The 140,341-nt window shown below is 53.3% G+C and overlaps 4 protein-coding genes and 2 long non-coding RNA genes across 11 annotated transcripts in view; 2 read left to right on the top strand and 4 right to left on the bottom strand.

The window, feature by feature from the left end:
* Positions 1-33,929: 33,929 nt before the first annotated feature.
* Positions 33,930-39,257, bottom strand: LOC128577321 (uncharacterized). Its single transcript, XR_008377557.1, has 3 exons — positions 38,671-39,257; positions 35,020-38,535; positions 33,930-34,467 (listed from the first exon to the last, which is right to left on the bottom strand). It is a non-coding gene; the product is annotated as an uncharacterized LOC128577321 (long non-coding RNA).
* Positions 39,258-55,483: 16,226 nt separating this feature from the next.
* Positions 55,484-96,429, top strand: PPP2R3B (protein phosphatase 2 regulatory subunit B''beta). 3 transcript variants are annotated; one of them, XM_053579511.1, is made up of 14 exons: positions 68,015-68,189; positions 68,307-68,578; positions 80,342-80,527; positions 83,836-83,939; positions 84,198-84,300; positions 84,569-84,643; positions 85,805-85,891; positions 86,028-86,184; positions 88,912-88,960; positions 89,375-89,464; positions 89,617-89,792; positions 90,767-90,885; positions 90,963-91,069; positions 94,590-96,429. In XM_053579511.1, the coding sequence occupies exons 2-14, from the start codon at positions 68,339-68,341 to the stop codon at positions 94,738-94,740; spliced, it is 1,644 nt and encodes a 547-aa protein (XP_053435486.1). In that variant the 5' UTR covers positions 68,015-68,189; positions 68,307-68,338; the 3' UTR covers positions 94,741-96,429. The 3 variants fall into 3 exon arrangements, with proteins under 3 accessions (XP_053435484.1, XP_053435486.1, XP_053435485.1); XM_053579509.1 differs by lacking the exons at positions 68,015-68,189; positions 68,307-68,578 and adding an exon at positions 55,484-55,913; XM_053579510.1 differs by having other exon boundaries at positions 68,015-68,578.
* Positions 96,430-96,711: 282 nt separating this feature from the next.
* LOC128577320 (uncharacterized) lies at positions 96,712-103,485 on the bottom strand. The gene is made up of 6 exons (XR_008377556.1): positions 103,349-103,485; positions 102,629-102,791; positions 101,052-101,206; positions 100,834-100,968; positions 96,929-100,265; positions 96,712-96,837 (listed from the first exon to the last, which is right to left on the bottom strand). It is a non-coding gene; the product is annotated as an uncharacterized LOC128577320 (long non-coding RNA).
* GTPBP6 (GTP binding protein 6 (putative)) lies at positions 103,386-113,448 on the top strand. The gene is made up of 10 exons (XM_053579512.1): positions 103,386-103,959; positions 106,468-106,605; positions 106,771-106,841; positions 107,024-107,154; positions 107,418-107,488; positions 108,266-108,424; positions 109,745-109,953; positions 111,401-111,549; positions 112,039-112,191; positions 112,689-113,448. Exons 1-10 carry the CDS (start codon positions 103,533-103,535, stop codon positions 112,810-112,812), a joined length of 1,632 nt encoding a protein of 543 aa, XP_053435487.1. The 5' UTR covers positions 103,386-103,532; the 3' UTR covers positions 112,813-113,448.
* A 2,941-nt stretch (positions 113,449-116,389) lies between these two features.
* On the bottom strand, positions 116,390-130,690 carry PLCXD1 (phosphatidylinositol specific phospholipase C X domain containing 1). The gene is made up of 7 exons (XM_053580870.1): positions 130,626-130,690; positions 128,294-128,416; positions 124,105-124,241; positions 122,847-122,975; positions 121,916-122,071; positions 120,818-121,001; positions 116,390-116,726 (listed from the first exon to the last, which is right to left on the bottom strand). The coding sequence occupies exons 2-7, from the start codon at positions 128,400-128,402 to the stop codon at positions 116,488-116,490; spliced, it is 954 nt and encodes a 317-aa protein (XP_053436845.1). The 5' UTR covers positions 128,403-128,416; positions 130,626-130,690; the 3' UTR covers positions 116,390-116,487.
* A 6,603-nt stretch (positions 130,691-137,293) lies between these two features.
* Positions 137,294-140,341, bottom strand: part of LOC128577557 (regucalcin-like) — a 6,108-nt gene continuing 3,060 nt past the window's right edge. For 2 of the 4 annotated variants that reach the window (XM_053579796.1, XM_053579794.1), the window contains exons 4-7: positions 139,972-140,187; positions 139,066-139,197; positions 138,074-138,228; positions 137,295-137,755 (exon numbers count right to left, since the gene is read on the bottom strand). In XM_053579796.1, coding sequence (XP_053435771.1) covers positions 137,705-137,755; positions 138,074-138,228; positions 139,066-139,197; positions 139,972-140,187 — 554 coding nt within the window. In that variant the 3' untranslated portion in view covers positions 137,295-137,704. Of the gene's footprint in view, positions 137,756-138,073; positions 138,229-139,065; positions 139,198-139,971; positions 140,188-140,341 lie in introns of all 4 variants that reach the window. The other 2 variants (XM_053579793.1, XM_053579795.1) reach the window with 2 other exon arrangements.

Below are 140,341 nucleotides of genomic sequence, written 5' to 3'. Positions count from 1 at the left end.
GTTGAGTAGAAGAAACCTGGTCTGTTTTCCTCTGTCCTTCCCTCCTTCCTCTCTCCTCCCTTCCCGCCTTCCTCCTTTACTTCCTTCCTTTCCCCCTCCCTCCCTGCTTTCCTCCCCTTCCCTCCCGCCCTTGCTCCCTTCCTTTCCTCCCTTCTTCCTTTTTTCTTCCTCTCCTTCCTTCCCTCCTCCCTCCTTCACCACCAGGGCCCCCGGAACCTCCAGTGCTCACTTGCACAGGCCCCAGTGTGCCATTCTTCTCCTGCAACCTTATAGAACTGACCGGTTCTCCCTACAATCTGATCAATGAATACACCCATTTAAAGAAAAGGGTTCCCTTAACCCCCGTGGGCTGGCAAAGAATTTGGCTACTATGTTACTGAGATAAGCACAAAGGTACAGGTGAGTGTGCATGCTCTGCGCTGGGCACAGTGGCTGTGTGAACATTGTCTTCTTACCTCAGTGTTCCTGGTACTCTGATGTCCTGGGGCCTGATTGACTGACCACAGGTGGACGCCCCTCCCAGAGTAAGCTAATCCCTGGAGACACCTGTGATGTGCAGGCCTCAGCCCTGCCCTGCCCCATCTGGTCCATCTGTTGGGCTCTGGTCCTCTGCCTGCCACCTGCCTGATGCTTCGGGGCCAGGTACCCAACTACCTCTGCCTTAGAGCCCACTGGGCTCACTCACATGAGCCAGCTCTGCGTAGACCACCAGCCCTGCCCTGCCCATCCTTCCCTCAGAACCTCCCTCCTCTGCTCCCCATATCTATCTGCCCCCTCGCCAGCCCCTGGAACCTTGTGTTTCAATGACCCACAAGCCTGTGATAAAAACCTATTCCTCAGGATGGATGGTCTGTGTCTATGAGTCTCACCATGCCCAGTTAAAACCAACCCAGCCACCATTAATACAGCAGGATGGGCCACCGCAGCTCAAAGACATGGGAAGTGTGGGTTCAGGACATGCCGGCAGACCTCAACCAATCTCAGCACCTCACACACAGCAAATGCCAGCACTGTGTGGTGTGGACAGACACACAGGCCCCTGCATGGTATAAACAGACACATAGGCCCCTACATAGAGTGGGAAGGCACACAGGCCCCCTGCATGGTGTGGGCAGGCACATGGCCTCCTGCATGGTATAGACAGACACATAGGCCCCTACATAGAGTGGGAAGGCACACAGGCCCCCTGCGTGGTGTGGGCAGGCACATGGCCTCCTGCATGGTATAGACAGACACATGGGTCCCCTGCTGGAGTGGATAGACACACAGGTCCCCTGCACAGAGTGGATAGACACAGACCCCCTGCATGGCCTGGACAAACACAGACCCCCTGCATGGCTTAGCAAACACAGACCCCCTGCATGGCCTGGACAGACACACAGGCCCCCTGTATGGGGTGGACAGACACATGGGCCCCCTGCATGGCCTGGACAGGCACAGGGATCCTTTGCATGGCCTGGACAAGCTCCCTGCGTGGCCTGGATAGACACATGGGCCCCCTGCATGGTATGAATAGACACATGGGCCCCCTGCATGGCCTGGACAGACACACGGGCCCCCTGCATGGCCTGGACAGGCACAGGGGTCCTTTGCATGGCCTGGACAAGCTCCCTGCATGGGGTGGACAGGCACACAGGCTCCCTGCACAGTCTGGACAGGCTCCCTGCATGGGGTGGACAGGCACACGGGCCTCCTGCTATTCCATCTGGGTGCCCAGCACAGTGGGTGCCTCTGGACAGCCTGGGCACATCAGCCTGCACATCAGAGGAGCCAGGCGCCTGTGAAACCAGCCGGCCAGGCACCGGGAATGGTTCCTGACGTCCAGGCCTAATTAATGCTGCACGCTGACCTCGGCGTCTCGTCTTATCAAACAGGCTGATGCAGCAGGAGCGGAGACCAGGCAGGCCGGATGCTGACGAATACTAATGAGAGGTAATTACCAGCACTGCTGGAAGTCTCTGCTAATGGGCCCTGTGCCAGGGGCTGCCAGCCCCCCTGCCGCACAGATGTGTCCCAGTGACACCCAGGCAAGCCGGGCCCCCACCCTGACGACTGTCCACCAGTCCAGGTGGCCACCCCGGGGACATCAGGTCCCCAGCTTCTGAACACACAGGTGTCCACGTCCAAGGGTCCATGTGCAAGCCCACCACACCATCCCCAAGATGGCCTCACCACCCTCCGTCTGCACATCACCACGGATGGGCAAGTCAATAGCACCTGTCTCTGCCAGCACCCACGTTGGCCACAGACACGGCCCAGAGGAGCAGGGGAGCTGCTGCCTGGGTCAAGGCGGGGGCCGAATTGCCCTTGGCTGGGGCAGTCCTGTGTGGCTGTTGTTTGCATTTTCATCCTGGAGTCCTGAGACAAGCCTTGATAGCCACCTGTCCCTGTAATGGGTCTAACTGTGCTCTGCAAATTCATACATGGGAGGCCTGATCCCCAGGATCTCAGAACATGGCTGTGTTTGGAGATGGGTCTTCAAAGAGATGATTAAGGTAAAGTGAGGTCACCAGGATGGGCCCTGATCCCCAGGACTGGTGTCTTGATAAGAAGGGAGATGAGGACACACACGCCCAGAGGGATGACCCCTTGAGGACACAGGGAGAACACGGCATCTACACACCAAGGAGAGAGGCCTCAGGAGGGCCCAGTCTGAAACATCCTCATCTCAGGCTTCCAGCCTCCAGGATGTGAGAGAATGGATCTGTGGCTTTACACTGCCTGGCTTGTTACAGTAGTAGCCGCAGGACATAAACACAGTCCCTACACTGCCAGCAAATTACATTTACTATATAGGTGCTTAACTGAGCACAGACAGAAAAATAACCCTATATGTAAGGAGTGTCACTCCTTACATGTCTGTAATATCTGGACTAATTTACAAATTTAATCCCAGCCAAATGACAAAACACACAAAGTTCACACTTCCCCTGCCAGCCCAGAGAACAGTCTCCCCAACGAGGGAGATTCCGGCTACAGAGAAGGTGGTAGTGACATCTGGCAGTCGGCCTCCTATACTGGACACCCGTTGTTCTTACCAGACTGTCCAGTGTGCCAGAACATCCTTTCTAAAGCATTTGGAGCCTTCTAAGCTCTTGGGGCAAAATAAAAGTAATGGACCTCTGTAGTGTGAACCTCAGGTCCATAGCAACGCCCCACGTGCCCCTTGTTGGTGAAGAGCAGAATTTGGGTCCCCACCTAAGAAGGCACAGTTGAGCCCAGCTCAGCCCCAGGGGAGATGCTGGAAGCAACAATCATCACTAGATGCAGTCCCTCCAGACAGACTTCATGCTTCCCGCGGGTACTCTTGGCCAGGGTGATCTTGAACTCCTGGCCTGAAGTGACTCTTCTGCCATTGCCTCTCAAAGGGCTGGGATTACAAGAGTGAGCCACCACCGTGACTAGACTAATGTTTTTTATTACTTGATTTGAGAAACAGTTGATTATGTTGAAATGTTTGCCCCAGACAGGTGCAGGAGGCCTGACAGCACTAGAAACTGGCACCTTCGGCTCTGGGGCTGGCTGGTATTACATCCTCAGCTCAGAGAGCTGCACCCATTATTAGCTAAGTCTATGCCCTGAACATGCCCACCTCTCCCTCCTCCCAGGCTTGGGATCCCTGACTCCTCTGAGCTCCTCCATGACTCTCCATGACTTCCCATCATGCCCCATCACTTCTTGAGGCTCTCCATGACTCCACATGACTCCCCAGGATGCCTCATGAATTCCACAGGACCCCATGACTTCCCCATGACTCCCTATGACTCCCTTGACTCCTCAGAACTCCCCATGACTCCTTGGGACTCCCAGGACTCCCCACAACTTCCCATGATTCCCCAGGACTCCTCATGATGCCCCAGGACTCCCTATGACTCCCCGTGACTCCTCAGGACTCCCCATGACACCCCCATGACTCCCTTGTGATTCCTCAGGACTCTGCAGGACTCCCCATGACTCCCATCACTCCCCACAATTCCCTATGACTCCTCAAGACTCCCCCTTCATCCTCCATCACTCCCTGAGGCTCTGCAGGACTCCCAGAACTCCCCATGATTCCCCGTGACTCCATATGACTCCCCATGACTCCCCCTTCATGCTCCATCACTCCCCGAGACTTTTCATGACTCCCCATGACTCCCTGTGACTCCATATGACTCCCCAAGACTCTCCCTTCATGCTCCATCACTCCCTGAGGCTCTTCATGACTCCCCATGACTCCCTGTGACTTCCATGGGACCCCACGACTTCCCATGACTCCTTGTGACTCCCCATGACTCCTCATAACTCTCCATGACTGCCCATGACTCCCTGTGACTCTTATGGGATCACATGACTTCCCTGTGACTCCCCATAACTCCCCATGACTCCCTGTGACTCCTGATGACTTCTCATGACTCCCCATGACTTTCCTTGACTCCCTGTGACTTCCTGTGACTCCCAATGACTCCCCATGACTCCCTGTGACCTCCATAGGACCCCATGACTTCCCCATGACTCCCCTTGACTTCCTGTGACTTCCCATGACTCCTCATGACTACTCATGAGTCTCCATGATGCCCATGGGACCCCAGGACTCACCCATGACTCCTCTAACTCCTCACAGGCCTCCTGTCCCATATGGAGTCTCCCACCCTCTGTAGCCTGTGCTTTTCTGGGATCCCTTCCTCTGTTTTTGCCCCTCCCCTTCTCCTTCCAGGCCTGGACCCCGCTGTGGCCCCACCTCCCATTTCCCTGACCTCTAGGCACCACAGCCTGACCTCCAGCAGGGACTGGGTTCCAGTGATGGCAACTGGAATGTGGACTGTCCAGGACAGAGCCTCAGGGCTGACCCTTCATTCCCCCTCCCTTAGATGGGATCCCGATGCTCTCACAGACCCCCGGCCTGGCCAGCCTCATTCATGGGGGAAATGCGTATCATGGAAGGGCTGCCCAGGGGCCCCTTCCCAGAGAGAAGGACTGAGGGTAACTGCTCCCTCATCCCAATTTGATGTGGAAATGTCTCTCTTGTTCTCTCTTAGAGAGAGGTCTTTCTTTCCTAGTTCAACTCTAATTTATTTATCTTGAGGCCACTGTGCACTGAAATTTCATTAAAAAAGGGCTCTCACTATAAGAGGTAATTAACACAAAGGTTGTTGAATTAAATATGTGAGCCCTTGACACTTTGGGGGGGGCTGAGGGACATGGTCTCCGAGGCCCAAATTAGGCCTGAGACAGACCAATTAACACTATGTAGCTTCTTTTATGTTAACTGCAATTAGGATTTCTTAAAATTTTTTGAGTTATTTTCTTTTTTAGCATCTCTGAGTGTCAGACTGCATATCAAAGGGCCTTTTGGGAGGAACACTGCAGGTGATGCTCGCCTGTTTGCAGACACCTACCTGTGAGAGGACCCCTGCTCAGAGGCTCCCCAGCAAAAGTCACTGCAGGGTCCACATTGGGAGAGACTCAGAATCTCCAGTAAAGAGACATTCTGAGAAGGAGCCTGGTTAGGGTCACGCAGCCATTTCTAGATCCTAGCCAGGAGGGTTCACATGCAGGGAGGACAGGCTGGTTCCTGGGCTCAAACCTGCTCTCAGGTTGGCAGGGGAATAGGACAGTTTTCTCCCAGCACACCACGTTCACATTAGGGCATTTCAGCTTCCTGGGGCTGCCTAAAAAATAAGCCCAACCTGAGGGTTTAAAACAATGTATATTTATTTTCTCCCAGTCCAGGAGTCTGGGATGCAGGTGTCTCAGGGTCACACTCCCTCCACAGGCCCCAGGGGAGGCTCCTTCCTGCCTTTCCCAGCTCCCGCGGGCTCTAGCCATCCCTGCACTTGTGGTCACATCACTCCAGTCTCTGCCTCTGTCTCCACAAGGAGTGGTGTCTGTGTCTTTGTCTCCTCTGCTATCTCTCAGGAGGACACCTTTCACTGGATTTAGGTCCCTCCCTAATGCAGGGTGATCTCACTTTTAGAATCCTCATTTAATTAGAGCTTTAAAGACTCATTTTCCAAATAAGGTCCCATTTACAGGTCTGAGTGGACATGAATTTTGGGGGACCCTGCACCCCTCAGTGCATACTTTTGGGGAGGTCCCACGTCTTCTCTGCTCCTCTCAAGAGGAGGACACTGGGGCAGGGCCTGAGAGTGCAGAGGGCCAGCCAGCTCAGGCCTTGGGGACAGGACGTTGGGACACACGTGTTTTTAGGTGAACGTGTCCTGCAGGGGTCTTGGTGGAGAAATGGGACCAGGAGGAACAGCACAACCCATCCCAGTCTCTGTCAGGGTCTGCACAGAGAAACCAGGTTCCTCTTAAGGCAGATGGGCAGGGCAGATACCGTACCTCAGCCAGACACTGGGGACCAAGCCCTGAGTAAACCATTACTGAAGTGTCGCTGTGGTCTGGGGTCCTCGGGGAGGTCTTCCGAGGGGGAGCTCAGGTGGGTCCTGGCCAGGGTGTGCTCTCCTAGATCTGAGTCCACAGCACTGGAAGAAAGGCGCATTTTTTGCAGTGACCCTGCCCCAGCACGTCCAGCCCCCAGGACTGACACTCTAGCCAAAGACTGTGGTGGGGGCTGGTGCGCACCATTGGGTCTTGAGCAGTGAGCACAGAGGTCCGTAAGGCTACTTTGATGAGAAGCAGATGGACACATGCTGATGGGGAGAGGTGATGGGTATGTAGGAACATACAGATTGTCACATAGATAACACGTTGTTTACTAGACAGATGCTGAAGACTGTGGTGGGGCTGGTGGGCACTGTTGGCTCTTGAGCAGTGAGCACAGAGGTCCATAGTGTTACTTCAGTGAGAGGCAGGCAGAGATGTGGTGGGTGGAGGTGATCAGTATGTAAGAACATATGGATGGTCATATACATAACAGGTTGATTACTAGACAGATGCTGGATGGACAGACACAGAGAGATGATAGATGGCTAGATTGATGATCAGTAATTGATTTGTGATAGACCGATACAGATGCTTTATTGATGATGGCTGGGTTGAGCATGCACAGAGACAGGAGGGCCAGATGTGTCTCAGCATGTCATGTGGGGTTTCTCCTGGGGGCGTGGACACTTGTACTAATGTTCTTTTACTGCATGGAAACTTCGCACAAATGTCACAGCCAAAAGGACACGCTAATAGCCCTTTCCAGTTGCTGTGGGAAGGGAGTCCACCCATGGCTCAGGAGGGTCCCCTGCTTAGCATCTCAGCAGCTGAGCCCCAGTGTCAGCCAGGAGGGGCTCTCATCTGACACACAGGGTCCCCTCCCTAGATCATTCAGATCTCCAGGGAGACTCACCACCCGTGGCTGCAGAACTGACACCCCTGTTTTCCTGCTGCCTGTTGGCTACCTTGAGGCCACCCCAGTTCTCTACCAAGTGGTCCCCACAATGTGCAAGGCCAGCAGGAGAGCATCTCCCCGAAGTTTTCCGTCCTTTTAAAGGATGTCCTGCAGAGTCAGGCCCACCTGATAGAATGAAAAGTCAGCTGGTTTGTGACATGACTGTGCGATGACAGCCATCATGTGGGCTGTCCTCACCTACGTGTAAGGGGAGGGGTTCAGGGTTGGCCTCGCCTACATGTAAGGGGAGGGGTTCAGGCTCTGTGCACCTGGGGCAGAAATCACAGGGTCCATCTTGGAACCCCATCTCCACCTGAGGAGACTTTAAGGGTTTTAAGCAGAAAATGGACAGGATGATATATATTTTGTAAAAGCCTTAATTTCTGCTTGAGGGTAGAAAATAGAAAACCATTAGAATGCTCTGACAATGATCTGGGAAGGAGATAATGGTGGCCTGGCCAGGATGGAGAGGAGGGACCAGGGTGGAGAGGAGAGACCAGGATGGAGAGCAGGGATCAAGATGGAGAAGGGGGACCAGGATGAAGAGGAGCGACCAGGGTGGAGAGGAGGGACCAGGGTGGAGAGGAGGGTCAGGATGGAGAGGAGGGTCAGGATGGAGAGGAGGGACCAGGGTGGAGAGGAGGGACCAGGGTGGAGAGGAGGGTCAGGTGGAGAGGAGGGATCAGGGTGGAGAGGAGGGATCAGGGTGGACAGGAGGGTCAGGGTGGAGAGGAGGGACCAGGATGGAGAGGAGGGACCAGGATGGAGAGGAGGGACCAGGGTGGAGAGGAGGGTCAGGTGGAGAGGAGGGATCAGGGTGGAGAGGAGGTTCAGGGTGGACAGGAGGGTCAGGTAGAGAGGAGGGACCAGGATGGAGAGGAGGTTCAGGTGGAGAGGAGGGATCAGGGTGGAGAGGAGGGTCAGGTGGAGGGGAGGGATCAGGGTGGAGAGGAGGGTCAGGGTGGACAGGAGGGTCAGGTGGAGAGGAGGGACCAGGATGGAGAGGAGGGACCAGGGTGGAGAGGAGGGTCAGGTGGAGAGGAGGGATCAGGGTGGAGAGGAGGGATCAGGTTGGAGAGGAGGGTCAGGGTGGACAGGAGGGTCAGGGTGGAGAGGAGGGACCAGGATGGAGAGGAGGGACCAGGATGGAGAGGAGGGACCAGGGTGGAGAGGAGGGTCAGGTGGAGAGGAGGGATCAGGGTGGAGAGGAGGTTCAGGGTGGACAGGAGGGTCAGGTGGAGAGGAGGGACCAGGATGGAGAGGAGGTTCAGGTGGAGAGGAGGGTCAGGGTGGAGAGGAGGGACCAGGATGGAGAGGAGGGTCAGGATGCAGAGGAGGGTCAGGGTGGAGAGGAGGGACCAGGGTGGAGAGGAGGGTCAGGTGGAGAGGAGGGATCAGGGTGGAGAGGAGGGTCAGGGTGGACAGGAGGGTCAGGGTGGAGAGGAGGGACCAGGATGGAGAGGAGGGTCAGGTGGAGAGGAGGGTCCGGGTGGAGAGGAGGGTCAGGTGGAGAGGAGGGATCAGGGTGGAGAGGAGGGTCAGGGTGGACAGGAGGGTCAGGATGCAGAGGAGGGACCAGGATGGAGAGGAGGGTCAGGTGGAGAGGAGGGTCAGGGTGGAGAGGAGGCTCAGGGTGGACAGGAGGGTCAGAGTGGAGAGGAGGGACCAGGATGGAGAGGAGGGTCAGGATGCAGAGGAGGGTCAGGGTGGAGAGGAGGGACCAGGATGGAGAGGAGGGTCAGGTGGAGAGGAGGGATCAGGATGGAGAGGAGGGTCAGGATGCAGAGGAGGGTCAGGGTGGAGAGGAGGGACCAGGATGGAGAGGAGGGTCAGGTGGAGAGGAGGATCAGGGTGGAGAGGAGGGTCAGGGTGGACAGGAGGGTCAAGGTGGAGAGGAGGGACCAGGATGGAGAGGAGGGTCAGGTGGACAGGAGGGATCAGGATGGAGAGGAGGGTCAGGATGCAGAGGAGGGTCAGGGTGAAAAGGGAGGACCAAAATGGAGAGGAGGGATGGGGGGAAGCAGGTGCTGCAAGGAACAACAGTTCTGGCCTTGTCTTGATGGACAAAAATTGCCCCTCTCTGTCTCTCTCTCCCTCTTCTCTCCCTCTTTCTGTTGATAGAAACAAATTTATCACAGTGATGATTCAGCTGAATTAAAGACAAATTTACATTTCTCAGAGTCTCCAATCCTGCATAGAAGTGATGAGAATTCACTGGATCTGGGAACCAACACCAACCGAGAAAATGTGTGATTGTTTTATGCAGGCAGAATGGGGACCAACAGCTTTATATTTAATCTCAAACAGAGAGAAGGCATATGTCCACCTGTTTTTCCTTCATAAGCCACAATTATTTAATCACTCAGTCAAAGCCCCATCCACCGTACCTGTGCAAACCTGGATTCTTAATGTCTCTGAGTTTGCAGTCTCTGCAAAGGTGATTTCTCAACACTGCGTATTTAAAGCAGCAGAAATTCTGCTGCGTACAGTCAGTGAACTTGCAGGAAATTAGATTTATGTGTCCCCGCTTATGCATCTCCACGAGCCAGTCCAAACAGCGCTGCTTTCATGTCAGAGATGTAATAATCTAATTTATTAATTCCTTCCAGATGTAGGCAATATTTCACACTCACACAGTGAAAGATAAAGGCCAGGGCTTACATAGACACGTGCAGCCAGAGACCTTCGCTTTTACCACATTAGCCACGGGTCCCACACAAACCGGGAGACACAAACCCTCTCCGGGCAGACCTCAGAGATCCAGTCTCTCTCCTGGGGGGCCCAGAGTCCCTCACCAATGCTGTCCTTACAAATAAAACAGCAGAGCAGACAAACCAACACAGAGACTAACAAATTGGGTCTGTCCTCCATTTCTCTCCCAGCCAACTGAGACAAGCCCTCCATGAGCTGTCTGTCAGAAGTCGACAAATATTTAGACCCTAATCCAAATTGCCAGCTGCTGCTTCCAATGGGGGAATGATTTATTGCCTTTGTGCAAACCAAAAAGAAAAACAAAAGGAACAAAAATTTTAGAAGTAGAAAAAGGGGGCCGGGCACAGTGGCTTCCACCTGTAATCCCAGCCCTCTGGGAAGCTGAGGCAAGAGGATCCCCTGAGTTCAGGAGTTCAAGACCAGCCTGAGCAAGAGCAAGACCCTATCTCTACCAAAAATTGAATAACTAGCTGGGTGTTGTGGTGGGCACCTGTAGTCCCAGATACTCAGAAGGCTGAGGCAGGAGGGTCGCTTGAGCCCAGGAGTTGGAGGTTGCTGTGAGCTATGATGCTATAGCACTCTAAGGGCAACAGAGTGAGACTCTGTCTCAAAAAAAATAAATAAATAAATAAAAAAGAAAGAAAAAGGGAAACATAGGAACATTGAAGTTTTGCCGCCCTTTCGGATCCACTCTCAGGCGGAGCCCCTAGCCTGTGGGGTCACTGCCCGGCCGCCCTCTGCACCTGTGGGGCAGGTCACTGCACCTTAACAAGTGACAGGGCTAGGTGGGGCCCCCGGTCCCATGTGCACGCAGACCCTCACTGCATTCAGGCTTGGGTGCTCACTGCCACATGACCCTGAAGAGTGTGCTACCCACTTTTCTGTCCCATTTTCAACCTTCAGGACATGTTTCTGACCCTGAGGAGGGGCCAGGTGCTATCCAGCTGTGTTCCCGGATCCAGAGCCCCCGTCCAAGCCACGCAGGGCTGGCACTGGGGCCTGGCGGCTGGTGACACATCCTTTTTCTGCCCACCCACCCACCTCATCACAAGCCCCTTCCCATCCTTAGATCCTAGGTGACCTCTGAAAGCTCCTTCTGCAGAGCAGGGCCCAGAACCTTGGCGCAATCCTCCCACTTCTACCTCAGGTCTCCAGTCAGAAGACCGGCTTTGTGGAAAAGTTGGGGGCCTAGTGGGATGCTGGCAAGGCTCTGGGATGCCTCTCTGTGCCCCAGACATAGCGTCACATCCTGCCAGGCACCCAGGGCTGTCCACCCCAGAGAGGATCCCACAGGTACCAGCTGCGGGTTTGTCCCTCAACAGGGGCTTGACTGGGCTCACCAAACCGGGTCCTATGCTGCAGGACCTAACGGGTGGTAGCTCTGCTCTCTGGGAAGAGGGAGCCCTTTCCCCTCCACCTCACCCCCATGATGCTCAGTCTGGCACCCACACAGGCGCTTGCACAAGGCTGGTGTCCATGCAAACCGGCCCCTTGTGGTGGCACCAAGATGTTGCCACCACAGCTGCTCTGTGGACTCCACATAGAACTGTGCCCACCCCTCAGCCCCAACTGCACCCCAAACTCAGAGCAAACCTTCAGGGGCCTGAGGGAGGCTTGAGGGAGGCCAATGGGAAGTCAGCCCTGGCCCCCTGGGGTCCCCAGGTAAAGGCAATGGCGAGTTTGGTCCTTGTGCTCTCAGCACACAAGATAGTGACCTCAACAGCGACCATGTCCTATCTCTGAAAATGGGATTCCCCACGGGCCCTACTGGGACCAGCCACATGACCATACAAAGGTGTCTAAGCGCCGATGTCATCTTGCTCATTCCTGAGAGCACAGGGACTCTCAGCCAGGGGTGACCCTTCCCCCAAGGACACTCACCAAGGAACACTTTTGCTTGTCACACTGGGGAGTTGTCACCTGCCATGTGGGGCCCTGGGACACTGCCTCACCCCCAAAGTACGCAGGATGCCCCACAGAGAGTCCCCCAGCCCCAAATGTCAGCAGGGCTGAGGCTGAGAGTCCCAGTGTGAGCATGAGAGGTCACCATCCATCGATCTATCATGTATCTATCATCTATCTATAATCCATCTATTATCCACGTATCTATTCTTTCCATATATTATCTATCTATACATCTGTTTATGTATCTATGATTTATCTATCATCTGTCTATCATCTATCAATCATGTATCTATCATCTACCTATTATCTATCATCTATCTATAATCTATCTTCTATCTATCTCTATACATGCACATATCTCTCATCATTTTTTTTTTTTTTTTTGAGACAGAGTCTCACCATGTCCCCCTTGGTAGAGTGCCATGGCGTCACAGCTCACAGCAACCTCCAACTCCTGGGCTTAAGCGATTCTCTTGCCTCAGCCTCCTGAGTAGCTGGGACTACAGGCGCCCGCCACAACGCCCAGCTATTTTTTTTGTTGCAATTGTCATTGTTGTTTAGCAGGCCCAGGCCAGGTTTGAACCCACCAGCCTTGGTGTATGTGGCTGGCATCCTAATGACTGAGCTACGGGCACTGCCCATTTTCTCTCTCTTTATCTCTATCAGTCAAGCTATTAACCAATTGATCTATCTATGGCAGAGGTTTGCAACCAAGGACAATTCTGTGGCCCCAGGAGACACTGGCGATGTTTGGGGACACTTCTGCTCGTCACAGGAGAGGAGAAGTGCTGGTGCTGGGAGAGGCAGGTGCTGCTGACACCTGGTAGGCAGGGCCCAGGGACTCTTCCCCACCCCCCACAGTGCACAGGACGCCCCACAGAGTCCTCCAGCCCCAAATGTCCGCAGTGCCCAGGCTGAAACACCTGCCTTCACCAGAAGTCATATAACTGCCACCAAAACCCTTGTGGACACCAAGGAATGGTTTCTGCCTCCTGAGTTCATGACATGGGAACAGAGTTTCCTTCTCACAGCCCAGATCCACTGGGTGAGTTATTACCCTGGTGGGAAGAGGCCCTTGTTAGTGATGTGGGATCTTTCTTGGGGTCCCCAGACCTGGGCAGAGCTGGCCTGTGCACCTAGGGATGAGCATTTTTCTGCCCAAACTCCTCAGGATGCTGTACACTGACTGAGCCCGGCCCAGCCACACCAGAGGCCCCACAGGGTTCCCAGGGCCAGGCTGGGGGCTTCATTCTCTGGCCCAGAGCACCCCCCCCCCACCAAAGTTCCAGGAGGCAGATACTCTCTCAAGCCTCCAACCTTGTAGACACGCCTGTAGAACCATTTTTAAGCACACAATTCCATGGATGAAGTGCATTGACGTCACTATGCAGCCATCCCCATGGTGTGTTTGTAGACTTCATCTTCTGAAACCAGACCTCTGTCCCTTAATCATCAAGTCCCCTCCCCTCTCTCCCCGGCCCCAGCACCCACATTCCACTCTGTGTCTCTGTGACTTTGATGACTCTGAGGGCCTCCCACAAGTGGGATCCTGCAATTGTGTCCTGTTGCACCTGAATTGGTTGCCTGAGCACGAGGTCCTGGGGATCACCATGTCACAGTAGGTGTCAGGGCCCCTTCCTATTCCGCACAGATGAACCAGGTCTATTCATCTACCCTTCCACCCATGGACACTCACATTGCTCCATGTGTTATATTCCTAACCACATCTGCTCATCCACCCATCCACCTGTGGACATTCACTCTGGGTCCCAGTAGCAGGGGGCTGCACCATCACCCCTCAGAACAGACCACCTGGGCATCCATCAGATGATGTGCCCTTTCAGATGTAGCCTAAACTAGGACCAGGAGGACAGTAGTGAAACATTGTGCTGATGGTCTGTCACGGGCACTGAAAGACCAGGGACGGGTCCAGGCTGCCTCCACGCTGACCTGCAGCTGTTCCCAGCCCACGTTTACAGCACAAAGTATGTAGTTGTAATCCACCCACCCCCAGTCCCAAACCTAGTGTGGGAAGCAGCTTGGAGACCCCACAGCCTGTTCAAATGGGATCTAAAAACCACTCATAGGTCATGGACCTTCTGCACCTTAGCAACAAAATGGCAAAGCCACCTCCACTTTCCAGGACATTCCCCTAAGTAGAAATGAGAACAAGCAGATCTGCCCAAACAGCAGGAATCTGCATCACTGCTGTTCACACCAATGGCAGACACACAGGACGGACGCCTACAGGGAGACTTGCAGGGGGATTTTGTGGACATTTGCAGACTTTTAAACAATATCCACAAAAAGTAAAAGATTTTCCAAGAAACACCAACAAGGCAAGAAGCCCATATGAGAAGTGGCGTTTGCCGATGAAGCCAGAGAGTCTCAGACATGGATGCCCGTTGTATCCTGCAGGAATGAGGTGCAGACGCCTGACACCACCGGAAGCCCTGGAGTTTGCTTGGTGCGTCCCCAACAACCGTGCCATTTTCTTTGCAGGAAGGTTGGGAGCTAAGGAAATACTGAAAATGGAAACAGCCATTTCATTTTAATCTAATTTGCTGGAGTGTCGTTAAACTCAAACAGCTTTTGCCTAGGAGGGGACTGTCCGATGACAATGTAGCTGCAGTCAGGGTCTTATCAGGAAAACCAGCAGGCTCCCCACGCACTGAGTTAGCTGGCTACATCTCAGCTGCACTGTGTGGGGGCAGGGAAGGGAGAGATGCTTACTTGGGGCACACTCCAAGAGCAAAACTCAGGCCTCAGGGAAGTCAGGACCAGCATGGTGGGGAAAGGAGGACAGGTCGAAACTCTGCAAACCCAGAGCAGCCTTTCCGTGGGTTACACTGCCATCGTGTGGCCACATGGAAGCCAGCAACTACAGACACAGTGGGTGGCCAGGCTGTGCTGTCACTGGCAAGGATATCCCGTCTGTGGCAGGGCCGTCATGTCTTTGGCAGGGATGTTCTGTCTCTAGCGTGGCTGTCCTGTCTCTGGCAAGGCCGTGCTGTCTCTAGCATGGCCGTGCTGTCTCCAGTGGGCCCATCCTGTCCCTGGAGAGGCCATCCTGTCTCTGGTGTAGCCCCCAAGGCACTGAGTCTCACCCCATTCTTGCTGAATGTGTTTCTGGAGAGAAACAGTCACGCTTGTTACAATTATGTGTTCCGTATGCACTGGGGTGAGGGCTATGGAAATTGGGGTATGGCCTGGATAGTCTGCGTTTAGGGCAATCATCATTGTTTGTAGATGTCATGTGACCATTATTTTTAAGAGATATATTCTGAGCCTGAGGCATGATTTTCATCTAGTTCAGAAAACTAGAAAACTATATATATATATATATATATATATATATATAATTTATACTTACAAACACACACACATAGAGAGAGATTGAACATTATGGGTTAAATTATTTCCCCCAAAAGGAAACACTGAAGCCCTAACTCCCAGCACATGTGCACAGGACCTTACTAGGGAACAGGGTCTTTACAGATGTAATAGGGCCGCAGTGGATTCAGGTGAGCCCTAAACCCACTGACTGGAGTCCCCCCCATTGGGAGAGAGACTTGGACTCACTCACAGAGGAAGAGGCCCCATGAGGACGAGCAGGGCCGGGGTGACATGGCCACAGGTTGCAGCCACGAAGCTGGGAGAGGCCTAAGAGCTGCCGGAAGGGTTGGCCCCACCGACACCTTGGTTTCAGGTTTCTGGCCCCAGAACTGTGAGAGGATAAACTTCTGGGATTTGGGGTCACCTCTTTCCTTAATTGAAAGTGAGGAGGGGCGGCACCTGTGGCTCAAGAAGTAGGGCACCGACCCCATCTGCCGGAGGTGACGGTTCAAACCCAGCTCTGCCCAAAAACTGCAATAACAACAACAAAAAAAAGAAAGTCAGGAGGGAAGAGGACACCTGCGGCAAGTGAGAGGTGTCTTGCAGGTGGGAGCTGTGTTCACAGACAGGCCTTTGAGGTGCTGCAGACACAGGGAAAATGCTGACTCAGTCAAGGTCGTCCCGAGACTGAGCAATAGCGGGCAGGGCAGCTGCCCCCCACTTTCCCTGGTCCCCCTCTGTCCTGCCACCATTGTGCAGGTTTTTTGAGTGGGCAGGTGTCTCACCTTCTCCGTGTCCCAGTTTCCTACTGTGCAACTTGGGGCCACAACAAGACCCACAGATGAAACCAGCAGCATCAGTTACCTTTGCTGGTACTGCATTAGGCCTGGGGAAGGTACCACGGCCATCTACAGAAGTGAACCCTCATATGTCGCCTGTAGGGATAAAAACCCTGGTGCGGCCACTTTGGTGGGTCCCAGAAATATGAACCACACACTGACCCTGACCCAGCCCTTCCACCCCCAGGCTACACTCAGGACACTTGGAAATACCTGGCCACCCAGAGACACCTGTGAAGATGTTCACAGTGGTACTGTTGACCTCAGCATTTTTTCAATGTCATAATGGGTTCAAGGGCACCTTGCAATTCCTTTTTTTTTTTTTTTTGGCCAGGGCCAGGTTTAAATCCACCACTTCTGGTATATGGGGCTGGCGCCCTACTCTTAGTAAATGTAGAATATAAATGTCTTAACACAATAACTAAGAAAATGCCAGGAACGCTATGTTAACCAGTATATCAAACGGTCTATAGAACCAGTGTATGGTGCCCCATGATCGCATTAATGTACACAGCTATGATTTAATAATAAAATAAAATAAACAAAAACAAATTTTAAAAGGGCACCTTGCTCTTCTCCATTGCAACACCCCCTGTGCCCACTTCCCACAAGGGGAGCAGCAGGTGCATATTATCTTTTTGCCTACTCTCCTGATCTCATGCGTGCCCTACCCTCAGCCCCACACCCTGCCCCACCATACCCTCAGCTCTGCGCCCTCCGTGCCCTCAGCCCCCCCACACCCTCAGCTCTGCGCCCTCCATGCCCTCAGCCCTACCACACATACCCTCAGCCCCTCACCCCTCCATACATACCCTCAGCCCCACCACACATACCCTCAGCCCCGCACCCCTCCATACATACCCTCAGCCCCGCACCCTTTCATACCCTCAGCCCTGCGCCCTCCATACCCTCAGCCCTGCACCCCTCCATACATACCCTCAGCCCCACCACACATACCCTCAGCCCCGCACCCCTTCATACCCTCAGCCCTGCACCATCCATGCCCTTAGTCCCCCAGGGCTCCATCTCACTGTAGGCGCACAAAAGTGTTTACTGAGCCTGGAGGCCATGGTGGACAGACCAGCATACCTGGGGCAGCTTCCCAGGGCCTGTCTCTGTGCCAGAACCACTTCCAGCCTGTGTTTTCCTTCCCAGTCTCCCAGGCCATGCACGTGATAAATCAGGGGTCCTCAAACTATGGCCAGTGGGCCACATGAGGCGGTGTGATTGTATTTGTTCCCATTTTGTTTTCTTACTTCAAAATAAGATATGTGCAGTGTGCATAGGAATTTGTTCATAGTTTTTTTTTAAACTATAGTCTGGCCCTCCAACAGTCTGAGGGACAGTGAACTGGCCCCCTGTTTAAAAAGTTTGAGGACCCCTCTTATTGTACCCTCAATGAATCCCCAACAATAAAAAAAAAAGTTTGAGGACCCCTGTTAAATCTTTCTCCAGAGCTGGGGCCTACAGGGCCAGCCCCTTGCAAGTCAGAGCCAGCAGCCACCTATGTGGCATGTCTCTAGGGATCCCGGGAACACTACCCTCTATCACCAGCATCCAGAAACCCCGATTTCCCTCCCAGCCCAGCTACAGGTGCCCAAAAGGCCTCGCTTTCTTCTTCAGGGTAAAAACATTAAAGGCAGCTGTCAATACACTCATTTTACCTGGGTGGTGAAATACATTAGACGTGCGCCAGCCATTAACGCCTCTGCCCCAGCAGCCACAGCGAGTTTATCAGGATCCCTGGCAGGGCCCCAGCTCCCAAAGGCCAGGACACAAGGCAGTGGCAGTGGGTGGGTTCTGGGAGTTTGCAGGGTGAAGTTCCCTCGGGCCTCAGCCTGCGAGGACTTACTGCATGGGTGGGAGCCTCTGCTGCCCCAGACCTTCCCAACTGCCCCTCTCCACACCTTCAAGCCCTGGCCTGTCCTGCAGCATGAAAACTACAACTTAGAGAGCGGGGAGCCCTGATAAATGGCCTTCTACCTAAGAGCCTGAGTGACCGCCAAGCCATGGTGAGGATAAGTCAGCCAGTGTCCCAGCCACTTTGATACTTTGGGGAACATCCTCAGGCTGGAGCTCTGCCTCACAGGAGATAGACCAAGGAGGACCTGCTGAATTGAGGACTTACAGAGAGACGTTGCAGGGGAGGGCATTTCCAAGACTCCCACACAGCTTCCCCGGTACAAAACAAACTTACATTTTGGTGAATTTGATGACACAAGTTTCTAGATGTCAAGAAAATCACAGGAGAATGATAAAGTGTGAGATGTTCTTACCAAAGCTCTCAGTAATCAATGCATAAAACGGCCATACAAGCTCCAGTGGTTCTCAACCTTCCTAATGCCGCAATGTATTTTCATTGTTTTTTTTTTTTTGTAGAGACAGAGTTTCACTTTATGGCCCTTGGTAGAGTGCCATGGCATCATACAGCTCACAGCAACCTCCAACTCCTGGGCTTAAGCCATTCTCTTGCCTCAGCCTCCCAAGTAGCTGGGACTACAGGCGCCTGCCACAATGCCCGGCTATTTTTTGGTTGCAGTTCAGCCGGGGCCGGGTTTGAACCCACCACCCTCGGTATATGGGGCCAGCGCCTTACCGACTGAGCCACAGGCGCCACCCTGTATTTTCATTGTTAAAAAGGGGTCATGACCCACAAGTTGAGAACTGCTGAGCTAGGGGAAAAGAGAAGAGGGGAAGAAAGACCAGCATGGACATTTCACAGGCAAAAAGTGCAGCTCACTAAAAACATAGAGGAGAAGTTTAACCCCACTGGCAGTCCCCAAAATAATGCAAAGTGAAGCAACAAAAGAGTCTGATGAGGGCCAGGTTGTGTCTCCCAGAAAGATGTTGAAGCCAGGACTCTGGTACCTGCCAATGAGAACTTACTTGGCAACAGGGTCTTTGCAGATGTAATTGGTGCAACATCTTAAGATGAAACCATCCTGGATTAGGAGGCACCCTAAACTCAGTGACAGGTGTCCTCCTAAGAGAGACAGCAGAGAAGACACAGACACAGAGGAGAAGCCACATGGAGATGGAGACAGAGACTGGAGTGATGTGGCCACAAGTCCAGGGATTCCTGGAGCCTCCAGGGGCTGGGAGAGGCAGGACGGAGCCTCCCCTGGGGCCTGTGGAGGGAGCAGCCCTGAGACCCCTGCACCTCAGACTCCTGGGCTTCACGGCTGGGGGAGAGTGAATTCCTGTTGTTTTAAGCTTCAGTTTGTGGCAATTGGTTACAGCTGCCCCAGGCACACAGTGGAGAGCCCCTTCCAATTATGGAGCTGGCGTCATGAACACAGAATAAGGGACAGGCTGTTCCACAGCCCCCAGGCACCCGCAGACAGCACCTTCTAGGGAAGCAGTCTGGTGTCAGGTAGCAAAGTCTTCACAAAGCGTATCCAGCACCTTCCTTCCAGGCATTTGTCCCAAAGCCATAAATCAGAGCTGTGCACAGACAGTAGTACTGGGCACTATCCTCACAGAGTAATTTATGTGTTGAATTTGGAAATAGGCACAAAGCCAGCTTTGGGGAGAGGGTAAAGGGCCTGTTGAACCACCTCACCTCAACGCCATCCTTAGTTTGAGTGAGAAAAGCTGTCTCTAAAGAGTTTTAGTGGCAAGGAAGGCGCTCATTGCCCCATTTCAGTGGAAACATTCTGGGAATGAAGGCACACCTTATCAGTAAGGGGGATCCCAATTTATAAAAACACTGTATGTGTCCATTATCTGTGCCCAGAGACGGGGTGCTCAGTACCTGTGAGACACAGCTGCTCAGAAAGGATCAGGAGGAGGCAGAATCTCTTACCAACCACCCCAGAGGCTGAGGCTATTTACACCTTTGGGTTTTTCAAGTTTTTCTCAGATACTATATTTCTCCTGTTATCTTTTCCAGAATTCCCTGCAAGGAGCCTACCTGGATTTCTTTTGCAATCGGAAAGGAGCCTGGAGTGTCTCATTATTTTTAAAAGGCAAGTGTTGGTTTCTTTCTGGCTCTGTCTGGAGGAGTCAACCCTGTGACCCACCCATGCAGCCCAAAATCCCTGTCTTGGGAGGCACATGTGGGCACAGTGGGTGTGGCAGGAGGGGGCAGAGATGATGCCTCCCCAGGGGAGGAAGGGGGTGCCCTCTGCCGGGGAGGCACCAAGTCCCAGCCTGGGTAAAAAGACCCCTTGTCCTACTTTGCAGGTGCCAGAGTCAGATGATAACCCCAAGCCTCCCGCCTCTGAGGCCCAGACAGGTGAGTGACAGGTGAGCTGCCCACTTCTGGGCCCCGCATCTCTGCAAGGCAGGGGACCCCGGCCTGAGGTCATAGACTCCAGCCTTTTTACAGGAAGCCTGGAGCATCTATGTAGCTGGTGAGGTAGCCGGGAGACAGTGAGAAGATTAGAGCGTCCAGGCATTTGCAGATGTGGGCGGACATGGCCGAGGTGGCATAACCCAGGCTTCTGCTGTTTCCTACACACAGCTTATGTGATATGGGATCCATGTGCCAAGAGTTTTCAGGAGGTCCTGAATGATATTTGTCCAGAGCAAGGTCTCACTGTTGGCTAGAGGCTCTGAGGCCACTAAAGAAAGACCACGGATCTCAGCTGTGGGGCACGGGGCAATTAGCAGAATTTATGGGGCTTGTAGGGCCCTCTCTGGGGTGGCATCGTTTGGGGGTGGCATCATTTAGGGTTGGCATCTGGAGGAGCATGGGGTCCTGGCAGTGGTATCTCCAGCCCAGCTCTATCTAATGGGTGTGTGGAGCCTGTTATCAGTGGTGGCCACTGCCACTGGACGCCAGGACCATCGTGAGAACCCTGGGCCGCCCAGTGGTCAGGCACCGGGGCTTGGTATGGACCCTTCAGGAGGGGGGACACCCAAGAGACGTCCTCCTGTGTTATCTTCCTTGGAGGCTCAGCATGGACATACCGGGGATGGGGGTTTGGGGGTGAGGTAGCCGGGGGCCCACAACTGCTTCCTCATCTGCTGGCTGAGCGATGCCCACATGTGGGAGGAAGTGGGTTTGAATTCAGCCATGACAGCATCGCCATTTTCTTCTCAAAATCAGCCATTGGGCTAACCTAGAGCCTGCATTCTCGAAGGAGCCAGGAGGGAGGTTTATTCAGATTTCACTGAACACCCTCATATCTTAGGGGTCTCGGCAGTGGGGGCTGCTCCCTCTGAATGGCAGACACAGCCCTTCGTGTTTGGAGGACACATCCTCGCAAATCTGCAATGTAGGACTTTCCCCAGGAGCCGTCAGTTCCTCTGAGACGTCACTGAGGCCCGAGGGACAGAAACAGCTTAATGTGTGGGCCTCATAAAGGTTTCCACATGCCGTGAAGTGACGTTTACCAGCCTACCTTGCAGATCTCGAACCCTGACTCCCCACCCATCCCTCCCATGCCACCAGATGCCTGGATTGTGGAAAGCAGTACGTGTGTGTGTGTCCATCAGAGGTCTGAGAGCACTCAGGGCTGGAAACAGACAGCGGGAGCCACATTTGACAGCTGTGACCTTCACTGGGGCAGAGGGTGGGTCAAGATGTAAAGTCAGAAGTTAAACAGCAACAAGTAGAGAGCCCTTTTCCCTTAAACGCATGTGGTCTGCAAATGTAAGCTCCAATGTCTGAGACTTTTGGATAAACACTATTATTCACTCAAGCACTTCTTTTTGCATTTAAAGAAAAAAGGTAAACACAGTGAAATACCATCTCACAACCATTGGGATGGTTATTAGAACAAATGTTGGCAAGAATGTGAAGAAATTAGCACCCTCACATACTCATGAAGGGAAGGTAAATGGAGCAGCCACAGTGGAAAACAGGCACTTATTTTAAAAATTAAACATGGTATTAGCATGTGACCCAGAAATTCCCTTCTGAATTCCACCTGAAAGAAATGAATTGGGGACTCACACGAATATTCTCACAGCCACAGTCACAACAGCACTGTCCACAACGGCTGAGTGTGGACTCAGTGTGGACTTGAGCTGGATGTCCATGGACGGATGAGCAGGTGAACAGAGGGTAGTCTGTCCACACAGTGGGGTGCAATTCAACCTTAAAAGGCAAGAATGCCCTGACACCTGCCACAACGTGGCTGAGCCTTGGGCCATGATGCTCAGTCAGGCACCAAAGGAGAAACACCATACGATTCCACGCCTGTGAGGTCCCCAGAGTCGCCAAATCCATAGTGACAGAGATAAGCCAGTGGGTGTTGGGGATTGGGGACTCAGCGTTTGCGCACAGAGCTTCAGTTTGGGAAGATGAGAAAGAGTTCAGGATAAGGATGGCAGTGACAGGTGTACAGTCTTAGGGTATTTTTTATATCAGTGAACCATACACTTAAAAACAGTTAAAGCAGGGCGGTGCCTGTGGCTCAGTCGGTAAGGTGCCGGCCCCATATACCGAGGGTGGCAGGTTCAAACCCGGCCCTGGCTGAACTGCAACCAAAAAATAGCTGGGCGTTGTGGCGGGCACCTGTAGTCCCAGCTACTCGGGAGGCTGAGGCAAGAGAATCGCTTAAGCCCAGGAGTTGGAGGTTGCTGTGAGCTGCGTGAGGCCACGGCACTCTACCGAGGGCCATAAAGTGAGACTCTGTCTCTACAAAAAAAAAAAAAAAAAAAACAGTTAAAGCAGCAAATTTTATGTTGTGTGTATTTTACTCAATAAACCAACAGAAATGGGATAAACAGCAAATGTTACTTAGCCACTGAGGGAAGCCCGGGCACATCTCATTTGCCTCCATTCATTCTGATAATGAGCTTCAGCCAAAAGCTTCGAACATGTCAAAAACTAGATATTTGGTTTGAGATCTGCATGAGTCCATGCTTCCTGGGGTGTTCAGATTCTTAATTGCAAAATAATTAGAGAAAATTGGTGACTTCTTTCATCTGTATCTAATCTTTCATCTGTGTCTAATGAAAGCTCGGCAGCTCCTCAGGCTGAAGTTAAAGTCCACAGGCTGCAGGTTTTATTCTAATGATATTCTGAGGCTCGGTTAAAAAAAAAAAAAAAAAAGCAGAATGTTTTATAACATTTGGGTATTTTTATGAAATTTAGGGAGGAAGATTTGATTTCTTTTAATTAGATGTCTTTAAAGGCCCATCCCTTTCATTGTCAGGCAATTTATAGCAAAACGTTTTTATTTTCACCTGTAATAAACTCAGAAAAGTAAACACAATCACAAAACAGACAGAAGGCTCTCAAAATTATATCACCAGATACATGAAAGAGAATTGTAGTCTGCTGCATCTAGAAACACAAAAGGGGAAAAATGGAAAATGAGCCTTTGGGGGGAATCATTGTATTTTTGAATGACATGTGAATTGAAATCTCTAATTATTCCTTTACCTACTATTAATTAGACAGTGTCAGCTAATGTAACACAGGAAAAGGGCAGGAAACCCTAAAGAAAGTTTAACCACAGCCAGGAAAGTTAATGCTTCATGAAAAGCAATGTGTTTGAGTTGTAACTATCTTGTTGCATTTCAAACAAGGTGTGACCAAAACTCCAGTCTAAACAAACTTGTCAGCTCAGACAATCGTCTTTAATAGTAGAACAAAGCATACATGGGTAGGCTCCACCTGGGGGGGACCAGGTGCCGACACTGGCCCTAAGTCACATCGCACCCCCATCCAAGTGCCAGAAGGTCCCACCACAGCTCTTGGCTTCATTTACGTTTATTCTTCACAGAAAAAAAAAAATGTGCATTGTTGCCATGGGTTGAACTATGTCCCCCAAATCACGTATGTGGCTGTCTCAACTCCTGGGGCCTCAGATTGGGACCTTATTTGGAAATAAGGAGTTATGACATTAAGATGAGGTGTTCTTATACAAAAAGAGAAATTTGGACACAGAGAACCTCACACAGAGAGAAAACCTCGTACAGATACAGAGAGAAGATGGCCACGGCACTGAGCGACATAGCCACAAACCAGGAACCAGAGGAGGCGATGACGAGGTGAGGACCCAGCGAGACCAGGTGAGGCCGAGGCAAGGTCAGCTCTCTCCCAGAGCCTTCCTGGAAGCTCGCCTGCCAATCTGATGCCAAATTCTGGCCCCAGAATTGTGAGAGGAGCAGCTTCTGTTGTTTTAATGCCCCCTCAGTCGTACTTTGTCACGGCAGCCCCAGGACAAACACACAGCTGTGTTTCGCGGTTGGTAAATTATGGATTTTTCATCAGAGGCTGTGATAGCTGATGACACAGAGGCACAAGGAGCTAAGGAAAGGTCCCACAAGCCCTCAAGACCTCCCCGAACAGCATCCCCAAACCATGAGGGCTGAGTTTGGGTCACCTGTCCCACCACCTACTCCCTCCTCTGTGGAAACATGAAACAACAATGTCTCCTCTGTTCTGCAATGTTGCTGCTCAAACAGACAGGCACCATCCTGGGTGAAATGACGTGGCCTGTGGGCCAGGGGTGCATGTTTCATCAGATCCCACCTGGACAACTTACACAGTGTCTGAGTCTGCACTGGATAAAAACAGTCAGTGGAATAACTTGCTGACAAGTGGGACCCCCTACCTTGGTGATGTCCACAGCTACAGCCCCAGGGTATTTTTCATTGCTCATAAATAACACATAGGAGCTGGGAGCTCACGCTGGCTGTGGTGGAATTTATAGCCATGAGGTGGCCTGTGACAGGACCCACCTGTGTGTCCCAGACAAATCCCATTGCACAGGAGCATGAAGAATGTGCCAGGAACTCCTGTTTCAATATTACTATTATCATGTGTATTTAAGGTATATTGTTTTGAATTCTACCAAACGTGTAGTTTTTAATGAACAGAAAAGTACCTGTACTTACAGTGTACGACACGCCATTCTGAAATCCATCCATATGCTGGAATTAGTCCATGCCTCCTTCACCCACTCATGCTGATTGGTGATAAGTATCATCATCCACCCATGACCCCTGTAGGCATTTTCATTCTTCTTAGCAAAGTATCTCAAGAATGGAGGAAAAAGTATCCAATGTACTCAGCCCTACTATGAAACTAATTATAGCCTAAGAATATGGGGAAAGGGAGGGGAGGGGAGGGGAGGGGGGAGGGTGCTTGGAAGGAGGGTGATTGGTGGGACCACATCTACGGTGGATCTTACAAGGGGACATGTGAAACTTACTAAATGTACAATATAAATGTCTTAACACAATAACTAAGAAAATGCCATGAAGGCTATGTTAACCAGTTTGATGAAAATATTTCAAATTGTATATAAAACCAGCACATGGTACCCCATGATTGCATTAATGTACACCGCTATGATTTAATAAAAAATTTAAAAAAATAAAGAGTGCAATGCATTGTTACTAAGCACTGGCTGCAATAAGCCTGGGGCTCGGTAAGCACTGGCTGCAATAAGCCTGGGGCTTATAAATCTCTTCAATTTATTCCCCATCAGACACTCTGATGTAACATCTTAATGCACAGGCTCAAAGTGGGGTGATGCAACAGGGTCACAGTGGGTGAACACGAGCCAGCCAGCTGGCATACCCACTATCTCCTCTTTCTCATGGGAAGGGCACCTGAAATCTGCTCCTGTAACAGATTCTGTGCACGAGACGGGTTTTGTAACTATCACCCCCTGACACGTTCCATCCAGGTCTCCTCATCCCATCCGGATTGAGTCTGTGCCTCCGATGGCTGTCCCCCAGTGTCTGCCCCAGATAGTGTGCACCCGTGTTTGTCCAGCACAATTCACAGCAGCTAAGACATGGACCCCACAGAGCCCCCCTTGGCAAGTAGACAGAGAAAATGTATGAGCTAAGAGCGTGGAATACAGTTCAGCCACAAGGAAGGAATCAACATCTGAGAGCTCTCTTATACAAGAATTCTCTAATTTCTCTAAATGTTTTCACTTTCCTCTCCAACCCCCTATTGTTCATAAAAGTCACCTATGGCCTGGTAAATGGATTCCAACTTGGGAAAATTCAACATTAGCCCCTTTTCAAAAGATGCCACTGCATTCACTCATGCTACGCTTCATAAAAATATACATCTTGTCCCCAAAACCTATACTGGAGACTTGGGGACAGGTCTGCCAGCATGCAGGTCCCAAGGGTGGTGCCCAGTGTAGTTAAAGCCAGGACATCCACTATAAGGCCCCTGAGGGCTCACGTCTGTGTCACAGACAAACTGACTCAAAGTGTTTGTCCTAAAAACCAGCAAGTGTATACCCCCAGTCAGCTCTGTCCTGGGCCTTCCATTAGCCACTGCAGAGACTATTCCCATAATGTCCCACCATCATTGCCCCTGGGCTCTGTGTACGTGCATGAGACCCATTGCCAAGCTCTCCTAAGTGACACATCCCGGCCTGGGCTGTTCCCCCTGTACTGAGAGACACACCCTGCAAGTGACCATTTGGAACAGCCGGTCCCTGGCCCCCAGAGCCAGAGTCGCCTTACACACTGGCCCGGGCTGACCCACTCCTATTTATAACCAACACCCAGCGTCACCAGCAACAGGGCTCAAACACAGCTGAGCGGCCAAGGCAAGTGCCCCGAGATCTTCAATGTACAGATCCTCTTTCCACAGGAGAGCCCAAAGAAGACCCAGGCCCCAGGGGTCAGGGGCTCCCCTCCGTCCCAGCCTGCAGGCAGCTGGAGCCCGGTGCTCAGCCTCAGTCCAGCTATGGGAAGAACAGAAGCTGTGTCACGGTGCTCTGAGAGTGGCATCCAGTTCCCTTCTGATGCCGAGGGTGACACATTCTCTGAGGCTGAGGTCATAGCTGCTGCTCTGCCTGGTGACAGGTCTTGGCTGTCCTGCCCAGCAGCTGGCTGGGGTCAGAAGGGTGTGGTGCGGATGGACACTGTACCCCCCTTCCTCCCAGGCTGGCCCTTGCACCCCAGGGAGAAGACATTTCCTCCGAGGTGTCTCCAGGGTCTGCCACCCTGTGCCTTTAAAAGCTACATGATGCTGTGCCAAGCAGGATGTCTAAATCTGGTTCTGCTAATCTGGACCCGAGCTAATCCCTCCCCATCAGGAGGCCAGGCTGGGCCCTTTGGAATGTGTGAGGGAAAGGCTTTGACCAGGTGAGCCAGCAGAGCCCCTCCAGGCCTATTCATAGACTCCAGCTTTGCAGGGTCCCACCCCAGGGAAGCTGAGCCCACCCTTTAAGCCTCAGTGCAGCTTTGGAATTCCTGGAGGGGCCAGTGGGGCTGGGTTTGGCGGAGAGCAGAGCTTAGCAGCTGTACCTCCCCTGCTGTTTCCAATTTTATTTAAATCTCACTCCCAGGAAGCTTCTTCTCTTTACATCCTCCTCTTGATTGTATTTGACCCCAATCTACTCTCTGAAGTCTGAGCTCCTCTTCCTTCAATGATACAAAATACAGGTGGATAGACAGGACACAGGCAAATAGACAGCACACAGGTGGATAGACAGGATACAGGTGGATAGACAAGACACAGGTGGATAGACAGAACACAGGTAGATAGACAAGACATAGGTGGATAGACAGAGCACAGGTGGATAGACAGGATACAGATGGATAGACAAGACACAGGTGGATAGACAGAACACAGGTGGATAGACTGGACACAGGACACAGGTGGATAGACAGAACACAGGTGGATAGACTGGACACAGGCGGATAGACAGGACACAGGTGGATAGACTGGACACAGGACACAGGAGGATAGACAGGACGCAGGTGGATAGACAGGACACAGGTGAATAGACTGGACACAGGTGGATAGACTGGACACAGGACACAGGTGGATAGACTGGACACAGGAGGATAGACAGGACACAGGTGGATAGACTGGACACAGGACACAGGTGGATAGACTGGACACAGGACACAGGTGGATAGACAGGACACAGGTGGATAGACTGGACACAGGACACAGGTGGATAGACAGGACACAGGTGGATAGACTGGACACAGGACACAGGAGGATAGACAGGATGCAGGTGGATACACAGGACACAGGTGGATAGACAGGACACAGGTGGATACACAGGACACAGGTGGATAGACAGGATATCTACAGGTGGATAGACAGGACACAGGTGGATAGACTGGACACAGGTGGATAGACAGGATACAAGCAAATAGACAGGACGTAGGTGGATAGACAGACTTGATGGACAGGACACAGGTGTACAGAATACATATAGACAGGATACTGGTGGGTAGATAGGACACAGGTGGATAGACAGGACACAGGTGGATAGAGAAAATACAGACAGATAGAAAGGACACAGGTGGATAGACAGAATATAGCCAGATAGACAGGATACAGGTGGACACACCGGTGTCTGAAACAGCTCACAGTCGGGGAGCAGAGACTGGGGTCTTTCCCCCCACTGCTGTCTGGGTGGGATAGGGTCCTACTGTGTCACCCCAGGCAAAGCTTCCCCAGAACATCCTGAGCAGGGACACCCATCCCCCTGTGTCTCCTGGAATCCCACCCTCAACAGGGGCAGGCTTCCCAGGAGGAGGCATGAGTTCGTATCACCTCTTCAAGGAAGGAAGTTCCCCCACGCTGGATGGGGCAGGAAATATGAGGGACAGCGATAGCAACGTGCAAGGGGAAGGTCAACAGGCTGAGGCCTTGCGTGCCGGATGGCGGCTGCAGGAGTGGACAGGACATCCGGCACCAGCTGTCCTCGGCCAGCAGCTGCTCAACCCAGCTGGCACCTGCCCTGGACTACAACCCAAGCTGGGATGGCTGGTCCCTGGTAGAAGCTGGCCAGTCCCAGGTCACTGGCTGGGAGTAGACTAATGTGTGGGGCCAGGTTAGCGGAGGCATCAGGGCAGGTACATATGGAGCTCTCTGGGCAGGTCACGTGCAAACTTCTGCGTGGAGTGCCATAGTGACCAGGTCAGGGTTTGGGCTTCTTGTTCAGAATCCTAAAGAACTTGGGTGCCTACTCACTCCCATGGCAGGTGGAGCCACTCAGCCATGGTTGTCTTTTCCCTCTTCCCCACAAGCGGGCGCCAGCTGCACCACAGCCGATGAGCCCCCACCCATCAACACACTCAGCCTGACACCAGGGCAGGGTTCTGGGCCTGCACATCCCCATCTCTAAAGGTGCCCAAAAAAACAGATGAGACACCTCATGAGTAAAATGCTGAATGAAGTAAACTGAAGTGCAATTGACAAGAAATAAATTCAAGGCCGGGGCGGTGGCTAACGCTGTGACCCCAGCACTCTGGGAGGCAGAGGCAGGTGGAGCCCTTAAGCTCAGAAGTTCGAGGCCAGCCTAAGCAAGAGCGAGACCCCATCTCTACTAAAAATAGAAAAACTAGCAGGCCATTGTGATGGGAGCCTGTAGTCCCAGCTACTCCAGAGGCTGAGGCAGGAGGATCACTTGTGCCCAGAAGTCTGAGGTTGCTGTGAGCTGTGATGATGCCACCACGGCTCTCTACCTGGGGTGACAGAGCAGGACTCTATCTCAAAAATAAATTAATTAATTAAATTATAAAGTAAAACAAAATTAGAGAAAGTAAGCCAGGCATGGTGGTAAGTAGGTGCCTGTGGTCCCAGCTACTCAGGAGCCTGAGGTAGGAGGATCACTGGAGCCCAGGAGTTCCAGGCTGCAGTGAGCTGTGATGACACCACTCTGCTCCAGCCTGGGTAAGAGAGCAAGATCCCGTCTCTAAAAATGATAATAGTGATTTAAACATAGAGTCACTGCACGAACCAATTCCACTTCTGGGTATAGACCACAAGGGATTGAAAGCAGAGTCTGGAGGGCAGTAACACAACTGTGTTCACAGTAGCCAAAAGCTGTAAGCAAGCTACATGTTCATCGGTAGATGGAGAAAAAACAGGACAAAATATTATTATGCCTTAAAAAGGAAGAAAATCCTAACACCTGCTACAAAAGAGAAGAACCTTAAAGATGTGATGCCCAGTGAAATGATCTGGACACAGAAGGACGGACGCTGCACAGGCACCCTGGTGTGAGGGCCCCAGAGTGGTCCATGCTCAGAGACGGAGGGCAGAGAGGTGGGTGGCTGGGGCCCCGGAGGGGAGGGGGAGTCAGTTTAACCAGGACAGAGTTTCGGTTTGGGAGGATGAAAGGGTGGTGGTGCTCGTGCACAGCCATGAGAATGTACCTAACACTAACAAACCGTGCACTTAAAAAGGTTAAAATGATAGATTTTGTGGTATGTATATTTTTATCATGATGAAAAAGGTAAAGCTTATTGGTGTTCTCCTTTTTATAATAAACATTTGTTAAATTATGTGCTTTTCATAAAGACTTTAGAAAACACAGATAAGCAAAAGAAAAAGAAAGAAAGAAAAGAAATCACACGTGTCCACCCAGGGCATACCACTGTTGGCTCAGAGGAGGGCTGAGGTTGGTTTCAGGGTTGCCCTTTCTTCTGGGCCTCTGCAGGGGCGGAGTCTCAGGGCCTATACCCCAAAGACAGCCCCAGCCACACCTGCAGAATCCTCCACCCAACCCCGGGTTCAGGGTAGACAGGAGGTCTTGAAACATTGCCTGGCAATCTCTCAATCTCTCAGGAAAATCTAACCCTGGGGAGACTTGCGAAAAGGCCCCTGAGAATCCAAATATGATGTATCACTTGGCATTCCCACTCAGCCTCAGGGACAGTCCCTGCCAGGCTGGTGGAGGGGGTCTTAGGAGGCATGACAAGGACCTCTATTGTTGGTGTCTTCTAAGATCCCTGGTGCACCTCTTAGTTCCCCAACTTCTCCTGATAGGCAACGACAGGAGTGGCCCTGAACCCGTCTATTCAGTAACAAACATGTGCTATGGGGTTTGGAGCCAGGCTGGGCCACAGTTTATTTCCCCCTAACCCAGGCTCCTCAGCAGACAGGTCCGGCCTATTCACATAATCCTTGGTGACGGGTTCCAAAAATGTTCAAGTCTGGCCTGAGCAACCGGAAGATGAGCTGTCATTAAAACAGAGGAGAGGATGGGTGCAGAGGACGCATGAGAAAGGGAGAGAAAACTTGTGTGGCCTGTCCTGGGGCAGGGGATGAATTAAACCAAGAATCAAGAATCTACCCTTCCAGAGCCAGCGTTTTTCTTTCTTTTTAATTGCATGTATTTGAGGTATACAATTTGATGATTTGATATGGATACATACAGTGAAATAATCACCACAATCAATATATTTAAAGCCTCCATCCCCTTACATAGTTACTTCTGTGTATGGTGAGAACACTTAAGATGTAGCCTCTTAGCAAACTTTAAGTGTACAACGTGGTATTGTTACCTATAGTTACTGTGCCAGGAAACAGATTTCTAAAACGTACCCCCTTCTAACTGAAATGTTCAGCCCTTTAACCAATAGCTCCTTTGTCCCCTAGCCCCCAGCCGTCACTGTTCTACCTGTTCCCTGAGTTTGACTTTTCCAGATCCCACACGAGTGGAATTCGTCCTTCTGTTCCTGCTTATTCCACTTAACACAATGTCCTCCCAGGCCATCCACCTTGTCACAACTGATAGATAACATTCTGTCCCTTTTTGCAGCTGAGTAACAGCTTTCAAGACATTCCAGCACTGTGTGTTACCTTGGGAAACAGTGCTGATTCAGGAAGCCTAGCAGGGCAGTATAAGGGCAGGATTGGGCTGTGGTATTGGACTGTCCTGGTTACGTTCCCCACACTAAAGCCAGCTACTTTTAATACCGCGACTATAATCAGAGCAAGCATCAGAACCATCACTCCACACTTCCTCGCACTTCCACGTATGTGCCTCTGAACACAGCACGGCCAAGTGTGGTCAGCAGATTTCCAGATATAAAATGCAGACCTGTGGCTCTTTTCCAGAGCTCAGAATGGAATCAGCCCCAAAGCCTGGGAGCCACCTGCCATCAAATACTTGCATCCCACAGTCAGGAGAGCTGTCCCGGGTCCTGGGCCATGGAATTCTCTGGGCCTGCAAATCTCACCTGACCCAGAGTAGTCCTTCTGCAAACCCAGGCAGGGAAATCTGGTCAGGGCAGTCCTTCTGCAAACACAGGCAGGGAAACCTGGGAAGGGCACTCTTCCTGCAAACACAGGGAGGGCAGTCCTTCTATAAACCCTGGTAGGGAAACCTACGCAGGGCAATCCTTCTATAAACCTGGGCAGGGCAGTCCTGCAAACCCAGGCAGGGAAACCTGGGCAGGGAAGTCCTTCTATAATCCCTGGCAGGGAAACCCAGGCAGGGCAGTCCTCCTGCAAACCTGATCAGAGGCTCTGCTGAGCAACCCAGCAACTGGGGGTTGAGTGTGCCCTCAGAGGCTGGCTGCTGTGGGAGACAGGCTCAACTCTCACATAAAGACCACAAGTACCTTCTGCTCAAACTCTGGAGACCCCCACTCAGCATCCTGCTTAAAAGTTAGCTGCATCCAAAAGCACTGAAGACAGATATTCAAGCAAAAAGCTGCACACCCACTCTCAGAGCAGCATTACTACCAACAGGAAAGGTGGAAATAGCCCGAGTGTCCCTTAGGGATGAGTGACATTGGACTGTCACATGTGGCCAAACACACTGTGGAAAATAACTCAGCCATGAGAAGGAGGGAGGCCCTGAAGCCACTGCAACCTGGGCGAACTCAGGGACATGACGCTCAGGGAGAGAAGCCGGAGGCAGGTCACCCAGCACGTGGCTCTGCTGAAGTGAAATGCCCAGAACAGGCCAGTCCACCGATCAGGACGTGGATTCGTGGTTATCTGGGGCTGGGAGCCATGAAGAGTTTTGGGGTGAGGGAACAGAGCTGTGGCGTTTCTTTCCCGAGTGATAACAATGTTCTAACACTTCTGTGAATATATTTCAAGCATACTTGAAGCTGCTGACTTGAACACTTAAAATGGGTAAATTGTGAGATGTGTGACTTATATCTCAATAAAGCTTTTTTCTTAAAAAAAAAAAATCAATGTATATACTGTATTAATAGAATAAAGGACAAAAACCAAGAGATCATCTTAATAGATGCAGGAAAACTATTCCAAAAAATCCAACACCGTTTCATGATAAAAAGTGGCTAAACCAGAAGCGGGAAGGGGGCTGGGGACAGGAACTCTGTCAACCTGGTAAGGGGCTGGGGACAGGAACTCTGTCAACCTGGTAAGGAGCTGGGGACAGGAACTCTGTCAACCTGGTAAGGGGCTGGGGTCTGGTCATGCCAACCCCAAAGTGCTGACTCCACCCAGGCTGGTGTGGCCCAGCAGGAGGAGGAGGCCTTGGGGACCCCAGCACTGAGCCTCGGGAGTGTCCCTACACCCCGGGAATAGCAGAGACAACATACACCGAGGAGACGAGGGCCCGTGGACTTGCAGAAGGTCCCACCTCCTCCATCACTGAGATTGTCACAGTAGGTCTCAGGATGAGGAGCTTCTTCAGAAAGGGGCCTGACCTGGAACACCGATGGTCAGTCATCACCCCATAAATGCCAGGCGCCCAGTAAGAGCCAAGAAATCGGAACGGGCTGCAATTCCACCCTGAAAAATGAACCCCTACCCCCTTCTGAGCCAGTGGCACACCTTGATGGAATTTGATTCATGTAGGTGACGTGCGTCACAGAAAAATGAGACTTTGGGACGCCGAACAGAATAAAAATGTCATGAAGGAAATGAACTGCATTTCATTTAAAATATGTAACAAAGCAAATGCCACAACAGACTATCTACAACAAAGCACTTTTTTGTTACTTTAAAAACAGATTACACAAACACTGCCACAATGTTTTAGATCAAACAGGCCCATAAATGTCAGGTTAAGGGGATTTTTTCTTTCTTTTCTTTTCTTTTTTTTGTACAACTTTTTCCCATTAAAACAGTTTGGGTTTTGCCTAGAATTATTACCTCCCTGAACAGAAAGCACATTTTTGTTTCAGGAAAAAAAAAAAAAAGAACCCACCCGCAATTATGCTATTCAATTTGTGGCTACAAAGATGTACTGTAATATAAAGTAATAAAAAAGGAAAAACAATATAAAGTGAGAGTTAGACATTAAATTACCCAACAGAAACCTGAGAGAAGGAAGCGACTTTACTGTATTGAGAGAGTTTACGAACGTGTAATCAATAATAAAGTTTATACATCCTGTCTTACGACTTGATTAAAAAATTCTTCTATTTATTAAATAAGTCTATGTTATTTCCAGAAGTAATGAAACAGCTGCCATGCGCCCAGGGGGCATTTTGCTTTGGGGGGAAGAGTCGGCAGTGGGGCTGCGCTGGGGTACTCCTTCCTCAAGTGCTGACAGGAACACTGGAGCAAGCCACGTTTATCTCTGGGAGGACTTATTGTCACAACCACTTCCTCTCACTCAAAGAAAGAGCACAGAGAAATCCAGGTGTGCGACTCAGAATCCTGCATTATCCAAATGTTCTCATCACTGGAGAGAAGCTGCGTGGCTCTAATTTAGCACAACTTCTATTTCCAAGCTGCAGGAAAATAACAAAGAGCTTTAATAACAAAGGCCTTGGATGTGTAAGTTGGGAGTCTCTAAACCCCAATGTATGGCCTCCTGGCCTGAGAATGCTCGGGCTGCACTGTTTACTGTGCACATAGGCACCCACCCCTCCCTCATGGGTGGCTGTGCCACCACGAAGCTACCCATATTTGCACAGAGCACCCTCTGACCCTACATTTTATGGCAATTTTGCCTCCAGCCTTAGCCTTTCTGGTACCCCACCAGGGCAGTGGTCACTTTGGGCAGAGAGGCTAGTGGGAGCTTGAGAGGTGTAAGAGGGAGAGCAGCCACCTGCTGGGGGCCACAAGCCTGGCTTGAAACCTCAGCTCCACAGCACATGGGGGACATGGCTTCATCTCCATGGGGCTTCTCACCTGTGAGGGGGATGGCGGTGCCCACCCAGGAGCGTGCATCCAGAGACACTAAGAAGGGAAAGGGACCCAGGGAGCCCCCCTCTCTCCCTCCCTCCCATGCGAGGACTCAGGAGAAGGAGCCATCTATGAAGCAGGAGATGAGTCCTCACCATACACAGCCTCTGCCGTCTTGGACTTCAGCCTCCAAAACTGTGAGCAGTAACCATCCCTTGTTGAAGTTGCTCAATCTGTGGTATTTTGCTCTGGCATCCCAAACAGAGTAAGATAATGTCTTTGAAGTAAATCAGGCAAAACTAAATGATCAAACATGGCCTCTTCCTCTCCTCTCATATGGGTCTCCTGGGGCTGCTGTGACAAGTTGCTGCAGCCTGGGGACTTCACCCAACAGGAATCTACCCAGTCACAGTTCTGGAGAATTTATGTCCACAATCCATGTGTCCACAGAGTTGCTTTCTTCTGGGGGCAGTTGGGGGGAATCTCCTCTGTGTCCCTCTCTCAGCTTCTGGGGGTGCAGGTGGGGCTTGGTCTGTAGGGCTTTGCCCCCATCTCTGCCTTCATCTTCCCCTTGCCAATCTCTGTGACCCAATTTTCCCCTTCTTATCAAGACACCAGCCCTAATGAATTAGGATCCACCCTAAGGACCTCTTTATTATTTGATTACCCTGTAAAGGCTCAGTTTTAAAATAAAGTCACATTCTGAAGTCTTGGGAATACAGACTTCAATGTAGAAACTGGGGGGGGGGGGGAACGTGCTCTAGCCACAACGACACCCACCCCTTCCCCGTGTTCATGCCTCTGCACACTGTCTCTGCCATCCGGATGCCCTGTACCCTTCTCTCCCTGGACTCCGTGGTGCCTTGTCCACAGCAATGTCATAGAAGCAGGACCCAGTATTATTGCCCACCTCCACAGCACAGACCACAGGCCCCTGGAAGCCACATCTTACCAGCTTCCATATCCCCCTGACTCAGTCCCCTGAGGTCCTCCCTTGCCACAGACTCATTTTGTCCCTTAAGGCAGTGATTTTCAAATGTTGTGCCATAGCACACTGGTCTGCCGAGAGAGGATCTTAGGTGTCCCATGAAAAATTTTAAAGATCATTAATTAAATTATTTTCAAAAAAGTTCAAAGCATAGTAAATATATTCTTTTTTTTAACTTTTTTCTTGATCAACATAATTTAAGTGTGCCATGGAAGTCTTAATGGGTTCAAATGTGCCGTGAGATTAAAAAAGATTGAAAAACACTGCTTAAAATTCAGAGGCAATGTTCTTTTTCTTTTTTTGCAGTTTTTGGCTGGGGCTGGGTCTGAATCCACCACCTCCGGCATATGGGGCTGGTGCCCTACTCCTTTAAGCCACAAGCGCCGCCCTCTTTTGTTTTGAGACAGTCTCACTTTGTTGTCCTCGGTAGAGTGCCGTAGCATCACAGCTCACAGCAACCTCCAACACTTAGGCTTAAGTGATTCTCTTGCCTCAGCCTCCCAAGTAGCTGGGTCTACAGGTGCCCGCCACAACTCCCAGCTATTTTTTGGTTGCAGTTGTCATTGTTGTTTGGCAGGCCTGGGCTGGATTCGAACCCTCCAGCTCTGGTGTATGTGGCTGGCACTCTCAGCTGCTGAGCTACTAGTGCCGAGCCCAGGAGCAATGCTCTAATGCATGAGCTTCCACCAAACAAGTCGATCCCTGTGAGAACCAAGGAGGCTGGCTTTGGAGGAAACACCAATTTAATATAGAGGAAACAAAAATATGGGTATATGGAGCTGAACACAGTGGCTCACGCCCATAATCCCAGCCCTCTGGGAGACGGAGGCAGGAGGATCTCTTGAGCTCAAGAGTTTGAGACCCACCTGAGCAAGAGCAACAACCCATCTCTACTAAAAGTAAAAAATTACCCTGGTGTTGTGGTGGGTATCTGTAGTCACAGCTACTCAGGAGGCAGGAGAATGGCTTGAGCCTAGGAGTCTGAGGTTGCTGTGAGCTGTGACACTATGGCACTCTACCCAGGGTAACAGAGTAAGACTCTGTCTCATTAAATAAATAAACAAACAAATAAAGAAAAAAGAAAGAACATAGTTCTCTTCCATTATTTTTGTGCTGGGCAGGCAGGGAAGCCATCTATCTGGTTCTGCTGGAGCGAACTCCCTGGGGGTCCGACTGGGAAGTTGCGTCTTGTGCACATCTGAAACTCTGGTGGGGCTCCTGAGGAGGATGGGCTCAAAGCCCAAAGACAGGACTTTTCAGGACTCACTGGCTATCAGGAGCAGCCCTGTGCTTCCCACTCAGGAGACAAACCGGGGCCTGAAGTTGCTGCAGAGCTGGTAGTTTGCTGGCTGGAAAGGGAGAGCTTAGCTGTGGGTATTGGGTCACCCCATGAAATTTCCTGAATGCCAGACTGCTCCCCCAGCTCAGTGGGCCCGAGAGGTGGGGAGAGCTTGGGAGGGACCAGAAGGTACAGGGAGTCCTTTGCAATCAGTAGGGCAATGGCCCATCCTCTGTCACAGGAAAACAAAACGTCCCTCAGACAATTATTCCAAGCTGGACTTCAAACCCCGAAATCAGGGGTTTTACACACTCTTCCACAAGCCAGTGGAACAGGACTAAAAAAAAGAAAGACACTAGCAAGGCTAGGAATGCCTTAATCTTCCTCCCAAAATAGCAAGACCACACCAATTCATACTGTCCCCAGCTGCTCTCCAAAAATAGAGCCACTCCACCATGCCACTGTTGGGTGATGGGCACGGAGGTGAGGGGACATGTGCCGTCTGCACGGATGTTTTTGGAGGCCTGAAATCCAGTCTACTTGTCCTGCAGCCAGAAATAGCCTCTCCTGCCCAGAGGCATGAGGCGTCCATGGGGAGGTGGGCCAGGCAGCTTCTGGTCAACCACCTTCCTCTGTGGACACGCTACAGAGTGCAGAGATGGACCTGTAACGCCCAGCCTCCTATAGTGTAAAGTGGCATCATTAGTCTCCTGCTGGCTGTTTCACAGGGACCTTTCTGCACTGACTGTTTCCAGAGGTTTTTCAGTCTTCTCCGTGGGGCCCTGGCACAGTGGTTACTCACCTGTGTCTTCTGGGAGGCTCCTCCAGTGTCCCCTGGCCCATTAGCACCCATCAAGGGCTCTGTCCTCCGAGCCCAAATGAGTCATCCCAGTATGTTCAGAACATACAAGACAGAGCTAGGCAACATGCAGTGGGAGCAACCTACTGGAAACAGGGCCAGTGCACACCTCTGCTTCTGAGTGCAGGATTTCAACTTGAGATGAAGAGGGCTAATGCTGACATCAAGGTGACACACATAGCTTGGCCGACAAGCAGGTGCTTCCTGGGTGCCTTGCTCAGCCTGAGCGAACGCTGGCAGGTCCAGGTGGACATGCACTGGACATACCAGCCTTTGCAGTGAGTGGCCCACTGGCTCTTGCTCTCGGGGTGGGGGACAACCCAGGGCCACACCTCGGGAATATCTCTCCCAGGTGAGCTCACCTCACCACACACCTCAGAGGCAGCAGAGCTGGCTTTGTATATCTCCAGGTTCCAGTGCCAGGAGACAAAGAGGCAGGAAATTCCTGAAAGCCACATGCAGACAGCACTAATCCTAACCCTGACGGGCCTGACCCTAACCCTGAGCACCTTAACCCTAACCCTGATAACCCTGACAGCCCTGACCTTAACCCTGACAGCTTTAACCCTAATCCTGACAGCCTTAACTCTAACCCTGAGAGCCCTGACAGCCCAGACCCTAACCCTGACAGCCTTACCCCTAACCCTGACAGCCCTGACCCTAACCCTGACAGCCTTAACCCTAACCCTGACAGCCCTGACCCTAACCCTACGGCCCTGACCCTAACCCAAACAGCCCTGACCCTAACCCTGAAGAGCCTTAACCTAACCCTGACAACTGTACCCTAACACTGACAGCCCTACCCTACCCCTGACAGACATACCCTAACCCCGTGGAAGCAGGCAGTGGGCACATCCACCTCCAGTCCCACAACCTCCAGTGGCTCTGAGAGCATTGGCCACATATAGACCCCAGAGAATTCACTCCCTGGGGTGGGTATGGGGTTGAAATCCACATTTGAACCTTTAAAACCATCTTGATAATTCCTTGGATTATGAAAATGAGGTAAAGAAAAATAAAATTACACATGATATCGTGTATGAACATATATATCACATCCAACTTGGGATTATTTGACTTAAAATTTTAGTGTTTAAAGGGTGCAAAAGCATATTGTCAAGTAGAATCTGCAGTTTGGGAAGTCATATAACCATCCTGTTTTCACTTTCAAAACAGTAATAAATTACACGAGATGTTTGACACTTTACTATAAAGTAGGTTGTGGCAAGTTATTTTACCCAGCTATTGGAGAACGTGAGAGTTCTGAGCATGTCAAAGGTGGGCTCAGCTGTGATGCTCAGTGGGTTAGGGGCGCCTATGATGTTTTCAACTTACAGTAGGTTTCTCAGTAGGTAACACCACCCTAAGGCAAGAAGCATCTGTCATATGATACACTGTTGTATGTATGTATGTAATAATAGTTACATATGTAGAGTGTATGTTATGCTATCTAATTGTATATGTATATAAGAAAATAGTAATATACATATGTATATTTCATATCTTGTATGTTACATAATCAATAATCTGTATTGTATAATTATATAAGGCATATTTTGCATATTACATGGGTATTCCAGATAGTGAGTTCACGTATTGTAATTACACATTTTATTCTACTATATGTGTGTGTGTATATATATATATAGAGAGAGAGAGAGAGAGGGAGACAGAGAGAGAGAGAGAGAGGGGGAGAGAGAGAGAGAGAGAGAGAGAGAGTCTCACTCTGTCCTCTGGGTAGATTTCCATGGCATCATCATAGCTCACAGCAACCTCAAAGTCCTGGAACAAGCATTCCTCCTGCCTCAGCCTCCTGAGGAGCTAGGACTACAAGAGCCCACTGCCCATGCCCAGTTAATTTTTTTCTACTTTTAGTAGAGATGGGTTCTTATTCTTGCTTCAGCTGGTGTCCAACTCCTGAGCTCAAAGGGATTCTATCACCTAGGCCTCCCAGAGTGCTGGATTACGGGTGTGGGCCACTGCGCTCAGCCTGTGTCCCACAGTATTTCTAGCATGTAGCTTTAACACACAGCTTTCCGTGTGCATGTGCACAGCTACCTCAGAAAGCTGAGCAATGTCTGTGCACAGCCTGCAGATGACCCGCCCACCCTCTGTTAGAGCTCAGGCCGGCTCTGTGAAAATGTGGCACATTGTTTTCAGATTCCTTTCTCTTGCCTAAAAGCACATCATGGATGTTCTTCCCCTCGGAGCTGACAAGTGCTCATGCCTTTTCCTGGGTGCTTATCACCCTCCTCAGGCCCAGAAGCACAGCCACCACCCTGCTCTTCCTCCAGGCCAGTTTTTCCCTGTGTCCCATCTTGGCGCTGGGCAGGGGCCTTGTTCCAGCTGGGCTCCTGAGCCTCTACCTTCATGCTCACGGGAATGATGGTGGGGGCTAAATCTTGAGAACTCACTATCAATGTTGACTCTCACTGCCATCCATTAATGCACGATCCATCCATCTCACTTACCTATCATCTGTATGTATATCTATATCCATTCATCTGTCAATCAGTTATCTATCATCTATCTCTATATATCTATCCATTCATCCATCATCTATCAATCATCTATCAATTGGTCATCTATCTATCCATTCATCTATGTCGCAATCTACCAGCTATTAGCTATTGACCAATTTCCTATTAACCCTTTATCATCTGTCTCTCGGTCCTCCACCTACCCACGCATCTCATCCACCTATCCACCTATCCATCTGCCGTTTCACTATGAACTGTCAGTCCCCTACCAATCATCTGTCATGGCTCTCTCTGTCATGCGTCTCCCAACTTGTCATATCTACACATCTATCACCTACCTGGCTGTCTGCACCTACTGAGTCACCTCTCATCTGCCTATTCTCTATCTCACCGTCTGCTTTCCATTCCTCTGCCCTAATCGATGCCCCTTTCCTCCCCACGTCTGGAAGGAAACCCAACTCAATACGGAGTAAGAACTCCGCTGTCCAAGTGTGGACCATCTCAGTTCTTTTGTAGAGGAAAAACTTACATTGGTGAGGTTTGGGTTGAAAATGGGTCAGAAAAGAATCCATGTGGACCTGAGTGTGGACCATCTCAGTTCTTTTGTAGAGGAAAAACTTACATAGGTGGGGTTTGGGTTGAAAATGGGTCAGAAAGGAATCCAGAGTTAATGACCCACTTTGTGTAACCCAATTTTAACTCTGCCACGCTCCCCGTCATTAGGAAACAGCAATTCAACAGAAAAATTCACAAACTGTACAGCCAGAACTGTCTAGAGCCATTTGCATCACAACAATTGTGGGGACATGGGGTCTTATGAAGGCATTTGCCGTAGTTGGACAGTTAGAAATGCACCAACTCTTGGACATCTTGACATCCCATCCCCAGCAAAGCATCAACACCAGAATGCACTGGTCCCACCGCCGACCTGAGCTTGGCAGGGAACACACCATTCCACAAACACCACTGGTGTCCCAAATTCGGAGCTGTTCCCACGTCTGCCTCTTCCCAGCAAAGGGCACATAAAACACTGCATTTCTGTCATGGAAGGGACCGGTGGGGCTTCAGAGCTGCGCAGGAAGGGTTGATGACATACTTAGGATTCTATAGCCCGGGGGTAAAGCATCTCTAGCACCAAGCATGGCTGTGACTTCCTACAATGTGCTGGTATGGGGCCTCTGGGGCATGAAGGGGGCCCTAAAATAGCTGAGTTATGTGCTGCCAGAGGGGCCCTGAACTCAGCTGTTCTCCCCAAGGGTGTCTCCTGCACACAGGCTTCCCGGGACCAGCTGTGCCAGCTCAGCCGCCATCTTCTTGAACCCTCAGGGTGGCGCAAGGATGGACCCCCGTGTCTGGGGAACTCTCAGTGGCCCATTTATGACAAGATGCCCCACAGCACTGTTTAAGGGTGATGTCTGGGCCTTCTGTCCACACGCAGTAGACAGGTGGACATGCAGCCTTCACTACTGGGGATTTGTCTACTGGGGAGTGTCCTGTAAACACAGTGTACAAATGGGAGGAGGGGCTTAGGACAACCCAAATCTATCTTCTCACGGTCCTGGAGCCCAGGAGTCTGAGATGCAGGTGTCTCAGTGCTGCACTTCCTCCACAGGCACTGCCCCTCCCAGCTCCTGGGGGCTCCAGGCGTCCCTGGGCTTGTGGCCTCATCACTCCAGTCTCTGCCTCCGTCTCTACGTGGCTTCTCCTCTGTGTCTCCTCTGATGTTTCTGCTTGTTGGCTGTTGTGGACAACACAGCTAGAAATTCCCACATGCAAGGTTTTGCAAGGACATGTGCTTTCATTTCTCTTGAGCATATGCTGGGTCATCTTGTGCTTCCATGTTTAAGCATTTGAGGAGCTGCCAGACCGCTCCTCATCTCTTAAAAGTACAAATCCGGCCAGCCATGGGGCTCTCACCAGCACTCTGTAACCCCAGCACTCTGCAAGGCAAGGCAGAAAGATCCCTTGAGCTCAGGAGACTGAGACCAGCCTGAGCAAGAGTGAGAACCCATCTCTACTAAAAGTAGAAAAACCAGCTGAGTGTAGTAGTGTGCACCTGTAGTCCCAGCTACTCGCATACAGCAGACTGAGGCAGGAGGATCATTTGAGGTCAGGAGTTGGAGGCTGCAGTAAGCTCTGACGACACCACTGCACCCCAACCTGATGGACAGAATGAGACCTTGTCTCAAAAAATAAAATACAAATCAAATGGGGTCAGCCCTGTATGTAAGGTTTGCAGTGAGTCCTTGTCCCATCACTCCAAGGCCCTACTGATGCCCTGGCATCCCCAGCCTGGCCTCATCTCACCGCCTCCCCCCCCCCCCAGGAACTGTCTGCTCCAGCCCTAAACTCACCCCAGCCATAGGCCCCTCACCCGGCTGCTTCCCCTGCCTGGGACCCTTCCCCACCTGTGGGGTCCTGGTGTCTCCAAACCTCCTTCTGATCCACACTGCTGAGAGGAGTGACCCAGACTGGCAGCTCCCACCACAGATTCCATTTCTCTGGGGACCTCAGGGTCACCCTGGTCTGCAGGTCAGCCCTTTTCCCCCATCTGTACTCACTGGCCAAGGCCCTGGCTACTATAAGTAACAATTCCTGGAAGAGGAAGCTACTAAGCTCACTGTATTTACTTCTGGGAGATACCATTGCCAGTATCGCTTTCTTTATACTCTGCACTTCCCAAGCTTTCCCCAATCAGTATCTATTATTTTTACAAGCAGAGAAAAGCAGTGTGCATTAGCACAGTGGTGTACATCAGCAGCCCTGCCCATCAGAAACACAGCCCCGTGTCACTAAGAAAAACGTGCATTCTACCAACGGTGCTGCAAGCCAAATGCAGGTCTCACCCAGGGGAAAACCAGCTTTTATCAAACTGGCGTTGATAAAAAAAAAAAACAAAAACTGGTGTTTATCAGACCTCATTCCCAAGCTACTTAAAATTGTACTGACAGAAACAGAAGGAAGTATCACGTCTGACATCCTAAGGGTTTTTGTTTTAGTTTAGAGGGAAAATGTGTGCCATAGCAAAAGTCCTGCATCTAAGGTTTTAATTAAATAATTACCTACAAAAAAATTTTTTTTTTCCTGAAAGAAAAATTAGTAGCTATTTTCTAGAGCCACAAATTGCTAAGAACTGTAAAATTGCATTTTTGGCTTTTATTTTCTAAACATATGTGTAGCCCAATCTTCTCCAAAATAATTTTAACTTAGATTTTGTATTAAATCATTAGGGTGTCATTACTTAAAAGTTTAGAAGATTCTGATCTATAACATTTGGGTTTTTCCTCCAGCCAAACAATTCTCCAACTCTCCAGACACAGATTGGGTATCCCACGATTCAACCCCATTCTGATGTTGCCCACCTGGCATGAGCTTGGCCCCACAGGCCTGTGCCAACCTCAGACACCATTTGAGGTTTGGGGCCCTCCCTAACCCAGGATGGCCTCATCTGGAGATCCGTCACTTGATTACATCTGTAAGGACCCTATTTTCACAGAAGTTCCCATCCCAGAGTTCCAAGTGGACGTGGATTTTTTTTTTTTTTGCAGTTTTGGCCAGGGCTGGGATTGAACCCACCACCTCTGGCATATGGGACCAGCGCCCTACTCCTTTGAGCCACAGGTGCCGCCCTGGACATGGATTTTTGAGAGACACAATTGAACCCACCACTGAGGGCATTGGTGGAGGGGTAAGGTCATCTTCAAGGTCATGTTTAAGTCACTGCCTGCCCCGGCCAGGACCAAGCACTGGGGAAGAGGAAGGGAACCCCACAGCCAAATCTTGGAATTTCTTTCCATAGAGAAGAGTGGATGGCAGAGCCAGCCCCCGCCCACAATCTCAGAGACTCTGAGCCTAGGCACTGCAAAGGCTTCAGCTGGGTCAGAAACCACCAAAGCAGCCAGGTGTGGTGGCTCATGCCTATAATCCAGCACTCTGGGAGGCTGAGGCAGAAGTATCGCTTCAGAGCAGGAGTTGGGAGACCAGCCTGAGCAAGAGCAAGATGCTGTTTCCACTAAAAGTAGAAAAAACTAGCTGGACATGGTGGCAGGTGCCTGTAGCCCCAGCTACTCAGGAGGCTGAGGCAGGAGGATCACTTGAACACAGGAGTTTGAGGTTGCTGTGAGCTAGGGTGACACCACAGCACTCTAGCCTGGGCAACACAGTGAGACTGTCGAAAAGAGGAAGGGGAGAGGAGGGCAGGGGAGGGACCCACCAAAGCAGAACGACCCAGCATGGGATGCCCCAAACACCGCCCAATAGGACGTCTCCCCTGGACGTGCGTTCCTACAAACCACATCTCAGCACTGCAGGGAACCTTCACCTGGAGGAGTTCACTGATAGGGGATAATGCTCTTGCCACGTGGCAAGAGCTGAACTCATCGAAGATTCATCAGATGACTGTGATAGGGGCAACCGAGGTCACAGAGGACAGGTAAGGGCCCGGACACCCAGTGGAAGGTGGTGACATTTTGGGATAAAGCTCTCCCTTTAGAAAGTGAGGTGTTTCATAGCACCATGACTCCTAACAGCCCCAAAGCAGGAACCACCCCAGTGTCCCACAGAATGTGGTCTGTCCACGTGATAGAAAAATTCTGCAGTGGTGAAAAGGAATACAGCTATGACACCTGCCACAGCGGGATGGACCCTGAAGATGCCATGCCTGGTGAAAGAAGCCAGATGCAGAGGGACACCAGAGTGTGGCCCACTTCCGTGAATTGTCTACGACAGGCAGATCCCAAAGACAGAGCATGAATTGGAGAATGTGAGGGGCTGGGGAAGGGTCCGGGGAATGACTGTTAATGGGGATGCGCTTTCTTTTTTTTGAGACAGAGTCTCAAGCTGTCACCCTGGGCAGAGTGTCATGGCGTCACAGCTCACAGCAACCTCCAACTCTTGGGCTTAAGCAATTCTCTTGCCTCAGCTTCCCAAGTAGCTGGGATTACAGGCACCTGCCACAACGCCCAGCTATTTTTTTCTTTTTTTTTGCAGTTTTTTTTTTGGCCGGGGCTGGGTTTGAACCCGCCACCACCGGCATATGGGGCCGGTGCCCTACTCCTTTGAGCCACAGGCGCCGCCCCCAGCTATTTTTTGGTTGTAGTTGTCATTGTTGTTTGGCAGGTCCAGGCTGGATTCAAACCCGCCAGCTCCGGTGTATGTGGCTGGCGCCCTAGCCACTTGAGCTACAGGAACCGAGCCATGATGGGGCTTTCTTATGATGAGAATGTTCTGGAACTAGACAAAGGTAGGAGTTGTATGACATGGTAAATGTGATAGTGAATTGTGGTTTGCTTTTTTTTTTTTTTTTGTAGAGACAAGAGTCTCACGGTACTGCCCTCGGGTAGAGTGCCGTGGCGTCACACGGCTTACAGCAACCTCTAACTCTTGGGCCTACGCGATTCTCTTGCCTCAGCCTCCCAAGCAGCAGGGACTACAGGCGCCCACCACAACGCCCGGCTATTTTTTTGTTGCAGTTTGGCCGGGGCTGGGCCGGAACCCGCCACCCTCGGCACATGGGGCCGGCGCCCCACTCACTGAGCCACAGGCGCCGCCCGTGGTTTGCTTTTAAATGGTTCATTGTATGTCATGTGAAATTTGCTTCATTTATGTTATGTTATGTGAAGTTTACTTCAATAAAAAAAAAACAACTAAAAATAACAATTTCAAAAGCACCTAAAAGGGTGTTTGCACCAACATGGTGCTCTGGTCCTAGACAAGAGGGAGGGATTTACTAAAGGGCATTTGACAGCACAGGGTGCTGGGGAGGAGGGTGGAGACCCCAGTTCTTGGTGGGACGGGGGAGAACTGCCAGGGAGACCCCCATGTGGCCCTGAGGTGGAGATGCTGGCTGGGGTGGGCCCAGGGGGTTCAGCCTCCCGCACGGGGATGCCCACAGCCCTGCTCAGGAAGATGGGCTGAGGGCAGATGCTTGGCCACCTGGGCTCCAAGGCAGGGGTGCGGGGGCTGCCCATTCAGAGCAGCTCCTGGGGTCCCTGAGGCCCCCCAGGCCCTGTGTCTGCAGTGATGGGGTCAGTGCACACAGGCACCCCACGCCCAGGTCATGACCCTGGGATGGGCCGGCCCAGTCTGCAAAGAGAAGACCCCACTCAGCCACACAGCCCAGGCAAGGATGCTGCCAGCTCCAGCCCCAGCTAGCCATTCGGAGGATTCTGCAGATAGACATGCCACCCGCTCCCGGCAACATCAAAAGGAAAACAGACCCCTCCACTTGATACCCCCCAGACATCTGCCTCCCTTCCTAAAGCCCCTGTGCACCTCACTGTGTCCCCCGGAATGTCCGCCACCCACAGAGGGTGGACCAGAACAAGCTTGGCTGCACGTGTCCCTAGTCCATATGGACACCTGCTCGCGGTGGGCTCCAGCATGGGCCAAGATCCCTCAGAGACACGGATGATGCTAGTTATCACCACGCAGGACCCTAGCAAAGGCGGGGTCAAGGGGCACACTGGGTATACACATGCCCTTTGAACGCGCTTTCCAGATATTCCCTCCTGAACACCCTGAGGATAATAAGCACATGCTAGCGCTGGCCCCCTGGGACCTGGGGCTGCCTGCTCCAGGCTCAGATCTCTGCACTTCTAGCTGCTTCTAAACCTGGACACATTTCCACCCCCTACAACCCGAGTCCTGCACGACCCTCAAATTCTGTCTGCATCAGCCTGAAGTACAATCTTCTAGGCTGTGGAGGCCCTCCTCTACAGAATTTATGTGCCATGGTGGGCTCCCCAATTCTACATCACCTCCTGAGAATTCATCGTCTCTCCTTGCCCCCAAGTCCTTATTCCTCCCCATGTCCTTGGGAGAAGCACAGCCTGCCATGGGGTCCTGCAGCCTCTTGTATTTCCGACAGGGAGGCCCCCTGCTCTCTGCAAGGCACATTTATTCATGTAAATGGTGCTGTCTTTGCCTTTCCCAGGTAGCTATTCCATTTTTCACGCTCTCGTTTACATTAATTCTTAATGTTTCACCATACTTCCTTCTTTCTTCTTCTTTTTTTTTTTCTTAACAATGGAGATGTTACTGCTAAGGCAATAAGAGAAAGCCGGCCCACGATGTGATGTGCATTTCTGCACTTCATGGGAATATGGAATCGACTCCATTATTTCCCTCCTTACCAGAGTGCTTCCTGCCACTTGATTACCTGAACCACAGCACTTCTGTGTGACATCCGTCACCCTGGCCAGCGTGAAATGCTGAATATTCAGATTAAATTGGAGCTTTTCCCCCTATGAATAAGGAATTTGATTCTATTCTATAATATACACTGTCTCTGCGGACAGGAAATTGAGTTGAAGGTTGCTGAAGGCAAGTAAGAAAATTGTATTATCCAAATACAAAATTCTTTCTTCTATCATCAAAACCCGAGACACAGCCGTGGGGAACCAACGGCCAGAAGAGAATTCAATTAGAGATGAAAATGGAAAGGGGGCATTTTCAACTTACCTTTTATTTTTACAAACAAGTGGCAGCAAGGAGCACTGGGGACCAAGGGGGTATTTGTCAAGGGCCCTTACTCTCTACTGATGGTGCAGGGGGAGTCCCAGTGAGTTATAAGGGGATGGTAAAGCACGGGCCATGACCCTGCACTCCAGGGAGCCGATGAGGTCCCTCCACAAGGGAGCACACACCTGCAAGCTTGTCCTTTGGGGATTCTGGACAAGGCATGAGGGAGCTCATGGCACCTTAAACATTTGCATGTCCTGGTGAAGCCACAGAAATGTTTTGAACATGACATCAAGCACGGGCACAGGGCAGCCGTGCAGAGTACAAATCCACAGCTACTTCTAAGACAGATGCCAGGGGCTGGGCAAGGTGGCTCACACCTGTGATCTCAATGCTCTGGGAGGCCGACAAGGAAGGATCCCTTAACTCAAGAGTTGAGACCAGCCTGAGCAAAAGGGAGACCCCCATCTTCACTAAAAATAGAAAAATTAGCCAGGCATCGTGGCAGGTACCTGCAGTCCCAGCTACTTGGGAGGCTGAGGCAGGGGGATCACTTGAATGCAGGAGTTCAAGGTTGCTGTGAGCTTTGATGCACAGCACTCTACCCAAAGGGAGAGAGTGAGACTCTGTCTCAAAAAACAAAAATTAATTATTAATTAATTCAGGGCTCCCTCAGGAAGGAGGCATCAGATTGGACTTGCACTCAGGGTTTAAAATACGCCAAACTGAGAAAGTAAGTTCATTAGGCAAAGTTTCGCAGAGCACTCTTGGCCACCTCTCTCAGGATGAGCCAAAGCCACAGGTTTCTGGGACTTACTACACCAGAATCTCTGGGTTTTAAGAAGCTTCCAGTATCTGAGTGTCCTGGGATTGCCCTGACAAAATCCCAGGAACCATAAATTAAAACAGCAGGGATTCACCCTCCCCCATCCCTGGAGCCCAGGAGTCTGAGATGCAGGTGTCTCAGGGATGCTCCCTCCACAGGCCCCAGGGGAGGCCCCTTTCTGCCTCTCCCAGCTCTTGGGGGCTCCAGGCGTCCCTCGGCTTGTGGCTACATCACTCCAGTCTCTGCCTCCATCTCCACATGGCTTCTCCTCTGTGTCTGTCTCTCCTCTGCTGTCTCTTGTGAGGACACCTGTCAGTGGGTTTAAGGCCCTCCCTAATCCAGAATGGTCTCATCTCAAGATGTTCAACTAGTTACAGCTATAAGACTGAGTTATACATCTACCAATTTTCCAAACCACATCCCATTCACAGTTTCGGGGCTTAGGCCCTGGCCTTGTCTCATGAGGCGACAACAGTGAACCTCCTGCACTAGGGCTGGTGAGGGAACCAGGCAGGCATCTCCATCACAGCCGTGTTCCCCTTTTTAGAAATGACATCGGCTGGGTCTACACATAAACAAACCCTGCCATGACACTTGTCAACTGTCCTCAAATGCTTTGGTTTCTCTGTCAGTAAAACGGTGCTGAGTAATCCACCCTACGGCACCAGTTTAAAAGATTAAATCCCAGGCAAAGCACGTGCCATTGACAAGCATCAATCAGAAACAACAAGTATCCACAAAGGAGCAAATACAGTAGATGCAGACTATGCTCCAAGCCCCCAAACAGGCACCGAATGTCTGTGTGGGAAGGGGGCGTCTGCAGGGTTGGGCCCCCAGCCTCTCTTCTCTCCTCCCAAGGCCCTTCCCAACTCAGTGTCTGTCTGTCTGTTCTTCCTGCTCCTCACACAGGATCTCTTTCTGAGTTACATCTAGCTTTTCCTCTACCTATGTGCTTTCCTTTTATTCTTTTTCTTATTGAAGTGAAATTCATATAATATAAAATTCATCATTTTCTTTCTTTCTAAGAGTCTCACTCTGTCACCCAGGCTAGAGTGCCATGGGTGGGGCTACAGGTGCCCACTACCACACTCAGCTAATTTTTCAGTTTTTAGTACAGATGGGATCTCGCTCTTGCTTAGGCTAGTCTTGCACTCCTGGCCTCAAAGCAATCCACCTGCCTCGGCCTCTCAGAGTGCTAGGATTACAGGCGTGAGCCACCGTGCCTGGCCCAAAATTCACCATTTTCAGGTGAGCCATTCATGGCATCACCATGCTGTGTGACCAGCCCCTCTGTCTATTTCCCAACCATTTTGACCATCCCCAAAGAATACCCCTTCCCCGTTATCAGTCACTGTCCTGCCCCTCCCCAGTGGCTGGCAGCCCCTAACCCACCCACTGTGTATTGACCTCCCTGTCTGGAATTCCCATAAAGGGCAATCCTACAGTGTGCACTCAGACACTGGACTTTCAGTGGATAGCTTAAAATATGCTCAGAGCCCAAGGAAACCAGGAGAACAATGTTTTTCACCCAATACTAAATCACAATAAAGAAGGAAATTATAAAGAGGAAGCAAAGAGACACAGTTTTTTCTTTACCTCTGAGTTCCTTGGTGCTGTTTGGACAGTTGAGATTTCCAAGTAAATCTCATCACTATGTTCACTGTGCTCCTTGCTGCCATGACCTCTCCTGAGGCCTGTGTCTCACCAGATTCGTATGTTGGAGCCCCAACCCCCAGGACCTCAGACTGTGGCTGTCTTTGAAGATGGGTCTTTACAGAGGTGATTAGGGTACAATGAGGTCTCCAGGGTGGGCCCTGACCCACCAGGACTGGTATCTTTATAAGAAGAGGAGATGAGGACACCGCCACGCACAGAGGGACATAGGGAGCCACGTGAGGACATAGGGAGAGGACGGGGGACACCAAGGAGAGAGGCCTCAGGAGGGACCAGCCTGAGACACCTTGTTGATTTGGACTCCTGACCTCCAGGACGTGATGCACACGTGTGCCGTTTTAAGGCATTTATAGCACTTCATCAAGGCAGCCCCGGGACCCTAAGTCAGCCTGCAGGTTCTCATAGCCTCCTTCCCCCCAAGTCAAATACCTCAAACCCATTCAGTTCTTTCAGTCTGAGCTCGAAACCTCCGATGGTTCTGCAGTTTACGTGTGAGCCCAAATCCTGTCGCTGAAATCACAGTCAAACATTCTCATCTGTGTGTCTACACCTTGGGCAGCATGGCCAGCCTGGGCTGGACTTTCTCTGAATTCAGAGCCAGGTCCTGGGGACACACCAGACTTCTCCCTCTCCAGGGGAGCTATCTGTCCAACTTAGTTCTTCCGAGGGTCTCAACTGACGTAGCAAAGGCCACATCTGGTCTTTTCCCCAAGGTTGTGTTGTAACCGACGCACATCTGATTTGATGAAAAACCAACTCATTTCCCAATGCTGTGACTTCTGGGCCGGCCTACAGGCTGAAGTTCTGCTTGCAGGTGGCCTGTTCCCCTCTGAACAGGCCTCCTTTTTGTTTAGGGCACCAAACACAATTGGATACAAAAGCTGGCTATGCTTTGTGCTTCCAGATCCTTCAGCAGTGCCATGGATGTGCTAGCTCATGTTTCTTCCTTACAGGTTACTCAGACCACAGGTTGGCCACTGCTGCAGTGAGGCACCACCAGCAGCCAGCGGCTACAGCTGAAGACACACAAAACACGCAAAGACTAGACTCGGGGTGCACAGGTGCAGCCTTCAGGGCTGTCACGCAGCCCTCGGGCCCTGATCTCCCCAAAAGTCATCATGCAAAGATGGGAAAATGAGCCCATGAAGTGAGCAGGTGTCTGAAAACATTCTCCACACAGAAACGAGCAACACACGTGTACATGGCTTCTGCAAGGCCTTTCCCTTGTTCAGCAAAGGGTATGGGCACATTTGAACATCCTTCTTGTTTGTGGGTATTTGAGACTTTCCAGTTCTCTTTAGTTTCTTTAAAACTTTTATGAATTAGTTTCATTCTTCCTCTTTTCTTCAAACTCTTTTTCTTCTTTTAAAGCTTAAGTAAATCAGCACAAACAAAATAAAATCATGTTACAAATTACCAGGTCCATCTGGTATTTTACCTAAAATGCTGCTCAGATAGTAAGTTTTTTTTGCTCTTGAGACAGTCTCACTTTGTCCCCTTGAGTAGAGTGCCTTGGTGACATCCTAATTCGCAGCAACCTCAAACTCCAGGGCTCAAGTGATCCTCCTGCCTCAGCCTTCTGGGTAGCTGGGACTACAAGTGTCTGCCACAACATCCAGCTACTTTTTTTCTATTTTAGTAAGAGACGGGGGTCTCGCTCTTGCTCAGGCTGGTCTCAAACTCCTGAGCTCAAGCAATCCACCCTCCTCGGCCTCCCAGAGTGCCAGGATCACGGGCCTGAGCCACCGTGCTTAGCCAAATAGGAAGCTTGTAACGGATTTTTTTACTCCCATTTTTGTCTTTGTGGCTGCATGGACATACAAGGAAACACCATAAAACCATCTCAGTTGAAAAGAACTTCGAAGGCATTTGTTGTACTGTTTTGTCTCTATTTTAATCCAGTGAAAGCAGCCTCTCCTGTCCTGGATTGGCCTGAGTCCAGAAGAGAAGGGGATAACGAGGTGCTGATGGCAGCTGAGTGAGGTAACAGAGCAGGCAATATGGCTATGATGGCCCAAGTCTGCCCACAGCTCTGCTCGCCCCGCCCACCTTCAAGGAACACACAAGCAGGACACTGGAAAGAGAAATTCCTGCACTTAAAAAGTGTTCCAAAGGATGTTTTATTGAGCAACAAACAAAACCAAATGTTGAGAGAGGAAGTCAGTCAGTAATAAAAAAAAAAAAAAAGCAAATAAAAATGAAGAAAGGACCAGAGAGAACATGTAAGTAACAGCAGCATGAGCCCCTGGGACAAGAACAGAGCAGGACTCCAGGGAAGTCCTCACTTCCCGCTGGAGAGGGAATGACTCAAAATCCAACATGTGCACGTTTGTGGCCAGTCTGGAGTTCACTGAAATAAAGGTTAAAAAAAAAAAAAAGAAAGAAAGCAGGACATTCAGGCTGAATGTAAGTGGCAGATATAAACTCGGTCACTCATTGACCTCTGGCAGAGGCAGCAAGTGAACTTACAGGTTAGGGTCAGTCCAGGATCCCACTCTCAGGGGTCTTTTCTTCTCCGTGTGTCCAGCTTAAGTGTGCAGCCAACTTTGTTGTTGTTGTTTTTGGCCAGGGGCTCATGCTGCTGTTACTTACATGTTCTCCCTGGTCCTTTCTTCATTTTTATTTGCTTTTTTTTTTCGAAGGCATTGTTGCTGTGTTTAACCCTGCCACCTCCCATATATGGGGCCAGTGCCCTACTCCTTGAGCCACAGGCACTGCCCAAGTGTGCAGCCAACTGCCCTGGACCCACTGCGAGTCATGGTGTGAGGTGACTCGTTTTTGAGCCTCCAAGTAGGGATGGAACATCAGTCATAGGGACCACACTGTGAGGGGCCTACAGGATGCCTCCCAGGGACCTGGGCTAAGGTGGGTTAAGGAAGGTGACTCCCAATCTCCCAGACCACCTGGCTCCCTCCTCTCCCACCTCCCAGGGATAAGACCACACACTTGAGGTTACACCCATGCAGAGTCCCTGGAATCTTCATGCTGCTGCCCACCTTGACCCCCCTTCCCTTCCCCAGGACAGCTCTGGTGACCACCCACCACTCCTGCAAAATGGATGGGACCCAGTGGACCAGGCTTCCCCGTCCTCAGCCAGCCAGGATCAGAGTGGTCAGCAGAATTCAGCACCCATTGAGGCTGAGCTCAGCTCGTCCTAAGGCCCTCAAGGCTTGGGGTCCCACAGCAGCTCTTTGTTCTCTCTGGCAGGGCCCCAGGCCCAGCACAGGCAGAAGGCACATTCCTTGTCTACCTCGAGTTTATTTCTGTCCCACTGGCATTGGGCCTCACCGCTGTGCCCCAAGCAGATAAAGCCCTCTTGTGCAGCTCAAAGAAGCCCTTTCCCGCAAAACCACGCTGATGAGCCCAACAGTGACTTACAGCTTACTGAAAAACCCAGAGTGAAAAGCACCGTGGTTCTTCGAAGATGCAGACACGTCTGTACGTGGTAATCTCAGACATCTGAATGCATGTCTACTTCCTGCCAGAAATGATGGCATGGAACACGCAAACATTTGCTTCCCAATTAATAAGAATAACATCATAGATTTCCTGGTTGACAGTGCCCTTACGACCACGTGTATTAAGGATTTTTATCTCCAGTTATGAAACACAAACCGAGTTTGCAACCATCTCGCTTTATTTGGTGAGCCTGGCTCTATCTACACAATTCAGAAGTGGAGAACCCAGCTCAGAAAAGGCCTTGAAATCTCCCTCTAAAAGGGGGCAAACCCAGGGGAAAACCTTTATCATAAATATAAGAAAAAGAAAACATCTCACAAAAAAGGGCAAGATCTACGGGAAAAGGCGCATATGTGCAGGATGGATGACAACGCGCCGCCTTCGCAAACACTTAACAGTCGAAATAATAATAAATAAAGTACTCCTTGGGCAAAAAGGCATTTAAATAGTGTCACTTCTCTCGACAGAAGATTATGATTTTTGCAATTATCAGAGCCGTTCATTTCTATCCCAAAAAGCCGACGTTTAAAGAAGTCCAACTGCGGGGCGGCGCCTGTAACTCAGTGGGTAGGGCGCTGACCATATACACCAAGGCTGGCGGGTTCCAACCAAGCCAAGGCCTGCTAAACAACGATGACAACTACAACAAAAAAAAGCTGGGTGTTTCGGCCGGTGCCTGCAGTCCCAGCTACTCGGGAGGCTGAGGCAAGAGAATCGCTTAAGCCCAAGAGTTTGAGGTTGCTGTGAGCTGTGACGCCACAGGCCTCTACCAAGGGCAACAAAGTGAAACTATGTCTCAAAAAAAAAAAAAAAAAAAGAAGTCGAACTCCTCCAACCTATCGCTCCTGCTCAATGAACAAAACTGCTGTAAACGGGGCACTTTCGGTCAGAAGCAGCACGTCTTATCGAAAAACAGGATATTCATCTTTCGAGCGCGCTCCCGGCGCTCGCACCTCGCATGCTCGCACCCGCGCACGGCACCACCCATTACGCATGCGCTTCATCGTGTCCCGCCCCTCTCCGCGCTCACGCCTCTAGGCCTTAGGCGCGCTTCCGGGGGCGCTCACTGCGCATGCTCGATCCATTGGCCTCTGGAACTGCGCTTCCACAGCACGTACGACGCATGCTCCATCGAGATGGTCACCCAAACCTCTCCACTCCGGCTCCGGCGTGCACGCATCGCGCATGCTCGACCGAAAGGACTCCAGAACTCGGTTTCTGTGGCACTCACGGCGCCCGTTTCATCTAGCCAGTTGCCCCTCCACCTGCTCCAGCGGGCACGCGCATGCTCGCACTTCCCTGTCCTTAACGCCGCCTCGCTGTCGTGGGCCGCACTCCTAAAAAACCTAAGCATAGAAGGATCTCCTGTTCCCCTTGCTCACCCCTGCCCCTCGGGCCCACAAGTCTCCTTAAAAGACTTCACCGCAGCGAGGCGCGCGGGCACTGAGCCGCACCGTCGCCGCAGCGATGACATCACTGCCGCGCTGTGGTCGCGCGCGATGACGCTAACGCGGGCGCCTGTGTGTGGGAGCGCGGCCGGCGCGCCCATTTTGAAGCTGTCTTGAGTCGGTCGGGCCCAACCGCAGTCCCAGCCGCGCCCCTCCCGGGTCCGGTCTCTCGAGTCCGCGCAGCCCCCGAGGCGCGGCGCCCCCGCCGCCACCCCGCGCCCCGCAGCCCCCTCAGGGTCTGGGGTCCGCTCGGCGGGGGGCTGGGGAGCGCGCCCCGGGGGTCCGTGCTCACCATGCCGCCCGGAAAGGTCCTGCAACCGGTACTGAAGATGAAGGTGGACGAGCTGTTTCTGCGCTGGCTCAGCGAAGCCGGCACGCAGCTCATGCTGCAAGAGTGTCTACGCGGCATCCAGGCGCGTCCGCCAGAAGCGGGGCCGCCCGCCCCGCCGCCCGCTGTGGGGGCGGAACGCCCGGGGACTTCCGGCCCGGCCCCCGCTGTTCCCCTGGGGGCCGCCTCGAGCCCCAGGAGTGGGCTCCACCCGCGAAGCGCGCGCAGATCGTTGGGGACGCGAGCGGTAAGTTCCAACGGCGGGGAGGTGACGCGGTGCAGGGTGATGGGGGTCGGCGTGGACTAGGCTGCCTGTTTTTGACATTTAGTCCCCTCGCCCGGCTCTCAGGAAGGCCCCCCACACGGACCGTTTCGTCACGGACAGGTGCAGCCCCAAGTCGGTCGCACTTTCAAAATTTTCAGTTTCGTAGGTTGGCTTTTTTGTATCTATTTCTCAGCCATTTCTACTTTCTTACCCAAAGCGCCTAAGGTTTTGTCTGCAATTTAGTGGTAAATTTGGAGTTACTGGAGAGGGACAGCAGTGTGTTAAAAAAGAAGAGGATGTTTTCTGCCCTTAATGCTGTGTCAGGTTATTATTTTATTTTAGCCACAGCGTCTCATTCTCGCCCTGAGTAGAGTGCCGTGGCGTCATAGCTTACAACAACCTCAAACTCTTGGGCTTGAGCAGTCATCTTGGTCTCAGCCTCCCCAGAAGATGGGATTACGGCCCCCCTCCCCCCGCTATTATTTTCTATTTTTACTAGAGATGGGTGTCCCTCTTGTTGAGGCTGGTCTCGAACTCATGCGCTCAGGGGATCTACCTGCCTCTCCTTCCAGGAGTGTTGGGATTACAGGCGTGAGCCACTGCGCTTGGCCAGCTGTGTCAGTTTGAAACATATGGTTGGTGCCTATTGTATGCCTAGAACACTCCTGAAACCTGGCATGTTAATATTCCTTGTCTGTAACGTGTGAGGGTTTTTTGATGGGATGCTGACATCTTGACAGCAGCATCAGGCACATCCTGAAGTGATACTCTGTAGGCCAGTGGTTTCCCAGCCAGAGTGGCCACCTTCTGACAATGAGTGAGGGCTGGGCGTTGGTCCCAGGAGAGACTGTTTCTGAATCATTGGTGGTCCTGATGTGTCCTAATGGATATAGAACATTTCCAGAAATTAGAAAATGAGATAGAGCTTGAGGCAGCCTTGCAGAGGTCCATCATCCAGATATACTGATAGAGCACTTGTCTGTACCTGCAGGACCTCACAGCCCCAGGACCCATCCCCTGAGCTCTGGCCCAATTCACCTTCCCATAAGCTGCAGAACTGTACTGCTCTTTACTGGGGCAGCAGGATGTGAGAGGGCAAGGGCTCAGGAAGGGTGCTGTAGTAATGGCAGGTCCCTCCCTACATGACTTTCCTTGTCACTGGGGCAGCAGAACAGGAGTGAAGGCTTAGGAAGGGTGCCCTAGTAATGGCAGTTCCCCTCCTTATGCGTCTTCCCTTCTTCTTCTTTTTTTTTTTGAGACAGAGTCTCAAGCTTTTGCCCTGGGTAGAGTGCTGTGGCATCATTGCTTGCAGCAACCTCAAACTCTTGGACTTAAGTGATCTTCTTGCCTCAGCCTCCCAAGTAGCTGGGACTAACACGCCCACCACAATGCCTATTTTTTTAGTTATAGTTGTCGTTGTTTGGTGGGCCCTGGCTGGATTCGAACCCTTCAGCTCTGGTGTATGTGACTGGCACCTTAGCCGTTTGAGCTACAGGTGCTGAGCCATGTCTTCCTTTCTTACTGGTGTTGCCGGCCAGCTGCCACTTTGTCATTAAATGTATTTTCATGACAGAAAGCCAGGCCCTGCTCTGAGGTAAACTGTCATATTTCCTGACCCTGTGACTTTGTGTGAATTCCCTTAGCATTGGAAATATTCACAGAAGGATCAGCTCTGTGCAAGGCAGGCATTTTGGTGCGTTGGAAAGGCCATAAGCAGCTCAGGTAGAAATTAAGTTCCTAAGATGTTCAGGGCAGGGAGAGGTTGTTTCTCTCCTTGGAGTAAGATTTGAGGAAGTCAGTTGCAGGGCTGAGAAATGGCTGAATCTATTGCAGATGGGGCACAGGATGGAAGGAGGACCCTCCTGGACCATCTGGGGGCAGAAATAGAGGATGCCTGTGGCATGATGGCTGGGTGAAGCTCAAGGCTCTGCCCCAGTTCCGAGGCTGTTCCTGAGGTCTTCTGGAGGCCTAGGGCATGCTGGAGGGACGTGTTTTACTAGAACCAGTGTGACTGCTGATGCCTCAGGAGCCTCTGGGGTTGATGACGTTTGGACTGGACAGTGGCCGAGTGGGTGATGAGAGAACTGGCTCAGTTGTTACCGAGGCAGGTGACACAAAGGTCCCTTTCTGGTACCCAGTCACCTTAACCAGGTGTAGTAAGACAGAATGAGGGGTTAGGGTGTCCCCTGTCAGTCACACAGTCACCTTGACCAGGTGTAGTAAGACAGAATGAGGGGTCAGGATGGTTCCTCTCTGACACACAGTCACCTTGACCAGGTATAGTAAGGCAGAATGAGGGGCCGGCTGAGTGCAGAATAATTTTGTCTTAAACATCCCAAGAGCTTTCACAAGTGACAGTTCATCTTGTATTAATGGGCACTTGGGTTGATTCCACATTTTTGCAGTTATGAATTGTGCTGCAATAAACATCCAAGTCTTTTTGATAAAGTGACTTTTTTTTCCTCTGGGTGAATACCCAGTAGTGGGCTTGCTGGATCAAATGGAGGGTCTACTTTAAGTTCTTTGAGACATCTCTACACTTTTCACAGAGACTGCACTAGTTTGCGGTCCCTCCAATAGTATATAAGTGATCTTTTCTCTCCACATCCACACCAGCATTTATTCTTTGGGATTTTTTGATGAAAGCCACTCTCATTGGAGTTAGGTGATACCTCATGGTGGTTGTGATTGCATTTCCTTGACTTTTTATTATTTTTTTTTTTTAAGAGAGTTTTACTCTGTCCCCCTGGGTAGAGTGCTGTGGCATCATAGCTCACAGCAACCTGAAACTCCTGGGTTCAAGCCGTCTTCCTGCCTGACCCTCTCAAGTGCCTGGGACTACAGGCACCTGCCACAACACCCAGCTAGTTTTAGTAGAGATGGAGTCTTACTCTTGTTCAAGGCTGGCCTGGAACTCCTGAGCTCTGGCAGTCCACCCACCTTGGCCTCCCAGAGTACTGGGGTTACAGACGTGAGCCACCATGCTAGCCTTTTTCTTTTCAGTCTCACTCATCACCCAGGCTGGAGGGCAGTGTCGCCATAGCTCACCACAGTCTCTAACTCATTACCGCACCTGATTCTTGTGCCTCAGCTTCCTGAGTAGCTGGGATTATAGGTGCCATACCCAGCTCTCAATATGTCTTGGGTGTTTGGAATTTATGGATCATCTCAGTTAAGTGTCAAAAAGTAAATAACCCAAAAGAACAAAGCCTTTTCATGGAGAAGAAATGATAAGAGTTTATTTTTGTGCACCCCGTGATGCAGTGAGTGAGGCCATGTTTACCCTGGAGATGTGATTCCAAACCACAAACTGCAGGGATGGTGATGCTTAGGGCCCAGAGAAGAGATTCTCATAGATAAACTTTTTTCTCAGCTGCTCAGACATGTACAGGATTGAGTATGAGCTGCCTGGCCGGCTCTCTCCTTTCCAGGAAGAGCTGTAGCCCAGAGGTGGTAAGTGGCAGGCAGAGCCATTGGGAAAACATGACATGATGTGGGTCCAGAAGCAGAAGAGAACGTTGTTTTTGCTGCAGCTTTGTGCCACCTGCACCCTGACATTACAGAGAGGTCAGATTGTGTTATGTTCCTGGCAAACAGTGTGTGAAGGGTGCTTGGAATGTCTCCTTCCTGTGTTTGTGGACAGGGAACAGTGGGTGCCAATTAGAAATGCAAGCACCTGGTAGGCCTGACACCAATGATGGCGGCCAGGAAGTTCCATGAGGCAGAGGCCCTGAGTGTGCCTTCAGAGTCCAAAAGCTCCACATGCACATCTGTTACTCACACTCTCAGTGACCCATTGATGCTCCTGGAAGAAGAAATGAAGGTTCAGGGCATGAGCACCTTTGTGGCAGCTCTGCTTCCTGTCCCTTCGACCCCCACCTTGGGACACAGCCCCGTGTTGACATGGCAGTCCATCACAGTTGTGTCTGCCTGGCCCTGCTCCGTCTGTGCTCACAGGTGCCTGGCAGGAGTGCAGCCTGTCAAGTGAATTCACATTGAGGGCTGATGTTAAAATGGCCCCAGGAGTCGGGGGCCTCTCAGAAGGTGGAAGCAGAGATTGGAGAAAGAAACCAGTCCAGGGAAGGAGGGGGATTCAAACATCATCTTTTAACGTTTGATTTTTAAAAGGACTTTGGCCAGGCACAGTGGCTCACGCCTGTAATCCCAGCACTCTGCACCCAGAGTGAGGCGGTGGATTACCTGAGCTCACAGGTTCAAGACCAGCCGGAGCCAAACAGGAGGCTAAGGCAAGAGAATCACTTGAGCCCAAGAGTTTGAGGTTGCTGTGAGCTACAACTCTTTGCACTCTAAAAAGAGCCACAAAGTGAGACTGTCTCCAAAAAAAAAACAAACATGGACTTTGTTGGGGTTTAGTTGACATCTGACAAGCAGCACTGGTATGTGTTCAAAGCATACATTCTCATGGATGTGTGAACCCGCTGAGTAGCCCCCCAATCCCTTGTGGCCCCAGGCAGCCTGCTGTCTGCTCTGCTTTCTGTCCCTGTCTGGAACCAGCTCTATGTGTCTGAGACTCGCCTGGAGATGAGCATCTACTGTATGCTTATGGCCATTTGTGAGGCTTCCTTAGTGAAATGTCTGTTCAAATCTTGGGTCCACTTTCTAAGTTGGGCTGTCTTTTCGTTGAATTGTGAGAGATCTTCACAGAGGGCTAGATGCAGGTCCTCGGAAGGGTAATGTGTTTGCATGTATCTCTCGAGTCTGTGGCTGGCTTTTTCATTTTCTTACCAGTGTTTTTGGAAGAGCAAAAGTTTTTTAACTTACCAACTTTTTTCTCTTATGATTGTTATTTTTTGTATCTTATCTACAAAATGTTTAACTGTTACAAGGTCTCAAAGATTTTCTCCTATTTATCTTTGAAAAGCTTTCTGGTTTTAGCTTTTATGTTCAGGCAAATTACTGCTCACATTGTGAAGAGAGATACCTGCCAGTCCTGTGGCACATGTTGGAAACTCTTTTTCCCACTGAATTGTGTTGAGGAGTGTTGGTTGACTGTGTATGTCTGACTATGTTTCTGGACTCTCTTTCCATCCCACTGGTGTATGTTTATACTCTCACCAAATAGCACTTTCCAGATTAGTGTAATTTACAGCAAATTTTGAAAGCAGGTAGTGTAAGTCCAACTTTGTTCTTTAAAAAACACTTTGGCTACTCTGAGACATTTGCATTTCCATATAAAGTTGAGAATGAAATTGCCAGAAACTACCAAAAAAAGCCTGTTGGAGTTTTGATTTGTATATTTTTAAATCTATACATCAGTGTGGGATGATTGATACCTCAGTGGAATTTCCAGTCTAAACACAGGACACCTTTGCATTTATGAAGGCCTTTGTTAATTTCTTTAGCAACCTTTAGTTTTCAGTGTACAAATCTTGCTCCTCCTTGGTTAAATTTATTATCTGTTTATTTAATTTTTTAATCTCTTAGAGCTGTTGTATAGTTTTAGTATCCAGTGAGCCCTTGACTTGTATCAAAGTGTGGGTGTGCCAGCATTGTGGAGTGTCAGATTGGGCTATTTGGAGATAAATATACGCACACATGTATTTATTATAATGTCTTATCGTACATTCATACAAAATACATTGGAAGAAGAAAAAGTAGCTAAAAACCCTCAGAGCAGGAGCCCTGAGTTTGCCCTATGACTGCATCAGTTTGGGCCTGATCTTCAAACAATGGTCTGTTCTTGTTTTCTGTAGTTGGCTCTGCTGAGGGTCTGTGTGAGGAGGGAAAACGTTCAAGCCCTTCTTGTGACCATCAAGAATTTGCAGGCACTGAAATTGTTCAGAGACTAACTGTTCCTCATTCAGTTACCAGCAGAGAGAGTGATGTGGTTTCCTGAGGTGATGTAGACAGGCCGTGCCCCCTCCAGCTATCCTCTCAGGCCTTCACATCAGAAAGGCAGCTCCCTTGTGCAGACAGGGCCTGCAACTTGGGTTTGATAAGTGTGCTGGATGGACACCAATGTGTCCCTTCTGTGCACAGGGCTGAGCCTCAGGGCTGCTGCCCGGATGGGCCGCAAGCTGGAATGCAGACCCCACTCACTACAGGAGCTGCACTCCCTACCCACAGCTGGCCACACAGTGGGCTATAGAAGGGCCCAGAGCCTGGACACAGACCCCACCGACTACCGGAGCTGTGCCCCCTGCCCCAGGTGGCCACACAGAGGGCTATAGAGGGGCCCAGGGCCTGGACACAGCCACCATGGCTGCCTGGCTGACTGTGAGGACCAGGCCCCACTTGTGGGCAGTGGGTGTGGCAGCAACTCCTGGCTTCTTGGTCTGCTGCACTCTGCAGACTGGAGTTGAGCCTGCTGGGGTTTAGAGAGGTTGGTGTGGCACCTCTGTCCCTCCTCATCTGCTCTGCCCCATGGTCACCACCTGGCACTCGAGGTGGTGGGAGCCATGGTTGAGTAGAGAGCTGGCAGGAACCGGGGAGTCTGGGTTGAGCTCCCCGTTGAGGCCTAGCTGACCGCGCATTCTTGACCCCATGGTGCCCAGAGGCCCTTGGGAGGCATGTGGGACAGGGCAGGCGTATCCCTGGGCCCGGAGAGGGTGGTGGGTTCCAGCCTGTCTGACAGAGGCAGTCCTGAAGGCAGGGCATCCTCTAGCTGGAGATGAGGTCCCACTCAGCTGCTGCCCAGACCCTTCCCTTCCAGGAGGCTTTCTTCTCTGAAGGGATTTTAGTGACTGTATTCTAGAAAAGAGTGGTAGCCCCCCACCCACCCACCCCTTAGTTTTCTTATATTACTGCCCAAGCTTTATTTTCATTGCTGTGTACACCTGCAGTATCCTTCCCAGTTTGCTCAGGGCTGAGTTGCAGGAAGAGCCTGGAGTCTGGGACCTTCAGGACCTCTCAGAAGAGTGTCTCCATGGGACGCCATAGCAGAGAGCTGTGAGAACCTAACTTGTGTGATGCCCCTGAGACACGTGGGTACATAGGACTGTCCTCCTGAGTGCAGAGGCTGGGGGTCTGAGGCAGGTCACTGCAGGATACCTGTGAAGACGGGACCACAGGCCCATGTCCCAGGATGTTTTGGTTGTGTCACTGGTGGCTGGGGCCCAGGGAGGCTGCTCAGTACCCCACAGTGTACAGGGTGCCCACAGAATCGCTCAACCCCAGGGTCGGGGACCAAGGGACTCTGGTCACTGCTTAGGGCTGAGGCTGAGAGACCCCAACCTATAGAGGACCTGTTCTGTGCACCTTTAGTAATTTTGGTTTTCAGATTTTAGATCTGTGTTGCCTTGAAAAGTCCCAGTGTCCCAGCCTGAGCCAGAGTGAGATCCCTTCTCTACTAAAAATAGAAAAATTAGCTGGGTGTTGTGGGCATGTGGAATCCCAGCTACTTAGGAGGCTGAGGCAGGAGGATGACTTTAGCCTAGGAGTTTGAGGTTGCTGTGAGCTATGGTACCACCGCACTCTACCAGGGTGACACAGTGATACTGTATCTCAAATTAAAAAAAAAAAGGTCCAGCGTCCATATTGGTGTTGCTCACACCCAGGTCTGCGGTCCTTTTCCTGCCTTCTGGGTGTATCTGTAACAGATAACAGATCATGCCAGGAGATTCAGAAAACACTTGATCACAAATTTACATCCCCCTGGTAAGCTTTTCAAACAGAGAATGTTCCAAAATGTTTATTCTTTCAACACAAACTTTCACCTTAAACTGCGTATTTATTTAGAAGAGGATGAAAGGTGAAGAGAATTTTATGAAAAATTTTCATAAAGATCTTCTGGGCAGATTAGGAGTTTGGGGGTCAGACGTGCGATAGTCTGTGTCCCCACAAGGAGAGGGCAGATGGAGTCACTGGCCCCATCCTTGTCTCTGTCAAGATTGGAATTTTGTCCCAGCAGTGGAAGAATTTGGGGGAGATACAGGCCCCCAAATAGAGCAGATCCTGGGTTCTGTGCTGCTCTGTAGACAGCTCCATCGCTGTCCAGCCCTGTGTAGACGGCTCCCTCCTTGCCCTGCCCTGTGTAGATGACTCTGTCCCTGTCCTGCCCTGTGTAGATGCCTCTGTCCTGCCCTGCCCTGCCCTGTGTAGACGGCTCCCTCCTTGTCCAGCCCTGTGTAGATGACTCTGTCCCTGTCCTGCCCTGTGTAGATGACTCTGTCCCTGTCCTGCCCTGTGTAGACGGCTCCCTCCTTGTCCAGCCCTGTGTAGATGACTCTGTTCCTGTCCTGCCCTGTGTAGATGCCTCTGTCCTGCCCTGCCCTGCCCTGTGTAGACGGCTCCCTCCTTGCCCTGCCCTGTGTAGATGTCTCTCTGCAGGTGGGGCTGGGCCTGCTGTGCTCCCCTCGCTGTGGCTGGCATCCAAGTGGTCGCTGAGGGAGGACGTGACTCCCTTTGAGGCAGAATTTGATGATAGAACAGTGCAGCTGCCTGGTGTGTGTGTGTCTTGGGGGCACAACGGGGCTGGGCCTTGAGCTAGAGAGTCTCCTGGAGGGCATCTTGGGGTGGGGGATGGAAGGAGCAGGTGGACCAGCCTGGGTCCCATGCAGGTGGCTATAGGAGTAGAGCCAGGTGAACCTGGGTGGGGGCAGACAGCAGGTGGGGGGTCCACCAGGAGGTGAGAAACAGGGGCCCCATCAGTAGGCAGGGTGCAGGGATTCTCAAGAGGTGTGGCTTGAGGTCCACAGGTCATATGTTGGGAACTCAGCTTGTGCGTGCGTGTGTGTGTGTGTGTGTGTGTGTGTGTGTGTGTGTGTGCGCGCGCGCGCGCGCGCGCACCAGGCACCTTTGCAGGCCATCTCGCAGTAGTCTTCCAGGAAGAGTATTAAATGCAGGCCTCAGACTGGCCAGGGAGTTTAGCTTTGGTGGCTGGTGGCAGAAGGTCACAGCAGGACAGGGTGTGTTTCCTGTAGCAAGGCCTGTGCCTTCGTGGCCCACTTTCTGGCTTTGTTGACCTGAGTACTGGCTTTCAGGGTGAGATAGGAAGAGATCTGCTCCTGGGTTTGGCTCCTCCCAGGTATGTGGGGCCAGGCTGGGTTTGGGGTCCACTCTGACCCAGGGAGGGCAGTGCTTCTGCACTGGAAGTGTGTGTCCCCGTCACACTTTCCTCCTGCACTTGTGATTGTCCCTCATGTTTGAATATTCGCCCTTGGTCCTGTTCTTGAGCTTCTTTCTAGAGAACTTAGAGGGGTAGGAGGCAGACTTCTGAATCCTTGGCAACGGTTAAGAAGTGGGAAAGATGGAGGAATAGGCAAGGAAAGTGGAGAGGCACAAGGGAGACAGGGACAGGGCAGGGACGGGACAGGGACAGACGGGGAGGAAGGAATGGGACAGGGGAAGGAATGGGCATGGGCGGGGCACGGACAGCTCCTTAGAGTTGAGTGGGGAGACAAGGTCAGTGTGACATGGCCACGCTGTGTGTTTGCAGCTTTGAGACATTCCAGAGAAGGAAAGACTACAGAGACTGGAGAGCCAGTGTTGCCAGGGCTTGGGGGACAGGGAGAGGTGAGCAGGGGGAGCACAGAGGACCTTCAGGGCAGTGAGACTGCTCTGCACAACATTTTCCAGTGGACACTTTATCACGTCGCCTCCATCCAGACCCACAGAAAGTGCTGAGCATGAACCCAAAGTGAACTGTGGACCCTGGCTGATGGTGACATGTCTGTGTTGGTCCATCGGTGGTCACAAAGGTACCCAGTAGAAGTGCGAGATGTTAAGTGCCAGCAGGCTCCCTGGCTGGGAAGGGCTGTCTCCTGACCCAGTGCCCACTCAGAGCTGTGGGCTAAGCTGGGGTGGGGTGTCTTGGGAGCTTCCAGCACTTGCAGAAAAGCTGGTCTCAGCTGTCTGGGAAGAAGGACCATCTGTCTGAGTGGGCCTCATTCAGCCAGGGCCTTCCAGACGGGAGCCTGGCGTCAGTGTGGGCTGCTTAGGGATGTCCCCTGACTTGCAAGACTTCTGTGTTTTCCTGTTTGCTTTTTATTTATTTTTTTTTTAAGTGCTATAGCATCATTTATTTATGCTTCTACTTCTCTAGACGAGGATTTTGTGTGTGTGTGTGTGGTTTTTGGCCGTGGCTGGGTTTGAACCCGCCACCTCCCACATATGGGACCAGCGCCCTACTCCTTGAGCCACAGGCGCCGCCCTGCTTTTTATTTGTTATTGAGACAGAGTCTCACTATGTTGCCCTTGGTAGAGTGCCATGGCGACAGCAACCTCAAACTCTTGGGCTTAAGCAATTCTCCTGCTTTAGCCTCCCAAGTAGCTGGGACTACAGGCGCCCACCACAATGCCTGGTGTAGTGTTGTAGTTGTTTAGCAGTCTCGGGTTAGGTTCGAACCCACCAAGCCCTGGTGTATGTGGCCGGGCGACGTACTGAGACTCTGTCTCAATAAAAAATAGAAAGCAAACGGGAAAACACAGAAATCCTGGAAGTCAGGAGACATCCCTGAACTGCCCACACTAACCACTGAGCTATGGGCACTGAGCCCCTGTTTGCTTTTTAAAGTAACTCTGAATCTGTTCTGTGCACTGGGCCAAGTTTTCCACAAGGGCAGAACATGGGGTGTGTTTACTTGGCATGTGTAGACAATTGACACCCCCTGGTTAACCAAATGAATGGGTGACTGGATGAATGAAAGAAGGAAGGAGGGATGGAGATATGCCGGTGAGGACAGGAGAAGCAGAGATGGCACAAGCCTGTCTTCTCTGCAGGGCTTTAGTGAAAGTAAAGGAAACTTCAGAGGCACTGATGAGTAATGACAGCTGTGTGGCTCTGGCCATATAACCAAACTCCAGGGGCTTTTGAAACAGTGGAAGGTGAAAGGGCAAGTCATCCTGCTGTTTCAGATGGGGACTCAGGCATTGTGGCCCCAGAATGCCAGTGGGAGAGCCCTGAGATGAGGCCTGGGGGCCAGGGAATAGGGCGTGAGCAGAGCCCAGAGCCTGGCGGGAACCTTGGGCTGGTGGGGCCAGAGTGCTGCCCCCAAAGTCATTAATCCCATTCAAGGGGCTCTTTCTCTGCTGGAGCAGCTTGCCTGGGGCTGGTTCCATTGGGTGGGGGTGGGGGGTTGGTTTCCAAGATGAGCCTGTTCTATCTGGGAGCTGGTTCTAGCTGGGGAATTCATTTAAGCTGGGGACCAGTTCTACCTGGGGGGCCCTAGGGGGGCTGGTTCTAGCTGGGGGAGGGGTTTCTGGGAGGCAGTTCTAACTGGGGAGCTGTTTTAGCTGGGGGAGTTCAGGGGGTCTGATTCTAGCTGAAGGGCTTGTTCCAGCTTGGAGGGTTCTAGGGGGGTTGGTTGTAGTTGGTTCCTCGCCCTTCTGGCAGTGTGCACTCCGTGGGTGTTCTTGGCATGGCACAGGCAATCCTGGTGGTGGGGACCTGATGTCACTGCTGCCCAGAGCACAACCACACACACAAATTATATCACCCCACCTGAGAGGTTCCCTTTAATTAATGTTTGTGGTAAAATCTCTTAAGCTTACTCTATTCTTAGCCCTGTTTCATCTCCTGCAAGACTTTTTGTGCGCGTCAGTGAGTGTGGGCTGGTCTCTGAAGTTTCTGCTCTTCCTGGCTTTGTGTGTGTATTAACGGCTGTCTCAGTTCTGAGCAGCACCTGTGACTCTCCCGGAATCCATTCTCAGTTCAGGATCTTCAGGCTTCATGCCACCAGTGTGCACCATGGGCTCGGGGTGCTCAGCTTTCCTTCTAGGTGGGGACCACGGTGGAGCCACCTGGAATGTTGGCTCAACCTCGTTCACAGTCCCAAGCCCACTTTTTCCCACTGCCCCTTCCTTCTCCTTCTAAGTATGATACAAAGAAGTGCAGTTAGCAAGGTGAGAAATGGTACAGATACAAAATCCCGAATGCTTCACCCCCAACCTTTGAAAAGAACATTTTAGAGCATCCACTGTACTTAGCTAAGTATTTCCAACCCCACAGTTTGGCGAAGGCATTCCAACCCCACTCGGTCTTGCTGCTCAGATACAGAGGCTGAGGTACCCTGGGGAGCGGTGGGCAGAGTGGGGAGAGTTGGCCCCGGGCCTTTCAGCCAGGTCTGGTTTTGCCGAGTGCAGACTTCACTCCCTGGAGGGAGAGGGTGGGCGGCCTTGCAGCCCAAGGGAGCTCTTACTGCTGACTGGTTTGTGTGTGTCCTAGGGCGAGCCACGTGATGGGGTCGCTGTGTAGAGAGCTCCCTCCTGCCCCAGGACCGTTAGCTGAGCGATAGAGAGGAGGGGAAAGGAGAGGAGAAGAGGAGAGGACAGAGGCAGGCAGAGCACTGCCTGCATGGGGTAGGCCTGGCCGGTGGCTCCCTCTGCACAGTTGTGGGTCGGGGAGGGGCGGCTGCGCCTGCCTCCCCGCCCCTCCACCATGCGCCCTCCTCAGCCTGTGGAATGCATGTGTCCCAGGGTCGGTCCCCACAGCTCCTGGCTGGGGACGCATGGAGCGTGCTGAGCCCGGCCACTGCCTGGAGTGTCCCGCTGGCCCTGGCCCGGTCCTGGCCCGAGAGTGTAGCGCCTGGCCTGGCCCCCGCAGGCCCGTGCGAGCCGAGGGCATGAGGCTTCGGGAGCTATCCCTGCGCCAGGACCCCGACCTCCGGCAGGAGCTGGCCTCGCTGGCCCGGGGCTGCGACTTTGTGCTGCCATCCCGCTTCAAGAAGAGACTGAAGGCCTTCCAGCAGGTCGGTAGGGCGGCCTGGCAGTGTCAGGGTGGGCTGTGGGGGGCGGCCTGACTGTGTCCGTGGGGCTGTCTCTGTCTCCTGCCTGTGAGATGGGATTCAGGGCTGGTGGTCTCCCTGCCCTGTGTGTTTCTCTAGCAGCAGCTCCTGTCTGTGCGTGTGACGACCCTGTGTCCCGTGTGGCCTGGTGCAGTTGGGCGTTTTTTGCAGGATTAACTGAGGGTGCAGTGAGAGGCCCACAGGGCCGCTGCAGAAAAGCAGGTGTTTCTGTTTGGAATGTGGAACTTGTAGGAAAATCGTTCTTTACAAAGACTGCCGGCAGCTCCTTTTCCTGTAGCTTTTGCTCTACCCTGCTAACCCTCCTTGTGAAAACTTTTAAGGCTTGATTTCAATGGAGATTATCTATAGAGATGTTAAATTTAAATAGCAGCTTGAATTGTTAGTGACACTAGGGGAGCTGCTCCCTGTTTGTGAATACTCAGTGTAACTTCCAGTCCTTGCTGGAGCTTTCCTTTTCCTTCTTCCTGGCCAGTTCGGTGTCCAAAAGGCTTTGTGGTATCATCACTTACCGCACAATACACCCAGCATGGTTTTTAATTCCTAATTGGCTTTGAAAGTTAGTCTCAATTCTGGTAAGTGCTGGGGAGAAATAAAATTCATGACTGTAGATTTTAGGAATCTGGTTGGAAAATTCCCTGTCTGCGGCTCTCCACTTGACAGGCACGGTGTCCTTTGATAACTTGTCTTTTTGCCTCCGCCTCATCTCATCCTCCCTTGGCCCCTGCCCTCCCCTGCCCCACCCGTGGGGCCACAGAGACTCAGGGTACGTCTCCCTGGTGGCCCTCATGGTCCTCACATGCTCAGTCTTGCCAGATGCTCTGCGTCTTGGTCAACGACATTTGGCACATTAACCGATGGTGTTTTTCTCTTGGTTTGCACTGTAAAGTGGCCCAAACATCCAGTGAACCAAAGCGTCCTGGTAGGGTGGGTAGAGAGACCTGCTTTTTGTTGATATTTTAACTGGGACTTTTCTAAGGTCACATCTGAGCTTTTACAGTCCCTTTGAGTGTTTTCTGTCCAACCTCTGTCTTCCACATTTTGAATTTTATAAGTGTGTACATAGTAGCCTGAAGTTTATCCTGCATTTTAAAGGAAAGTCTCTCTAAAGTCATGTAAATGTGGAGACTTGACAGTGAGGTCAGCTTCATGACAAACTTGAACTTCGTTTAGGAGCTAGGGAGACAGGTGTTGGTAGTTAGGGTTTCTCTTCCATAGTTAAGGTGCTTGGTACATCTGGAATCCCTCCCTCCCCACTCCCTCTTGCCTGGCTGTTGCTGTGTGCTCAGCTGTTGTGACTTGGTGGAGCCAGACCCCAGGGGCAGAGCCCATGCATGAAGGTCTGGACTGTTTCACAGAAGTTACTTTTTGACAAACCGGGGATTCCCTTAGTAGCAGGTTGGTTCATTTCACAGAAAATGTTTCAGTTGTTGTTAGGAATGGGAACATTTATTGTCTGAGTGTTCTCTGAAGTGTAGTGGAGGGACTGTAGGTTTGTTGGGGAGTATCTGTGCAGGAGGAGTGTTGGGAGGAGAAGGTGACTCCTGGCCCCACCCATGCTGTCTGACTGGGGATGAAGAGGCAGCCCTGGGTGACTGGTTGATGAGGTCTGTAGTGGGGCTGCTGGAGGTGGTGGGGTGCAGGTTCCACCCTCTATACTCCCTGCAGGGGACTGTGGCACCCTTTCAGGAGTTCTGTGGCTGTGCCACTTGGCGTGACCCTCTGAGTCACACCCCAGCCCCTAACAGATGTTGCTCCCTTGGTCTTCTGACTGTGCTCTGGTTTCTATTTCCAGTTTCTCTTGCTGCTGCTTCCCAGCGTGGGGAAACCGAGCTCAGCTGCCTCCCTGCCTTTCCCATTCCAACCCACTGGGAATTTCTGCCACTTCTGGCTTTGGGAAGGAAATGGGTGGTGCATGTGTGCCTTTGGGTCCCCTGTGTGATGCTGTAATGCCATATGGCAATGTGTAGGTAGCCCAGAAACTTCGTCATTTCTGACCTCATCTTTTGAACTCTGCCCTTATGCCTGGTCCATCTGACCCTGGCCTGACAGTCACCTGTGTCCTCACTTCAGTTGTGACACACATGCGGCCTCATTGGTTGTGACACACATGGCCTCCTTCAGTGTGACATACACACTCTCCTTCAAGGGATGCACTCACGTCTGGAGTGTGCCTGAGCGGGGCCCTCCACTGAGTTTTTGCTATAGCCGTTCTGGGTCCACACATCACCTGTCTGTGGATCCCTGAGCCTTCTGTCCACTGAACAGCATCAAGACCCCTCTGAGCTTGTCTCCCAGCCCTGGGGGTAGCCCAGGACAGCCATGCTGCCCAACTGTGGCCACACTGGGTCCTGCCCTTTTTCCCCCTGGAGGAGGAGTTTTTCCCATCCCCATGGCCTGGCTTAGTGCACTCTTGCTCTCTCTGGGTGTGTGGACACTGTTCAGTGTCCCTTTGGGTTACTCAGACCCCACAATGCACTGAGACCAAAAGTGCTGCCCCATCGCACAGTCACTTGTGTCCTCTGAGGTGGCTGTCCCCTGAGTCCCCTGAAGTGACCATCCCCTGAGTCTCTGATGTGGCCGTCTCCTGTACATGGAGCTGTCTTCTGGGTGGTCAGCCTGGGCTCTGGCCTGACCCCAGGTACATGCAGGGTCCCGGTGCTGTGCAGGAGAGGTGCCAGGGGCCCCTCACTCTGTGTGACTAGGCTCCACAGTCACCCCCTTCACCCAGAGCTGGTGGATACAGGTGCCCTTACCCCTTCTTTTCCTGTTTTCTCTGTGGTGGCCATACAACCTTCTTCACATCCTCTAGCCCTGTGCTGTGTGCAGAGCTTGTTGGAGCCAGGCCCTGCTCCAGCTTTGGGTGTGGTGGGGGTGCTGGTCTGCAAGTGTGGGAGCAGAGTGTCTATGAGGTAGAAGCGGGAGTCTGTGGGTGGTGTTGGGGAGGCCCAGCGATGTACAGCAGCACTTGGAGCCCTGTTCCACCTGCTGTGGCCCCTTCTGAGTCTGTCAGCCTCCGGGGCTCTGTGGGCCTTGACATCTCTGAAATTGTCCCTACCAACCCCCATCCTACCAGTCTTCTTGGTGTGCTGGAGAGATGCCTGTGAACCTCCCTGTGCTTTCTCACCTCCATTTCTGCTGCCTGTTTTAAGCATTTACCTTTTAACTCCTGTTTCCCCATCAATGAGTCATTGGCAAGTTTAGTTGACAGACGTCTTGCCAGCCCTTTAGGAGAGGCCCAAGGGAGCTGTGAGCTCTGGGCCCCAAGGTAGCTTGCGCTGTACAGCAGACGCTCCCTCTCGGGTGGTGGCCATCATCTGGGTGGGTAAAGGATTTACCTGTAATTCATGGGTGTCGTTCCCTGCTAAACTCTCCAGGCCCCGTACCATAGGGCCCATGCTTCATGCTGAGTCCCAAGTGGGGACGTCTGGACTGGGGGCATCACCCTATACTGAGAACACCTTTGCCTCCTGTGCTGTCACCTTCTCTGTGATGTTGGCCATGTGGGCAGGAGTGAGGGTCCATTCTGCTCATCACAACGAACTCCATCTCATGCCCACTCAAGGGATACTCAGGTGTCTAACTGAGGCAAATGGTCAAGAAGAGGTGTGACCACCTGCACATGACCTGGCTGCTTCCTTGTGGACCGTCTCTGCACCCTTAAGGGGCACTCATAGCTATGCAGAAAGAGACATTTGTTTTATGCCAAGGCTTTACTTTTTTTAGTCGTTTATGGACATGTTTTGCAAGACCGTATCTGCACCTGTCTGGGATTTTAGAGTTGCCAGGAGTCGATGCACCATCTTCTCAGTTCTCTGCGGCTGGTGTTGTCTTTACCCTGCACTGCACACGGGCGCCTTGTGAGGTGTGTGTCCCGTACACACAGTGGGATTAGAAGTAGAGTGATGTGGCAACTGTGTGCACCTGTGTTTGTCCTAATTTCCTTGCGAATGGACCCTGCTTGAGAATGGTTTTTGCAGGTAGACACAGGCACGCACACGTGCACAGTGCTGGTTGCATTTCCACCCCTGGTGTCTGCCCTGCACACAAGAAGCTCAGGGAAGCTGACACTTTCAGAGCCTCCTGAGACCTGCCCTAGGGCCTGACCAGTGGCCATTTCCCAGCCATGCCTGTGTGTCGCTGAAGAATGTGTGTCCTGCAGCTGAGTTGGTGCCAGGTCTATTTATGTACGTGAGACTGAACTTGTAAATCCTTGTGCCCTTACCGAGTGGTTTTGTTTTTGTTGTTGAGTCTGCTCTGTATGTTGGTGCCTGGGGTGGCCAAGCCCCACCCACCCTCTGTGCGGGATTCCTGCGCTTCTGTGTTTCTCTGTCAATGTCCATGCTGTGTGTGCCAAGGCTGCCCCATCCCATAAGCAGAGTTGTTCTCTCCCCTGTGGCTGACCTGAGCACCCCGCAGTATGTCACCCTCAACGTTCTGTCCACTTCATGGATATTCTGGTAACCACAGCAGCTGCCTGTTGTTTTCTTTCCACCTGCTGCATCTTTTTTATCTTAAAAAGGTTTTGATGTCTGTGTCCTTTATCTCACCCTTATAAATGATATCATTTTCTCCTTCCAGTCTGATCATTGTCTTTTAGCAGAGACACTTTCTCCATTTTTCATGACTGTTATTCCATTGGATTTATTTTCGGTGTTTGTGTCCTGTTTTATCCTCCGTGTTCCTGCCGCCTTTTTACTTTTCCCTGTTCTAGTTTGGGATATGCCTTTTCTACTAGCTTACTGTATATCTCAGAAAATTTCCTAAGTACTAAGACAATTATTCAATGTCTTTTCCCTCTAATCAGAGACCTCAGACCACACAGTGGCCCTGCCTGTCACATCCAGTCACCACTTCACCACACAATGTTGTTGTCCTCTTTGAGTTGTTTTTTGTTAGCGACTTAAACTCACATTCTTTGTACTAATTTATGTGTTCAGTCTGCTTAAATTTTCCCACCTGCACCATTGGCCTTGTCCTTCACTGCTTCTTCCAATTCACACCTTCCGGGTTGGAGCCTGCCTTCTCTCTACCAGCTTTTCCTTGAGTAAGTGTCTGCTGATGGCAAACACATTCTTCTTATCCGCACCCACCTCCCCGCCCCCTGTCTTTTTTTTGGGGGGGGCGGGGGTCTAAAAATGTCTCCATGTTAATCTTACAAGATACTTCACAGGACACCGAGTTCCAGGCTGTCAGCCGTCCTCTCAGCTTCTGCTGTCTGTTGTTTCTGTTGAAGAGTTGCCTGAAGGGTTGATTGTTTGCTCCTTTCTGTTGGTGTTTTTATTTGGTCTGTTTTTTAAGATCTGGCTATCCTAGGTGCTGTCAGGATTCATCATTGCGTGTCTAGGTGTGGGCTCCCTTTCTTATCCTGTGGGGGTTGTGGGTGCCTCCCAGCCTCGCACCTGTCCAGACCGTGGGGCTGCACCTTGCACACCTTCTTCACCTTTGGTTCCCTGAGATCCCCTCGACTGTGTTCCACCTGCCCTCTCACCCGCTCAACACATCTGCTTTTCCTTAACCCTTTTTTTTTTTTTTTTTTACAAATAAGCAAGACTATTTATTTACAAAAGATCTTTCCTACAAAAAAAGATAAATGAAGTTTTTCAGACAGATGGAAAGTGATAAGAGGTGGAAATTTGCATTTACAAAAAGGAGTGAAGAGTGCTTTTATTTCTTTAAAAACATACAAAAAAAGAGGCATACTTGTTTTATATTCTGCTGTTGTCAGAGCCAGGAGCCTGTGAGGATTGCTCCCTCTGGCTCTCATCCACTGTGCCTGATTTCTGTGCATTTTGGTGACTTTTGACTGTGACCTCCTTTTTCATGGAACTTTGTCTCAGTAGTTTTTTGGGTCCTATATTTTCCCATTAAGTCTTTACAGTTTCCATTAGGTCTTTCCAGATACTGCCAATTGAGGGCAAGTGTACATTTTTGGCTTGAGGGTTTGGAGCCATCCAGGAGGTGTTAAGTTCAGTTGCAAACCTCAGTGGGTCTTGTGTGGCTGTGAGTTCTCAGGGAGGCCCCAGCCTGCTCTCACTAGCCTGGCCTGCTCTCCCCAGCTCCTTCAGGCAGCATGTTGTAGGCTACAACTTTCCTTTTATTCCCCAGGGTTGGGGTGGGGTCAGTACTTCTGGTATTTTTCTCACTGAAGATGAAGGCTTCTGAGATCCTCCTCAGGGCAGCTCCCTTCAACGGCCCTGGAAACTGCCTCCTGCCCCATAGCTCTGCAGGCTGTGACAGGCATCCACATGCCCACTCGGCCCATGTGCCCAAAGGCACGGCCTTCTTAGGCCTTAGGGCTTCTCTGGGTTCCTCCTGCCAGGCATCTGTAGCCTTAGATCTTCCTACCTTCCTGCCAGCATGCAGATGTCTCCAGGAGATGCCTGTATAATAATATGCTGTCTGATAACTTTATGGTCTTTAGCTGCAAGTTTGGGCAGTCCGGATCCCTGGGTCACTATCCTGCTGAAAATGATGCCCTTAAAGCTCATGTCAGAATTGAGCTTTCCCTGAGTAAAGTTGGAAAACCTGATTTCAGGGCCGTCTCCACATGGCTTTTCCGGTGGGAGGGGTGACAGAGAGAAGAGTCAACTCTGGGGCCCTCCCAGCAGAGAGATGGGGCCGAGCCCTGAGGGGGATGCGGTGTAGACTTGGGGAAATGCAGATCCTGTTGCCATAGTCACCTAGTCCACCTGCTAACACTGCGGAGGGGGCACCTTTCAGTGACACTCTGCCTGCACCCGGGATGAGTGAGGGTACGGGCACCAGGGGTGGGGGCCCGCTGCTTCTATTAGGGGACCACAGGATGACCTGTGACCTGGCAGAAGGGCCTGTGCAGGGGTGTGGGGTGACTGTGAGGACGACCTGTGATCTGGAGGGTGAGTGGGTGTTGTCTGTCCCTGGGGGTCTGTGTCTGGTGGCCCCACAGCAGGTTTTGGTGAAGCAGGCGGGATCTGCAGGTATCTGGGGACTGTCGTTCCAAGGCCCTCAGTCTGGGCAGTGATGGGGTCTCACCTGAGCTCTAACACCAGCTTTCTCCCCCTCTGCCACGTGGTCCCCAGAGTGTCTACCCAGGACCCTCTCCTGCCATAGTGGGAAGAAAATGGGCACAGGTGGCCTCATGAGGACCCTTCTGCTAGGAGCAGGTGCTACCCAGGCTGAAGTGATTGGGCTCTGGGACGTGTCCTGCCCCGCGGGGTGCAAGGAGCAGCTGAGGGGATGGGCATTGCCACGGCCTTCACCTGGGAGCCTCTTTGCTGTGCAGCCCCAGGGGAATCTGCATTCAGGCCCTGGGTTCGTTGTGGTTCTTCCACATCCCGAAAGGCTGGACTGGTGGCCAAGTTCTGAACAGCCTGCCTCGGGAGAGGGGAAACAGTGCATGCTGTGATCTGAGCCCACGCTGGTCTGTTGGGACTACTTTGGGGCTCTTTTCTGCTGACAGCACAAACCACCTACACCAAGTCACTCTGGCCGGCTGGGTGTCAGTGCCCTTTTCCTTCCTGTCACCCTGCTCAGTCTTCTGGAGAGAAGTGATATCGCCCAGAGCAGTCAGCAGCTGTATGCACTTCTTTGACCATTAAGCCTGTGATCCTGAGTATGGCAGGAGTCTCTGACTTGTCTTGGGAACTGTCAAAGACATAGTGAGATCCTTTACAGCTAAAATCTCACCCGTAGTCGTATTCCAGTTCTCAGGAATGTGGGAAGCCTCCTACAGATGTGTATTCATTGACCTTCAGAAAGGATTTGATGAAGGGTGATGGTGGCACCTCAGGTGTGGCCATGAGCACCTTTCATACTGCTCAGGGGTGGCCATGGTACCATTCATGCTCCTCGGGTGTGGCTGTGGCACCGCTCCTGCTCTTTGGGTGTGGATGTGGCACTGGTCCAGCTTCTCAGATGTGGCCGTGGTGCCATTCATGCTCCTTTAGAGTGTCAGTGGCACCATTCATGCTCCTCAGACGTGGCCATGGCACCATTCTTCACTCTATGTCAGCACGTGCAGGTGTGCCATTTGCTGTGGCCCCTGTGCCTGGCACATGTCCATGGTGGCTCGGCTGTGCTGCATACTCTGTCTTATTCTCACTGAAGTATTTGTCTCAATGGGTGGCAGGCATCGCGTGCCTGTTTCCCTGGAAGGGTTATAATTCCCTCAGCACCCAACAAGTTTGATTCTGAGCCCTGGTGGCCTCGATGGCCTGGTGACTGGGGCTTAGGAAGGAAAATGGGTGGGATTTGGTGGGAAGTCTAGTGAGATGTGGGCTCCCTCTGACATCGGCCGTTTGTGTTTTCTCCTTTATTCCTGAATGTCTGGCTTGAGAGTAATCAATTCTATCCATGTTTTTCATGGATGGAACGGGGTACAAAAGCCGGCTCGAGGGTTACCAATTCTCTAGATCTCCTTATGTGGACAGAATGTGGTGCCCTCTATAATACATTCACTTCTATGTTAATTAATTTACTGGTCAAAATAATTCTGAGATCATAATTACTTTTTCCCATTTTATAGACAAAGAAGCTAATGTTCAATTAGATGTAATAATTTGCTCTAAGTCATGAAGCTGAGCACGAGCTCACCCTCCACAGGGTCCCCAGCCTCTTCTTGGGGATGCTCAGTGGCGCAGCCCAGTCACCCGTCACCAAGAGCCTGGGGACTCTACTTCCTGCTCTGTGCCCGGGATCCGCATCTTCTCCAATCTTCTCCAGAGCATCTCAGATCTGTCTCTCCTGCCCCTGGCCCAATCCCTTTTCCTGTGCCTGGCACCGCCAAGGCTCCCTGTCGGGTTTCTCATCCTCATTGTCCTCCCTTCTCATGCTCTCTCAGGGCAGTGCTCTCTGGCCCTGCCACCCTGGGTCCTCCCAGCCCACCCTGACCCTCCACAGTTTACTCTGAGGCGTCCCTGGGCTCCAGCTGCATCAGGGCTGCTCCCCTCAATTGTGCCCCTCCTGCCGTCCAGACACGGCAAATGGACCCTCCCTGACACAGCAGCCCCTGCCATGTGGCAACAGGTTTGGGAAGCACAGGGTTGTGACTGCAGCACTGGGCAGCAAGGAGACACAAGTGGGCTCCAGTCTGTCCCTGGTGTGAGGGCTGGGAAGGTGGGTCTGGCAGGGTGTAGGCTTCACGTGTGACCCTTGCAGAAGGTGCTGAGGGCTTCACCAGATCCTCTGTGCCAGCACCCTGCACTCAAGGGTTAGAGTTAGCGGAACAGCCCTGGCCTCTGAAGGAGTTGTGGGGTGCAGGGGCCATGACTGGGCATCTCTGGCCTCTTGTCGCACCTGCCCAGGCTGCAGGAGAGGAGCTCTGTGGTCCTGTTAGTCCTGGGAGGTGCCCAATGTGTTGTCACCAGCCAAGCAGGCTGGAGGCTGTGCCTTGTTCTGGTGTCCAAGACTCTCCTGCAGGGGAGCCAGCAACCCTCCAGTGAAGGGGTCATGCAGGGTCACAGCTCTCCAGGGACCCCACACATACTCCTGGGAGAGGTCATTCAGGGTCACGGTGCCCCGGGGACCCTCTCAACCCTCTTGGGGGAGGTCACACAGGTTCACAGTACCCCAGGGACCCCACACAACATCCTGGAAAGGTCACCCAGGGACCTTGCAACCCTGCAGAGCAGGGTCACACAGGATCATGGCGCCCTGAGACCCCCTCACTTCACAAGCCCCTTTCCTTGCTCCAGGCATGAAACTCCTATGTGTCAGGTGGTGACCACACATGCTGAATTTCCAGCCTTGGTTGAGTTGATTTCCTTCCTGCTGCCCTCTGAGGATGCCTGGTGTCCACTGTGGCTCAGGTATCCTCTGGGTCTTCCCCCTGGGGCAGCTCTGACCCCGCAGGCCTCAGCCTGCAACTTCTCCCCTACAGCTCAGGCCACAGGGCCTGGTATGGTCTGGAGCTGCCACCGCAGGCTGGACTATGGTTCCTCATACCCGCTGAGCCTACCACGGTGTCTCAGTGGCTGCCTCTGAGCCACATGTGGCCTGGGCAGCTGTTTCTGGTACTAGCGGTTCTGTTGAGCCCTACATCCCTGCACAGGGACAGTGCCCTGCACAGCCGGGGATGGCAACAGAATCTCAGTAGGTCTCCAGCCAGGCCCAGAGACACCCCAGCTAGTGGCTGATGCTCACTGGGCATTTTAAATAGTTGGAGGAGTCATTTCCACTTGGAGAGTTAAAATGCAGCTGTTCGTGTAAAGATAATTTTCCTGCCCATCACTCATGGCCATCAGCAGGTGCTCACTGGGGTCACTGAGACCGGCATCCTGTGCCTTGTGTCTCTCTGGGAGTGGTGGCAGAAGGCCCCATGGCTCAGAGGCAACATCTGCAGTGTGGGCTTGGTTCTGAGTGGTCACTGCCGTGCCTCATCCTGCAAGAACAGGACAGCAGGGCCGAGACGTGTCTGTGAGGGCTAGCCAATGTGGGGTGTGAGGTGCCATCCCCTTCTCCAGAAGGTGCCCAGTGGGACAGTGGGTACAGAGCCAGGCTGCCGGCAGGGGACATCAGAGGGCAGCAGCAGCCTCAGAGCGCAGCCCTGAGCCTAGCAATCCTGCCTGTCCCCACCATAGCCCTGTGCTGAGGGACCCTCTATCCACGACCCTGTGCTGAGTGACACTCTCCCCATTCATGACCCTGTACTGAGTGACCCCCTTGTCCATGGCACTATACTAAGTGACCTGCCTGTCCATGACCCTGTGCTGAGTGACCCCCCCCCCCGTTCACGACCCTATGCTGAGTGACCCTCCAACCCTGTTCACGACCCTGTGCTGAATGACTCCCTTGTCCATGGCCCTGTACTGAGTGACCCCCTTGTCCATGGCCCTATACTAAGTGACACCCCCCCATCCATGACCATGTGCTGAGTGACCCCCTCCCCATTCACAACCCTGTGCTGAGTGACACCCCCCCATTCACGACCCTGTACTGAGTGACCCCCTTGCCAACGGCCCTGCACTGAGTGACCCCCCATCCACAACCCTGCACTGAGGTATGCCCCCCTGGGTCCACGGCTCTGCACTGAGGGAACCCCTCTGGCCACAGTCATGTGCTGAGTGACCCCATCCATGGCCCTGTGCTGTTTGACCACCCCCATCCATGTCCCTGCACTAAATGATCCCTCCATTCCACGGCCCTGCGCTGCAGGACCCCCCCCAGTCCATGGCCCTCTGCTGAGAGACTCCCATCCTTGGCCCTGCACTGTGTGACCCCCCCCATCTGTGACCTTGTGCTGAGGGACGCCCCTGTCCATGACCCTGCACTGAACAAACTGCCCATTCATGGTCCTGTGCTGAATGATATCTTTCTCTGTGCCCAGTGACCCTACTCCACATGCATGGCCCTGTGCTGAGTAAACTGCCATCCACAGCCCTGTGCTGTATTATGCGTCTCAGGGTGGCTTGTCCACAGCACTCAGAGCAGGTCCCAGCTGGACTCTCAGCTCTTGGGTGCTCAGCTGTTCTCATCCAAAGCCAGTGCCTGGGGGAGGAGGCCCTGCGACACAGAGCAGCGTCCAGTGCAGGAGCTGCTCACAGGGTGGAGTGGCCTCTGTGTGGAGGTGACATTCCTGTAGTCCCACGTGTTGGGTCACGTCCAGAGATTGCCTGGCGCTCTCTGCACTCGCATCTGGCTCCGGATAACGCCTCCCTGCCCATCGCGTGTCTGTGTGGGGATCTGCTCCGTGGCTTGGGCTAAGATGGGTTCTGGTGTTTCCTCCCTCAGGTTCAGACGAAGAAGGAGGGTCCCCTGCCCCCTGCCTCAAGTCAAAGCATTCCGACCTTCCACTTCCCCCGCGGACGCCCACAGAGCACATTGAACATCGCTGCTGTCATCACCAACATCGAGCGGACGTTTGCCCAGTTCCCCCACGAGAGGGCCACCATGGAGAACATGGGCCTTGTGGCCAAGGTGGGTGCCAGGCACAGCCAGGTCACCCCCCACAGAGGGGCCACTGTGTCCCACCTATGAATGTGGCGCACCTGTGAACGTGGCACGTGTTTGTCCCATGGTGGTGATTGTGCTTAGAGATCAATTCCCTCATACTTTACTCTTTGAACATCAGAAACACACACTGGACTTAGAATGAGTCCCCGTTCTGGGGCGGTGAAGCGCTGGGATTCCCCTGTGGTGGTCCCTGAGTGAGCAGGCAGTGACACTGCCTGTGTTCCTCCCCAAGCGAGTGTGTAGCGATGCTATGGCTTCTCTCAGGGCACAGGCCTTGCTCTCATCTTTCTGACTGATTGGCCCTGGTCCAGGGCGGCCTCTCCTGAGCGGATGTTTCCATGCTCTTGACAGTGCCTGCCTGGGAGCAAAGTTCTCACGGAAGACGCATTTCAGGTTACAGGCTTTCCTTCAGGGCTAGTGGGTTTGTGTTGCATTTCGAAAATCATTGCCACTCCAAAGCCAGGCAGCTGTGCCCTTGGGTTTTCTTTTACAAATTTCACCTACTTTGCCTTTGACACTTAGGGCTAGGATCCACCTGCATACTATTGTGTACAGTGTGAGGGGGTCTGCACAGGGACACCATGAAGTGCTCAGTGTGGGGACACCGTGAGGGGCCTTGGGCACTTGTACAGTGTGAGGGGGTCTGCGTGTGCACCATGAGGTCCAGTGGGCAAGAGCACAGTTGGGAGGCGTTTGCATGTAGAAGTGCCTAGTGCTATCACTGAGCAGCCTGTGTCTTCCACTGAATTCCAGTCTGGTCCTGTCCTGACCTGCCGACTCCCCTGTGGGTCTGCTCCTGAATGAACACTCTTTCTCCCTGGGCTGGTTGTCAGCCTTACCTGATACACAGTCTTTCCTGCTGTGGCTCTGTAGGGAGTCCTGAAGTGGAGGAGTAAGAATTACATCCAGCAATGTTGTTTCTCCTGCAAACTGCTTTGCATTTCCTACTAAGTTTTAAAATAAGCTTGTCAGTTTCTACCTGAAATCCCCAAAACACCCCAGAAACCCCATCGGATGTTGATTGGCACCATGTGGAATCTGTGTGTCATTTGGGGGGACAGCTGATGTTTTACAACATGAGTCTGCAGACCCGGGAGTGGTGTGGGTCCCGTTGTTTGGGGTCACCTTTCGTTTCTCCCAGCATGTTTTGTCGTTTCCTCTGTAGGGATCTTTTGGGTCCTTTGTTAGATTTCTTCATAGGTTGATTTTTTTAATGCTCTTGATAAATGGTGCCTTCAAAAACTTTATTTTCTAATTGTTTATTACCAGAATATTAAAATATATTTGATTTTGGTTTATTGTCTTTGGACATTTGTTCTAGTACTTTGTGAACGTTTTGGGCTTTTCCGTTCGTCGAGTCATGTTGTGAGTTGCGACGATTCTGCCTCTTCTTCCTCATCTTACTACATCTTCCTCTTCTGTCACTCCGGGATTCACTTGATGGGGACATCTACTTCTTGTCCCAGCACAGGGAGGAAGCATTAGTGCACCATCGTTGTATCTGATGGTGATTGTGGGCGTCTGCAGATACCCTGTGTCTCAGCCCATTAGTGCTGCAGTAACAACACACAGTATTATGAACTGGGTCACTCACAAACAACTGACATTTATTGCTCACAGTCCTGGAGGCTAGAGTCAAAGATCCTAGCATGACGGATGCTATGAGTGGAGGGGACTCACCTCTTGTTTCATAGATGGCACCTTCTCCCTGCGTCCTTACATGGTGGAAGGGGTGAGGGAGCTCCCTGGGGTCCCTTTTATAAGGACACTGAGGCATATAAATAACATTTATTGCTCACCGTTCTGGAGGCTGAAGATCCCAGTGTGGTAGATGCTGTGAGTGGTGGGTTCATAGATGGCACCTTCTCACTGTGTCCTCACATAGTGAAGTGGGGGTTGGGGGGGGCGAAGGGGCTCTCTGGGGTTCCTTTAAAGAACACTGATCCCATCCATGAGGCTCCACTCGCAGGCCTTCATCACCTCTTAGAGGTCCCCCCTCCTAACCCAGCAGTTCTCAACCTGTGGGTCGCAACTCAAGGAACTATATTAAAGGGTCATGGCATTAGGAAGGTTGAGAACCACTGTCCTAACCCATCACCTTGGAGGTGAGGATTCAGCATTCAGTTGGTAACATCATCTGTTAGAATAAGAGTGTTACCTTTTATACTCTTGGTTTCCTGGTCTGTCTTTTTATTAATTATAGTCATTTTGAAGATGCTGCTGAGTGTAGTACATTACAGTGTGTTCTGTGTGGTAGTTTCAAAGTAACTGAGCAGTAACTGAATTTGATGAACTGGGAAATGCTGCCCTCATCACAAAAATTGGGCAGTAACCCTTATTTTTGTTCTCAACAAGAATGTGTGTGATTTATTCCCTAAATATTAGGTAGAATTCCCTCGTGAAGGCTCCTAGGTTTGGAATTTCTAATTACGGATTTCTTGAAGAGATACAGGACTATTTTGATTTTCTATTTTAGTTAGTTGTTAGCTAGAAGTGTTAATCAAGGGATTTCTCTTCTAGCATATTGTCCAGTTCATTGTGATGCAGTTAGACCCTGTGTCCGCTGACTTGCTGGTGTTTTCGTGCTCTATAGTACCAAAGCTGATGTTGGCAATTTGTGTTTTGTTTTCTTCTTAAAGTTTTGCTTAATGTTCTTTTTTTTTTTTTATTATTTCAGATCACCAAGTTTGGGTTTATTTTCTCTGTTGAGCCTTAGCTTTCTTTTTCTTTCCTTCCTCCTCTGTACTGTTCACCCTCTTTTCTTATACAGGTGTATTAAAGCTGTGAACCTGCTGTGGGTCACTGCCTTAGCTGGGTCCCTTAAGTTTGGACATGTGATGTTCGTTACTATTACATTCAGGAAATGTCCTGGCAGTTACTCTCTCCTCAGTGGGTTGCCAGAAGGCGTGGACACAGGAGACTATGGTTGCCTGTGGTTATGGTGCGAGCTCACTGTGTCTGTGCTCAGGGGAGGGCCACATGCTTAGTCCTCCTGAGCTCCTCGGGGGCTGCAACGAGTGGATGCCCACGTGGACAGGAGCAACAGCAGACTTTGTGTCTTCAGGCACTCTTGAGGCAGCGTCCGCAGTGCTGACTGTGAAGCTCATGGTTGGTAGCAGTAGTCCTGGGGTATCCAGGTCACTCACGCCCATTTCTGCCCTCTGTGCTGCAGGCCTGCAGGTGCCCAGGTCCCTCACACCCACCCCTGCCCAGGTCCGTCACGCCCGCCTCTGTCCAGGTCCCTCACGCCCACCCCTGCCTCTGTGCTGCAGGCCTGCGGCTGCCCACTGTATTGGAAGGCACCACTCTTCTGCGGCGCTGGTGGAGAGCGCACGGGCTCTGTGTCTGTTCACAAGTTCGTCGCCATGTGGAGAAAGTGAGTCTGGGAGCCAGGCCAGACCAGGGAAGTGGGAGTGGGGAGTCCCCAGTCCTCATGCTGCTGAGGGCTGCCTGTCCAGGGCTCACCTGTGCAGCCACCACATGGGAGAGGACAATCGTACTGCAGGCACGTCCCTGCTGAGCCGTCAGTGTGCTCACCGGCCCTGCTGTGCAGGCCTGTCTCTGCATACCCACATCAGGGCAGGGCCATGTGGACACCCGTGCAGGGAGCACCAAATTCTTCATGTCATTCCAGAATCCTCCAGAACTGTCATGACGATGCAGCCAAATTCACCCATCTGCTCATGAACCCTGGTTGCAACTACCTGGTGCAGGAGGACTTCGTCCCCTTCCTGCAGGTGAGGCCGTATCTATACCACACACACACACACACACCCCTGTCACAGGTGGGGCCACACACACCCCTCCTCACAGGTGGGGCCACATCTATACCACACAGCCCCCTCCTCCTCTCAGGTGAGGCCTGCATCTCCTTCCCCTGGGTGGCCCCACCTGTCACTGTGAGGTCTCATGGAGCAGAGCCTGCCTTCCCCTGGTCACTACAGGCCTTGCCTGGCCAGGTGAGCACAGAGTCTGCCCCTAGAGCTCTGTATCCTCTGCCCACAGGATGTGGTGAACACCCACCCAGGCCTGTCCTTCCTGAAGGAGGCGTCCGAGTTCCACTCTCGCTATATCACCACGGTGAGTGCCCCAAGCTCCCCACATGCAGCAGCTTTGAAAGGGTTGCTCTGTCCTCATCTTGGCTCTGTGCCCCAGCTGTCCTGTCTTTGTTCTGGCTCTGTACCCAATCTGGCCCATCACTGCAAAGCTCCTGCTGTTTTATCTCTGCAAAGCCCCTGCTCTGCGCCCCAGCCCTCCTGTCACTGCAAAGCCCCCACTTTGTGTCCCAGCTTTCCCAACACTGCAGAGCCGGGCCCACAGCTTCCATGGGCCTTGCAGACCTTGTGCTCCTGGTCTGTGAGTGGAGGTTTTGTCATTTCCTATGTTGTGGGGCTTTGGTGAGTGCTAAGTGCAAAGGGGTCATCTCTTTGGGGTCTGTGAGGCAGGAGCCCTATGGGGGTCAGCAGTCGTTGTGGCCCCATGTCAGGTACTCAGACCAGCAGGCAGGTCGGAGCAGGTGACATCTTAGAGGCAAAGTGTGTGGCTCTTCCCCTGAGTAGGAGGGACTGGCTTTTGGTAGCTCACAGAGAAGACCCCTTAGCTTCATGAGGGCACATTCACTCACCCTGTTGGCAGGTCTCTTTGCCATATCTGTGTGTGATGTGGACAGCACAGGCCTGGCCCTGCCTCTGGTGGGCACTGTGTCAAGACAGACTACCCTGTCAGGTGACCTGCAGGGACCCTGCTGGGGCCTTCTGCAAAGTCTGGGCCCAGTTTGAGGCCTTGCCACATTAGTGGGCACCAGGTTAGGACCACAGAGGCTGTGCAGGTGATCCCTCTTAGTGGTCACATCTCTGGGTCAGAGGCTTAATCCGTAGTTCAGGGGCTCATGCTCAGCCCTCACTGTGGCCTGGGGTTTCTGGAGCCATCAGTGGTTTGTTGTCAGATTCATAGAACCCAGGGCAGGGCCCACATCTTCAGAGAGCTGAGCGGGGTCCCTGGACCCACCTGAGCACTGCAGTCAGGCCGACCATCAGGCCAACAGTCTTTCCTAGAGCTCAGCCCACTGTAGCCCTGAGGCTAGGCCTCTATCCAGTCTGCAGGTGGCTGCCCTGTGACTCCAGTCCCCTGCCCACCATGAGGGATGGGCATCCTTTGTTGGCACGAGGGTCCTGTAGTGGGGGGGGGGGTCCCCTCCACCCACCCGCCTACCCCGCAGCTGCTTACACCGCCCTCCTGCAGGTCATCCAGAGGATCTTCTACACCGTCAACAGGTCCTGGTCAGGGAGAATCACCTGTGCTGAGCTCCGGAGGAGCAGTTTCCTACAGGTGGGTGGGCAGGGGTGGGGTGGGGACAGGGAGCAGGTAGGTGGGCGGAGCAGGGGAGGCAGGCCTGCTGGGGCCTGTTCCACCACAGAGGCCCACAGAGGCTGTCCATGGCACTGCCTCCGGGTCTTGTTGGCAGAATGTGGCGCTCCTGGAAGAGGAAGCGGACATCAACCAGCTGACCGAGTACTTCTCCTACGAGCACTTCTACGTCATCTACTGCAAGTTTTGGGAGCTGGACACGGACCACGACCTGTTTATTGATGCACAGGACTTGGCCCGACACAACGACCATGGTGAGTGTGTGGGGTGGTGTGAACGTGAGGCAGGGTGAGCACAGGGCAGGGGAGAGCGTGTGGCCTTCACAGTTTTCCTGTACCAGCCTCCCCCACCTCTCCCATCCCACCCCATTTTTGTGTCCTGGCACTGTGTGTGTGTGGATGAGGAAGTCATTCTAAGAGGCAGGAGCAAGGCAGGGCAAGGGCCTGAGACCACTGGTCTGAGACCAGGCAGGACTAGGGGGCCGGCTCCAGCTTTGGAACCCAGCATAGCCTCATGCAGGCAGCGTCTCATCTCCACACATCCCCAGCTTTTAAACAGTGGGCGTTTGTCCCAGCCTTAGACTGTGGGGACCCTAACTAAGTCCACTCCTAAGAAGGGGTCCTGAATGCTTGGTGGTTTCCTACAGCTCACTCATAAACCGAACGTTTACAACTTTTTTGTGGAACAGGCTACTGCCTCACCATATGAGAAACCCAGTGTCAAGGTGCATGAAACAACTAAGATGTGAATTTGTGGCTTTCTAAAGGATTCACCTTAACCTGCATTTTTTGCTATTTTTTTAAACCCATCTTCACGAGAGTGTTTCTGAACTCTTGAGTGTCTCCTGTCCACATCTGACCTTGACCACAGGGTTCCACACACGTGAGCCCTGTGGGTGTCTGCCCTGGGCTCAGCAGAGGTGGCCCCAGGCTGTCTTGTGTGTGAGGAGATCACTGCCTTGAACCAACTGGGATCGCCCGGAACTGGGGCCACAGCCCCTGTGAAGCCCCTAGCCTGGTGCCATCTTCATGTCCCCTCGATCCCCTATAGAGTCCCTTCCTGGTGTCACATCGGGGCCGCTCATGGGGCTGTTTGTCACAGAGTATGACATGTCCCCCGGACACTAGTAAACATGGGCACCAGTCTTGGTCACCAAGACAGGACTAGCCACAGTCAGAGGCCTCTGCAACAATCCATCTCACTTGTCTGTGAGGGGGCTTTGATGCACCCCTCCCACCGTGGGCCACTTTTCTTCTCTTCCTGAGAAACTGGCAGGGCTTCCCAGAGTGCGTGACAGCAGGGTCAACTAAGACAAGGGGTGCTATGGCACAGCAGGCCCTGTGGCATGCAGCTCCCGTGATGCATGCACCACGTTCTTATTCCCAAGTGCTACTAGACTATGGAGGGCTTGGTCAGCTCTCCTGGATCCATGGGGCTCCCAGAGCTGACAAGTACAAACAGGGGTTTCAGCAACAGAGAGCACCCCCTTACATCCCTGGAGCCCAGGAGTCAGAGGTGCAGGTGTCTCAGGACTGCACTCCACAGGCTCCAGGGGAGGCTTCTTCCTGCCTCTCCCAGCTCCTGGGGCTCCAGGCGTCCCTGGGCTTATGGCCATATCACTCCAGTGTCTGCCTCCAGCTCCACTGGCTTCTTCTCAATGTCTCCCCTGCTGTCTGTTAGGAGGACACCTACGTTTAGGGCCCTCCTAGGTAATCTACGGTAATGTCTTTTCAAGATCCTTAATTACATGTGGCAATGTAATGTAATTACATGTGGCAATCCTTATTTCCAAATGAGGTTCTGCTCCCAGGTACCAGGGTCAGGATGTGGATACAGCTTTTGGGGGGGGCACAGTTTAGCCCATCTCATCATTTCGCATCAGGGAGGCTCTGGTGAAGGCAGGGTGGACAGGGATGGGGAAAGAGACCTTTCAAGTTCATGTGCCCATCCTATGGGTATGGTGTTTACTATGGGCTGAATTGAGACCCCACATAAATGCCCATTGTGAAGCCCTAACCCCAGGACCCAAGACTGCAGCTATGTTTGGAGACAGGTCTTTACAGAGGTGATTAAGGTAAGATGATATCACTAGGGTGGGCCCCAATTGAACAAGACTGGTGTCCCCATAAGAAGAGCAGATCAGGACCCAGACACACACAGTAGGACAACCACATGAGGACACAGGAAAAAGACGGCATCTACATGCCATGGAGAGAGGACTTAAGAGGGACCAGCCTGAGACACCTGGATCTCAGACTTCAGCCTCCAGGGCGTAGCAGGGGTCCTCAGACTTTTTAAACATTGGGCCAGTACACTGTCCCTCAGACCATTGGAGGGCTGGACTATAGGGTAAAAAAAAAAACTATGAACAAATTCCTATGCACACTGTACTTTTTTTTTTTTTTTTGCAGTTTTTGGCCGAGGCTGGGTTTGAAACCACCACCTCCAGCATATGGGGCCGGTGCCCTACTCCGTTGAGCCACAGGCACCGCCAACACACTATACACATTTTGAAGTAAAAAAACAAAACAGGGACAAATACAATCACACTACTTCATGTGGCCCGCGGGCCCATAGTTTGAGGACCCCTGGGTAGAGGATGAATGAGTCCCTGTGGCTTTAAACTCTACGCTGTGCCCTTCCTCATGGGGGAGACCATACTGTCCACTGTCACGGATTCCAGTAGAGTCCTGGTTGGAAGGCACTGGTTTCTGTAGTGGCGGTTAGGGTGACAGCAGGTGACCCTGAGAGCCGTGCTTATTCGGCTCCCCACAGATCTGTCTGGGCCTGTCGGCTTCAGTGGGGTCTGATCTGGGTCCAGCTCCACCTGGGAACATGCAGTGAGTACGTGGGACTCGCATGGTGCCCGTCCAGGGCCTTCCTAGCCACGGCCTCTGCTCTCGTTAGCCCCCCAGAGGGCTCTGCTCTGAGGGACACAGTGGGCCACCATACCACCCCTCACAACCCCTTCTTCTCTACAGCCATCTCCTCCAGGATGGTCGACAGGATCTTCTCTGGAGCAGTGACCCGGTACGTGTAGCCAGGGTTGTCCAGTCACATCCTACTTTGGAGGACAACCCCGAGAAAGAAGTCTGGGTTCTCTCTGCCGTGAGCTCGCCCTGTTGTGACAGGGACATCTGTCACGGGAGGTCCTGACTGAGGGGACACACACCCTTGTTGCAGAGGTCCCTACTGGGGAGACGGCACAGGCCCTGTTGGTGTTCCCACCGGGCTTCAGAGTAACCCTGAGGAGGGTAGCTGCTCCTGAACCCGCGGGTCCTGGGGCCTCCTCACTGGACACAAAGCCCTCAGGCCCCTCCCATGAGGATGGGGACCTAACTAAGACTCCTCTGGCCCAGGTGCTGGGGGCAATGTGGGCATGGGCCCCCTGTGCACCTCTCCCTGATGGACCTCTTTGTCTCTCTATTTTGGCCCTGAACCCAGAGGTAGAAAAGTTCAGAAAGAAGGAAAAATAAGCTACGCTGACTTCGTCTGGTTTCTGATCTCTGAAGAAGACAAGAAAACTCCAACAAGGTGGGTATTCGGAAGAAGAGTCAGAGCTGTGTCCCCAATAGCTACCCCAGGTTGGCGGCTCGAAGGGCCTATCCCTGGCAGATCCCTATGGGGTGGGTCCCTGTGGGTCTAGTGTCCCAGCTTGCAGCTGACCGCAGCCCATGTGGCTGCAGCATTGAGTACTGGTTCCGCTGCATGGACCTGGATGGGGACGGGGCGCTGTCCATGTTCGAGCTCGAGTACTTCTATGAAGAGCAATGCCGCAGGCTGGACAGCATGGCCATTGAGGCTCTGCCCTTCGAGGACTGCCTCTGCCAGATGCTGGACCTGGTGCAACCGCAAAGTGAAGGTAGCAGCCCAGGGGAGGGGGCAGCCCAGTGTGAGGGAACATCCTGGGTGAGGGAACATGGCAGTGCAAGGGTATACCCCCATGTGAGGCATGTCCCTGATGTGAGGGTCACCCCACAGGAGGTGACATCCTAGTGTGAGGGTACGAATAGGCAGGGCCGTCCCCAGCATGTTTGGGATGAGGCCACACCACGGGGGTCTGTGTCTTCCCGTGGTGACAGCTGCACCACCTGTGGTGACCTCTGGTGTCACTGAGGATGGAAGCCGAGGGCAGGAAGCACGGGTCCTCACAGTGGAGAGCACTATGGTGACAGCATGAAGTTCAGGGAGTGTCACTGAATTTGTGTTGACCCAGCACAGGCCTCCCTAGCCCCATCTATTCCCTGGGTCCCTCTCAGGTCAGAGGGATGACGGGGACTGCCCCTAAACTCACTCCCCACAGGATGGGGGATACTTCCCATAAACTGTGTCCCCCCAGGGGACACTCTCCCAAAACACTCCCCATGGGGATGGGGACAATGTCCCTATCTGCCATCTCAGTTTTGTGCTGCATGTTTTAGAATCCAGGTCTGGGGGTTATCCTTGTTCTGAGACAGAGAGCACAGGCCCCTTTGCTATGTAACTTGAGTTTTCTCCTGCAGCATGTTATGCCCTAGGCTGTGCATGGCCTGGGGGTGGGGGGGGATGGGGACGGGCAGGTCCCTGTCATTTCAGGTCCAGGGATGCCCCCTGGTGGCTTGCGGCACCATCCAGTCCCGGCTGGCTCGTGCACCCTCAGCCCCAGGACCCTCTGTGTGATGCCTCCCATGTCTTGTGTGTCCTCTACATATAAGTCTGGCCACGTGGAGCACGCAGCCTCCTGCTGCATCCTTCACCATCTGCCACCACCCACAGCAGCTCCCAGGGGCAGACTCATGGTCATCCCACCTCTGACACAGACCCCACACACCCCTCCCCACCCTCCACCCTCCGCAGGGAAGATCACGCTGAGTGACCTGAAGCACTGTAGACTCGCCCACGTCTTCTTCGACACCTTCTTCAACGTTGAGAAGTACCTGGATCACGAGCAGAGAGAGCAGGGCTCCCTGTTCAGGGTGAGTGCACTGGGGATGCAGGCCGCCTGGGCCATGCTGCCTGGGCCATGCCATGTAACAGCAAACGTGTCCTCCAGGAGAGTGACAGTGATGGCCCAGAGCTCTCGGACTGGGAGAAGTATGCCGCTGAGGAATACGACATCCTGGTGGCCGAGGAGGCTGCGGGGGAGCCGTGGGAGGATGGGTGAGTGCAGCATGTGGGGATGTGGGGGGGGGGAGGGGACAGGAACATGAGGATGTGGGGACAGCCAGGAGGGGCCACATGGCCAGGGTTCTCACACTGTCCACACATGGCATCATCTGGAAAGCATAGCTCAGTGTCCCAACCTGAGGAGCTCTGTCCTCCATGGCATTTGGTGATTCTGAGGGTGAGTTTTTATATAGCCAGCAAAGGGGAGACAGAGGCAGCTACATTTGTGAGCAAGTGATGTCCACAGCACATGGCTGACACATGCCAGGGCAGACACAGGTTGGGGACAGGTGGCTTCTGTCACAGGCCCTACTTCAGCATGTAGCCTCTGAGACCACATGAGATTGCAGAAGCTGTCCTGGGTGTTTCACACTGTGTCTAATCTCCCCTGAGCTTAAGCTCCTCGGGCAGCTGTGCAACTCGCTCGTACTCCCAGTTGGTGGCAGATCCCTCAGTCTCCTTGTGGCTCTCAGAGACATTTCTTCTTTCTGATGGTGTCACTCACCAGTTTGCCGTTTTCCAGGCTGTCCTTTTGGTGTCAGAGCTAAGAAAAATAGATGCCAAGCCCACAGCCACAAGGTGTCCTGTGAGTTTGTTCCACATTCAGGTCTGTGGTCCATCTGAGCCACTCCCTGTGGGGCGGGATGCGCGCTCACTTCTCTGCATGCAGATGCTCAGCCATCCTACGAAATTCATGGCATCTTATAGAAAGTTATTGGCCGTGTGTGTGTGTGTGTGTGTGTGTGTATGTTCCTCCTGAATTTCACTCTGTTCTACTGATGTCCATGTCTGACGGTGTGGCGTCATGGCCTGTGGCTTTATTCACGAGCCCTGGCGTCACGAGCCAGGAGCCTCTAGCATCTTTGCCAGCAGACTTGTCTGGGCCCCTCGAGCTGCTTTGCTGTCCTGTGTGTATTGTAGACTCAGCACAATACCTTCTCCATAGTCCTGTGGAGATAAGCGTTGGGCACAGAGCAGGTGAGGAGCACTGCCACTGGGACCAGACAGGGCCACTGGTCGGAGTCTGTCCTTTACCAGCGAGCAGTATCCAGAATTGTGGTTGAATGGTCAGGTTTCATCCATGTACTTTAAAAATTTTTATTATTATTTTTAAAGTCAGCATCTCAACTCTGTCCCCCAGGCTGGAGTGCGGTGGCTCAGTCACAGCTCATGCAGTCTCCAGCACCTGGGCTCAAGTGATCCTCCTGCCTCAGCCTCCCCAATAGCCGGGACTACAGCCCCCCAGCAACATGCTTGACTAGTTCAATTTTTTACTTTTTTATTTAGAGATGGGGTCTTGCTGTGTTGCCCAGGCAGGGTCAAACTAGTGACCATTCCCCATCAAACTGCTAGGATTATGGGTGAGAGCCACAATGCCTGCCCAGTGGTTCCCCCACATTGTGTTAGCTGTTCTGATTTCTTTGCCTTTATGTGTGAACTTAACAGCGGGCTTCTTTCTACAAAACATTGTGTAGAAATGTTGAGATTCAGATTTCAATGAATGCACAGACTGATGTGGGGGCCCGCTGACATCCCAGCAAGGTCAAATGCCTGGCCCATTCCAACTTCTCCCACTGGCATTTTGTGCTTTCTATGTATGGATTTTATGTGAATTTTTTGAGAGTTCTCGGAGTATTTCATAATTTTTTCCGTTGCAAAAGGTGCTTTTCACACTCTGTTTCTAGTTGCTCATGCGTGGCACAAACACTTTCTAGCTCTGAAAGCTCTCTCAGGTTCTCACTGCCTGAACAGGTCTGTCTAACTCCATTTGTGCGTTCCCGGTGTATTTCATCTCTCATGTGCTGCGTTGCCTGGGACCTCCTGGGTGCCAGCAGAGGTGTGAGAGCAGAGGGTCCTTCCTCCCTGGCCTCGGGAAAGTGTCCCAACAACTCTCATGCTGTCCACTGACTACATCTGCCAGCTGAGGGAGGCCCGTCCTATTCTGTTGGCTGAGATGTGTCATGACATGTCCCCCTTGTCACATGTCACCCTTCTTATGTATAATCCAGGTCCATTCGCAGAGATCACCTGTGGCTTCCCCTGTAGTCCTGCTGGCTCCAGCCACACAGCAGAAGGGGCAGGGGCCTTCCCCATGGTTTCTGGAAGGGTGTGTGCGGAAGATATCATTTCTTCCCTAGCACTGGGCGAGACTCACCAGGGACTCCCATGGGCCTGGAGTTTTCCTTTGTGGGCTCTGCCAGCGCCAGGCACATGACCCAGCACACATCAGCGCTGCTGAGCTGGGCACACACGTGTCCCTAGAGCCCTCGCCATGTGGACATGACCGAACACCTGCCAGCCATGTCTCCTCCCCCAGAACTAGAGGTCACTCAGTGTTTATCTGAATCTTCTGTGTTCAGTGGTTTGCTGTGAAGCCATCTGGGGCTGCATTTTTCATAAGGTTTTTCATTAAAATTCACTGGCAGCCTCTGGGCTCCCTGTGTCTTCCAGAAACTAGGCAGCCCCTCCCTGTCCAGTGTACTCAATTATGTGTTGGACATTTGCAGAGTCCACAGGGAAACAACCGGTCACAATGCTGCCAGAGCTGGCTTCTGTGTAACCAGGGTGGCTTGGGGACCGCGGATCTTAACCTTCTCAGGGAACCCAGAGTACCTGGTTCTCACATCACCTCTGTCCTTGCTCTGCAGCGATTGCCCTATGTGTCTGCACATCACTCAGCTCAGGGCACTTCCCAGTCATGCTGGACGCCCCTGCCCCCGACTGGGCAGCGTCCGAGCCTCACACACTGCCCTCCCTGTTGTCCCCAGGCCCATCTGAGTGCAGTCCTACAACTCCAGCCCTTGTTGCCTGTGGGGCTGTCTGCCCTCAACATGTGTGTGTGTGGCAGTGGGGAGCTTGGCTCTGTGTGTGAGGGGCACACAGGCTGGCCCCACACCCACATGCACTCCTGCTTCATAGTGGCCCAGGCCCACAGACAGTGAGTGCTGGTGGCACTGGGGACCTCGGTGTCCTTGGGAATAGCTGTATCTCAGTGGGATGAGGACAAGGGCCCTGGGTGCTGGGGTTCTGTTGTGTTCCCAGGAGAGACAGCGACGTTTCCTGCATAGAAGCATACAGGTGTCACTGAGCCCCACCAGGGCGTGTCACTGTCCTATAGGTGTGCTGGTCAGAGCTGCAAAGGAGGCCTCAGCTCCCACTCTTAAGTCCTGGAGAAATTTGCCTGAGCACACACATCCCCCTGTGCCATCCTCTCCCCAGCCATGTGATGAATTTTAGAACTCCGTACGCGTTGGGGTTTGCTGTCTAACAAGCACTATCATTCACCTTTGGGCAGATAATGGTCACTGCCCAGTCCCCATCACAAGGCACCTTGTGGTCCAGCCCAAGTTCCCAGGGAGGGCTCCACCTGCTCCATAGGGAACCTCTAGGTGCTTCTACAGTTTACGTCCCACTCGCTGGGGTGTCTCCTGCTCAGGCCAGCACTGCTCCCCAGGCCACAGAGGACAGTGTCCCCCTGCCCATGGCCGTGTCCTCACCAACACACTCGTTGCAGGTATGAGGCTGACCTCAGCCCTGTGGAGCAGAAGTTGAGCACACTGCGGTCTCCGCTGGCCCAGAGGCCCTGCCTGGAGGCACCAGCAGCTCTGGGTGCCGTTGACCTGTACGAGCTTGCATGTGGGGACGATGACCTGCAGGCACTGTGACACGCACACTATGGCCTCTGCAAAAACAAAGCTGTTTTATTGTTGAACTGCCCTTTGTGGACATGTTCATGTGAAACATGTTCATCTGCAATGATAAATTATTTATTCACGGAAGCATGGCACGTGTTCATTGAAGATGCACGTTGCCACCTGCCAGTGGGACAGGAGCCCCCATGGAAGCTGTGGCCTCACCCACATGCAAGCATCATCCTTGGAATGGCCAGGGACTGGCACCCTCGGGACAGGGTCCGTGCTGCCCACACTGGGTCCCACCCTCAGGTGGACACAAGTCCCCAGGGCCTGCAGAGCAGGGTAGGTCCTCCACAGCAGTTCTGTTTCTTGAATGTTTTCATGTGAAGGTGACTGACATGCTGTGTGGAACAGTTTTAAAGCATTTTATGTGAACATGTTTGTATTTTTGAATAAAAAAATTTTCAGTCATGGGCTCTGTTCCTGCAGCCACAGCCTGGGGGAGAGGAGTAAAGTCACCATGCTATGTACACTTGGGGCCATTTACAGGGCTGTCACCATGAGCACTGCCACCCACAGGAACCGTGGCCACACTGTCCTGGGAGGGCCACGTACCTCTGCCAAGCCCTCACCGGACCCAGCTGCTCCCTCCATAGTCCCCATGGGAATGTGGCAGGGTCACAGTGATGATGTCCCAGAGTCAAGGCCCATCCCTTCTGAAGGACAGGCCCCTGTGGGGAATGGTCCAGCTACCAACACAGTGAAACACGTGACCCCTAGGCAAGGCACAGGTCTTTGTCCTCACCCTTTGAGGCCTCTGTCTCCAACCATCTGGCCACAGGTGGCCATGTGGCATGAACATAGGGCCTGTCACCTCCACAGCCACCTGTCAGAGCCCACTGGCTCCACCCAACCACAGGCACTGCCAATCATGAGCCAGGATGTGGCTGCGAAAGAGGGATGTGTGGCCTCTATCATGGGCTATGGATGCCTCACCCACACTTGTGTTGGACAGGACAGGCAGATACCTGGTGGATGTGGACAACACCTCCCAAGGCAAGGCAGCTCCTGCTGAGATCTGCCTGGAACCTGACCTGGTGCCCACCTAGCATCCTCTCTCACACATGGCCCTGCTGGGGCACATAGGCAGGAGAGTCCGGCCTCAGCTGCTCCAGGAAAATGGTGCTGGGGGCAGTCCCTGTAAGACAGAGCCTGCAGGTGTTGGGAAGGGGCTCCTCCTGGCTGGGCCCTGGGGATGGGACTGCTTAGCTCCTATCACTTCTGGTCAGGACCTGTAGCTGTGTCAGCCACAGGAGAAGCTGCCACCTCAAGTGGACAAGGCCAGGGGGTTAAGCAGCCCCTCCCTCATGTCTCCCACATTCCCCTGCCATCACTCCAGAGGTGCCCTGGCCCCAACATGCAGGTGTCTTCACTGAAGGAGTCTGGTCCTCTGGATGTCCACCATCGAAGATGTCACTGAGAGGGAGCCCAAGACCCCTCCCCACCCCTGCCACACCTGCACCCACAGCTCCATCCAGGGCCTGTCCCTCCCCCTGAAGCTCACCTGCCAGGTATGCCTAGCCACCCAGACCATGGCAGGGTATCATCCTTCAAGGGTCCCTGCCTGCAGCCCCACAGCCCAGGCAGGGCCCCCAAACCTACATGTCCCCACATACACCAGCTTGCCTGGTGCTAGTGGGGTAGTCCAGGTCCAAGTCAGGGCCATTTGTAGAGGGAGCTGTGTGTAGAGGTCACACAGCTCCCTCTACAAATGACTGTCCAGGATCCCTAAGTGTCCCCCGGGAAGCCCCTCCCCTTCCCCATGGGCTTGTCCCTGTTAGACCCAGAGCACTAACTGGGGGTGCCAAGGCCAGGGCAGCCCCATACTGGAAGGTGACATTCTCTCACATAAAGGTCCTAACCACTAACTATAACCGCCAGGGTCCAGGCTGTCCCCTTGTGAGACTGGCAGGTCTCCAGGCAAGTGGGTGACAGGGAGGACCAGGTACCCCACCACCCTCCAGGAAGATGGCAGGCATGGCAGGTCTCAGGCATCAGTCACATGTGGGCAGGGATGCTTCTGGGTGTTCCCAGGACTGTCCGTGGCACCAGGTGACCAGGGCAGGTCTGAGGGTTCCAAAGAGCGAGGTGAGCACACCTGGTGTTATGTTCCACAGGGGCCACAGTGAGAGGTGAGCACTGGGGGAACCAGGCGTACCTGGGGCCTGGGTCCCAAGGTGAGCTTGATACATTCTCATTTCCAGGTGGCTGCAGGACAAGGTGACAGGTCCCAGTGTATTCTGCCATCCACGAGTGACCCAGCAGGTTCCGCTAAGCTCCCTTACAGCTGCTGTGCGTGGTCAGGGCTCCCCATGATTTGAGGGGAGGTGCCCACAGAGTGGGAGACAAAGTGGGAGCTGGAGCCCTGGAGGGGACAGCATAGCCATGACATGGAAGAATCACAGGTGGGAGGTGGGAGATGGGGTGCCCGGAACCCTAAGTGACTGCTATGTATGGGAGTCCCTGTGAGCCCCAGGGATGCTGCTTGCAGGTCATGGGGACGACGGCTGGAGGTGTGGGCCTTGGTGCCCCATCACTGACTGGGCCTCATCTGCAACAGACCCCTCCCTGAGCCCTGCCAGAGCCCCAGCTCAACGTGTAGGCCCCAGCCTACTCCCACTTCCTGGGCCCCCAGGGAAACTGGGCCACACCAACCCACATCTCTCCACTGGGTCTGTACCCCGTACACTGCATCCCCCCACCTTCCCTGAATCTGCATTTGAGTAGGGGTGGGGGCTCCCTGACACCTCACCTGGCCCCTGGCCAGACTCCCAGGTCCCTTCTCAGCCACACACCAAGATTTCCAGGCTGTATTGCTGCCGGGGGGTGGGGGGGGAATGTGCCCTGCCTAGACATTACATGCCAGTGGCAACGTTGCAGCAGCCTGGGACACCTTAACTGTGACCTCGGGTGACAGGATGCAGGCACTCCTGTCTCCCAGACTGGCAGCTTATGCTGCAGGGGCAGGTAGAGCCTGTCATAACCAAGGTATGCAGTACCCCCAGGTGACAGGTGGGAGACCTGTTGTCCTGTGTGGTTGGGTTTGGACAGGTGGCAGTGCCCCTGAGCATTTCTGTCCTTTGAGGAGTCTGCCATTCGACCCAGGAGATGTTTTGGGGGACCTTCATAGCCAGCAGCAGTGTTCTGGCAAGGGAGGACATCTGCAGGATCAGCCTCTGTCAGGGGATTGTGGCCACCAGAAGGTTGTGACTCCTTAGCCACAGCTGGGCTGGCAGTTCAGGTCTGGAGTGGGTGGGGTTCGTGCAAGGGTCTTCCCCTCTCAGCCTGGCACAGATGTGGCCACCACGCCCACTCTCCAGTGTCCCCGTCCATCCCAGGAAATCTGCCCCTCTGGGTGAGCCCTGGCAGGTGTCCTCGTCCTGCAGTGGTGGGGGGGAACCTTTGTGCGGAATCTGCCCCTCTGGGTGAGCCCTGGCAGGTGTCTTCGTCCTGCAGTGGGAGGGAACCTGTGTGCGGAATCTGCCCTTCTGGGTGAGCCCTGGCAGGTATCCTTGTCCTGCAGTGGGGGGGAACCTGTGTGCGGACTCGGTGCCCTTGACGTTCAAGTCCAGCCTCTTGCAGGTGGGTCAGCCTATTCAGACCCCACAGGACAGGGCGACAGTGGAGACCTGCAGGGAATGGGGGATCCTGCACGCTGAACCAGACATCAGCTAGAGCCTTATGAGTCTCTCTGTACCCCACATCCCAAGAATCAAGTGCCTGAGTCCTGCCCACAAGGGCAGCTGTCCCCACCCCTGCACCTGGTACACCACAGCCCAACCATGGGAGGTCCTCTGTTCCTTTAAGACAGCCCCTCCGTGGGCCAGGGACACCTGTCCTCCTAGGGTGACAATGCCGCCCTTCCCCACAGTGATGTGAAGACAGATACACAGCAGCCAAGACTGCAGGACATGCAGGAGCTATGGGCCCAGTGCAGTCGGGCTCCACCCAGGGCTCCCCCCACAAGGTCCTGGTAATAGACCCTTGGCACCCACCACACTGGTTCCTGCCCACTAAGGAAAATGGACCTGGATGGCACCCACAGTTGGACAGTCCCAGGTACAATGGGGTGATGCACAGCCCCTCCCACGTCACAGGGACCCTTAGCTGTCAGCTCCCCAGCAGCTGCTGCCCCTAGGCCCTCACATACCCCATGTGGTGATGGGATCTCACAGGATAGGGTCAGGGGAGAAGGAAGCTGAGGCTAGGGGAGCAGCTGCCTGGTCTTCCAGCTGCCCTTTTGCTCCTCCTGTGCCTGAGCAAAGGTGGCTGTGCACCCATGGACAGGCAGCAGGGGGCACTGAAAAGAACGTGGGGGCCCATTGGGGCTGTGACAGGGACAGACACCCATCAATCCCACCTCAGATGTAGCAGACCACATCCTGGGGCCAGGAGGTAGATGGGGTGGGAAAGGCTGCTGTGGAGGTCCACAGGGTCACAGGCCACGACAAGTTGTCCACAGGCATTGGCTACATCAGCAGAAGCTGGGACAGGTTTCTAGATGGAGGCTACCCTTGCCCTGGGGGCTTTGGGTATCCCTGTCCTCCACCCCAGTGCTGGCCCTTCCTCAGTTTAATCACAGAGCAACTGAGGTCTGAGGCTGCCGTCCAGGTGAAGGGGCAGGGGGCTTCTCCCAGCAGACCCCATAGAGGCTGGAATACCCTGAGTGAGTGTTGGTGGCTCCACCCAGGCCCCATGCACAGCTGCATGTCTACAAAGGTGTGGTGACCCCAGCAGAGGGCCTGCCATGCCCCAATACAGGGGAGACCCCCTTCTTCATGTCTGCGCTTGTCCTCTGAAGTCCGGGCCAATCTCTCTTTGGTCCAAACAGACCCTGGGAACAGTCCAACCTGCTCAAAGGTGAGAACACAGAGAACAGGGCTCAGGGAGTCCTTCCCCGTTCAAAGAAAAGGACAGCTCACATCTCAGAAGTTCAGTGGAGACCATCTGAGCATCTGACCCACTTGAAGGGGGCAGGTATGGGCAGCAGCACTGAGCAGATGGCAGGTACTGAGCCCGACCTCTGGCTCAGGACACAGAAGGGTGAGGGCAGCAGCACAGCCAGGGAGGTGGACAAACCACAGACAGTAAAGACCTGGGGACTTGGTAAGTGCTCAGGAGACACAAGCCATTCCTCTGGAGTTTGGGCTGTGAAAGCTAACGCTGAAGGACCAAATGTCTGTCCCCCCAAAATGCACATGATGAAGCCCTCACATCCGAGGTGAGGGGTTAGGAGGTAGGGCCTCTGGGAGGTGATGAGGGTCTGAGGGTGGAGCCTTATGGATGGGACCAGTGTCCTTATAAAAGGGACCCCAGAGAACCCCCGGCCCATTCCAACATGTGAGGACATAGTGAGAGGGCACCATCTCACTCTGGTGGAGTGAGTCCCTACCAGACACAGCATCTGTCACATGGGGATCTTCAGCCTCCTGAAGTGAGGAATAAATGTTTGTTGGCTGTAAGCCTCTCAGCCTGCGGTTACTTTGTTACTGCAGCTGGAAATGGATTCAGATAGGGAAGATTATTTACCCCACTCCAGCATTTTGGCAAGAATGCTTCTGTGGTTTATCTGTCTTCAGAATTTCTACTTCTCTCTTCTTTTCTATTTTTTCCTATCCTGTACTTTACTGTTAATACGTTTAATTCTTGCATTTTATAAGCCTATTTAAAGAGAAATGTTTCCCCTGGAGATCAGAGGAGATACCCCCTCACCCTGAGGATCAGGAAGCCCCAAGCACTGGTGGCAGCACACTAGATCTGGACTGTGCAGGAGGTGTGTTCAGAAGTGCCCCAACATCCAAGTCAGGGGGCAGGGGGGCCAGGCACAGAACCAGGGCACATCTCAGTTAAAACACTGTGACTTGGGTTCTGTCCTGCTCACCCAGGTAAGGACACCTGTCTGCACACCTGCTATGGCAGCACCCTGCCTGGGCCTGGACCAGAGACAGAGCAGTCCCTGAAAGGAGCAGCTGCTCTCCCTGGGTCTGGACACCGATGCCCCAGGCCCAGCCGACCATGCCCCTCCCTGACTCAGGCCCCACCTTGACAGTTGTACAAACCTACCAAGTCCCTCAGGACATTCAAGAGCTGGTTCTGGGGGTCTCTGCCTTAATTAACAAGGGAGGACAGGCTGGTGAAGGTTATGTGGAAGTCAGAGTGGCTGAGGGTGAAGACCAGAGTGGCCACACTCAGGAGCACCTGCAGAGGGACAGGGGTGAGAGGTTTTTAAGAAGAACATGGGATGCTGAGACCACTTCGTCCCCCAGAGGACCCCCACCTACCTGGCCACTGGGTAGTTCTGCAGAGGGACGCCTGGGGACCTTCCAGAAAAGCTGAATATCCACTGAAGCAGAGGGGCAGGGGTGAGGCTGGAGGGCTCCTCCTGCCTCAAGCTACACATGGGCTCTTAGATGGTGTCACCAGGAGTATGGGGACACTGTACAGGAAACACCACAATGTGTCACCTGTCACAGTCACACACAGATTATAGCACCATGTACCTCACAAACATAACTACTGACAACCACACACAGCCCACAAGGAGCCAGATCACCAGGGCCAGTCAGGGCTGGAGAAAGCAACATCCAGGCCACAGGATATAGGCCCCACCTCTACCCACGACCCAGGGGGTCCCTGAGTCAGGGCTCCCTCAGGGGGTGTAGACCCACGTCCACCTACAACCCAGGTGTCCCGAGTCAGGGCTCCCTCAGGGCAGATACTCAGTGCCTGTTTGCTAATGGCTCAGACACTGCCTCTCTGGGGCCTCCTGCTGTCATTGGGATGGCAAGGAAGACTCACAGTCCACACAGAGCTCACACAGCTGGTTAAGACCCAATTCTGTCAGCACCCAGGCCAGGAAGGGCCCCAGTGCTAAGGGTCCTGCGACACTGGGGACATAACACCTCTCAGTGTCAATCCCCAGTGCACTCAGGCCCCTATAGAAGGCTGCACCCACCCTCGAGAACAACGGTGTCTCTAATGCCTTTTGGGGCCATGTTTCTCAACAGCCTCGGACACCTCCCTCATCTTCTATTTTACAACAAATGCAAAAAACAGCACAGAAAGTCAAGCCCCACTGTTCCCCTAAAAGGGAGACTTGATTTGAAGGAAGCCGAGTGAAAACAAAAACCAAGGCCAACTTGGAGCCAACAAAATATCCTGTTGATTTTCATCTAGTCCCTGGCTCCTCGAGAAACTAAAAAGAGATTCACTCTCATGACCTCCAGATCAGAATCACCTGCCAGTCCTGGACACTTCAGCCTGAAGGAGGGAACTGGCACTTGGACCCTAGTGATACAGGACAAGTGGCATCCCAGTCAGCTCAGAGGAGCTGGGGTTGCGGGGGCGGCCCGGCTGCCTTGCCTTGGCGATGTTGGTGCGGTGGCAGCGGGCAGAGGAACCTGCGGCCTGGGGGTGGGAGGGTGGGGGGGCCACAGGAGGCTCGAGTAGCTGGAGGGGCCAGACAGCTGCCAGGAGACACCAGCACCTTAGGTTTCCCTCCCCTTGCACATAAGGCTAAATAGGGAAGCCCCACTTTCCTAGGCCTGGTCAATTTCATGTAAGTTTCCTAGGCCTGGGAATGAAAGGGATTGTAGCCATTCATTCAGGACCCAGACACGCCGTCCCAGACACAACTAAACGTAACTACAGAGGGTCCTAGACACGCTAAATGTAATTACAGTATAGTCCCATGGGGCCCTCTGTAGTTACATTTAGTGGGGCTTGGCAATAGATATATATATATATATATATATATATATATGTATATCTAGACAAAGAGCCCAAAGAGAGCTTTTTTCTCCCGACTTGGGAGCTTTGGTGTTTTTGTATTCTTTTCTGTAAATAAATCCTGTCTTACCACTGATCTGTGGTCCGCGGATTCATTCTTCCAATCACCAAGACCAGGAACCTACTGAAGAGCGAAATTCCGGTATCACAAGGACCGGGTCTAATGCCAACTCGTGGGGCACCAGAAAAACCGTGGCTTCCTGGACGGTCAAACAAGAGCTTCCAAACTTCTCCTGTTCAGGAAAAAAAAAGAAAGAAAAGGTTACCGCAGAACTAGGTGGGCTTCCCAGTGGACTACCCCTTCAACAGTGGGCCCTGGAGCTGGAGTGGGAGGACCCCGCACCCAAACCACTCCAGCCCCTGGGACCCTCAAGGCCGACGTCACCCCAACGAGGACTCTCTCATCCCCAGGGCCAGACTGAGGACCCCAAAGCACACTTGGGGACCACAACAAAGACTCGGGACCTCACTAAAGACTCGGGAACCCCGGGGGCAGAACCTGGGACCCCAACAGAGGTTCGAGCCCCCAACAAAAGGCTCGGGGACAGCAAGGCAGGATCTGAGATCACAATAAAGACTCAGAGACCCTAAGGAAGCCTTAGGAACCTCCGCAGCTGGCCTCCCAGCTGCACGCGGAACGGCGGCCGCGGAGGAAGATGCCGCTCTCCGCAGTCCTGTCTCCCGCGGAACCGCCCAGGAGGCGAGGCCCTCAGCCGGGACCCCAACCCCAGTGAGCACGTTTGAGTGGCGCGGCCCACAACACAGCTCTGCCTCTCCGCCCCGGCCGCACCTGCCAGTCACCAGCACAGGACACCCGATCAAAGGGAAGCCCGCCTAGGACCGCGTGCGCAGATCGTGATCACGTGATACCACGCGACCAATGGAGAGCCCGCCCAGGGGCCGCGCGCGCAGACCCGGAGCATGTAACCAATGGAGATCTCGCGCCAATCGAGCCGGCAGATCGTGAGTACGTGATGCAACACAGCCAATCGGGGGCCCCCAGGGCCGCGCGGCGCTGCCATGCCCCCGCCCAATCGCATTCCCGGGTTTGCGGCATGTGGACCTTGCGAGCAGCCGTCCGCTCGGGGCTCCGGCTCCTCTGGGTGGGTTGTGGCCGCCCCAATCTGAGGGCCGTGCAGCCGCCGCCGCCCTGGCCCGCGCTCACCGCTTTCAGCCGCTGGGGCCCCGGAAAGTTTCCGGGAAGCGGAGCACGGGGCCCACGGGCGGACCGCCGCCCAAGCCAAGCCGGAAAAGACGAGGAGGATCTGGAAGATGCGGACGAGGAGGAGGAAGAAGAGGAGCTGCTGAGAAGGGACCCGTTGCTGCCCGCGGGGACCCAGCGCGTGTGCCTGGTTCACCCTGACGTAAAGTGGGGCCCGGGAAAGCCGCAGATGACCACAGGTGAGCAGAACTGCGCCTCTGGGAGAGGCGGGGCGTTCTAGGTAGGGTCTCCGAAGGAAGGAGCTCGTTGGATGGAGATTGGGGGCTAGGACTCAGGGAGGAGCTCATTGAGTGGCAATGAAGGAGCAGGGACTCTGAGGGGAGGAGCTCTTTGGGTGGCGATGTAGGGGCGGGGACTCTGAGGAGAGGAACTCATTGGGTGGCGATGCTGGGGCGGGAACGTTGAGGGGAGGACCTCAAGGGATAAATGCGGAGACTCTGGGGGAGGAGCACAATTATGTAAATATAGGGGCGAAGTTGAAGAGGAGCAGGGACTCTGGGGGCAGGACCTTTGGGGCGGGGCTTACATGGTGGAGGGAACTTATTGGGTGGAGGCGTGGGGTGGCGTCTAGAGGGCGGGGCTTGGCCGCGCTGCCCGGTTTTCCTTGGCCCGAAGCTGAGTGCGGGAATAGGGCCCGGCTGGGGGCGGGGTCCTGCACTGGGCAGAGGCCGGACTTGTGGACGCTGGCCGGGATCTCGTGCCTTGCCCGCAAAGTAAGTGCCCAAGATCCAGAAAGACTTGGTCACAGGAAGCCCCTGGGCTGACCGGGGTCTTCGCACCTGTGGGTAGACAGCTCTGTCCCGTCACCTCTGGACTGTCTCTGGCCGTGTCCACCGCTCGGCTGCAATAAACACGCATGGACAGGTTCACGTCTTCGGTCCCGGGGCAGACACTTGGGAGAACTGTGGGGTCCAGACTCCTGAGAGGGCACCTGCGTTGGGAGCTGGGAGCTCAGGGGCTTGTCCTGGAGGGAGGCGCTGGCTTGCTGAGGGCTGGGCCTGCGGCTTCAGGAAGAGCGGTCAGGAGAGTGACCAGAGGATGGGGAGGGCTCTGGAGCCCACCAGGACTCAGATCCCAAAAGTTCTGCCCACCCATGGGCGCAGACCCCCAGCTGCCACCCGCCCACCAGCCCTGCTGTGCACACCAGCGTCCTGGCCTTGATTTCTTCCTCTGCGCTGTGGTGTGGAGCTCTGCAGTTGTCATGAGGAGCAGGGTCCAGGAGTGCACAGGAAGTGGAATCTGCACTGGGGGCAACTCCTAAGGCCATGGGAAGAGGTGTTTGTTGCTGTTGTAAGATGGGAGGAGAAAATAAGGTGCTGCAGGGCAACAGCTCCTCCAGGGAGTGGTGGGGGCCATGGGTGGCCACAGCATCATGGGCAGCAAGTGAGTGTCCTCGGGGCTGTGACCACCTGCAACAAGGATTCACCTCCCATTCCAGGGTTCTTAGGTACAGGTGTCTCAGGGCTGCACACTCCCTCCACAGGCCCTAGGGGAGGCTCCTTCCTGCCTCTCCCAGCTCCTGGTGACTCCAGGCATCCCTGGGCTTGTGGCCGTATCACTACAGTCTCTGCCTCTGTCTCCACATGGCTTCTCTGTATCTGTGTCTTTGCTGTCTTTTATGAAGACACCTGTCACTGGATTTAGTGCCCTCCCTAATCCAGGATGGTCTCATCTCAGGATCCCTCCCTAATTACATCTGCAGAGACGATATTTCCAAATAAAGTCCCGTTCCCAGGTTCTAGGGGTAAACACGTGGATTAACGCACACCCATTCATGTGATATCTATAAAGCCTATGCCAGGGCTCAGCTGCCAGTTCGGGAGTATCTGTCCCTGCTCCTGCACTACTGTCTTTGGGAGTCTCCTTCAGAGCTCAGCTTCACAGCCCGTTTCCTGTCTTTTTTTTTTTATTGTTGGGGATTCATTGAGGGTACAATAAGCCAGGTTACACTGATTGTAATTGTTAGGTTCTTATCAGTTTAATATCTGATACGTCCTCTATCCGTTTCCTGTCTTAATCTCCTCTGCCTGGTGGTCACCTGAGGAAGAACCAGCAGAGTGAGCGTAGGAGCGGGCCCCTGACTCCTGTGTTGCACCCCCAGGTGTCACTGTCAGCGTCCCCACCTCCCAGAGCTGCACTGGCCACCTTGGGCTGCTGGGGACCTGCGCCATGTCTCCTCACCCCTGCGTCAGCCCTTGCTCAGCTCTGTTCACTCTGCCTGCCCAAATGGGTGCCAACTTCCCTGGCCCTTCTAGAACCTTCTGTCACATTATCCCATCTTCCTCTGTCCACCCACCCTCCAGGTGATACACGTGTGATGCACATCACAGCACCCCAGGGCTCTTCACTCAGTGTCCCAGCTTCTGCACCTGTCCTGAGCTGTGAACCCACCAAGGCTCCAACTTCCTTCTGCCACCCTCCTGTGCCCTATCCCCATCAGATTCATACCTAGAGACCTTGTGGGGGCACCTAGGAAACCACAGGGGAGAGAAGACATGTTTGGGAGTAAATGCTAGGTCTGGATGTTCTCCCAGATATGGCCACGTCCAGGGCAGGAGGAGGTCAGCAGAGTGGAAGCCAGCAAGGCTGCCTGGGTTAAGCAAGGACAGGGCCAGGGCATGTGCAGATTGGGCCCAGGGCCTACCCCAGAAGGCAGTGTCCTAACAGTAGCCTGTGTATCCCCACAGCCATGTGGCAGGTGGCAGAGGCCACAGCGCTGGTGCACACCCTGGATGGCTGGTCCGTGGTCCAGACGATAGTCATGTCCACCAAGACACCCAGCAAGAAGCTCATCTTTGGCAAAGGGAACTTTGAGCAGCTGACAGGTGCATCATCTCAGACCTACTCTTCCCCTCTGTCTTGTCACATCTAGGGTGGGTCTGTCGGGGGAAGGAGGTGTCAGCACAGGTCGCAGAGCACACTGGAGTAGATGTGGAGGGTCATGGGCATGTGAGGAAGGGTCCGCTTCTGACAGGACCTTCTTCTGTTAGAGACAATCAGAGGGTGTCCAGAAATCACATCAGTCTTCCTGAACGTGGAGAGGATGGCTACCCCAACCAAGGTGGGTGACATCGTTTCCATGTCTTTTGTGCCACTCTGAGTGTCTGAGTCACATTACATACATACAGTATGTGCAATGCTGAGGATGGAGAGGGGCATGGGGTAGGATGACGGTGCAGCCTGCATCCACTCCTCCCATGAGGCTGAGTTCCCGTGTCCAGGCTCTGCCGTCTCCTCTTCCAGAAAGAGCTGGAGGCGGCCTGGGGCCTAGAGGTGTTTGACCGCTTCACCATCGTCCTGCACATTTTCCGCTGCCATGCCCGTACCAGGGAGGCCCGGCTGCAGGTGGCACTGGCCGAGATCCCCCTACTCAGGTGCCCGAGGGGCGTCCAGCTGAGCAAAAGTGCCCTTCTGTCTGTTGTCCATGTTGTCCATGTGGGGCCCACAGGCATCTAAGGTGCATAAGAGTGTGGGGTGCACATTTGGGAGGGATGTGGCAGGGCTGGTCCAGCACAGCTCAGCTGGTCACCTGCAGTGTGTGACACCCCCCACCACCTCCCACCCCACCCCCGCTCTCAGCAGCCCTGTCAGGAAAGGCAGCAGCATGGCCGATGAACAGCTCCCATTTCCATACCAGGTCAAACCTGAAAAACGACATTGCCCACCAGGACCGCCAAGGAGGAGGCTCCCGCTACATCATGGGCTCAGGTGACATGGGACCATTTGCAATGCCCAAGGACATTGTCGCTGGGCACTCGGGGATGTGTGGCGAGCTGCCCGAAGACAGGAGGTGGCAGCCCTTGAACATCCCAATGGGGCAGGAGCTGAATGTGGCCCAATCTCTGTCCACATTCAGGCAAATTAGGGTATCATAGCAATTACCTTCAGGTGCCCTAAGAGAGAACGATAATTGGGGTCTTAAAACAGCAGGGATCCATAACCCCCCCAGCCCTGGAGCCCAGAAATCTGAGGTGCAGGTGTCAGGGCCACTCCCTCCACAGGGCCCAGGGGAGGCTCCTTCCTGCCTCTCCCAGGTCCTGGGGGCTCCAGGTGTCCCTGGGCTTGTGGCCACATCACTCCGTCTCTACGTGGCTTCTCCTCTGTGTCTGTGTCTCCTCTGCTGTCTCTTAGGAGGACGATTGTCATTGGGTTTAGGAACCACGTTACTTCAGGGTAGTTTCCTCTCGAGACCCCTCACTAATCGCATCTGCAACATCCTGATTCCACATAAAGCCTCTGGTGTCAGGGCAAGGACGTCCTTTGGCCCAGCACAGGCCCCATCCCATCTTCCCCCTCCTTAATGCTGTCTTCCTCACCTCTGAGCATCTCTCTGGGAACAGGGGATGCTCCCAGCCTCATGGGGCAAAGTGTGGAAGGGAGGATGCCATCCGCACAGCGGTACTCAGAGCAGCTCTGCACAGGCAGCCTCACACCGCCTCTTCCCTCATTCCTTGCACACTCACTCTCTGTTTCGGGCATTTCCAGGGGAATCCTTCATGCAGGTGCAGCAGCGTGTGCTGCGAGAGAAGGAGGCCAAGATCAGGAAGGCCCTGGAGAAGCTGCGGGGGAAACGTCGCCTGCTACGCAGACAGCGCACACGGCGGGAGCTTCCAGTGGTGTCTGTGGTGGGCTACACCAACTGTGGTGAGTGTGCCCAGTGGTGTCCTTGGTGGGCTAGACCAACTGCAGTGAGGGCGTGCGCACATGTTCTAACGGCCGCGGCCCTCAGTGGGCTGAGTGTATCCTGGGGACTGGGGTTTGCTTTTTATAACAGGTTCTCTGAGCTCTGAGAAACAGTAGGAAAGGAAACCTCAGCATTTCACAAGCCACGGGCAGTAGACACCTTCAGAGAAGGAAAGCAATTCAGGTCTCATAAAGTATAACTTCTCTGTAAATTTCAAGATATGTCTCAACACAGCCTTCAGTGACATCAGATGCAGGAGGCAGAGACCGGGGTTTCCTTCACAGCCACAAAGTCCTGACACATATCGGCCATCTATAGACACATGCTCACAAAACCCTGCCCTGCTGACCACTCCACTGTTGTCCATCCACATTTGCCAATCCCGGGAAGGTCTGGGTCCCCTGTGTGCTGGGCACACATGCTGTGACCAGAGCAGATCCTGCTCATGGAGCTGGTAGTCTACATCTATGACAGGCAGGGACATTCCCCGGATCCTGGGCTGGACACCTGGGGACAGCTGGGCTTTAGAAAAATGTTTATATGAATTCATACTTCCCAGGAACCCAGAGCACTTCTGCTGGACTGAAACAAGCTTGGAAGTCACAGAACCTTTCAGCCCAGACAACAGCGTGTGTTGTCTTTGAGAGGATGAGCAGGGTTTCTATGTGCATCCACATGGCTAAGCCAGGCAGGGACCACATCAGGGCCATGGGTATTAGGCCTCTGTCCACGTCAGGGCCATGGGTATTAGGCCTCTGTCCACTGGGGTCACCTGCATCAGGCCGTCTGCCCACTGGGGTCACCTGTATCAGGCCGTCTGCCCGCTGGGGTCACCTGTATCAGGCCATCTGCCCGCTGGGGTCACCTGCATCAGGCCATCTGCTTGCTGGAGTCAACCTGCGTCAGGCCATCTGCCCACTGGGGTCACCTGTGTCAGAAGTGACTGGCGAGTGCCCCATGTTTGTCAGGATTATGGGGTACTCCAGACAGCCCCCTGGTATCCAGTGCTAGCCTGACCCCTCCGGGCATGGCTCTCACCACATCTACACTGTTGTCCCTCCCCATCTGCAGCACAGCCTCCCTGTATCCACACACAGCCCTGCTACGGATTGCTCAAGCAGAGACAGTTCATGTCTCTTCCTGTCAGGTCTGAGGGTCCCTGTGGACCTCAGACTGACCCCTGGGCATTGTAGGACGTGGGTCTCAGGTGCTGCCCACGCTCCACACTGCATGGGGGATAGGGACACACCAGGGTCTCAGCAGAGCTCATCGCATCCTAGGGAAGACCACACTGATCAAGGCCCTGACAGGCGACGTGACTGTCCAACCACGGGATCAGCTGTTTGCCACACTGGACATCACAGCCCATGCAGGGTCCCTGCCCTCCCACATGACCGTCCTGTATATGGACACCATCGGCTTCCTCTCTGAGCTGCCCCACGGTCTGATCGAGTCTTTCTCCGCCACCCTGGAGGATGTGGCCCATTCGGTAAGTGAGGGCTGGACTGGGAGCTGGGGCCTCAGACACCAAGGAGAGCTAGGACCCAGCAGCCCGCGTGCCCTAACCCTAACCACAGGCACTGGCGGGTCTTGGGTCCCAGACATGACCCAGAGACCAGGGGACACACACAGACACAACCCAGAGACTAAGAGCCCCGACACAGACACGACCCAGAGACCAGGGGCCCAGGGGACACGACACAAATGCAATCCAGAGACCAGGGGGCCCAACACAGACACAACCCAGAGACACGGGGACACATACACAGACACGACCCAGAGACCAGGGGACACACACAGACATGACCCAGAGACCAGGGGACACACACAGACACGACCCAGAGACCAGGGGACACGACACAAATGCAATCCAGAGACCAGGGGACACACACAGACACGACCCAGAGACCTGGGGACACAGACACGACCCAGAGACCGGGGGACACACACAGACATGACCCAGAGACCAGGGAACACACACACAGACACGACCCAGAGACCAGGGGACACACACAGACACAACCCAGAGACCAGGGGACACACACACAGACACAACCCAGAGACCAGGGGACACACAGACACGACCCAGAGACCAGGGGACACACACAGACACGACCCAGAGACCAGGGGACACACACAGACACGACCCAGAGACCAGGGGACACACAGACACAACCCAGACACACACACAGACACGACCCAGAGACCAGGGGACACACACAGACAACCCAGGGGGCAGGGTCCTGGTTGCAGAGAAGCCTGAGGAATCTTTGGGCAGCACTGTGTCCAGAGGGGCTGGGGCAGAGAGGGACAGAGAGGTTACTGCTGAAATACAGGCTGAGTGTGGGTTTGTGAGGATGCTGCCCAGGAGGGCCCATGTGGCAGGTACACAGTCATGTGGGAGCCACAGAGAATGTCGCTGAGGGCCGGGCACCTCTCTTCTGTCTGTGAGTTTTCTAAGAGTCTAAAACTTTAATGAAAAAAATGATTTAAAAAAATTAAATGCATCCAGATTTACAAAAAACCCAAAGGCAGATGTGAATACCCCAAAGTGGATGTGGGGCCTCTTTCTGGTGGCAGAATCACATAGGGCTTTTTTCTTTTCTGTAATTTACAAATTTTGCATGAGGCACCTACCTGTAAAGCTTTTGGGAAAAAGTGTACTTTGAAACCTGAAATCATCTAAGATTTTCTCTGAGATTTCAAGAAACGTAAGGCCAGCCTGGACCCCAAGTGGCTCCTTTGTCCACAGGGTCCACTGTGGACAGGACCTATGGTATCCAGAAGCCCGGTACTGGGGGCTGTGAGAGGGTACAGCTCTAGCTCCCACACTTACTTGTGGTACTGTCTGAGCTCCTCCTTGGGCCCATCCACAGGCATGAGACTGAGGGCAGCATCCCTGCCACTCTGACTGCAAGACCCATCCTGTCCCACAGGACCTCATCCTCCATGTGAGGGACGTCAGCCACCCCGAGACTGAGCGCCAGAAAGCCAGTGTGCTGTCCGCACTGCACAGCCTGAACCTTCCTGGCCCACTGCTGGACACCATGGTGGAGGTCCACAACAAAGTGGACCTGGTACCTGGGTAAGTCAGGGCCTGCAGGGACCCGAGGCCAGGGAGTCAGGCTGAGCTCTTCTGGGCATCCCGGGGAGCCAGGTGCAGAGCTGTATCATGTGTCCAGGGAGTCTTGGGGAGTCAGGCCAAGCTCTGCTGGGCATCCTGGAGAGTCAGGGCCGAGCTATGCCAAGTCTAAGACCTGGTGAGTCAGTCTGAGACCAAGTAGGCAGCTCCTTCCCTGAGTGTGGGGCTGATGGAGAACAGACTCTGGGTTCCCTGTGTGCTAGCTGCACTCTTGACCAAGTATATCTGGGACCCAGAGCAGCCACACTCCCAGTCCTGGCACCAAGGCCCGGCCCACCTCAAGTGTGCCTGGTTGGGGGGTGCAGTGAACAGCCAGTTCCCTCCCAGTCTACCCAGCCTCCACCCACAGGCGTTGTCCCACCCTAGTTACTCAGGGACCCTGTCTGGGTGGTGTCCCCAGGCTAAACAGGTCATGGTGTTCCCCTCACACAGGTACAGTCCCACAGAGCCCCACGCAGTGGCCGTCTCTGCCCTCCTGGGGTCAGGGCTGCAGCAGCTGAAAGTAGACCTGGAAGATGCAGTTCTGAGAGCGACAGGGAGGCAGCTGCTCACCCTCCGTGTGCGGCTGGCAGGGGCCCAGCTCAGGTGAGCAGCCTCATGGGGATGGAGGTGCACATTTGGGCTTACAGGTGCGTGGGGAGGGCCATACCCCAATAATCTTAGGGTGCAGGCACCAGCTGAGATGATTCAGAGTGGTCTACAGCAAGTCTCTGTCCTGCTGCTGCCTGCAGACTCCAGGTCACTCTGCATTTATTGATCCTCCCTCAATCCTCCCTTCCCATTTCCCAGCCCTAATCTTCCCCTCCTCCTTCCCAACCCTAACTGTCCCCTGACCCTGAGCCTTACCCTTCTCCTCCCCTCCCCAATCCTAACTGTCCCCTGACCCTGAGCCGCCTTCTCCCCAACCCTAACCCTAACCTTCCCCACCCCTAACCATAACCCCACCAGTAAAACAAAAACTTGGAGGAGGGGCTGGGGAGCAGGGGTGGGGCAGGCCAGGCTCTCTTTAGCAATACTGAGTATGAAACTGAACACATCCACTGGGTCCTCACTGGTGGCCATGAAATGCACCTGGTCCCCAGCTGGCTGCATCGGGAAGCGACAGTCCAGCACGTAGATGTGATCCCTGAGGAGGGGGCGGCCGAAGTGCAGGTCATCATCAGCAAGTCTGCCTATGGCAAGTTCCAGAAGCTCTTCCCAGGATGAAAACATGCCTTAGCAGCCCGGGCACCTGTCCTGCTGAAGTGTTGGGCTTAGTTCCTGGTTCTCTGCTGGGCATGTGTGGCTGTGACTACCCAGGTCTGGGGTCACAGCCACTGCTGTGCAGCATGAGCAGCTGCCAGCGTCCACTCCAGACATGTGCAGTCTGGTCCGAGTGAGCTGGGCCCTGCCCGTCTTCCTGGCAGGCATCCACAGTGGATGTTGAAGATCTTGTGCTTGGTCCTCTGAGCCAAGTTCCTGGATCCTCCGGGCTGGCTGTGACCATGGCCGTGAGCAGCACCATGGTGGGGCCTCTCCGTCCCATAGCCCTCACATAGGCACAGCCAGCCTCGTTTTCTCCACGGTGCTGTGGGTGAAAGGACGAGAGACCCAGCCTCTGGGCAGCACAGAAGGTGGCAGAGGATGGCAGAGAGAAGACAGCTCTGCTAACAAGGAGGCCTCAGGCCAGGTGGGGATTGTACCCAGGGACAGGCCAGTTAAGAAATGCCAACAAGGAGTCCCACCTGCATGTCGCAGGCGCATGTATGCGTGCCTACCACCCCACCACCCCCCACCCCCGCATGCATGTCAGCTGTCTACCAATATGAAAAATAAACTTCGGACAGCGCCTGTGGCTCAGTGACTAGGGCACCAGCCCATATACCGAGGGTGGCGGGTTCAAACCCAGCCCCGGCCAAACTGCAACAAAAAAATAGCCAGGCGTTGTGGCAGGCACCTGTAGTCCCAGCTACTCAGGAGACTGAGGCAGGATAATCGCCTAAGCCCAAGAGCTGGAGATTGCTGTGAGCTGTGATGCCATGCCACTCTACCGAGGGCAACAAAGTAAGACTCTGTCTCTAAAAAAAAAAAAAAGAAAGAAACTTCATCAAACAGCAGGAAGCTGCCTCTTAGAGCAGAACCTGCACCCAGGCGAGGGAATAGACCCCTGTTGCAGCAACGCTCAGCTTGAGGAAGGACATTCTGGGCCCAGGGAGTAGGGACTGTGCATCTCAGGAGGACAGCCTGGACAGTGACGCATTTCCATGGGAAATGCCAAGAACATGCCGACTATGTCTCTGTCCCTTCGGATGGGTGCTGGAAAAGGTTTGACTTGTTTTCCTAGTTCTGTATTCACCATTACAGGTGTCAGCTGTCCATAGAGTTGTCCCAAGATGTTACCCTTCAGGGACAGTGAAAAAAATCTCTGCCCCTCCCCTGAGCGTACAAACAAGAGGCATGGACCTCCCAAGGCAGGGTGAGCAGGCTCCCCTTACCTGTGAGGCTCTGGGGTGCACACAGATACCTCAGTGCCAGCCACTGCCCAGACCTGCCTGAGGTCTGCTTCTGTGCCTACCAGCCATGCAGACTCAGTTCAGGGAGGGTGTGGTTGGCAGAAGACTGTCCACAATGATATCCACATCCCAATCTCCATGTAGTAGACAGAATAATGTCCCCAAAGAAGTCCTCATTCTCATTCTCATCCCATGTGGTAGACAGCAAAGATGTCCATGTACCAATCCCATGTGGTAGACAGGATAATGTCCCCAAAGATGTCCACGTCCTAATCCCATGTGGTAGACAGAATAATGTCCCCAAAGATGTCCACGTCCTAATCCCATGTGGTAGACAGAATAATGTCCCCAAACATGTCCACGTCCTAATCCCATGTGGTAGACAGGATAATGTCCCCAAAGATGTCCACGTCCTAATCCCATGTGGTAGACAGGATAATGTCCCCGAAGATGTCCACGTCCTAATCCCATGTGGTAGACAGGATAATGTCTCCGAACATGTCCACATCCTAATCCTATGTGGTAGACAGAATAATGTCCCCAAAGATGTTCACGTCCTAATCCCATGTGGTAGACAGAATAATGTCCCCAGAGATGTCCACGTCCTAATTCCATGTGGTAGACAGGATAATGTCCCCGAAGATGTCCACGTCCTAATCCCATGTGGTAGAATAATGTCCCCAAAGATGTCCACGTCCTAATTCCATGTGGTAGACAGGATAATGTCCCCAAAGATGTCCATATCCTAATCCCATGTGGTAAACAGAAAACTGTCCCCAAAGATGTTCACGTCCTAATCCCATGCAGTAAGACAGAATAATGTCCCCAAACATGTCCACATCCCAGTCCCATGTGGAAGACAGAATGATGTCCCCAAAGATGTCCACATCCCAATCCTAAAGTGGTAGAACCCAGTGGAGACTCCTGCTCAGGGAGTCCTGGATGTGTGGATGACAGGACCTGGTACATAGGCCAGCCTGCTGACCCAGACCTCCCTTTCACCAAGAACCTGAGCTGGGGGCTATCACCCAGGACTTCTAGCTGAAGTCAGAGGGGTGTCCTAAAGCCCAGAGGATGGGGTGGGGGGGGGCTCTTGACGAGCTTAGAGGATGGGACAGGGGTCTTATCCCAGAGAGGATGGTTGGGGAGGGGATCCTGGGGAGCTCAGAGAATGGAGTGGGGGTCAAAGAGCCCTGGACAAGGCATCACAAGGGAATGGCCTTTCTGTGGGGTGTGGATAGATGCTGCCCCTGGCCCCAGCTCTCCAACTTCTGCCTTTCCCCAGTTCCTGAGTCAGGTGGTGGCCCCAGGAGAAGCCTCCAAGGTGGGGGTCTCAGGAAGGGGGTCTGCCCACCACCCCTCAGGTCTCCATCACTGGACCAGCCAAGTGATTCTGGGAGCCCAGGGCCCTACATGGCTTCAACCAGGGTTCTTGGCAGACTGCCCTCCAATAAGTGCCCAATGAAGATTTTCTAAAGAGTCTTCCCTCATGTGACTCTGAAAGCGACCAAAAGCACCTTGGTCGTTTAGACAGTGACAAAGTCCACAAACATATTTGACCTTTCTGGTGTTTAATTCTCTAAAGTGAGTGACTGGTGGGAATAGCTGACACGTCCCCGTCAGACTTATGCTCCTTCATCACCACGGGCTCCTCCCGAGCACAGAGCTGTCCTCCACACTGCAGAGTCACAACTGAGGTAGGTGGCTCACGCCACGGTGGTCGTCCCCATGGCCTTGAGCCGTCTTCATTGAAACACAGCGACCAGGGCTGAGAACATGAGCAGATTTTCTTTGGAAAATGATCTGCTCTCAAACAACATACTGCAATGTGGACCAAATAGTCATTTTCAAGGCCCTGCCCTGACATCCTGACACCAGAAATGTCCCCCAGGTGTGATCAGCAGTCAAGAAGCCCCCCGGCCAGCCACAGCCTCCACCAGGATCCCCATGGGACATGCTGGGTGGGCCACTGAGGCCCGGACAGTGAGGATGCACCAGCAGGCCTTGGGGTACAAGGTGGCCCCAGGTGGCTGTGTTCTGGGGTGTGGAGTGACTCAGGACATAGTGGCCTCCAGTAGCCAGGCCCCTGGAGGACTCAAGGCTGGGGAAATACTAGCTTGTGCTTGAACATTACAAGCAAAATGGCAGCTGGCATGTAGAGGACACACGCCCCTGGGAGTGGTCATGTCTGCAGGAATTAGCCCTGGGTAGGGGCCCCTCTTCCTGCGTTGGTAGGACCCCCAAATGCCAGAGCGTCAAGGGTACAAAAATAAGAAAACAGTTACTATCAGTGGCCCTGCCATTGCCTGTATTCTGCCCAGTGACAGCAGAACCCGGTAGGACTGAGGATGACCCAAGAGTCCTGCACTCAAGACGCAGAAGGGCCAGGTCAGCACCACAGTAGCTTCTCGTTGAGCCTGATGACATCACTGACAAAGCCGTCTGCCCCGATGAAGTCACCCGCGATGATGTTGGTGCAGCGCGGGCCAGGTCCTGGGCACTGCTCCCGAACCCAGGTCCCGAGGCGCGGCAGGCTGGGCAGCGTCATCTTCTTCAGGGACCCGGATGGGTGTGCCAGGATGTAGGGTAGGTTCTCTGTCAGGTTGATGCCCGCCACAAACAGCCCACCTGGAACAGGGACACAGCACAGAGGTTATGAGGCTCCTGAGGTCCCCGAATCCCACCGCCTGTGGCCCCAACCCTGCCTGGCTTCACCCTCACTTCATGGGGTTTCAGATCTGCCGGAGGGAAGCAGAGTCTGACACAACTCAGCAGGCATCAGACTATAGAGATTTTGTTACAGAAGGGTACAGTCTGACTATTGTCCCCCAAAGATGTCTACATCCCAATCCCATGTGGCAGGCAGAATAATGTCCCCAAAGATGTCCACATCTCAATCCCATGTGGCAGACAGAATAACTTCCCCAAAGATGTCTGCATCCTCGTCCCCAGAACCTATAGCTATATAACCTTATAGGTGAGAAAGGACTTTAGAGGTGGGATTAAGGACCCTGAAACGTGGATGGTCCTGTATGATCTCTGTGGGCCCAATGATGTCACAGGGTCTGAATGAGCAGGAGGCAGAGGCACTTGAGGATGAAGAGGACACAGGTGATGAGAAGATGAAAACGGGACAATCTATTACGTATTACTCAATAAAGCTGCTGGCATCCCACCCCGACCCCCACCTCCAGAAAAAACAGAAAACAGGGGACAAAGGCTGATGGGTAAGTGGCTGCAGCCAAGGGATAGGGGCAGCTGCAGGAGCTGGGAGAGCCGGAGCTGACTTGGGACCAGCTCCTGCACCATGATTTTAACCCAATGAGCCCCATTTGGGCTTCTGGGCTCAACCATCAGTAGAAAAACCAATCAGCTGTATGAGGCACCAAGTCTGTGGCCTTGTCCTCAACAGGAGGCTCCTGCTGAGAGGGGATCCTGACTGGTGGTTCTCAAAGTGGGGTGCTCCAGCCCCACCCTGGACCTGCTGGATCAGAACCTTGGGCCCCACCTGTGACTCAAGCTGCCCCAGGTGCAGGGGAGCACTGTGTTACCTGCTCGGCTGTCCCAACTGCAGAGAAAACAGTGCTGTTTTCTCTGGCCCAGAATCTCCAAGCGTTTATTCTGTCTCTAGATTCCCAGATTCGTATGAGGGGCTGAGGTGGTAGCCACCTGCCCCTCTGGGCTGCCCAGGTGCTGGGCTTTCTGCCCCCTAGTGAGTTTGGGGAACACACAACCAGGTTGGGGACCTCAGCCAGTGCCGCCTGGTGCCGTTCTGTCATGACTGGCCCTTTGCTGCCCAGGGCACCATCTCTGAACCTTGGTGGACACTGGAACTGTGGCATTCCACAGTGGCTGTGCCTGACCACACCCAGGTAGCTTTAAAAAACTGAAGTGAAATTTACACACTATAAAATTCACCATTTTATTTATTTATTTATTTTTTTTTTGTAGAGACAGAGTCTCACTTTATGGCCCTCAGTAGAGTGCCGTGGCCTCACACAGCTCACAGCAACCTCCAACTCCTGGGCTTAAGCGATTCTCTTGCCTCAGCCTCCCAAGTAGCTGGGACTACAGGCGCCTGCCAAAACGCCCAGCTATTTTTTTTTTTTGGTTGCAGTTTGGCCGGGGCCGGGTTTGAACCCGCCACCCTCAGTATATGGGGCCAGTGCCTTACCTACTGAGCCACAGGCGCCGCCCAAAATTCACCATTTTAAATGTGCAATTCTGTGCAGTTAGCACACCCAGGCTCAGGGGGCTGTGCGACCCCCACCTCTATTTGCAGAACATTCTTATCCTTCCAAAGGAGCTGTCCCTACTAACAGCCCCTCCCCAGCCTGGCAGCAGCAGCCCCTCCCATCTCTGTGGACATGCCTCTCCCTGCCACGTGTGTGAACAGTTGCAGACCACCCTCTACATGTGTCTGGCTCCTGCCACCAGGCGTTGTGTCCTCTAGGGTCATTGAGCTATGTCCTGCTGTAGTCCCCTGTACCCTGAGTATTACTCCCTGTGGGGGGACTGGGCTGCTTTGTCCTGGGCTCCACCCACAGGTCAAACCACACTGATTTTAGAGTTCATTAAGGTCAGGACTCTGGGCCAGGACCTCTTCCCCCAAATCCCTCCCTCTGTTACATCACTCTTCACTATCCAACACTGACCAACACCAGGACACAAACACAGAGGTCATTTCTGTCCACAAACCAGTGAGAAACAGGAAAAAAGGGGAGATCACACCAGGAAGAAACCAGGAGCCACAGAGGGCAGTGGACACCAGTGGGTCAGACTGGGCTGGCATCAAGAAGGACAGCCCTGGGCAGGTCAGGGGCCTCCAGCCCTCCTTGGATGGGTCAGTTCTCTGCAGTTCTGTGTCCCTCCCTGGACAGATCAGGGCCCTGAAGCCCTGTATCCCTCTGTGGACAGGTCAGGTCCCTGCAGCCCTATGTCCCTCCCTGAGAAAAGGGGTCCCAGCACTTGATATCGGGGGAGAAAAGGACCCTTTCCCTCCATTGCACCCACCCCTGTGGTGGTTGGGGTGAGGCTCACCACACCCTTCCCCTCGCCTGGTGTCTGTTGACGGGCCACTGATCACATCAGCTCAGGGGAAAGGGCCGAGTTGTCCACTCAGCCTGGTGCAGCAACAGCACACAGAGCTCCATCAGCACTGCTGGTCAAGGACACGATTTGAGGGGCCAAAGGCCCCGCAGACCCAGAGTGGCCCCACAGACCACGGGCAGGTAGGAGGCACTTGAGACCATGGGCTCCATGACCAATAAGCATCATTGTACTTGAACCAACTTATGATAGAATAAAGCAGAAACACCACCAGCCCCCACACAGTGACTGCAGACGTTTGAAAGACAGACCCAAAAAAGGGCAGATTTCCATAAAGAAGTCTAACAAACCAGTAAGAAAAAGGAAAACCCAGCAGAAAATAGGCAAACCAAAAAAGAAGCACACATAATCATGCGTTCCCGCCGGCCTTCAGGCAAGGGCAAGGCTCCGCCAGCAGACCAGCCGTGGGGGCACGACCTGGGGGACCAAGCAGGCAGGTGACCTGAGGCAGGAACTTCTCCAGAGAGAGCATCACTAGCTGTGGGTAGGAGAGAGAAGAGGGTGCCTGAGGGGCTCAGGCACATGGACTATGTCACACATGTGAGGAGGAGCCTGTGTAGTTGACTATCAAGAAGCTCAGAAGTAAATTGTGATGATGAATTTGATGGGGAGGGGAGAGAGAGAGAGAGAAAAGGGGAGAGGGAGGAAGAGGGAGGGGGACAGACAGAGAGATGGGGAATGGGGGAGAGATGGGGGGGAGAGAGACACAGAGAGAGAGATGGGTGAAGAGATAGGGAGAGATGGGGGAGACAGAGGAAAGGGGAGAAGGAGAAATGTGGGGGAGAGGGGAGAGAAAGAGATGGAGGGAGAGACAGTCAGAGACAGAGCAGGGGATGGAGAAAGAGCAACAGAGAAGGAGGCAGCGAGGGAGCACGTGCGACTGCAGCCCCCTGAGGTGCCCGGACGGCTTCACCCTCCTCTGCCCACTGTCAGCACAGCCCTGACCCCATCAACTGCTCAAACCCCCAGCTTATCTCCAGCAGCAGAAGTAGAGACCACAGGATCAGACACTTCATCTTCTCCCTTTGTTCCCGTATGTCGTGTAAAACATATATTTCTCCAGCCTCACGGATTGTAGCCACTACCTTATCAGCCACCCCCGCTTTCTCCTCTTTGTTGTGTTTAAAATGCTGAAGATCCCAAACTCCTTATGGAAAAACAGCCAAAGCTTGTCTGTGGTTCTTGTTTTTCCCTAAATCTTGGCTTAATAAACCTCCATTGATTGAGATTTTTGCCTCTGTCATGTATTTGGATCAACATGCATGCACACACATGCCCACACCCATGCAGACAGGCACACGTGTACATATATTCCCCCACACACACATACACAGAACCTATTATACTTGTAAATTTCTTTTTTTTTTCTTTCTTCCTTTTTCTTTTTTTTTTTTTTTTTTTACGGTTTTGACCGCGGCTGGGTTTGAACCCGCCACTTCCAGCATAGGGGACCGGCGCCCTACCCCTTTGAGCCACAGGCACCACCTTACTTGTAAATTTCTTTAACTTAAAGGTGAAGGCAAACCCCAGCCCAGACAGCAGAGGGGTGTCACCGGCACTGCCTGGAACCTGCCCCACCTGGAACCTGCCTCGGGACAAGCCCCCAGTACCTGGGCGGCCGCAGCTCTTCATGGACTCCAGGTAGCATATCAGCGCCTCTGTCTTCACCTTGTCACCCCACCAGTAGGGAATTCCTGGCCACAGCTCTAGGTGTCGGCCCACAGACCTCTCATCCTCGTAGGAGAGAAGCACCTGCTGGCCGTGGGACCAGAGCTGGCGCAGCGTCGGCACCTCCTGCAAGGGGGCAGGGCACAGGGGTGAGAGAGGCCTGGGGTACAGGGATGAGAGGGAGCAGGGCATGGGATGAGTGGGAGCAGGGGCACAGGCTGTCAGCACTGCGGGGTCTTGGGGGTCTGTAGGGCCACAGAGCCTGCCTGGTCTATACCAGCAGGCTCCAGTGCAGGGACCAATGGGAGAGAGCAGCTTAGTTATCCGTCAGTGCAGCAGAGAGGCTCCGTACACACACAGAGTAGTAGCAAACTGTTTTTCTCTCCTGACTCTGCCTTTGTCAGTACTTTTTTTTTGTTTGAGACAGCGTCTCAATCTGTGCCCTGGGAAGGGTGCCATGGCATCATAGCTCACAGCAACCTCAAACTCTTGGGCTCCAGTGATCCCCCTGCCTCAGCCTCCCAAGTAGCTGGGACTACAGGTATCCATCACAACACTCGGCTAGTTTTTCTATTTTTAGTAGAGACAGGGTCTCATTCTTGCTTAGGTTGATCTAGACTCCTGATCTCAAGCAATCCTCCAGCCTCAGCCTCACAGAGTGCTGGGATCACAGGTGTGAGGCACTGTACCCAGCTGTCTGTCAGCCTAATGTGCAGGACCCCAACCATAGAGGCTGGACCCTCACAGTGTACACAAAGAGACTTGTCAAATGCCTTGGTGACCACCTCAGTGTCACAGTCACACCTCAGGGGTCACACCTTGTGGTCACACGGCAGCAGTCACACTTCAGGAGTCATACCACAGTGGTCTCACCTGGGGTGCCACAGAGGTCTTACCTGAATACCTCCGCAGTCACACATGGTGAGCTAAGGCAGGCTGTGCCTGACAACCCCCCAGAAGAGACAAGACTAAGGACACACCCATCCCCTTCCTCTCAGGAGAGGCAAGACCTAAGGACATGGCTGTCCACTTGCTCTCACCCCTCGGGGGCACAGCATGTCCCCAAAGATGTTCTTGATGCAGGTGACCAGGTACTCATGCAGGTCCTCCGTCATCCCCTCAAAGTTTCTGCAGGCCAATATGACCACCTCCTGCGGGTGTTTCTCCAGCCACTCCGAGATTTCCGTGAGGGTGTCCTGCAAGGGGGACATGCTGAGTAATTTACATGCTCCCGCAGAGGAGGAAACCCAGAAAGCTCCTCATGCAAAGAGGGTTCTGAGGGGAGAACTCACTGGATGGAGGGGTCAGGTCATTACAAACGGGGTGGGGGGCTGCCCAGTGGGCACAGCCAGGGAAGGCAGGGGGAAGGCAGGGAGGACAGGCAGAGAGGGAGATTTTGGATGGAAAAGCGTGCACGTGTGTACGTATGTACATGTGTACAGAATATGACTGTGTGTACATGTGTGAGTGCACGCCTGTGTGCATGTGTGTGGGTGCATGCCTGTGTGTGCATGTCTGTGGATGTGTGCAGGTGCATATGGGTCTGTGTGCATGTTTCTGGGTGTGGGTGCACATGTGCATATTGGTGTGCATGTATGTGTGTGCACACATGTCTGTGTGCACCACGGACACGTGTGTGTCTGTGCACATGCACACACAGACAGAAGGCACCGCCTCCAGACCCCAGGGCTCCGGCAGCTTCCAGATGCGGGGTGTAGGGAACTGCCACCAGGCTTTAAGCAGGAAAGTGACTTGTCATATTCTGATTTTATAACCCCTCTAGCTACCAAGTAGAGAATGAATTGAAAAATGCCTAAACTGGAGCCAGAGAGATAATCAACTTACATTGCTGGGGTCAGCACCATCCTCCCAGACCTGCAGTGGCCACTCCATCCTGTGAGAGACCGCAGCCCTGGCCCTTGCCCTGTACCCTGCCTGCACCTCACCTGTGCCCCATTCGCACCCCCGTACCTCCACCAGCGCAGTTGTGTACAACATGTGGACAAAGTGCAGGTTCTTCTCTGAGCCCTGGAGCATGTGTGCGATGCGCAGGTCCAGGTACCGCACCCCAGCGTCCAGCTGCTCCGTGACGTCCAGCCCCTGTGGACAGAGGCTGCCATTGTCTCTGCCTGGAGTGGGCAGGACTCTGTGTCTCTGAATCTCTCTGGGACTCAGAAGTGGGCAGAGCTTCCCCCATGCACCCAGAAGGTCACGTGGGACCCTGCCATTGGAACAACAGCTCTTGTCTGAGTGTGAAACCCCTTCAGCCCTGACCTTGATCTCGGACATCCCTGGTCACTTCTCCCAGGTAGTCACCAAGAAGAGGCTGCTGGCCCCAGGAGCTCAGCACAGTGTCCAGGGCACCCTGCAGACCCATAGATGCCCAAAGGCACCACAGTGGCTGCAGGTGCAGGAGGCCTGGACCCAAGAGGGGAGAAGAGAGTCAGGAATTGGAAAAGGGGGGCGGTGCCTGTAGCTCAAGGAGTAGGGTGCTGGCCCCAAATGTCAGAGGTGGCAGGTTCAAACCCGGCCCCGGCCAAAAACTGCAACAACAACAAAAAGAATTGGAAAAGGTAAAGAAGCTGCCCAAACTCTGCACAGGGGTAGGGGGGACACAGGAAAAGGACCACATACTTGGTCCTCTAGACAAGCCAGGAGGACATAGCCCCCTCACAGCTCTTTGAGCTCTGACTTCAGAAACTGGCAGCTGTAGGGACTTCCTCTGTGCTGTTAAGGCCAGTGTTAATAATCTAAAGCCTGAACATGCTTCCCAACAGCCTGACAACCTGAGGCATTTCCCAGGACCTGGGGCCTCTCAGAAGTGCAATTACCAGGGAGGAAAATGCCCTGTCTCCCCATTTCCTGGGAAACCATGATTACCGGAATCCTCAAGGTGAACCTGGTGGCAATCACAGATGTGAGGAAATCAGAGGACATCAACCCTGAGCCTAAGAACGGAACGGGCATGTGGACTGGGTCTGAGGCCCCGTGAGATGCTGTCTGCATCTCTGAGCAGTTTTGTGGCCACTGTGGTCTCCAGCTGTTCTGTTCACTAATAAACTGTCCCTCTCTCTCCTGCCTCTGGAGAGAGGCGTCTGGGCTGGCAGGAGGTTTTGTCTTCAGTTCCATTTCCCCAGAATTAGGGTAGGGGTGGGATGAGACTACACGGCCCTGGTAGAGGGAGCCCCCTGCCCCCTCCCATGCCCACTGGACCCCGCTCATCCCCTACCTGGGTGATAGACCACTTGAGCACCACGGGCAGGGTGATGCATGGGGCAGCTTTGCTGAGCAGCCGTAGCAGCTGGGGCTGGGCCTGAGAGATGGGGGACTTCTTGTTCAAGCAGTAGGTCATCGTGTCATGGCTGCCTACAAGCAGAGGGGGGACTCTCATTGGCTACTCCCCTCCCCACACTCCACACTGTGCATCACAGGTTCACATGCAGAATGCATCTGAGCAGTGACCAAACCCTCACCCTCACGCCTTTCACCTCTGCCCCAAGTTCTCGCTCAGCCCTCCCCTCCCCACAGCCTCCACCATGGGCCCTGCTCATTGTGTCTCCCCAACTGCTGGAGCTGGACTGCCTGTCTCTCCTCCCCGGGCTCCAAATGTATGTCCGCCTGGAATGTCACGACAGGACCTTATCTGGGAGAAGGGTCTCCACAGATGTTATTATTTAAGGATTTCAAGATGAGACCATCTTGATTAGGGAGGACCCTAAACCCAGTGACATGTGTCCTTCTAAGAGACAGTAGAGGGGACACAGACACTGAGGAGAAGCCACATGGAGACGGAGGCAGAGACTGGAGTGATGTGGACACAAGCCCAGGGACGCCTGGAGCCCCCAGGAGTTGGGAGAGGCAGGAAGGAGCCTCCCCTGGGGCCTGTGGAGGGAGCAGCCCTGAGACACCTACAGCTCAGACTCCTGGGCTCCAGGGTGATTTTAAGCCCCCAACGTGTGGTACTTTATCACAGCAGCTCTAGGAGACTAATACACACAGGAATTCATGCTAATTGCAGGAAAATGACAAGATAGAGTTAAGTAAAAAATTAAAGTTCTGTACTGACATTGCAATAGCACATTTATGAATCTGTTTTATATCTATTACGTATAGGCAGAATCTGTTTATAGTAGTTTTCTCATTTTCTAACCAGTAGATATTGATACAAATAGTTTATTTAAAACTATTCACACAGCCTGAGCAAGAGTAAGATCCCATGTCTACTAAAAATAGAAAAACTAGCCAGGGTTCATGGTGAGTGACGGTAGTGCCAGCTACTGGGGAGGCTAAGGCAGGAGAATCACTTGACCCCAGGAGTTTGAGAGTGCTGTGAGCTATGACGCCACAGCACTCTACCCAGGGAACAGAATGAGACTCTGTCTCAAAAATAAATGAAAGAATGAATGAATAATAAATAAAACTATTTGTGATGATGTGGCACCTTAGTATCTTATAAACAGTGCAGTTGAGTGAGCTGGGTCTTAACCCTCTTGTGCATCCCACAGACTTGTTCACAGACTTCCTGAGCCTACCTGGGGCCTGGTCTTGCCCTCTATGATGGTCCTGGGGACAGCTGACCTGACAGGGAAGGATATTCCTCCACACATACACACACTGTCCTCTGCAGGAGGAATGTCTCCACTTCAGGAGGGAAGCATGGAGGGAGGAAGCTGGGGACCTCCTCTCTGCACATCCAGAGGGTTACACCTCCAGGGTTTATCTAAACTTCACTCTGACTGTGCAAACCCATTCTCACAGTTGGTATTTCTGAAGTGCAGAGGCATTAAAGAGATAACAAGTGCATGGTGGGGGGCTCACAGCAGGTGACCTCACACACAGGGACTCAGCTGTCAGTGTTATGGAGGACTACAAACTGAGGATTTAAACCCAAAGAAACTCACTCTCCCCAGCCCTGGAGCCCAGAAGTCTGAGGTGCAGGGGTCTCAGGGTCACTCTCCCTCCACAGGCCCAGGGGAGGCTCTTTCCTGCCTCTCCCAGGTCCTGGGGACTCTGGGCATCCCTGGGCTTGTGGCCACATCACTGTAGTCTCTGCCTCCATCTCCACATAGTTTGTCCTCTCTGCACATCTGTCTTTATGATGACTCCAGTCCTTAAATTTAGGACCCAACCAAGCAAGTCCAGGATGACCTCATCTTACATGATTACATCTGCAAAGACCTCATTTCCAAATAAGTTGCTTTCACAGTTCTCGGTGGGAAGAGATTTGGGGGATGCTGCTCTGGCCACCGCATTTGTGTGTCAACACTCCTCTGCGCCCTGCTCAGGTTGGCCTGGCTCCTGGGGGCTTTTTCCTCTCTAGGTCCAGACAGCACCACATGGCCATGTCATTTCCATGGCTGGATTCATGTACTGGCAGGAGTCCAACTGCCAGAACGACTGGGTAGTCCTAGAAAGCTGCAGATTGAATCCTCCCCACCAACATAAATGCATGTAAAACAAAGATATAAATTTCTTTTAAAAAGTCATAAAATTCTACAAGAGAACTTCTGGTCCATGTGACAGCACAGATGGATCTCAACAGCATCGCTGAGTGATAGCAGTCGGTACACACTGTCAGGATCCCTCAGTAGAAAGTTCTAGAAGAGACAAAACCTCCTGGGGTGCAAGAGGTCAGGATGGGGATACTTTTCTGGGTGCATTGATTACAACAGGCACAAAGCGACCCTCTGGGGAGGGACTGTCCCATGCCCTGCCTGGGTGGTGGTCTGGCTGATGCTAGTCCACAGTGAGTGAATTGCACACGGCAAAACATGATTGCAAGAGGGACTTTACCTAACAATTGCAATCAGTGTAACCTGGCTTATTGTACCCTCAATGAATCCCCAACAATAAAAAAAAAATAAATTAAAAAAAAATTTAAATGCTTTGTTAGAAACAGCAGGGACAAAGTGAAAACTGGAGAACAAATTGACACAACACCGAGGCACCACTGCAGAGCCCCAGTTGGCAAAGGAAAGAGGCTGGACCATGCATCGTGTTGGAGGAGACACAGAGACAGAGTGGAAGCCACGTGGGGATTTGGCAACAGCCACCCAGTGAAAACTGCACCCTTCTGAGGGAGCAGTTTCTGGAGATGGCTGTGGTGCACACGTGGAGAGGCATGGGTGGGTGCCTCTCCTTTAACTCCCTTTTTATGAAAGCAGAGGATGGAAATGCCTGCCCGCTCATCACAGAGGATGGCAGAGGGAGTCACCATACCCTCACCCTGCAACCACGTGCAGACACTTAATCAAGGTGACAGAGAATGAGGAGGGATGACTCCAAGGTATGTGGAGGGCAGCTGTCAGCTCCCTTTGTCAGAGGGAGTGTCCACATCCTGTTCCACTGGGCCTGCTGGCAGGGGCGGGACTCCCCAGCAGGAATGCAGGCAGAGCTATGTTTCCGGATCCTGCTGCAGCATCAGTTTTAAAAGATGCTGAGCATGCAGGGTGCGGAATGAAAACAGATGCAAAGAAGGACAAGTGTACCAAGTTCACAGCAACCAGGAGGTGGGAACAGCCAAGTTCCTTCCATCAAGGGATATTAGCCACAAAGAGAAAGGCAGTTCTGACATGGCCACAATACGGATGAGCCAGGAAGACATCATGCTCAGAGCAGTTGGACACAGGTCTCGTATTAACATGAGGTAGGTCACTTGGCTCCACGCTTTCCGAAAAGTGTGAACCAAAGAGCAGCAAACACATTTTCACCCATGTGTGGTGCGGCCAAAGCTGTCAGCAGTTGCCATTGGCAGCTGGGCACCCAGGACCACTCACACCACAATAGCTGGTAGACAAGGGACCTTTCGTGTGCTGGACACAGACAGGACACTGTGGCATGTCACGTGGGACACACACTACCTGTGGCCACGATGGCGTGTCCCACCTCCGGCAGGTGTCAGTCCAGTGCTGTCTTGCTCATCATTTGTTGCAATTGAAGAGACTCGAGGGTTTTTCAGTTCACTTGAAAAATCCCTGCGGCATTTAAGTTTCTCCTCCCCAACACTGGAGTGCTGAGCCCAGGAGACTCTCAGCAGTCTTGGGTGGAGAGTGATGGAGAAGCTGGCAGGGCCCGAAACCTTCTCCCTCATGTTCTAGAAGTAAGAACAGACTAGCCAAGGGGTGTGTAACCCTGAATTCCCAGGCTGACAAGGCACCCCCAAAGCCGCACCCTCCTAGCCTGTGGACCTCCCTCGCCTGCATCATGATGAGGGAGACAGAGACACAGGTGTGTGCTTGGGTGCACATGCATGTGCCTATGTGTGCATGTGTGCCCTGTGTGCATATGTGTCATATGTGTGTGTCCACCTGGGTGCTTGAGGGTTTCCCCACACCAGAAACTGGCCCTGCAGTGGTGCCTCTGTGGGGTCGTGCAGGTGACACGAAAAGAAAAACTAGCCAGGATTCCCCCGACCTCACCTGGGATGGACAGGTGGTGCAGGGGCACGTCCCACAGCTGAGGGCTCAGTGCTGACATCCAGTCTGAGTTCTCCATCCTGCAGCGCCTGGTGCTCATCTGCCCGCCCATGGCAGGACAGCCTCCTGCAACCCGCAGAAGGAAAAGAAGCTTTTTTAGGGCAAAAACTTGCACTGATCACACAGGGGCTGTGGCTTTGGGGAGGAAAAAACAGACTGGGGAGGAATAGGGTTGTTGAGGGGGTCAGGATAACCTCCTCAAATATTCTCTTAGAGGAAATTTATCCTCTAGATTAATAGTCCCCCCTCTACTATAAAAGTCCCTCCTCCACTGTAACAGTCTCCCATCTACTGTAATAGTCCTCTCTGCATTAAAATAGTCCCCATCTACTATAATAGTGCTCCCTCTACTGTAACAGTCTTCCTCTACTAAAACCATCTCCCATCTACTGTAATAGTCCCCTTCTATGGTATTAGCCCCCTCTACCATAATAGTCCCCCCTCTAATATAAAGTCCCCCCTGTAGTGTAGCAGTAATAGCCTCCTTCTGCTGTTATTGTCCCCCTTACTGTAATGGTTCCCCTATAAAGGTGAGGGGAAAGTTGCCCTTTCTGCTGAATGTTCACTGAAAGATTAACCGAAGACAGATTAATGACAGAAAGGATTTATTACTGTGCACACAGGGACAAATCATACAGCGATTACCCAGTTTCTCAATGTAGTTCAGATATCTTTACAATCACCCTTCAGAGGAGGGGAGAAATGCAGGAGGACAGGGCATCAGCGGTTGCTAGAGGGATTGCTAGTGATAACCAGTGAATGGGGAGAAATAGATTGACTTGTGAATTGACCTGGGAGACAGGTGTTTATGACCAAATGATTTGGGCCAGGTTGCCTACATTCCCAACACTCATGCCTGAAATATCTTGGGATAGCAGGGAGGGGGAAAGAGAGTCAATTGTCCTCTTTGATCTCTGATCAGGCTAGTCCAGTTTACGAAGAGAGGGAAGACCTCCTCCAGTGTCGTGACCTCGAATGGCCTTCGGTCATACCAGAGAGTCATATGTTGGGATGAAATTTCCTTAGCTCCTTCTCTCCTTTACTGTAATAGTCCCTTTTCTACTGAAATAGTCCCCCCTCCACCGTAATAGTCCTCTCTACTATAATAGGCCCCTCCTACTGTAATAGTCCCCCCTACTGTAATAGTCCCCCTCGACTATAACAGTCCCCCACTATAATTGCCCTGTATATAATAGTCCCCCTCTACTGTAATAGTCTCTCTAACATAATAGTCCCCCCATGCTTAATAGTTTCCCTGTACTGTAATAGTCCCCCCTTACTATAACAGTCCCCCTCTACTGTAACAGTCTTCCCCTACTATAAGTTTTCCTCCACTGTAATAGTCCCCCTCTACTGTAATAGTCTCCCTTCTACTGTAACAGTTCTTTTCCCCACATCATCAGACCCTCACCTCACATCCCATGTCCCCTGACACTAAGCAGTGTCCCTCCTGTTCCTCTGTCTTACTACCCTTCTCACTACATGACATCTATGGAGCACAGCAGGGATCTTCAAAGATCTTACCCCCCACTCTCAGGGCAGTTCCAATGCGTCCTCCAGACAGCACCTGAGTGGGCCTGGAGGGCTCTCAAAGAGCCCTAACCCCTGATCAGCAAGGTCCTCTATATCCTGTCCTTACGGCTGAGGGGGGACAGATGCAAATGTGCTGAAGGTCACAGTGGGGCTGAGTGGCCAGGCCAGGTAAGACAGCTGCACTCCCACCTGCTAACTCCACTGGAAAGGCCTTCTCCCTCCCTAACCCTAACCCCCAGCCAGAGGTGCCCAGCCAGAGGTGCATGGTTCACACTCAGAGAATAGTTGTCTGGTGAATAAGCAGGTGCCAAGCCCCAAGCCCCGATATTCCCTCCTCCCAACATTTCGACATCCCCAGATCCTCAAACACCCACCCTCCCCAGTGTGAGGGCATGAGTGAATAAAGGCTTTTCCCAGAGGGGCCCCATAGTGACAAGCCACAAGGCCCCCTGGTGAGCAAGAGGCTCTATCCAGGCCGTTGCACAAATCACCAGGAGTGTCACAGCCCCAAGAAGTCACGGGACACCTGCAGCTGCCTCTCTGGAGGCACAGACCCCCAGGGAACCCTGGCCCCTGTCCTTATCTATGACCCCTGCCCCACCAAGGGTCCCAGGCAGGAGAAGATGAGAAGCCCCACGCCTGAGCTGTAGGAGGGTGACTAAACCCCCTCCCCGCCCCCATGAAGACTGAGCTGCCCCCTTGTCCCTGGAGGACTCTGAGCCCCAAGGAGGTGGGCACTCACCTCCCGCTCTTCTGAGTTTCCAGCAGCTCCTGCTGCTGTTCTCCCTGGGACACACAAGCACTTCCTAAAGTACATTCAGGCCATTGGGATTGGAGGGCGGATCACTCCTCCCTACGGGGGAGGGCGGGCACTCCCAGAGCCAACCTGTCCCAACCGGTTGAAAACACCACCCCCAACTTGGGCAGAGGCCCCACAGCCAGGGCACCACTGCCCAGGTGCCATCAGGGGCCATGTCCTCACAGACCAGGGGGCAGGGGGACACTCTGGGGGTACCAGGGTGTCCTGACAGTGACAGAGTCTGCCCATTCTCCGGGTTGGGGAACAAGAGATCAAGAGGACATCCTGACTGGGTCCTCACAGTGTCCTTCTGGTCAGGGGACAAGTGACACCTGGGATGCCCAATCACTGCATCCTTTTGGTCAGAGGGGTCCTCCCAGGGGGTGTGGAGGACATTGTGACCCTGCTCTGGCCACTGTCCTCTGCAGTGGCCACCTGTGGCAGGAGCAAACAAACACTTTATCTCAAGTCTGGTTGCCACACATCTAGCAGCAAGTGGCCGGCAGTGTCTGATCTGTGAGCACCTCACCCAGCAAGCTGCTAAGTGCCAAGTGTCCTGGCTCTGGGCAGCCTCAGTCCCCTTAGGTGGGGAGTGGCTCCTCCCAGAGAGGGTCCCTCAGGCCGCTCCCCCCACAGGTGATCTGGTGTCTGGGTCCAGGTCTGTCCCCATTTGCTTTGCCTCCCCTGCCTGCTTGGGCCAGCATGGCCTTCAGAGAGTGAACACACACCAGGAAGCCACAGGTCAGGCTCAAAGCACTTGTGAGGGAGCCCATGTTCCTGGGCTGAGTTCCCCAGCTTTGCCAGGCCAGGGGCTACTCTCCCCAGTGCCCCTTCTGTCCTGGTCTCCCTGTCCTCTCAGTAACCCCAGTGGGGGATACTGTGGGGATAGCAGCTCTCTTGTGGGGACAGACATACCATCAGCCAGACTTCCTCTCTCCTAGCTTTACTTGGGCCTGGTCAGCTCCCCTTCCTTCTCCTCTCCCTCCCTTCCCCTCCTTCTTCCTTTCCCTCCCCTCCCCTCCCTCTCTCCCCTTCCCCTCCCTCTCCTCTCCTTCTCCCTCCCCAGTCATGAAGACATGAAGACTCCCCTCTGCCTGCAGCCTGCCCTCCCTCCCGTATGCCCATGTGTCCCCCCACCACAACACCTGGAAGAGCTTATAAAATGCCCTGTGCCCTGCCGTGACGTGGACCAGTGTCACAGCAGCTGGGCTGTCCCTTGCGTGCTCTTTCAGCTGAGTGTGGACTGGACACTGTGGGTGGGGCACAGTGGGCTGAGAGCCATGGGCACGTGTCTTAACCACTCCGTTGTGTTGCAAGCACAGATTGCGAAAGGGGCTTGAGTTAAGTAGGCTCAGATGAGGGGGGTCAGCTCTGCCTAACCTCCCTGTGGGCAAAGCGGCTGTGTGTGTTCAGAGGGTGTTTGGGGGCCACTTACAGCTCTACTCACAGAGCATCCAGGCTTGGTCTAGCCTTCCCAGGGGAGTGGGGAGCTCTCTTCTCTGTTCAGATAATTCCGCCACCTGTGTTTCAGTTTGGGATCTTTAAGGTGGAGCTTGCCCTCCAGGGATTAGCTGGAGGTAAGGATTTTATCATGTGCAGGTTCTGGGGCACTTGGCCTGCCTGGAGACCCCACCCTGGGGTCTGGGAGCAGGAGAGAGAGAGAGGGTCCCCTGGGCCAAAGCTTTTAGGGGTCCAGAGCATTATCCAAACCCGAGTCTCCTGTACAGATCTACCTGGTTTAAGCCAGAGGGCATGAGCTCCATAGGTCTCTTCATTACCCAGAGGGGTCCCTGTGGCACGACTAGACCTTCCTTCTGGAGGTGGGGTTGGAAGCTGCATGGTCCCTTGGGAGGTGGGGTCAGAGGCTGCAGGGTAAGCCCTGGGGGATTGGGGTCAGAGGCTGCAGCGTTCCTGGGGGGTGGGGTTGGTAGGACCAGTGGGCAGGCTGCATCTGGCTGTCCCTTGGTGGGTGATCAGTGGGGAGGTGGGTGCTGGGGCAGGTGTCTGGACCGACCACACTGAGAATGGGAGGCAGCAGGTTCTGGAGCCTGGGTCAGGGCAGCCAACCCTTTCCTGGTGTGAGGAAGTCCAGGCAGCACTAGAGGTGGACGACTCAGAGGCAACCTATAGTCAAAGGAGCTTAGGATACCCAGGCCCCCACCCTGCCCCGACTCAGGCCACCGGTGGGGTCCCTCTCGAGGGCAGTGCAGTGGCAGAGGGCCCATGAACGTGTCCTCCGCCAGGACAGCTGCATGTTAGGTGCAGTGATTTCCAACATCAGCTGCCTGTGGGTCCCTGTGGCCCCTCCTCAGACTGGGGGGGACTTTCAAAGTCTCGCTGTATGTGTGGCATGAGGACAGGGTGGCACCCTCAGGACCCATGGGACCCCTGGTGGCTCTTGGGACTGGCTCAGAGAGTGTCCCCGTGGGCAGATCCCAAGGCCGGGGAGGTCTTGTGCCCCTGGAGGTAGAGAAGCTGTGTCCTGAGCACTGAGTGGGCTTCCATCCTGAGTGGGCTTCCTGCATCCTGAGCACTGAGTAGGCTTCCTCTGTGTCCTGAGGGGGCTTCCTCTACATCCTGAGTGGGCTTCCTGCATCCTGAGCACTGAATGGGCTTCCTCTGTGTCCTGAGCAGGGTTCCTCTAGACACCTCTTTCATTCTTTTCTCTCCTCCTTTTGTTGTGCACTGACAGCAGGTGACATGCAGCAGAATTATTTACTCACAGCTGTGTCTGGCCTCCACCCCTTTACCAGAGGAAGGAGAACCTTTGAAGTCTTCTTGGCCCACCCCCAGCCTACCTATTCCCCATCTCACTGAGGTGTCCCTGCCTCGCACCCTATTCTCCCAGTAGAGGGCAGCAGCGTGGGCACTGGGGAGTGAGGGTGGAGGTTTAGGGTTAGACACTGAGGGGGTTAGGCTTAGGTGCTGGGGCTGGGGGTTAGGGTAAATGTCAGACACTGGGCGGAGTTTAGGGTTAGGTACTGGGGCAGGGGGGCGGGGGTCTAGGCTTAGGGTTAAACATAGGGCAGGGGTGCTAGTGTGGGGAAGTGGGGGTTTAAGGTTAGGGTTTAGGCACTAGGTCTAGAGCTGGGGCGAGTTAGCTGTTAGGGTTAGGCGTTGGGCTGTGGGGGCTGCTCTTTCAATCCAGCATTCTCTGACTCTTCATTTGATGAGTATTGAGCAGGGGTCTGGGAGATAGTGATTTCTATTGGCAACAAACCCAGGCTTCCTGCATTACAGATTGGAAGAAGTTTTCTCCAGGTCTGTAGTTCTCTCTGCAGGTTCGTGGGTTGTCGGCAGGGGAGCCATTTTGCAGAACAAGCTAACTGTGACTGGGAAAGCGTTTGGAAGTTTGGGCATGAACCGTCCAGGCCCCACACCTTGGCTTTGGGGTTGCAGACACTGGAGACCCACCGTAGGTTTCCAGAGCCACTGGGAGCTGGCTAATCAACTGTCACTTCACTGACCATCCTAACCCTAGGGCCCCCTAACCCAAGGGCCCCTCCCTGCCCAGTTTGCCTCAGGGATTTTAATGTAGGCACCCAAATGCCCTCTACTCACTCACAAGCAGGGAAGTCATTAAACTTTTCAGAAAGTGGCTAATACACTTGCACATGTTAAAGCACACTAGTATCCAGTGTCAGAACAGATTACCATTTTCCACTGTCAAGAAAATCAAGATTAAAAGCTATAATGCCTGGTGTTGGCCGCAGTGTGGTGAGGGGGGCAACCTTGGCCATCTCTGACAGGAGTGTAGATCAGCAGAAGAGGCATTGGTTCAAATCTGACTTACGCTTCCATGAGTTCTTGTACAGTTAGTCCTCTCTGAGGAAAGAGTTTATTCTGAGGAGGTCATGTGAAGGACAGATAAGATTGTAGGCAGAGATGTTTATCACAATAATCTGTGTCAACCGGGGGCAGCCAGTGGGCCCTACACAACCACTAAGTGGAAGTTTGTGGGATTTTTTCCCTGAGACAAGGCCTAGCCTCCATGCAGTGGTGCCATTATAGCTCACTGCAGCCTTCACCTCCTAGGCTGATGGGACCCTCCTGCCTGAGCAGCTGGGACTACAGGTGTCACTGTACCCAGCTGATTTTTAGACTCTTTTGTAGAGATGGGGTCTTATTGTGTGCCCAGTTCTTTTAGATTTCCCAGGCATGTAGCCATCTGATTTGCAAAATGATGGCAAATTTTTCTTCCTCTTTTCCAGTCGTTGCACATCATGTCATGTCCAATTGTGCTGTTTAGTGATTCTGGGGTGATGGGGAAGAAGTGAGTAAGAGGTGTCCTCTTCACTTTCTTCTCTCTTTGAGGGACACAACTACAACTTTACGATGACACACGTGCTTTTATGCGGAGGGAGGGGCCCAGAGTCCCAGGGCACCCAAGAGTATGCACAGGGTGTTCCAGGGGATCTCAGAGCCCACCCAGGGGATCTAAGATGGTCCCAGAGCCTACCCAGGGTCCCAGAAGGTCCTAGATGATCCCAGAGCCCACCCAGGGAGGTCCCAGAGCCCACCCAGGGTCCCAGAGGGTCCTAGATGATCCCAGAGCCTACCCAGGGAGGTCCCAAGGGGTCCCAGAGCCCACCCAGGGAGTGCCAGATGATACCAGAACCCACCCAGAGAGATCCTGGGGATCCCAGAACCTACCCAGAGAGGTCCCAGGGGGTCCCAGAGGCCACCCAGGGCTTCCTGGTCAGAGGAACCTGCCTAGGTTGGGGGCAGTTCATGCAAGTGACCCTTCTTCCTAAGAAACCTGGGAGGGCAGAGGAATCCACACCTCCTCGAGGCACACAGTCATTTTGGAGGGTGGGAGGGTTGCCCAGGGTCAAGGGGCAGTAGATGGCAGGAAGACAGGAAGGGAAAGCCATCACGGAAGCCTGTCTGATCTTCTGTCACATGAGGGCTGAGCGCCACCTGCAGGAGCTTATGAAGAACAGAAACCCTGATCCTGCCAAAGCCTCAGAAAGACCAGGACGGTCCCCAGAGGGCACACTGTCCAAGCACCATCCCCATCAGTGTCGGGACTAGAGGCTAACCAGGGCCATTGTCCCAGCAACGTCCATGGCTGTCTGTGTCCCGAGAGCTGCTCAGGACCCCTACATCTTCTCATCCTGGACCCCTGGTCTTCATGAGACACCTGCTGGGTGTGGTCCAGAGTGGGTGCCTGGACACTGCCCTGAGCAGGCCCATAGGCGCGTTCTGGCCATTGCTCCGAGCCCAGAGTGGACAGCCCTGTGCTGTGCCCAGAGCTGGCTGTCTGTTCTCTTCTTTCTTGCAGTTATTTTTTTTAATTGAGATGAGTCACCATACTTAACGATTAACCCTTTAAAGTGTACAATTTACCAACATATAGCACACTCAAAATGTGAAGCGACCCACACTTCTCTGTTTCCACGATGTCCTTGTCACCCCAAGACGAGGCCCTGGACCCACCAGTGGTCACTCCCCAAACCCCGGCCCAGCCCCTGGTGACCTGCAGCTACCTTCTGTCTCTGTGGGTTGTCCTGTCCTGGATACCCTGGGGCCACCTTGCCAGCTGGGACAGGTTCCTCCCTGTCTAAGTGACATGCAGCACACACATCTGACAGGCAACGAGCCAGATCCCCAGAGTCACAGTAGGAGAGAGGCTGAGAATCCACCGCCTCTCCCATGTCCCTGACCAGAGCACTGGCTCTCAGCCCAGATGACTCCGGGATTCCTGGGCCCACACTCATCCTCCCCCAGCCTTGACCCCTCAGGCTCCTGGGTTTCACAGTCTATACCTGACGGAGGTCCCCCCTTCCCCCCTGGGCCTGCCGCCCCCTCCAAGGGCTCTGTCCCCTCCAGGGGCTTTGTCTCCTCTGAGGATGCTGCCCCCCAGACCTGCCCCCCTTCCAAAGGCTCTGCCCTGGGGACCTGCTGTACCCCCCTCCCGGGGATGACCTCTCAGTTAGGACCCACTTCCCAGTGGCCCTCACATGCTCCCACAGCAGTGACAGTGTCCAAGGCCCTTCCTCCTCCTGGTCCAGAACTCTCATTCTGACTCAACACCCCCCAGATGCCTTCACAGGAAGTGAGCTGCCATCAGCACCTTGAGAGCCATGGAATGGGTGTCCTTGTTCTAGACAGCTGGAGCCTCACAGCCCCATGTGCCCCTGTGTGTGGTGAGGACCCTGCTCATGCCACACTGGAGACCCCTCTGAGTCATGGCCCAAGAATGTCCTATCAATCCAGGTGCATGTTTGGGATGGGAACACCAAATGCTGGTGAGTCCTTTGAAGGGTCCTCAGTCAGATACAGGGCTACCTTGACCCAGCAAAGACTTGCTAAAATGAAAACACGTCCAAGGTACCCACAGCAGCTCTCTGCACAACAGCCAGAAGGTGGGAGCAGCCTGAGGGTCCCCAGCCAAGGAGTGGACAGTGTATGGTGGGCCTGCACATGGAATCGTGCTTGGCCTCAGACAGGGACGAGGTCCCAACACCTGCTACGGAAGACTCAGAGGCTCAGTGAGGACAGCTAGACACAGAGGCCATAGGGAGGAGGGTCCCCTTTATATGAGGACAGAAAGTGGACCCGGCATCAGCAGGGGCTGGGGAGGGGGGTGGGGACTGACTGCCGATGGGGATGGGTCTCCTCTGGGGGTGAAGAAAATATTCTATAACAAGACAACATTGTGAGTGCATTAAATGCCTTGAACTATTCACCTTAAAATCATTAACTTTATATACATTTACCACAATTAAAAAAAATTTAATTGGGAATTTAAAATCTGCAGAGATATCACCTGTCACACCCAGAAGATTTCTGGGACAGGCAGACAACCTTGTAGGCAGACTAAGGGGCTCAGTAACACAACAGGGTACCATGCCAGAGACCTGTGCCTGGTCCCCCCATGTGACTCATGTCCTCAAGCAGTGAGCAACGGAGCGATTCTGAAGACTGGCCATGTATATTTCTGGGCCCTGACCCAGCCACTCATGCAGGGATGACTAGATTGAGCCACTGACGCTGGCCCAGTCCCTCTGGTGTGGCTTTCAGCCAGAAAAGGCGTGAGGGGCGACTCCTCTAACTCCCAGGCTGGTGACCTGCAGAGGATGCAGAGAGGCTGTGGTCAGGCCCACATTGCTGCCCAAACATGGTGTTACTGGCAGAGTGAGGCTAGACCGAGTCTGGGCACTTCATAAGCCACACACTGAAAACACAATTTTTGTGTCACACTGGGGGGTTGTGTTTGAAATGTTTGTTTTCTAGGAGGGTTGATGAAGTGACCTCCACCCACCTGCAGATACACCCACTTGGCCTAACCCTACCAGAGTTTAAGATGCCTTCCCACCCACTGTCACCCGGTGCAGAGCAGCACAAAAGCTGCCACAGGGACTCTCAGTATAAAAACCTTCTCAAACCTTGAAGACGTGTCCAGCCTGAGGCTCCTTCAGCAGCTGCTCCTGGCTCAGGCCATCTGCCGCGGAGGTCACGTACAGGTCCATGTAGCTGGGGCCCCCAAAGCTGCAGGATGTGACCCTGGACACGGGCATGTGTACCGTGCATAGCAGCATCCCTGTGAGTAAGGTGAAGGCCAATGCTGGGACCCTTGGCTGCCAACTACCTGGCCTGGCCCCTGGCCTGACCCCAGGCCAATCCTTGGCAGCACATGGCTCCCCATGACAACTGTAGCACCTGAACTGTAACCCTAACCCAAACCCTGATCTGAACACTAACCCAAACCTGAACCCTAACCTTCCCAGCCCAGCCTGGCCTCACCTCCTATGGTGGGCTCAATGGTGTGCCCCCCATATTCACAACAAATAGGGCCTCAGAACAGGATCTTATGTGGAAATAGGTCTCTACAGGTGTAATTAGTGAAGGATCTCGAGATGAGACCATCCTGGATTAGGGAGGGCCCTAAATCCAGTGACAGGTGTCCTCCTAAGAGATAGCAGAGGAGACACAGACACACCAGAGAAGCCACGTGGAGACAGAGGCAGAGACTGGAGTGATGTGGTCACAAGCCCAGGGATACCTAGAGACCCCAGAAGCTGGGAGAGGCAGGAAGAAGCCTCCCCTAGGGCATCTGGAGAAACATTGTCCCGGTCCACATGCTGATTTCAGACTTCTGGTCTACAGGACTGAGAGAAGATAAAATCTGTTGTTCAAGCCCCAGTTTTAGTCCCTCATAAGGGTGACTGTGGGACAACACCACACTTGCCAAATGGTGAAACCCAACCCTGGGAGGTTGTGCCATCTGGGAAGGAAGGGCCCCTCAGCAGCTGGACAAGTGTGTCCCTACAAGCACGTGACTGCCTCCCCATCCCTGACTCCTGAACACTCCAGGACACTATGGACACGGTTGACCCCTGATGTGGCCAACTTTGATGGCCTTGCCATTGGCACTCACCTGTCTCAGGATCCACACGGATCACCCTGCCTCCATCAATGCAGGCCACCCAGAGCTTCCCCGCAGTGTCCACACACATCCCGTCTGGCATGCCCTGCCCCTGCTGCAGGTGGTACAGGATGCGTGGATTTGCTGCAACCAGAGGATGGAAGTGGGACAGCATGCTCCCTGCCCCAGTGGGTGCCCCAGAAGGGGACCCCACATCCCTTCCTGGGTGCTCCAGCAGGGTGACCTCAGGGAGCCCATGTCCCTCCTGGGTGCCATGGCAGGGTGACTTCAGGAGAGCCCATGGCCCTCTTGGGTACCCATGGCAGGCTACCCTCCTGGTGCCCATAGAGCAGTGGTTCTCAACCTGTGGGTCGCAACCCCTTTGGGGATTGAACAGCCCTTTCACAGGGGTTCCCTAAATCCATCCTGCATATCAGATATTTACATTACGATTCATAACAATAGCAAAATGACAGTTATGAAGTAGCAACGAAAATAATTTTATGGTTGGGGGTCACCACAACATGAGGAACTGTATTAAAGGGTTGCGGCATTAGGAAGGTTGAGAACCACTGCCATAGAGGGAGACTTCAGGGAGCCCACATCCTCTTCTGAGTGCCCATGGCAGTGTGATTTGGGGAAGCCCCCATCCCCTCCTGGGTACCCATAGGAGAGTGACCTCAGGGGAGCCCACATCACTCCTGGGTGTCCATGGCAAGGTGGCCTTGGAGAGCCTATGTCCTCTCCTGGATGCCCACAGGGTGACTTCAGGGAAGACCACATCCCCTCCTGGGTACACACAGCAGGGTGACCTCAAGGAGCCACATACTCTCCTCAGCCCCCACGGGGGTGGCTAGGGTGGGGATGTCAGTGCTGGGCTGGGGCCTGAGGGAAGGGGCTGGATGGGATGGTGCGTACCTATCCCACCCGTCTGTATGTCATAGTCGAACGCCCGCACGCAGTAGTCCAGGCTGTCCACGTGGTAGAAGGTCCTATGATCCAGGGACCAGTCCAGCCCGTTGGGGATGCCCAGCCCTTCCAGGTGTCTGACCACTGAGCCGTCACCATAGAGCGTGTACAGTGAGCCCTGCCCTCGTGCCCACATGCCTGGGGCAGATGCCTCTGGCATGGTGCCTGGGAAGGTCAGAGGTCAGCCAGAGGGCCAGGAGTCCAGAAGCCCCCCCCACCTTCCCTTGAGGGCTGACCTTGCATCCTGGTAGTCCTGTGACCCCACCATAGCTGTGACTGTGACCATGGCGATAACAGACTCTGAGCCTCCCAGCAAGTC

The sequence above is a fragment of the Nycticebus coucang genome, chromosome X, assembly GCF_027406575.1.
Source record: "Nycticebus coucang isolate mNycCou1 chromosome X, mNycCou1.pri, whole genome shotgun sequence".
In the NCBI taxonomy this organism is placed as follows: Eukaryota; Metazoa; Chordata; class Mammalia; order Primates; family Lorisidae; genus Nycticebus; species Nycticebus coucang.
The sequence above is the reverse complement of the archived record's forward strand: the minus strand, read 5'-3'. Positions and strand labels throughout refer to the sequence as shown.

Bases quoted from the DNA above. Each gene is read 5' to 3' on its own strand.
- PLCXD1 (XM_053580870.1), bottom strand. From the start codon at position 128,402: ATGGGCGGGCAGATGAGCACCAGGCGCTGCAGGATGGAGAACTCAGAC. The intron at 124,242-128,293 runs GTGAGGTCGGGG...CTCTGCTTGTAG, and splicing joins GCACCACCTGTCCATCCCAG to GCAGCCATGACACGATGACC. The intron at 122,976-124,104 runs GTAGGGGATGAG...CTCTGTCCACAG, and splicing joins TCAAGTGGTCTATCACCCAG to GGGCTGGACGTCACGGAGCA.
- PPP2R3B (XM_053579509.1), top strand. From the start codon at position 55,632: ATGCCGCCCGGAAAGGTCCTGCAACCGGTACTGAAGATGAAGGTGGAC. The intron at 90,886-90,962 runs GTGAGTGCACTG...CGTGTCCTCCAG, and splicing joins AGCAGGGCTCCCTGTTCAGG to GAGAGTGACAGTGATGGCCC. The intron at 91,070-94,589 runs GTGAGTGCAGCA...CACTCGTTGCAG, and splicing joins GGGGAGCCGTGGGAGGATGG to GTATGAGGCTGACCTCAGCC.
- GTPBP6 (XM_053579512.1), top strand. From the start codon at position 103,533: ATGCAACACAGCCAATCGGGGGCCCCCAGGGCCGCGCGGCGCTGCCAT. The intron at 107,489-108,265 runs GTGACATGGGAC...GGGCATTTCCAG, and splicing joins CCGCTACATCATGGGCTCAG to GGGAATCCTTCATGCAGGTG. The intron at 112,192-112,688 runs GTGAGCAGCCTC...CCTGGTCCCCAG, and splicing joins CTGGCAGGGGCCCAGCTCAG to CTGGCTGCATCGGGAAGCGA.